Here is a 144,179-nt window from a genome sequence, read left to right on the forward strand (position 1 = left end):
TGAGTCTTCTTAATATATAGGCTGTGTATTTGATATGCGGACTCTCTCAAAAGCCTAGACCAAGTAGATCAGAGGCAACCAGCGGCACAGCTATTTACAAGATACTGGGTACTGTACAGCAAACTCTAACAAAAGGACTTTTCAAAGTTAACCCAATTACCAAATAATGTGATGATAACATTAACTATCGATTGTCTTTTTGAACCCTAAGACAACAGGAACCTCACATCTCCACTATAGAGCTTATATTTCTCCCAGTCCTAGAACCTTAGGATAGAGCCCACTTTCCCACATGCCTCTCCCAATCCATATCAAATAATATTGCATCTGCCGATCGCAACCTAATCAACACAATGATTGCCACCTCAACATGCTTCAGCTCAGACTGTGTCCAGAGACTTCATGTGTGGAATGACAACCCTCAGCTTCATTACTCGGGTGAGACCTTTCCTTTCATAGCATTCTCTAATTCCACCCCAGATGGATCACTTTCTAACAAAATCCCAAAACCTAGATATACACCAGGTTCTGTGAGAGAGAGCTTATGTGCACACGTATCCATAAACTACTGAAAAATATATACCTGAAAGCAGAAGTACACTAGAGTTTGCAGTAAGTACCTCCCTAACACTTCCTCTCCACTATTCCAAGCTTTGGGTCCATGATTGCTCAACAATTTGTTTGGCTTCGTATGTTAACTCTCTTTTCAGACACCAGGTTCCAGATGCCACCAGGATGCTGGCCAGGCTTCCCTGGATTGAAGACCCCACCAATGTGTCCTGGAGCTCAGTTTCCCCAGAGACCCACCCTACTAGAGAAAGAGAGAGGCAGACTGGGAGTATGGACCGACCAGTCAATGCCCATGTTCAGCGGGGAAGCAATTCCAGAAGCCAGACCTTCCACCTTCTGCAACCCTCAGTGACCCTGGGTCCATGCTCCCAGAGGGATAGAGAATGGGAAAGCTGTCAGGGGAAGGGATGGGATATGGAGATTGGGTGGTGGGAATTGTGTGGAGTTATACCCCTTCTACCCTATGGTTTTGTTAATTTATCCTTTCTTAAATAAAAAATAGATTTTAAAAAAATGTTTCTAGTGGCCAGTTGGTGGCACTCCTAGTTGAGCACACACATGACAGTGTGCAAGGACCCAGGCTCAAGCCCCCAGTCCCCACTGGCAGGGGGAGAGCTTCACAAGTGGTGAAGCAGGGCTGCAGGTATCCCTGTCTCTCTCCCTCTTTCTATCTCCCCCTCCCTCTCAACTTTTGGCTGTCTCTATCCAATAAAGAAATCAATATAATAAAAATATGTCTATCAAGCAAGGCTATATAATGCTGTGACTCTCCAATAGTATTAACAGGAGTAAAAGTCACAAAATACCATTGTGAACAGCTTCAACATTCTGCCATTTCAAACTACGTTGTGATTCTTTAAGAAGGCAGGAAATTGACTTGACGCAACTCAGACCTGCATTCTTGGATGAAACACTAACAAAGCTGTCACTGGGAAAAGGATAACAGCAGATGAAAGAATCAGAGATGTTTCCTGCCAGTGGATTCCAGAGTGGGTACACACAGCCCCAGGAGGAAAGCAAGCAGGATCGCAACAAAGTAGGAAAGACATACTAGAGCTTCCAATGTTTATTCAAAAGTCACTGATTAAGCTTTATTAACACTATCATTTAGACTGACAAGACACAGGTGACTGATGAGTAAGTGAAATTACTTTTCAGGATGCATACTTGTACTTCTTACTGCTAGAGATACAAAGCAAAAATTTTGAAAAAGTATATATTTAGGAAGTAGACATATCTTTAAAATAGTCTATTTGTTTTGGGTACAGAGAGAAGCTGAGAAGGAAGAGAGGGAAAGAGAAAGACACACACCTGCTGTACTGCTTTATCACCTATGAAGCTTACCCTCCTGCAGGTGGGGACCAGGGGCTTGAAGCCGGGCCCTTAAGCATTGTAGTGTGTGCACTCTGCCTGGCCTGCCACCACCTGGCCTCCAGAAATAAACATTTGAAACATTGTTATTTTATTGATGACAACTGAGAGAGGGAGTTTTACATGGGAGAGAAGCCAGAAAATCACCAGCCAAATAAGTCGCTGATCAAGTGAGTACAGTCAGTCACTAGTCGGACGGCATAGTTCCAACAGAAGAAAGACTGTCATTCCAAAAGGATTTACCTTTTCTCCTTTTAGAGAACTCAAATGAAAAGTTAAGCTCTTTGATCTAATCAAGGAGAAAGCTAAGTTAAGAATGAATTGCTCCTTTAGTGAGTTTCCTTATACCTCTGGTTTCAAATTTCTGAGGATGAGATCAAGATTTCCTCTGTAGCAGGACACTGGGACCTATGAATTGCAAAACTATGAAATTTCATTTTGTTTTTCAAGACAGCCCTAGGCTTCTCATACCACCACATATCCAGTAGTGTGGGGGAACTGGTAAGCTGAAAAGCAGACTCTCCCGTAATTCCATCATGACTACCCTGGGCAGACAACCGCACCACTGTGTCCTGGAACCTCACCTCTCCAGAGCCCTGCCCCACTAGGGGAAGACAGACACTTGCAGCCCTGCTTCACCACTTGTAAAGATGTCCCCCTGCAAGTAGGGACCTGGGTCCTTACACACTGTAATGTGTGTGCTTAACCAGGTGTGTCACCACCTGGTCCCATGACTGAATACTTTTAAGATTAAAACATTCTAAACATGTCAAGAAAAGTGGGGGGAGCTGGGTGGTGGCACACCTGATTAAGTGCACATGATACAGTGTGCAAGGACCCAGGTTCAAGTCCCCAGTCCCCACCTGCAGGGGGAAATCTTTACAAGACATTCATGCTTGAGCCTCCTATGTCCCAGGTTCAATTCCCAGGACCACTGTAAGTCAGAGCTGAGCAGTGTTCTGGCCTTTTTCTCTGTGTGTCTTTCTCTCTGCATCTCTCTTTCACTAAAAATAAAATTTTAAAAATATTAAAAATAAATTTGTGGTCCAGGCAGTGGCACAGAGGATAGAGCACTGGACTCTCAAGAATCAGGTCCCGAGTTCAATCCCCAACAGCACATATATAGGAGTGATGTCTGGTTCTTGCCCCCCACACACACACACCTATCATTCTTCATGAGTAAATAAATAAAATCTTTAAAAAATAAATAAATAATTTTCAAAAATAACAACATCAATAGAAACAGTGTTCAGATTGTAAGGATTCCATAAGAAGACAGAGAGAGAGAAAGAGATACATAATTCTTATTTGAAGAAATAGTAGGAGGGGATCTCTGCAAACTGAATAAGATAAACAAGCTGGAAGCTCTAAGAGTTCCAAATAAAATGAACCCAAGCCATAGCTCACAAAGGCACGTAAAGTTAGATTCACAAAGATTATGAGAGACTTTTAGAAGCAGCAAGGGAAAAAGCAGAGTCACTTATAAAGGAGCTCTGTGAACGTACTATCTAATTTCTCATTAGAAACGCTAGAGGACAGAAAAGAATTGGTAGGAAGTCTCCAAGGATTTGAATGGGAAAGTACATGGTATCCAGCTAGGTTATCACTAAGATTTGAAGGCGTGATGAAGAGCATCCAGACAAACAAGTTATAAAAATTGGTTTCCCCAAACCAGTCCTATGGGAATATTAAAGGAACTTACATAAAATGAAAATATAGACTGTTCTTATCCATAGGAGATTGTCTTAAGCAAGAAAAATAAGCAAATGAATGTATAGCTTTGAATTAACAGAACTGAGATTCCCAAACAGGATTGGGAGGCAGTGGCGGTGGAGGAAGGGGGTGTGGGAGGGAAATTGAGGAGAGACTAGGTTGTAAGAACAGAGAGGGCCCAATGCTTTTTGATGGAAAGATACTGGTATACTTTGGTAGTCTTTTTGATGTACTAATGTGTCTTGTAGAAGTATGAAATTGTACCTCTAAAACATTTACAGCCTTATAAACCAAGGCTACCTAAAAACAAAATAAATTATAATAACCACATGCTGCTATTTAAATGCACGTGTGATTTCAATAAAACTAGATATTTTCTAGCATAAATACTGTACTTGGAAAACTGTTTAAAATTGGCTTCCAGTTAAAAGACCTGGCTGCAACATTTCTAGATTTTTCCACTGAAATATTTACAAATAACTTGAAGTAAGAAAGAAAAAAAAGCTGAAATTTGCAATGCTACAAAAATTTGGTCTGCAAGAATTTATTTACATATTCACTTACTTGCTTAGAAAACTAGATTTTAAAATGAAGCTAAGTAGCCCTTTGTGTCATAGTTGCCTGAAAAAAAATATCTGTTTTTCTCCAAATTTCAACCAAGTAGCATGGAAGGCAGCATTTGAGACAGCTAAGGTGCACGGTGGCTAAGGTTACTTCAAATGCATTAGAATCTAACATCCTGAGTTCATGATGAATTGCTAGAAATACCAGCAAAACAATTTTTTACAGAATAGAGAGAAGAGAAAAGAAAATTAATAAGCCTTTGGATATTGTCTCCATTCAGAAACAAAAGGCCATCATTATCTTGCTAATCGAAAGTTAAAAATCAAATCCATATCTTCAAGGATTAGAGCAAAGGGCACAGCTATGAGTAGCCTTAGGAATTGAAAACTGGAGGAACAATGTAAGCAATTACCAAGTGGCTTCCTTTTTGGTGGTTAATTTGGATACATTAATCATAATCAAGTCTCTTTAATCAGAAATTGGGATTTCCTGAGGACTTTTCATTAATTTCAAAACCAAAGCAGTAGGTAAATTATTCTTCACTGTAGATCAGAGTACTCCTTTGTGGGTTATGTTCATATCCCATAGAATTAAGTTCAAATAGAATTTTTACTGAATTTTGCTAGCATATTACCACACATCCCCCATTAATTCATTACTGCTGATAGATAACATATGTGTCCCTACAATGGCATCCCATGAAATGACAGAGCTCATGAGGAACAGTGAGTTTCAGCAGGTGCAGCTGGGAGTATGGATGTGACCTGCTGAAGGGCTGAGACTGTCCTCAGCGTGGGAGCAGGGAAGCCAGCTTTCTGCTCTTCTCTGCTTTGCACTGGCTTCTAAATCAGATCAAATTTCGTTTCTTTATAATATTTTGTGTTTAGCTTTTCTCACTTTCCCTTCATATTGAAACTGAAGTAGGCTGTGTGCAATCCTGTGGATATAACTGATGGTGGCAACAGCTTTATTCTTTTTTTTAATTAAGTAACTTATTTATTTTTAAATTTTATTTATAAACAGGAAACACTCACAAAACCATAGAATAAGAGGGGTACAACTTCACACAATTCACACCATCAGAACTTCGTATCCCATTCCCTCCCCTGATAGCTTTCTTACTCTTTATCCCTCTGGGAGCATGGACCCAGGGTCATTGTGGGACACAGAAGGTGGAAGGTCTGGCTTCTGTCATTGCTTCCCCGCTGAACATGGGCGTTGACAGGTGGATCCATAATCCCAATCTGCCTCTCTCTTTCCCTAGTGGGGTGGGTCTCAAGTGAAGCAGAGCTCCAGGCCACATTAGTGGGGTCGTCTGCCCAGGGAAGTCTGACTGGCATAATGCTGGCATCTGGAACCTGGTGGCTGAAAAGAGAGTTAACATACAAAGCCAAACAAATTGTTGACCAATCATGAACCTAAAGGCTAGAATAGTGCAGATGAAGAGTTGGGGTGTGGGGGGGTTCTCCGTTTTGTAGATAGCTAGTAGGCAGATTTTAGATAAATTTCAAAAGGTTTGTGGATATACTAGGTTTTGTTTGTTTGCTTGTTTGTTTTTTCCTGAGCCTGAAATCTGATATGCAGGTGGATCCAAGTTATTGTCTGGGGAGATGATGTCATGGCTGGAAAAAGGACCAGAAAGCTGGATCAGGGAAGAGAGTAGCTCCCAAATATGGGAAAGGGGTATAAATATTGTGACTGTAAACCCATCAAATTGATGTGATCTGGGGCCCATATTCAGCTTAGGAGCCTATGTGACCTCTGCATCCCTGATCTGAGCTCACATTCTGTGGTCATGAGTAGGCACGTTCCAAGCTGCCCCAGTATCAGGACCCATCTTCCTCAGGTGGAGCATAGAGTCTGTTGTCCAGCCTCCCTTCGGAGAAGCTTTATTCTTAAACTAACTGGCAGCCCTTGTTGTTTAACTTTAGTTCAGCAGTCCAACAGTTCTATGTGAAATTGTTCTATTCTTTTGCTGGAACTTGACCAGAAGCTTTGAAATGACAAATGAAATTGCACATCATTAATGAAGTTTCAGAAAGAAAGTTTTAATTTGGTTCTATTATTTGAATGACTATGCTGACCTTGCATGATATGCACTTTGAAGACACTTCCCCACCCTTTTGATATTTATGTTGAATAATGCATGCCCTTTCTGTTTAAAGGCAATTCACCAGTTTTGTAGTTTCCAGAATCACTCTTCATTTTCATCATCAACTTCTTAAAAACTGGCTTTACTCAAAGAAAGGCACTAGGACGTAGTAAGTAATACCTGTCTCAGGATCTGCAGCTGCTAAGTGTACATTTCTGACCATGTCTCTGAACCTCTCCAGACCTCTTGCATTTCAGTCATACGATTAAATTTTTAAAAAGTGACCAGTGGGAGTCGGGCTGTAGCACAACTGGTTAAGCGCACGTGGTACAAAGCACAAGGACCGGCATAAGGGTCCCGGTTGGAGCTCCGGGCTCCCCACCTGCAGGGGAGTCGCTTCACAGGTGGTGAAGCAGGTCTGCAGGTGTCTGTCTTTCTCTCCCCCCCTCCGTCTTCCCCTCCTCTCTCCTTTTCTCTCTGTCCTATCCAACAACGACGACAACAACAATAACTACAATAAAACAACAAGGGCAACAAAAGGGAATAAATAAATATTTAAAAATAAATAAATTAATTAAATTAAAATAACTTTTTAAAAAGTGGTCAGTGTGGTATTAAAAAAGTAATAGTAACTAAAAGGTGCTGAGGATGAATCTTGCACACAGCAAGTAGGCTGTAAAAGGCTATTCTTCCAAAGATTTGCTTATTCATGACAGGGAGGGGAGAGAGAACCAGAACATGACTCTGGCACACGCACTGCCAGGGATCAAACTTGGGGTCTCACCCTTGAGAGTGCCTGCTTTACCCCCTCTACCACCTCCCAAGTCACAGCTGCACCGTCTCCTCTAGTCACCAGAAGAGTTCCAAGCATAGCATCATTTCCTAGTTCTACTGACAAAGTCACTCAAGTACAGAGGAGTTAGAAATTTGCCCAGTTTTCATAGCTAGTACAGGACAGAACCAGAACCTTTAGTGATGTATAAGCAGGAGTACAAGACGTTTAAAAGCCCTTGCAGTTCTTAAACACCATGAAAATATAAATTGCCTGCTGAATTATAGATTTCTATAAAAGTAAAAAATTAATTTATAAGCATTGAATAAAGGCTATACTTAGGAAACACATTACCCATGGTCCTAAAAATAATTTCCTACTCCAATGAATTATTTTATTATTAATATAATTAATAATACAAATATTGTTTTATTATTAATTTATTTTACTATTAATATAATTTACATATCAACTTCTTAAAGTCACTGTTTACAGGACCTATAATTTTTACATGAAATACCACACAGTGAAATATACTCTCTTGTTAATATTTTATAGGAGACAAAGAGAAACAGGCCACAGAGTATCACTCCCATAAATGCAGTGTCAGGGACTGAACTCAGGACCTCGCCCATTAAACCCCTACCCCAAGATTTTGCAATTGAGATCTTTGACTTAAATATAATTTCATTATCTGTAAAAGCAGAAACCATAAAACTGCTCATGTTAATTTAGTAAAGAGTATACTCAGAGGCCAGACAGTGGTACACCTAGTTAAATGCACACATTACAGTGCACAAGGACCCAGGTTCAAGCTCCTGGTCCCTACTTGCAGGGGGAAAACTTCACAAGTGGTAAAGCAGGGCTGCAGGTGTCTCTCTGTCTCTCTCCCACCTCTCTCTCTCTCCACTCCTCCTCTCAATTTCTCTCTCTTTATCCAGTAATAAATAAATAAGTAAATTTTTTTTTTTACAAAAAGAATATACTCTAGAATGTTTGGCCCAAGTAAGAACATTCAGCTTAATTTCTAATTAACACCAGCACAAAAACATCTTAGAACTGGAATCTCTTGTGAATTGAGTCAAGCGTCTAAGCCCCTTAGTAAATCTGGACTGTCTTATACTAAACTGGCAGGAGCAAAAGCTGCTTCTGTAGTTTCTTTGCATCATTCTGGTTAGAGATTATCCTAGGCCTTGCCTTGTCTCTGACTTGCACTGTTTCCTTCTTGATAAACTCGCTTGCTTCTTTTATTCTTTAAGGCTCACTTTGTGTCATTCCCTTCTAGAATATTTTCTGGTTGTACCATCAAGACCCAGAAAAAAAAAAAAAAAAACTGGCCAAGTGTCCTTCTCCAGGGGCCTCCATCACTGCACTCACTGCATCCTAGCACAGCTATTTACCTGTCTTCCTTGCCTAGAAGACAGAATGTCACTTGCTTTAAGCAGAGTTAGGGTGTGGAGAACAACCACAAGGTCCCGAGGCACAGAATAGCCATGCTCCCCACATGTCTGGGTCCCGAGTAGCTGCTCCTCACTCAGGCTATTTCAGTCAATCCACACCACATGGCCACTATGCCCAGTTCACTCTCAAATTGTGTGTCCAGCTGGACCTGGCTATTTATTCAGGTCTACCTGTGTATTTCTTTAAAAACATACACGGGGAGCGGGGAGCAGGCAGTGGCACAACCTGTTGAGAACATATGTTACTTTGCACAAGGGCCCAGGTTCAGGACTCTGGTCCACCCACCTGTGGGGGGCAGGGCTTCACAAGCATTGAAGCAGTGATGCAAGTGTCTCTCTCTCTCTCTCTCTCTCTCTCTCTCTCTCTCTCTTATTCTCTCTTCTTCCCTATCTCCTCCCCCTCTCAGTTTTTCTTTCTTGTTAAATGGGGGGGGGGGGATTCCATCTGGTTACTGGGTAGTGGTAGATGTGTGGTGAAAGCACCAAGCACCAGCAGTAACCCTAGTAGCAATTAAAATATATATATATATATTTATATTTATATATATATATATATATATAGTAATAAAAGAGAAATAAAGAAATCAGAGACTGGGTGGCAGCACACAGGTTATGCACACATAGTACTAAGTATGAGGACCCGCTCAAGGATCTGGGTTCAAGCCCTGGCTCCCCAGCTGCAGGGTGGACACTTCACAAGCAGTGAAGCAGGTCTTCGGGTGTCTATCTTTCTTTCTTTCTCCCTCTCTATCTCTCCCTCCTCTCTCAATTTCTCTCTGTCCTACCCAATAAAATGGGAAAAATGGCTGCCTAGAGCAATGGATTCATAGTGCTGGCACCAAATCCCACCCAGCAATAACCATGGAGGCAAGAAAGGAAGAGAGAGAGAGAGGGAGAGAGAGAGAGAGAAAGAGAGAGAGAGAGAGAAGGAGAGAGAGGGAGAGATCAAGAAGCACACTGGGTGCTAACTCTTTCACCACATCAGTTCACATCCTTTTAACAAGAAGCAACGCCATGGACAAACCCTAGATTCCAGGGCAGGGAATGTTCCCCCGAACGCTGTGACCCCATGACAAAGCTATCGACACATGAACTCAACACAAGGGTGTGTACAGTTGTGTCCAATATGCCACATATGGAATAAAACTATTTTACTCATCTTTCTTTGTGTATCGAATGCCTAGAAGTATATTTATCATGGTGAGGATTCAACAGCTGTTTGGAGAGTGACTATCTCTGAAGATGAGAATGCTGTTCCCCTTGGGGAAGCATAGCCCCAAATCACCATCTGCCTGTGAAGAAGTAACACCTAGGAGACAGAGGCAAACTGCTCACTTCAGTGTACTGAGCCATGAGACTCCAACAATACCCAGAGGAATACGAAGGTAAAGACTTTCATACAGTAAACCACTAGGTAGTGATGGCGGCAAGGGAGTACACAGTAGCAGCAACCCTAGAAACGTGACTCACTCATTTGTATTTGGGGCACAGTTTCCCAAAACATCACTAAAACACTCCTGCTTTTCCCGTGTGGCAATGTGGCTATGTGATAGCTGCCACGCTTATCATTTCTCTGTCCACTCTTCTGCCATACAGAATATCTTCATGAGTTTCCTGACCAAGTGACTGTGATGAAATGAATGACCTGTGCAATCATGGGTCTCTGTGTCACTAAGATCTTACAACGCTGTGATAGCACCAACTGCAGAACTCAATTGGCTGGGGCTGACGGAGTATAGAGCAAACTTACTCAGACCCACAAGGGACTGTGCGTGGATCAAACTAACTTAAGCACAGGCAGTCAGAAGTCCCAGGCCTTGTGGCCCCCAGCTCTCTCTGCTCACACCTATCCTGTCGTGGCTTCCCAGGACCCGCCATGCTGCTCCCAACCTGAGGAGCTGAACACGTGTCACTCAGCTAGCCAGTAAACTCTTCAAACTCTACTCAATGGCCATCACAAGTCACCGTATATACCCCTGCTGATAATAGCTTATCTTGTGGGGCTGAACTTTTGGTAACTAACTCATGGACTTATGAGCCTAGCTTATTCTTACCCCTGCCAATAATTACTTATTTTGCCATAACTAAAAGATACGTCCCATATTATTGTACCACCATAATAAAGTTTTGATTGTTTAAAACCACTCCCAACCATGCCACAGCCAGGTCCTTATTTTTTAATTACAACATTACAATGTTTGCCTTTGTTCCTTTAAAATCTGCCTTTCATATTAACAGATGCATAGGCCAGACAGCTAAATAATTGATCACCACATGAAAAGAGACAGGCACTTGAAAAAGAACCAAAATGTCATGTCAAAATTCAACACCAAAGTCCCAAGTATGTAAGTGCTATTACCTTAGATTTCTCAACCCCAGCTGTTATTATTATTACTATTGTTATTATTATTATTACCTTAGATTTCTCAACCCCAGCTGTTATTATTATTACTATTGTTATTATTATTATTATTATCTTAGATTTCTCAACCCCAGCTGTTTTTTTATTATTATTATTAGTTTTAAAACAGAGACAGGGAGGACAGAGGGGCAGAGAGTGAAATAGGTCACTGGATCAAAACTTCCTTCAGTGCTTTGGGAACTGAAGTCAAACCTCAGTCTCCTTCATGACAACACAGCACATCACCCAAGTGAATGATTTCCCCACTCCCTTCCAGCCTCCACAGAATCATCTCAATGAGCATCAGGTGAAGCAGAGACCCGTCATCTCCACTGAGCTCCACCTGAATTACTGACACACAAAATCATGACTAATAAAATCACTGCATTTGTGTTTTGCTCTGCTTTTGGTTTATTTTGTCTTCTAACCAGAGAACTACTCCTTTTTGACTTATGGTGGTGAGGAATTCAACCTGTGACTTAGAAACTTCAGGCATAACAGTCCTTTGCATAGCCATTATGCTATCTCTCAAGCTAATATATATTATTTTGGTTGTTGTTGTTGTTGTTGTTGTAGCTAATCCAGAAACTTTTTTGTTTTTATTAAGGGGGATTAATGCTTCATGGTACAATCATTGACATAAGCATATAATTTTACTGTGTACCATGCTCTGAAGTTCTCTCCTTTACCTCTTTCCCTCTCACTCCCAGAGTCCTTTGCTGAGGTGCAGTGCCCCATGTCCATCCATGTCTCACCCTGTGCTCTCCTCCCTCCCAGAGTCCTTTGCTGTGGTGCAGTGCCCCATGTCCATCCATGTCTCACCCTGTGCTCTCCCTCCCTCCCAGAGTCCTTTGCTGTGGTGCAGTGCCCCATGTCCATCCGTGTCTCACCCTGTGCTCTCCTCCCTCCCAGAGTCCTTTGCTGTGGTGCAGTGCCCCATGTCCATCCGTGTCTCACCCTGTGCTCTCCTCCCTCCCAGAGTCCTTTGCTGTGGTGCAGTGCCCCATGTCCATCCATGTCTCACCCTGTGCTCTCCTCCCTCCCAGAGTCCTTTGCTGTGGTGCAGTGCCCCATGTCCATCCGTGTCTCACCCTGTGCTCTCCTCCCTCCCAGAGTCCTTTGCTGTGGTGCAGTGCCCCATGTCCATCCGTGTCTCACCCTGTGCTCTCCTCCCTCCCAGAGTCCTTTGCTGTGGTGCAGTGCCCCATGTCCATCCATGTCTCACCCTGTGCTCTCCTCCCTCCCAGAGTCCTTTGCTGTGGTGCAGTGCCCCATGTCCATCCATGTCTCACTCTGTGCTCTCCCTCCCTCCCAGAGTCCTTTGCTATGGTGCAGTGCCCCATGTCCATCCATGTCTCACTCTGTGCTCTCCCTCCCTGCCCCTACTTTATTGAATCTCACTAATAATGAGATCATTTGGTCTTTCTTTTTTTGGCTTATCTCACTCAACATGATGTCCTTGAGTTTCATCCAAGAGGATGCAAATGAGATAAAATCATCAAAAAAAAAAAAGTTCTCTTAAGTCCTAAATTTTAAGATGGTTTGTAAGACTGCAATTGATAACTGAAACAATTTTCAAAACTGTTCTCAAAAGAATAGGGAAAACCCACGCTACACACTTTGAAGTAAACCTACTGATGCCTTATAAATAACTATTACAAATTAGTTTGTTCTCATAAAGCACATTTTGAATTAACATATAAAGAAAGTAAGCAGAGAAATTTTCAGCCAAAAGGACCTCCCACTATTTCTTTTCTAAACTCAGACATATGGATATAAATATTGTTCAGTTTAACTTCATTAGAAAAATAAGCAAGCTGTCAGAATATATTAAACATTAATAAGCCCAACGCAAATGACATACTTGGGTACATCACAACTTTCACTGTCTCCAGTTTTATCCAAATAGATTTTATACCATTACAAAAATCTCCAGTTTCTATAAACACTTTAAATGAAAAACACTTTATAAGAAAATCACTTAAGCTAGTGCAAAAACAGTAAGCAGCAACAAAGTAGACTATCAAGGTTTCATTCATACTAAGATTCAACTGAGTATTTTTGACAAGTAGGACCACTAAAAATATGAACTAATAATAAACTATAGTTTTCTGAAAGATGTGATTTCAGATGAAGCAGAAGAGGTTAAGGGGGTCAGGGTGGGATAAACACACTCATGTGCACACCAAACTTCCTGAAAGCTTTTGTAAGGAGTGTAAAAGTAAGCACATCTCAAATTCAAATTCTATTCCACCTGAATATGTTGCAAAGCAAGTTTGTTGCATCCAGTCCTGAGGGAAACCTAAGACTCCTTTGGAAATGCAAACATTTCTACTTTCCAAGTCTAATCTAATCCATCATCATGGGGAGTGTCAAAAAAATGGGGATGAGGTGGGGTGGGGTGGAGAATGGTTTGGAGAGATTCTAAAGATCATTTGAAGTAACAGGAAAATAAATTCTATTTTTCATTTTGACTATAGAATTAGCAACCGAAGCTCATTTTATGAAGGTGGTACTCATTCCACATGATATTTTCTAATGCTTTATTACTATGAGGATATGTGCTCCTGGCAATCTGCTAAGAGAATCTCTCTAAATTATGCTCCTTCTTCCTGAGGGAAAAACACAACCGTTCACGGTTATGACAGAGGGTATAGCGGGGCAGAGAAGGGAAGAGGTATAGGCTAAAAGTCATTCCGTGTTCAGTACTCATGAAATGAATCTGTGATGATCCACTGCACTGACATGCTGTACTTCTCCTCTGAGCGCTATGACAGTTTATAAGTGGTGATTTATTTGTCTTTTTTATATACAAGAGCACTGATCAACTCTGGTTTATGGTGGCACAGAAAATTAAACCTGGGACTTTAGAACCTGAGCCATGAGAGTCTCTTTGCATAACCATTATGCTATCTACCCCCTGGAGTATAAAAGTTTCTTACAATGGATACTATGTACAAGCTGACCAGCCTGCTGTCCCTTACCTCTCCCTTACTGTCATACTGCCTTTGTTGACCACACTAGATCAGTGCTAATAGTGCTGCCATGCCATCTGATGCTGACTTGGTACTGCGGATTGTCACCAGCGATGACTAGTCTGAGATGTCAACCTCCCAACTCATCTATTCTGCTGAGATCTTTCCTAAGGCATGGGACTGCCCAGTTCATGTCAGATGGCACGTGGTCTATCCAAGTTACAGACAGTAGGTACAGGGGTACAGGCTGTGGCTTGGGGGGCTGGGTGCAAGTGAACATGTGTCCATAAGCAAGGGGCGATTACAGAACTCAAAGTCAGAGCGCTTCATAGACCTCTGTGATTAGACTTCGATCTAATAAGCCTGGGATCATAGTAGAAGCGCCTAAAAAAGGCATTGTAAATTCTCTAATGGACCAGACTTAGACCAAATCAGCTTGGCAATCCAGTAGATAGGCCCAAAGAAGCCATACATCATAATCCTAGTCCTGGTTTGGATACAGGAAATGGCACTCAAAGCTTTAACAACTAAGAGAAAGCCTAAGCTCCTCAGAAAAAGAAAGGACTACAAAAGCTGGATAGGGGGAAGAGACTGACTCACTTAATAACAGCTTTTTTGACCAATACTGTACCGTTCCATCATCTGGGGCCATAGTCAGGGAATCCTTGGATTCTCACACAGATAATGGGCCTAGACCTTTAATAGATCCCTCTCTCCACTATCACAGGTCACTTCCATTAGGAACATCATCATAAGCCCTCTTTTGGCTCTCTCTAGGGCCTTGCCCTCAATGTAGAGCAGGAATGGTGAGGACTGTTCCACTCTCTGCAGGGAGGCTGGTCAGCCTGCTCTGCCGCTCGAGGAAGACGGGTCCTGACATGAGCGCAGCCTAGAATGTTCCCGGCTGTGTCCATGGACTGTAAGCTCAGACCGACAGGGACTCAGAGATCACACAAGCTCCTGTGCTGAATAGGAAGAGATATGGGCCCCAGCTCAGGTTGATGGGGTAAGTAGCAAATTATTCATATATATTCTTCAGGTTTGAGAGCTACTCTCTGCCCTAACCCAACTTTCTAGCCCTATTCTCAACTCTTACACCATCTTCTCAGACACTATTTTTATCCAATTCCATGTTAGCTATCAAACTCATCAAAAACTAAGAAAGCCACAGGTCCATAGGAACATACCTAAAATAGACTTCCTCACTTCTTTCTATTTCTAGATCCCCATTTTCATCTGCTCTATTCTTACTTTTTGGTTCCTGTTCATTAATCATTTTTTCCTGCTTTACGTCTTACTGCCCTTCAGCCACCAAGATGCAGATGCTACTATGATTCCAACCTGACTTCCCTGAACAGACGACCTCACCAATGTGTCCAAGAACCTCACCTCTCCAGAGCCCTGCCCACTAGGGAAAGACAGAAACAGGCTGAAGCTACGGATCGACCATGTCCAACATCCATGTCCAGTGCAGAAGCAACTACAGAAGCCAGAACTCCCACCATCTGCATCCCCCAAAGAAAATTTGGTTCATACTCCCAGAGGGGAAGAAATGATAGGGGAAGCTGACTTAGAAGGCTCTGAACTCCAACTCCATCAAGATCTAGAGAGAGAAGGAAAAAGGGAAGGACAATCAGAAGTAGTAACATGTGTAGATGTGACTTAGAAAGGGAGACGAGGCTGGTCCATGGGGAAAAATGGGCAAATATATACAAATATAGACAGGTAGCTGTAGAAATAATAGTTCATCCATATCTACAACTGGGAGATAGGATATAAATTGAGAGAACTGTTGTAGCTTCTGATAGAGGGAACGGGGATACAGAACTCTGGTGGTAGAAATGGTGCAGAATTATACCCCTGTTATAATATTTGAAATCAATATTAAGTCACTAATAAAATTGTTTTTAAAAGGAAGTAAAGGCAAGGCTGTTGAAAAAATGAAAAATAGATAGATAGATGATAGATAGATAATAGATTATAAACAGAGGTAGATAGGTATAGATAGTTTTAGAAACAGCCCCATTATCGGTGAGTTTGGGAGAAGTGCTACAGTTTCCAATAGAGAGGTATGACACAGAACACTCTGTTGGTGGGAATCGTGTGGAATTATACCCTTCTGTCGCAACCCAACACCCTTCTTAGCTTACAATTTTGTAAATCCATATTAAATCACTAATAAATTGTTTTTTAATAGTCATAAGTCCTCTCATGTATGCCATTTAAAAATAAAAGTAGCAATAGTGGTTGGGAGGATTGTTATTCTAAGCACCTAACATAATAGTTTTTTTAAAAAACAATAGTTTGGAAAAGCAATGTGTTATGTTTATTATGTCAGGTTCTTATGAAAGTATTTGAGTTGTATTTCACTCAAAATCAATACCACACCATGTAGTGCTTAATTTTCTTGTCATACCATCGCAAAAATTGGCATTTCTTTTGCCAGGAATAGAAAAAGGTGCCTTCTAAGATTTATTGTTTAGTATGCCACTACTTCTTTTATCCTTAAAACTCAATCAGTAGATTTTGTTACCCTTTTATTTCTGCTCAGACTGGCTTGCAAATCACTCTTTAAAAAAATTCACAGGCTTTGCTGATTTGTTTTAACCACTGTTAGCTGCTTTAAACCCTTCCCAAAGACATGCCAGAAACCGTGCTGAACAAAAGGCTTTCATACTAATAGTAAAATGTAAACAATTTTAGAGTTCTCTTAAAATAGTCATAGTGCAGATATTGACAGAGAAAATTACTATTTATAGTTTACATTAAAAAAATCCCTTCCCACAGTACTGTGATTGATAAGAAATAGCTATTTTGTTGATCATCTTTATGAGTAAAATATATTTTTTGTACACACTTTGGTCTTCACCCACAATTCCTGATTCATAGCTCCCAGAAATGTAGTCCCCCCCCCAGGGTAATTACTGGGGCTCAGTGCCCCACTACAAATGAATCCACTGCTCCTGTTGGACATTTTCCCTATTTTACTGGATAGGACAGAAAGAAACTCAGAGGGTAGGGAGAGAGAGAGAGAGAGGGAGAGAGAGAATGATAGATACCTGCAAGCCTGCTATGTGGCTGTGAAGTGCCTCCCCCCACCCCCGCATGTGGGGAGCGGGAGCTTGAACCTGGGTCCTTGTGCTTAGTACCCTGTACACTTAACCAGGTGTGGCACTGCCCCCACCAATAGGTTAATATCTTAAGTGCTGAGAGCCTGCGGGCATCTCAACACAAGTCAGTCTCCCTTGGGAGACCAGGCACTCAGCAAGAGCATGGAAAGCATTTCCCCAACACCATACCTTTCTCAGAATTCCAGCCTCCAGACCGTGAGAAATAAAGTTCTGTTGCTGATTTAAAAATTCAATAAATAAATAAAAGTGTAGGGGGGGGCCAGTGGTGCACCTGGTTGAATGCACACATTACAGTGTGCAAGGACCCAGGTTCAAACCCCCAGGTCCCATCTGTGGAAGAAAGCTTCACAAATGAAATGCTAAAGCAGGGCTGCAGGTGTCTCTCTATCTCCCCCTCCCTCTCAATTTCTCTGTCCTACCCAAAAAAATTGAAAGTAAATAAAATATATTTTTGAAATTCCTTCCTGCTGTACTTATCTGCCACAAAAGTATTTGGTTCAGACATGAACATCATTGTTGAAAAGTAAGGGGTACTTTTGAAACCTAGAAACTATTAGAACCTAAATAACTCCAAAAATCAGCATTTTCTGGGTTAAATTCATGCTCTACTTCAGTATCTGCAATTCAAACAACTTCTCTGAGAAATTGGCCTTCATAACCAGTGACGTGCTGCTGAACTGAGCAGATCTCCAAAATATCCTGACAGATTTCTTCCTTTCATTGTAGAATAGCTTCCATCTGGTGTTCAGATATTAAACCTGGAATATGTAAAGGCTGGCCATCCCCTCTCACCCTGTTTGACTTCCAAATGCTGGCAAATAATTTGCATTGTCGATGAATTGAGGCTTAAAAACTTGAACTCAACAGATTAGAAGTTGAAATACACATTTTCAATGATAGATCTTCGTAGGAGTATCGTTTTCTTTAATTTTAGAAAAGCTGAGATTCAGAATGCTCATTCTTTGTATCACGTTCTAATTCAAACCTGTCCTGTAGACACGAATAAGACTTTCTCAGTCTCCCTCGGGCTCAAGATATGAAAACTTGTATGAAGAACATTACAAGCCGTTTTGATGAGGATGCTTTTGTCATCAAAGAGTCAACAGAAACAATTGTGAGTAAGAGAAAGGGGAGCCATTGGCTTGAAAGATGATTCAAGTTAGGAGAGCTAATTGTGAACTTGGAAATTGGGTACAATTAAAGGGACCTAATCATTCGCACACATCTAGACGTTTTCCTGGTAAAATCATGAACATCCGTAAATAGGAGACCTGGGTGGGTGCAGTGGACTCCCGTCCCCCATGCAGCAGGCACCCATCCCGGTAAGAAGAGGGTGGAGAACACGCCAATGGGGCCTGCTTTGCGCTCTGAAGAGAGAAGCAAAAGGTGACCACAGGCGAGGGAGGATGGGCTCCCCTGTGCAGCGCCCACGCCCGGTCTGTGCAGTCAAGGGTTGGGGCCCTTGTTAGTACAATAGCATTTGTACGTTTCTTACTCGTAAGGCAATATTTTATATCGGATCCCAAAAGGTAAGATTGCGTGCTATGTTTAGATAAGTAAGTAGAGATTACACCGCAAACATACAGAAATTCCGGAGACTCTAGGTGTCTTACAATGATTTCTTCCTGAAAGGATCCTCCACAGGAAGAGAAAATGATTTGCTTTAAGACCAGCAACATTTTTAGAACATTTGAATTGAGAAGCACAGTTACTTTTAAAAGGTATAATTGCTTCCAGAAATGTTTGAGCCACTAGGGGAATGTTTACATGGAGTTAGCAATAGCGGTGGGAGTGAATAGACCGATTCCCGGGCAGCAGCACACGCATGGAGGGTCGCAAATCATGTGAGGAACACAACCATGGCATTCAGTCTCGTCCTCCTTGTCCTTATGCCTGTGACTTCTGCCAGTCCCTCTTACCCCAGCAAAGGACGACCAGTACCTTCCAGAGCAAACGGTCACCCAATTCTCTCGTCCAAATCTTCACAGTCCATGTCTGTCCTCCCCTTCATAATCCAGTTCTTTTTTTTTCATCACCCATCATACTTTCTTCACGTTGCCTGTATTTAACTCCTTTCTTTGATCACTTTCTCTTAATTTTAATCAGCCTTGAAATTCTGGTGCTCTGGAATTAAACTACATATTTCACCACTCCATGTCTATCCTGTTGCTTAAAGAAAGAATCTGAGTTTCTACACACAGCACATGACACTACTTGGTATCTCTGTTTAGCAGATTCACATTTAACTTTTTTTTTTTTTTTACCTCCAAGGTTATCGCTGGGGCTTGGTGCCTACACGACGAATCCACTGTTCCTGTGGTCATTTATTTACTGAATAGAACAGAAAGACGTTGAGATGGAGAAGATAGAGAGGGAGAGAGAGACACCTGCAGACCTGCTTCACTGCTTCTGAAGCGACCCCCTGCAGGTGGGGAGCCAGGAAATTGAACCCGGATCCTTGCTCCGGTCCTTGTATTTCGCAGCATGTGTGCTTAACCTGGTATGTCACTGCCCAGCCCTCCATCATTAAAATTTTTGAAGAGACTCACAGGAAAAGAGCTTCAAGAGGAACGCTTAAAAATTTTTTACTGATAAGCATACAGAACCATTACTTCACTGGCTCTAATAAGCATTTGTGGGAATTTTTAATGTTTTATTATTGATTTAATAATGATTAACAAGATCATAAGATCACAAGGGTACAATTCCATACAGTTCCCACCACCAGAGATCCGTTTCCCATCCCCTCCATTGGAAGCTTGCCTATTCTTTATCCCATTTAAAGCATCTATATGCAACGAGGTTCCAGCAAGACCTATCATGTTGACCCCAAAGCCTGCAAACAAAACACTCTCATTAAGATAAGTGAACACTTCCTTACACTTCAAGATAACAAGAGATGTATTTTTGTAGCTGCCTTCTATGAAAAAATCTCATATTGTAAATTTAGAGTTACTATTAGAAATCATCTTCCAGCTCATTCTCAAAATAGTGTCTACACCTCAAACTAAAGTCTAAGAAAAATCCAAGACAGCCACTGCAGCATGCAGCACATAAGTATTATTAAAATAATAATAATAATAATAATGACTGTGTATTTCTGGCTACAAAGCAGCAAATACAAAAAAAATGCTAAACTAAGTGATTGATATAATTGTTTCGTATCTTTTGATCTATTTAGAAAATGGGTGGAAACAGGAAAATGTAATTTCTTGTGATGGAAAGTTGCATTCATTATCTTCTGTCTCCTTTTTTCCTCCCTCTTCCCCACCACCCTGCCCCCTCCCCCCAAGCCCTCCCCATCTGTATCATTGTGACACAGATTCAGAAGAGCCAAGTCTGACACTATGGGTGGTCTCCGTCAAGCTTCAGTCTTTGGCTCGCCTCTCAGTCTAGAGAGTGGCCAAGAATTTTCACTGTTAGATATTTACTCTGAAAAGATATGAATTTCAAGGTACATGTCAATGCATTTGCCCGATTTAATAGCCAAAACTAAATAACAAATGCTTTGTGAGCCAGAGGAACAAGTATTTCTCCCAAACTTAAAACCCATCCTTGTATGAGTAAGTTACAGTTCTTATTTGGTTTCTGTATTCATTTATCTTTATTGTTTGACATCTCTCAGAAGCTGAGCCAAGGAAATCATGGCCGTGCTTCAGAAATTAACTGTACTCCTACACTTACCTTTTAATTTGTTCTGGCTGCTTACTCTCTCATATACTCACAAATTTTCATGGAATAAGTGTTTAGGAAAGTTATTATTTGCTTTTTAAAAAAAAAAAAAACTCCTTCACAAGTCTTTGTTTATTGTGGCATATTAGATTCAGCTTTGTTTCAAAAAAGCTATTGCATTTTTTAATGAAAGGGAGAAATAAAACATCCTTTCCCCTACCCAAAAAAGTAGACTCAACACACAACAGTAAAAAGTATTTCTCCCAGTAATGGCTTAGCAAAAAGGGTTTATGTCCCTTAACTTAAAGTGAAGATTAGAGGTGGGGGGATCATATTCATGGTTAATGTACATTATCATGGAATTTAAAAATGGCTACCTTGCAGTACCTAGCAACACAAACTAAACATGTACACAATGTTTTTTTCATGCCAATAACATTTCAACAGAAATAGACAAAACACTACCAGAAGACAAAGTAACAAATCCATCTCGACTTACTGGTGCATCCAAAGAAAGTCTTGCACCAGAGGAAAATCTGAATGCCTTCCTACAAAGTCAGTCAAAATAAAATTACAACAGATATAAACTTTAAAAGTTACAAATTTTGGGGCCATGCAGTGGTGCACCTGGTTAAATTCACACACTACAATATGCAAGGACCCAGGTTCAAGCCCCTGGCCCCCCCTCTACAGGAGGAAAGCTTCACGAGTGGTGAAGCAGTGCTGCCGGTGTCTCTCTCTCTCTCCCTTTCTATCTCCCCTTCCCTCACAATTTCTATCCTATAAAATAAAAGGGGGGAAACAAAAAAGGAAAAAATGATCAGCAGTGGTGGATTTGCCATGCAGGCACCAAGCCTATAGTAATAACCCTAGTGCCAATTAAAAACAAAAAGGAGGAGGAGGAGGGAGAGGAGAGGAGAAGAAAGAGAAGAAAAGGAAGCAAGAGCATGAATAAAAATGAAACTAAGGTATTTCATAATAAAATTAATACTGATAATAAAGAGAAAGTTGGAAGTATCATAAAATCAATATATAATAAAATGATATAAAGACATTAAAATGACTGAATTTCTGTTGGAAAGCCATGCAACAATGATTAAGGCACAGATGGGAAAAAATCCCTAACCTAAAATTCTACACTAACAGAAAAATAAAACCAAAATAAGGATTTTTCTTTTCAGACACAACAAAAGTCACATGAACTCATCACCACACAGTCACAAAAAATAAATTCAAATAACTCTTCCTATTTTAACACTATAGAGCATGTGTCTTAGTAATCTACCAATCTAAAAAGAAAGGATGGAGGGATAAGATAAATAATAAAATACAATTTGAGAATGAAAAAAAAACCACAAATGTTGATGGTTAAATTCTCCTACTACCACGTTCCCCCAAATTACATCCATCTTATTGCCCCAGTCATCTCAAAATGTATCATCATTTTAAAATGTAGTCATCAAAAAAATAAATAGATAAATAAAATGTCGTCATCAAAGCTATTACTAGTTTAGATGAGTAATAGTGATAAGCTGGGCTCTTAGCTTGCTGCGACTGTTACCCTTACATAAAGAAGAGATACATCCAGGGAAAACACTTCCTGACAAGGGAGGCTCGAATGAAGGTGATACAGTGAGAAGCCAAGGATCACCAAGAATTATTAGAAGTTAGAAAGAAGCAAAGAGGAAATCTACATAGTAGCTCAAGGGAGGAGGCTTCTAAGACAACCTTGATCAGAAACTTCCAACCTCTAGAACACTAGGAAAAAGCATTTGTCACTTTCTGTCAGTTTATGATACTTTAGTTCTAGCAGCCCTAAGAAACAAATATAACACTCAACATATGTGGGATGCTATTGGTATGCTTCTAATTCTGCTTTTAAAAACCCCTTCTGTTTCATTTGGTTTAATCCCCCTGCATTCTATTTACATAACACTGTATCTATTTACATAACCTGTTAACAAGCACCACCCTCCCTCCAGGGCATTGGTGGTTCAGTGGTAGAATTCTTACCTGCTCCGCCCCCTCTCCTTGTCACACCCTGATTTTCACCAGTCACTTTTCTCTCCACCCTCTCTGCTTCGCATCCTGTTCCCACCCTACTGGGCTAGTATATTTATAAGGACAAGATTGTTTTTTAGTTTAGCTTAGCTTGGTATAGATTGCGCTGCGTCCTGCATGAATAAAGAGATACTGCGTACAACCCAGCCATGAGTCCCGGGCCGTCTGTTACCCGCCCGTGAAGCCAGCCCGGCGAAAACAACAGGATGCCTTCAAGATAGTACTTAGGGAGAGATTAAAAGCACTTCAACTAAATTAAATACTAGAACTATGAACTACAAGTCAGTGGCAATAGCTTTCAAAGTAAAAAGAAATAAAGTATCAGAAGATAAATCATTTTTCTAAAAATCAGAAAGTAATGTTTACAAATCAATAAAGCTAGAAAGTAGTTATTTGAAACACTCAGTAAACTTAGTTTCTTCTGGTCAAACTGATCTTGGAGAAAACTGAAAGAGATACCAGTTAGCTCTATTAGGAGCTGTTCTTCCATGATCCAGCTTTCTAGTCTTATTTCCAACTCTCACACCACCTCCCCAGACAATACTTTTGGTCCACCTGCATGTTAGCTGTGGGGCTCAGGCAAAAATTAATAAAGTCATGAACCCCTTGGAATATACCTAAAATAGACCTACTAGCTTTTTCCAAAATGGAGACCCCAAATATTCATCTACTATACTTTTACCTTTAGGTTCCTGATTATTAAACATTTTGTCCTGCTTTATATCTTAATGCTTTCTTTCAGCCACCAAGTTGCAGATGCTACCATGACGCCAGCCTGACTTCCCTGGGCAGACGATCTCACCAATGTGTCCTGGAACCTCACCTCCCCAGAGCCTTGCCCCACTAGTGAAAACTAGAAACAGACCGGGAGTGTGGGTCCACCTGCTAATGCCCATGTCCAGAGGAGAAGCAATGACAGAAGCCAGAGCTCCCACCTTCTGCAGCTTATAAAGATGCTGGGTCCATGCTCTCAGAGGGATAAAGAATAGGGAAGCTTCCAATGGAGGGGGTGGGGTAGACAACTCTAGTGGTGGGAGTTGTGTGGAATTGTACCTTTTATCCTACAATCAACAGGTCATTATTAAATCATATTATTTATTAAAATAAATTTAAATTATTATCTATTAAAATTTCTAATTGCAGTTAACTTTTGCACCAAAAAAAAACTCAGTACCCATATGTCTTTACAGTGAATTTTCCCCAGTAACTAAGGACAAAGCAACACCAATTCCACACATATTCTTAAAAATTAAAATGAAACTGCTAAGCAAAAAAACTAAAGTCTAGTAGAGTTAAGGCAACCATGTCATATAACTGAAGAATCTCTGGTTCTAGGATCGTGTGTTACAGCACTCATCTATTTTGTCCTTCAGAACAATAGTTCAGAAGACACAAACCCAAGAAGAACTTAAAACTATGCTTTCAAGTCCTTGGTGGAAACCACACTGCTTTTTAAAGACACAACTATTCAGCATCGCGATTAGTCCAATTACATTTCACAGTCAACAGCATGAGTGCAAAAGAGAAAAATCTACATTATTGGGACACTTTACACTTTGCAAAGAGCTGGCATTGAAATAACCTGTTATGCAATTAGTCACAAATTCAGCTCTGTGAAGTTTTGGGCCCCCAGAGAAGAGTATAGTCTTTGCAGTAGCTAGACCCTGTAATAGACTGCATTCACAAGCCTGGTGCACCTTGTAGCCTCCCCTAATCTCTGTGCCTCTCTTCTCCTAAGCTTTTGTTCCTGGAAACTCATTAAATCTTTCTACCACTGCTGGAGCTACTGCTGCTGGAGTCGCCATAGTTACCTTGTTTTCTTGGTTTGGCAAAGTATCACAGAGGCCAGAGCTATGAATGCCATAATTTCTACCTTTCCTGGGCCCAAAGTGTGAGGACTGATTGTTCTAGCTGCCAAGAATATTGTAGCTTCTGTCACTTCTAAATTACTTCCATCATGGCCAAACCTATCACAGGCATCTCCACAGCCACCATATCTGCCACCACCTTGATGGCCACCAGAGCCTTCTTCACCCCAAGGAATTCCTCCACAGCTAAAGCTATCATTCCCACTGAAACCTCCTTCACTGCCAACAAAGTTCCCAGAACTGCAATGACCTCTCTGACTAGACTAAGCACTAGCCATCTCCTGTTTAGATAAAGCTATCATCGCTTTACAGTGATGGCTGTTCAAAGTGCGCTATTTCTGGAGATCATCCATAAATTCAGTAAAGTAACAGGCTACAAAATCAATACTCATGCATCTGTGCCATTTATTTATATAAGAAATGGGCCGGGGGAAAGAGAACTCAAGGACGCAATCCTAATTACAATTGAATCAAAAAGAAAAAAAAACTAGTAATAAATCCAACAAAGGAGGGGAGGGACCTCTTCAACAAGAACTATAAGACATTGTTAAAAGGAGTAGAGAATGACACAAAGAAATGGAAAAACAACCCCTGTGCTTGGATTGGAAGAATAAATGTCACTAACATGGCAGTTCTGTCAAAAGCCATCTACAGATTCAATGCAATTCCAACTAAAATCCCAATGGCATATTTCAAGGAAATTGAATGACTTACCCAAAAACTTATGTGGAACCAAAGCAAAAGCTCTCCTGTGTAAAAAGAAGAAAAATGGAGGCATCACAATTCCTGACTTTCATTTATATTACAAAGCAACAGACATTAAAACAGTGTGGCATTGGAACAAAAATGGATATAGGGACCAATAGAACAGGATAGAGAGCCCAGAATTAAATCCACACATGTATAGCTCCATTTTAAATGATAAAGGGGCAAAACTGCCTGGTGGAGAAAAGAAAGTCTCTTTAGCAAATGGTGTTTGGTGAATTGGACAGCCAACCACATGTAGAAAAATGAAACTAGACCACCATCTAAAACCACAAACCAAAATTAACTCAAAATGGATCAAAGATCTGGGTATTAGACCTGAAGCTATAAAATATATAGAAGAACACACTGAGGAAACATTTCAGGACCTTAACATTAAAGATGTGTTTGGAGACTCCACTCCACGGGCAAGGGAAACAAAAATAAAAATGAATAAATGGGACTATATCAAATTTAAAAACTTTTACACCTCAAAAGAAAATTCCATAAGGATAAACAGGAAGCCCAGAAAATGGGTTTCAACAGAAAGGAAAACAACAACCCAAAGCATGGTATTTCTGAAGGACCATCTTGCCTACTACCATGCAGTCATCAAAGGTACCAAAAGCAAAGCCTCTCTTCTTGCCACTGCCTCAGTCACTCAGGACTTCAATCACTTTGATTTTTCCCAAGTCGTTCATTCTTCTGTGTCTTCTTTAAAGCAGCCAACAAAAAATCTTGTTCACTGTCAAGTTGGCCCCATCCCTGGAGAGAACCCTCTTGGGTCCCACAACTCTCTCCCATCCACTGTGGTTTTGCGTTCCTGACTACGTCCCCTTCTGCCATGGTGGCACAGATAACAAACCTAAAATCTCTGAAACCGTTAGTGTCTGGGTCTGTCATCATCTCTCAGCCTGTGACTTGCTCAAAATGACTCTTTAGACTCTCTTAGGGAGTATCAAAGTTCATATTTCTAATAAGGAGCTTCTGCAGCTATCCTGGTTCTTTGGGAGACTAGAACTTAGGCGTGACGGTAGTGCAGGAAAGGTCTTAGTGATGCTTACTCAGTGGCCAGGGCTGGACAGTTGAAGGGGAAGTAGTATTTCCTCAGGAAAAATGGCAGAGCACATCCCAAATGTAGGCCACTTTATGCAGATGTTCTTTCTGTCACTGCTGTTCTGACTGATGAAAAGATTGTCTAATGGCAATAGGCCTAATTTTCATCTTGGGTGGTCTATGACTTGCTGGCATGGTTTGGTTTTTTTCTCAGAGTGGATGTGACTAGGACCCAAGGCCTAACAGTTTCCCCTATTTGCTTCTTACCCAGACATGAAGTGGCTCCAGTTTGTTTGTCTTGTTTTCCTTTGGCTCTTTTCATCATCATCATCATTACTACTATTATCATTATTATTATTTTGCCTCCAGGGTTATTGCTGGGGCTCGGTGCCAGCACTATTAATCCACTGCTCTTGGCAGCCATTTTTTTTTCATTAAGTTAGTGGGACAGAGAGAAATTGAGAGAGGAGGGGGAGATAGAAAAAGATGAGATACCTGCTTCGCTGCTTGTGAAGAACCCCCCTGCAGGTGGGGAGCACGGATACCAACCCAGATCCTTGCACTTGGTACTATGTGCACTTAACTGAGTTTGCCACAGGCCAGCCTCAGTTATATAATCATTTAAACTAAACACTTCCAAAACAAATCTATAACACTAGAATTGCCCTGACATTAAACTCATATATATATATATGAAATGTATGTATATTTACTTGGAGGGTTAATGGTAGTGCAGTTGTTGACACACTGGTGAAAGTCCTCATCTCACCATGAAAGATGTTTGCAAAACACTTTCACCCCCAGCTGAAATCTCTTTCCATCATCACGCACCAGGATCCAAAATACCCCTCCCAGTCCTCTCCCTATCCTCCTTCCCCAGAGTCCTTTGCTTTGGCGCTATAACAAACCCAGTCCAAATTCTACTTTGTGATTCCCTTTCTGTTCTTGTTTCTCGAGTTCTGCCCGTGAGTGAGATCAGCCCCTGTTCATTTTTCTCTTTCTGGCTTATCTCATTTAACACGACGCCTTGAAGCTCCAGCCAAAATGAGGTGAAGAATGTGAATTTGTCATTTTTATAAGATTTTATTTTCTTATTGTCTGTATTTATTAGATAGAGACAACCAGAAATCGAGAGGGAAGGGGGAGATAGAGGAGAGAGACAGAGAGACACCTGCAGCCCTGCTTCACCACTCACAAAGCTTTACCCCTGCAGGCAAGGTGATTTTATCATTTTTTAATAGCTGAGTACTATTCTATTGTCTGTATAGACCACAGTTTTCTTAGCCATGTGTCTGTTGTTGGAAACCTAGATTGCTTCCAAGTTAGGGCTATTACAAATTGTGCTGGGAGTCGGGCGGTGGCGCAGCGGGTTAAGCGCAGGTGGCACTAAGCTCAAGGACTGGCGTCAGGATCCCGGTTCGAGGCCCTGGCTCCCCACCTGCAGGCAGGTCCCTTCACAGGCGGTGAAGCAGGTCTGCAGGTATTTGTCTTTCTTTCCCCCTCTCTGTCTTCCCCTCCTCTCTCCATTTCTCTCTGTCCTATCCAACAACAACATCAATAATAACTAAAACAATAAAACAAGAAGGGCAACAAAAGGGAATAAATAAATAATAAATAAATAAATAAATAAATAAAAACAAATTGTGCTGCCATAAATACAAGTATACATCATTTTAGATTGGTGTATTTTGTAGGATCTGTAGGATCGATCCCCAGGAGAGGAATTGCAGGGTCAGAGGGTAGGTCCACTTGTAGCCTCTGAGAGTTCTCCAGACTGCTCACCACAGGGGTTGGACCCATTAACATTCCCATCAGCAGTGTAGAAATGTTCCATCATACCCCCACAACCTCTCCAGCATTTGTTGTTACTGTCCTTTCTGATGTGTGATGTTCTCACAGAAGTGAAGTGGCATCTCATTGTTATTGCTGTTGCATTTCTCTGATAATCAGAATCAGTGACTTTGAACATTTTTTCATATGTTTGTTGGTTCCTTGGATCTCCTCTTTGTTGAGTGTTCTGTTCATGTAATCTCCCCCACTTAGGGATGAGGTTGCTTTTTGTTCCTGAGTTCGGTGGACAGTAAGGTAGTCAGAAACAGTAAAATTGCACATGAATGAAGTCCCAGCTACACACACATATCCTTCCTTCCTCTCTCTCTCTCTCTCTCTCTCTCTAAATAAACATTAAAAAAAAGGTAAGACATCCAACCTTTGGGTCCATGATTGCTCAACAATTTGTTTGGCTTTGTATGTTAACTCTCTTTTCAGCAACCAGGTTCCAGATGCCATCAGGATGCCGGCCAGGCTTCCCTGGACTGAAGACCCCACCAATGTGTCCTGGAGCTCCACTTCCCCAGAGACCCATCCTACTAGGGAAAGAGAGAGGCAGACTGGGAGTATGGACCGACCAGTCAACGTCCATGTTCAGTGGGGAAGCAATTACAGAAGCCAGACCTTCCACCTTCTGCAACCCACAACGACCCTGGGTCCATGCTCCCAGAGGAATAGAGAATGGGAAAGCTATCAGGGGAGGGGATGGGATATGGAGATTGGGTGGTAGGAATTGTGTGGAATTGTACCCCTCCTACCCTATGGTTTTGTTAATTTATCCTTTCTTAAATAAAAAATAAATTTAAATAAAAAAGGTAAGACAATGGAAAAGTCTCTTTTTTGGATAAGAATGTGAGGTAGTAAATATAAATTAAAGTGAATGTGATAATCATAAAGACAACCTTTTTGTAGTTTATTCATTATAATTTAATATATATCATATATGCAAATAGATATTTAATATATAATTTAATATAATTTAATCATCCCCTTCTCCCTCCCTCTTTCCCCACCCCCCCTTCACCTTCTAGCCCCCCCCCCATCCTTTGTGGTGGTACAGATGGGTGATGCATGGGTAACAGGTTTGATAAGCTACAGTGAACTATAACATCACCACAACATTCTCTAAGAAAGACTTTCTGATACAAAGGACTGATTTTTGCAATAGTCCGGGGGCTACTTGCAAATCCTGTTCTAACTCAGGAAAATAGTTTCAATCTCAGTTTCACACCATTTCCACGTATAACAATGATGCATATTCACAAGAGTAAATAAGAATTTTTTTTCTTGTGTCTCCTAGGAGCTTTTTGTGCCAATAGCAATGGTAACTATAAAGTGTTCTTCAATTTCTATACATTTTATGAGAGGAGACAGAAACAAGAAGACTGGTTTTGTTTACCTTCTATTCTTAGGCTCTGCCATGACTGCCATCCTTTCTATATAAGTAATGTGGAAGGGAAATTATTGAAATGCTACTGACATCTTTCAGCAGTCAAAGATGTCATCTGCACACTTCACCTCCAGTAATCTTGGGTATTTTATTACAATTAGTTAGAGAGCTAGATGACATCTGCTGTGCAACTCAGGCATCAAAGTTCGACATCCTTGAGGAAACACTCACGAAAGACATGTCTCTGATATCTGATTACTGTAAAAATGGCGACTAATCCCTAGCACTGCAAAAACGGTATCATCTGTTTTCCATCTACACCATGCCTCGGCCTCGCGTGAGCTTAATGTGCAGCTCGGCGATACGAGAATCCGGCATGAAGCCCAGCCAGTCTATCTTGGCATTACTCTCGATCGCACCCTGTCATTTCACGAACATCTCATAAAAACTGCAGCAAAGGTGGGCGCGAGGAATCACATCATTGCAAGACTGGCCAGCTCCTCATGGGGCGCGAGCGCTTCCACACTGCGATCATCCTCTCTGGCATTATGCTATTCCACTGCAGAATACTGTGCCCCAGGATGGTTCCGTAGCCCCCATGTCCACTTGGTCGATTCCAAATTATACTCCTCCATGAGGATCATTTCTGGAACCATCCGTTCCACCCCGGTCCCATGGCTGCCAGTTCTTAGCAACATTGCCCCGCCAGATGTTTGTCGGGATGCGGCATCATCTAAGTTCATTTCCCACGTCTACGCTCGACCGGACCTGCCAATATACGCGGATATCTTCGCCCACCCTGTCCAACGCTTGACGTCTCGTCACCCAATATGGTCCCCTACGCCTACACTGAACTTCTCTGTTCCAGACTCTTGGAAACAGAGCTGGCAATCAGCCGAGGTCAAGAACAAACACCTCATCACAGACCCCTGCGAGCGTCAACCCGGCTTTGACCTGGCACGTTATGATCGGGCCCTCCTCAATCGCTATCGAACAGGCCATGGCCGGTGCGCCGCTATGTTCCATCGCTGGGGAGCCAGAGACGACCCGAACTGTCCCTGCGGCTCCAGACAGACTATGACCCACAGAGTCAACGACTGCCACCTCTCCAGATTCAAAGGAGGTCTCGAAACTTGACATCAGGCTCAACCCGACGCTGTTGACTGGCTACGGAAGAAGGGCAAACGCTAGAAGAAGAAGAAGGGAGCTAGAGCTTTATAGAGTCGCTGGCGTTAAAAAAAATAATAAGTAGACTTCCCTTGGTGATTGAATTTTTGAAGTTGTTGCTAGTGTTCTGCTGGGGATTTGGAAGGCAAACCTTTTGTCTCTTCCCACTTCCTCCTTCCCTTTAAGCATCAAAATACTTCTGCACAGCACAGCAATGGAAAGTGTTCCCCTTAGACTTAAGCACATCCTTAGTTTAAAAAGAGACTTAAGCTTTGCCTCACTAGAAAGTTCTACTAGGCATAATAAAAAGTAGAAACAAGAAGTAAAACCACAAAAAATTAAGACCTTATTACTGTAAATTTCTGAATTTGAAAAAAATGTAGTAACTCTTAACACAGTAAGGTAGATTCTAAGAGTTTTTTGAAAAAACTATAAACAAAGGAATTTGTATTTATCTTTTCCTTATTTTATGACTTTTACTAGAAATGTTATTTTCAGTTCCTACTTCTTCTCTCTGCTGTGCAGAGTGCAGGGGTGCACAAAGACGTTTATGATTTATTGATGGTGTACTATTCCGTCCCCAACCCAAATGGCCTACCACCAATCCGGGCGTTAAGTTAGAATCAGACTCCACACCTTAAAGGGAGTCTTCCATACTCCACCAAAACCAAGTGGTCTCCTCAACTTAAAGCAATACTGTCCTGGTGAGTGCACGGCACTGGGAAGTTGGAGTCTGAAGAGTAGAAAGGAGAAGGCTTGCCAGAGGAAGCAGTACCTTCATATGTGATGTGAAAGAAGGCTCCTTCCAGCGGCTTGAGCAGACCTGACCGTGGGAGTTAGTGAAGTCCATGGGACAGAAACAGCAAATGTTGGAGAGGACATGAAAAAAAAAAAAAGAGAGAGAAGAAAGAAAGAAAGGAAGGAAGGAAGAAAGAAAGAAAGAAAGAAAGAAAGAAAGAAAGAAAGAAAGAAAGAAAGGACACTCCTGCAACATTGATGGAAAACAGTCTGAAGATTTCTCAGGACACGGGAAATGGACCTATCCTGTGACCCTGCAGACCCTGCAATTCCTCCCCTGGGGATTTATCCTAAGAAACCAAACACACTCATTCAAAAATATCCGTGTCCACCTGTGTTCATAGCAGCACCATTTCTTTCTTTCTTTTTTTAATTTTTTAAATATTTATTTTTTTTCCCTTTGTTGCCCTTGTCATTATTTATTGTTTTTGTAGTTATTATTGTTGTTGTTATTGATGTCGTCCTTGTTGGATAGGACAGAGAGAAATGGAGAGAGGAGGGGAAGACAGAGAGGGAGAGAGAAAGACAGACACCTGCAGACCTGCTTCACCGCCTGTGAATTGACTTCCCTGCAGGTGGGGACCTGGGGTCTGGAACCAGGATCCTTGAGATGGTCCTTGTGCTTCGTGCCACATGCGCTTAACCCGCTGCACTACCACCCGACTCCCAGCACCATTTCTAATAGCCAAAACCTGGGAGCAATCCAGATGTCCAACAACAGATGAGTGGCTGAGAAAATTTGTGGTAATGTATACAATGGAATACTGTTCCATTGTTAAGAATGATGAAGTCACCTCCTTCTCCTCATCTTGGGTACAACTTGAATACATTGTACTAAGTAAAATAAGTCAAAAAGGGAAGAACAAATAACAAATGATCTCACTTATAGGTAGAGCTTAAGAAATAAGGACAGATAGGGGAAATTACAAAGCAAAACCTCGGCTGGGTGGGGTCATACTGCATCAAAGCAAAGGGCTCTGGGAAGGAGGGGGAGGAAGGGAGGATCCGGAAAGAACCTTGAGATTCTGCCACGTGGGGGAATGGGGAGAAATTGTACCACGTGTCAGAAACTGCACTGTGTCTGTGAACCGGCAGCCCCTCAATAAAAATGAAAAAAAAAATAAAAAATTAACAATGTAGTCTTCCACAAGACTGCACTTAGTTTGGAGGCCAGCTGCAAGTTTTGGAAGATCCTCAATTTACTTGCACCCCATATACCCATCCAGGAGGTCCCAAGAAAGACCTTCTTGAAGGTCAACAGTTCTTCACTTCAGCAAATCTCAGTACTCGACTTCTGGAGACTTTGTTTTTCTTTTTTCTTTCTTTATTTTTTTATTTAAGAAAGGATAAATGAACAACTCCATAGGGTAGGAGGGGTACAGCTCCACACAATTCCCACCACCCAATCTCCATATCCCACCCCCCCCCCCCCGATAGCTTTCCCATTCTCTATCCCTCTGGGAACATGGACCCACTCATCAACAGAAGTTGAGGAAGAAGATCTGAAAGGGAAACTAAAAGCAGGACCTGACCAAATTGTAAGTAGGGCACCAAAGTAAAAGCCCTGTGGTGAGGGGTAGACATGCAGCTTTCTGGAGACATTTTTATGATAAAGTATACTCAGTTAAGAACCAGATACACAGCTTTACGAAGCAAAGTTTTCTAGGAGGGAAGGAGGTCAGCTCTCATGGAGTCAGGACTCGGTGTCCTCCTGGGACACAGTCTGTGTGCTGACTGGCAGCTGAGGGGAAGCAGCACCCTTGCCCCTGCACCCTGCACAGCACCCTTGCCCCTGCACCCTGCACAGCACCCTCTGCCCCTGCACCCTGAACAGCACCCTTGCCCCTGCACCCTGCACAGCACCCTCTGCCCCTGCACCCTGAACAGCACCCTTGCCCCTGCACCCTGCACAGCACCCTTGCCCCTGCAACCTGCACAGCACCCTTGCCCCTGCACCCTGCACAGCACCCTCTGCCCCTGCACCCTGAACAGCACCCTTGCCCCTGCACCCTGCACAGCACCCTTGCCCCTGCACCCTGAACAGCACCCTTGTCCCTGCACCCTGCACAGCACCCTCTGCCCCTGCACCCTGCACAGCACCCTCTGCCCCTGCACCCTGAACAGCACCCTTGCCCCTGCACCCTGCACAGCACTCTCTGCCCCTGCACCCTGAACAGCAGCCTTGTCCCTGCACCCTGCACAGCACCCTTGCCCCTACACCCTGCACAGCACCCTTGCCCCCTGCACCCTGCACAGCACCCTTGCCCCTGCACCCTGCACAGCACCCTCTGCCCCTGCACCCTGCACAGCACCCTTGCCCCTGCACCATGCACAGCACCCTCTGCCCCTGCACCCTGCACAGCACCCTTGCCCCTGCACCCTGCACAGCACCCTTGCCCCTGCACCCTGAACAGCACCCTTGCCCCTGCACCCTGCACAGCACCCTCTGCCCCTGCACCCTGCACAGCACCCTTGCCCCTGCACCCTGCACAGCACCCTCTGCCCCTGCACCCTGCACAGCACCCTTGCCCCTGCACCCTGCACAGCACCCTCTGCCCCTGCACCCTGCACAGCACCCTTGCCCCTGCACCCTGCACAGCACCCTTGCCCCTGCACCCTGCACAGCACCCTTGCCCCTGCACCCTGCAGGAAGCCAGAAGGCAGAGGCAGAGCCCACCCAGCAACCAGCACTGCCTCCATCAATGACCGCCCGCTCATCTCCCTGAAACATGACTGGCTCTCTTGGGTTCTCCCACAGGAGGGGCCCCAATTACCTGCTCCCTCTTCCCCCTACAAGTTCACCAACCAGCAAGATCCAGTGGACTTTGTTATGCAACACTTCTATTTCTTTCTTTTTCTTTAAAAGACACGATTTACTACATACTGGCTCTATGGCTGAATCTATTCTCCAGACCTCCTTTCCTCAAAGTCAGGCTAGCCCAAGGTTACCATTTTTCTAATTACGCGGTCACTCTCTATATTCACATGGTTGTTCTAGTGACCATTCCCATCAGCCACCCCGTTGGCAGAATAAAGATGCTTCTCTAGACAACAGGTAGTTCACATAGTACAACACACACTTTACCAGGCAAAAAGAAGCAAACATGTTTCTAGCTCTTGCCAGCACATGGGAACACCACCCAGAGGAAGCTCCACAAGGGAGGAGAGTGGTGTTAGGGTTTCTCCTCTCTTCTCAACTCCTCCTCTCCCTCTCTCTTTCTCTCTCTCCCTCCTTATCTCTCACCCTCTGTCTGGTAGAAAAAGAAAAGAGAGTTCCCCTGGTGGCAGAGGACCTAGTGGGGGTTGTATTGTTATGTGGAAATCTGGGAAATGAGTGGTCCAGGAGGTGGCACAGTGGATAAAGCACTGACTCTCAAGCATGAGGTCCTGAGTTCAATCCCCGGCAGCACATGTACCAGAGTGACGCCTGGTTCTTTCTCTCTTCCTCTTTTTCTCATGAATAAATAAAATGCCTTTAAAAAAAAAGAAAGAAAACTGGGAGATATTCATGTACAAACTATTGTATTTACTGTCAACTGTAAAGTCTCCTTCTGGAGACTCTGAGGGAGACAGTCTCTCTGCTAGCTTGGGTGCTGTCAAGACTCCTTTACAGTCTTTTGACTAGACTTATTACTCATTTTTTGCTCTGATTTCATTACTCTACCCTCTGTGAAATTACCTCTGTGTCTCTCAGATCTTTCCTTTTTATTTTTTTAAATTTTTTATCTTTATTTACTTATTGGATAGAGACAGTCAGAAATTGAGAGGGAAGTGGGTGATAGAGAGGGAGAGAGACAGAGAGACACCTGAAACCCTGCTTCACCCCTCATGAAACTTTCTCCTTGCAGGTGGGGACCGGGGGCTCGAACCTGGGTCCTTGTGCACTATGATATGTGTACTCAACCAGGTGCAACACCACCCGGCCCCCTAGATCTTTCCCTTTTCTTCAAGTGGAACTAGTTATTGCATTTACAGTCAGCTCCAAATCCAGAATAATCTCATCTTCAAGTTCTTAAGTGAATTATGTCTAAAAAGGCCCTATTTCCAAATAAGATTCTATTCAAAGATAGAAGGGTTTAGGACTTAGACACATCTTTTAGAGGAACACCATACAACACTATCCAGCCAAGTACTCATGTCTATCCTACATGCAAAATACAGTAACGCCATTTTAAGCCTCTCTGAAGACTCACCATTATGGCATCAACTCTAAAAGTAAATCTCTTCTAAATGTAACCAGCTCAAAAATTCCAAAACCGTTGGGTAAGATTTTGTTATGATTCCCCCTCTGGAAAAATCCTGCTCTGTCTAGAAAGTAACATATCTGTTCCCAAAAATACACTGCCGGGACACACATAGGTTAGGCATTTCCACTCCAAAAAGAAAAACATGGAAAATATAAAAGGTTGATTGATCCCAAACTGAAACACAACAGGGAAATTCCATTAGACCTGAGGAAACCATCTGTGGATCAAAACTCCGTCCTCTGCATCCAGAAATGGTCTTCTCTCCGGGCCTATTGACCCTTATTGACGCTCTACTGGCCTTGGCCTCTTTGTTTACCAAGTTCTACAGGCCCCTGGATCTTTGAGTGCAGTGCTGCCCTCAGAATAGCTCTTCCTTCTTCTTAAAGAGATGTTGTTTGTAACAGTATTTCTATCACCCTGTCTTCTGTCTGCAGAATTTTGGGACTCTAACAGCATCCTTTCACTTTGCACCATCTCTGTTCATTTCAGCCCAAAGCTGGTATTGTTTCTTCTGTCATAACTCTTGCTGCCAGTCCCTTATGTGATCCATAGGAATCCACACAGCTAAATAAAAGGGTTCTCAGCAAATTCTCTTCAATTCTTGATTTGCTGAGATGGTTGATGGGATCCACAAGTCACATCCAATCTCTTTATCAAATGACTATGACCTAAACCTTTGGCTCTCTCTCCAGAAAGGCCTTTCTACTAGTGAAATTTCCCAACTTCGACATCCTCTGGGATGCAAACAGATCAAGACTCTTCCAAATCAAGTGGCAACTGATTTATTGCTTAAGAGTTTGCTCCTCTGATAAAATATCCTGGTGAGTTAATGCTGCAACAAATAATGCCAGCCTCGTGTAACACTTTTCTCTTTGTAATGTGATCGTCGCTAGTGTACTATAATGAGAGTAGCATCCACAAGAGTCTCTTAGCTAATGCGTAGGGTCAAAATATCGACATATACTTAGAAAAGGGAACTTTCAAAGCCTCTGTCCATGCCCCCCACTTTCCTAAGAGGCTTTGCATTTCCTCCACACTTGAACATCATTTTCTTCCATGACTTAACACATAGTTTAAATCGCTCCTTCACTATACGATGTGAAGCTTTCAGAAGAGGAAGAATACAGTTAGGCTCTCTTGATGTGTTTATAATAAAATATTACTGATAACAACACAAGATGCAGATGGATTTATTTATAATAAACATAATCAATGCACACACAGAACTCAGCCTTATCAGTCTATCTACAGAAAACCAAAGGCTTGAACCTGGGTCCTTGTGCATTGTAATATATAAAAGCTCAACCAAGTATGCCACCATCTGGCCCCTGAGTAAGATGGTTTCTGAGATGTAAGTCTGACATCTTCTTGGGTTGTGAATGTGGACTCAAGAAAAACTCTTCTGTCCTGTTTACTGCTCGTCTGAGATGCTCTCCTTGTTGGAAACTGCTAAGCCACTAACTCCATAAATCTCAACTCAGCCAAACAGCCAAACCATTTTGCTGTGAAGATGCCATGCTACCAAGCTCACAATACAGGAATGGACATCTAGTATACACACACATGGAAAAAAAAAAAAAAAAAAAACTTCTTCCTGACGACAGTTTAACAATAACACTAAATTAATTTTGTCAGTCTACTTCGTTTGTTGTGTTTGTTTCAACAAACAGAATGCAAGTACACATAAAGACATATCCCCACCCGACAGGGTTATACATAAAATACACTTTTATTCCCAACCTAGATGCTCATCTCACTTCACAGATAGCGTGCATCAACATTCCTACATCCCTTCTTCTCCTCCTCCTCCTCCTTCTCCTTCTCCTCCTCCTTCTCCTTCTTCTCCTCCTCCTTCTCCTTCTCCTTCTCCTTCTTCTCCTCCTCCTTCTCCTCCTTCTCCTTCTCTTTCTCCTTCTTCTCCTTCTCCTTCTCCTCCTTCTCCTTCTTCTCCTTCTCCTCCTCCTTCTCCTTCTTCTCCTCCTCCTTCTCCTCCTCCTTCTCCTCCTTCTCCTTCTCCTCCTTCTCCTCCTCCTTCTCCTTCTCCTCCTTCTCCTCCTTCTCCTCTTTCTCCTCCTCCTCCTCCTCCTCCTTCTCATCCTCCTCCTTCCTCTTCTTCTCCTTCTTCCTTTTGCCACCAGGGTCATCATGGCCAAGGCTCAATGCCAGCACAACAAATTCACTATTCCCAGCAGCTGTCTTTCCATTTCCCCTTTCTTTTATGTGACAGGATAGAAAGAAATTGAGAGGGAGAGGGAGATGATGAGAGTGAGAGGAAGACACACCTGCAGTACTGCTTCCCTTCTCGTGAAGCTTCCACCCAGCCGGTGGGAACTTAAACCTCAGTCCTTCACATGGCGACATGTGTTCCCCAACCTAGCACACCACTGCCCAGCCTGTCTATGTGTCTTTGCAGAAGCTTCCCAGGCCTGTGCATGTTTTACATTTTGTTCAGTACCTGCTTTTCACTCTTTCCTTAGTAAGCAAGATATAATCTTCTCCATGCACAAAAGACTGCCTCACTCATTTTAATAAGTTTAGCTTAGTAGTTTATTTTATGTCTGTGCAATAATTCAGTTAACCAGTTCCCTACCATTGGATTTTTAGGGGGGGGGTTGTCACTACTGAATATTCAAATAAAGATAATTTCAATTTCTTCACATCTGTGAATTTCTATTTTCTTTTGCTTTGGTGCTTCTGCAAGCTTCTTCTTCTTCTAGCGTTTGCCCTTCTTCCGTAGCCAGTCAACAGCGTCAGCTTGAAAGCTGTCAGGAGCTGCTTGTTGCTGGCTTTGAAAGTGACTGGGATCCATGTGGATTCAGTTGGCTAGGAAGGATCATCAGTTTCCCCAATGAATGGGTATTCACGGGATGCACCACGAGAAGGTCGATCCAATGCATCCCTCTGCAAGCTTACTGAGTATTACAGAAATATGGTTTGTGCTGTTGACCACTCCTGACATGAATCATGAGATGACAACAGTTATTTTACCAAATTAAAAATCTCTAGAGAAAAGTTCTGTTTGCATTTCTCTGCAGAATTTGAAATACACTGTGAAAAAGAGTCATGTGACACTTGACAGGATAACTTTCAACGCAGTTGTCTATACAATGCTATACCAATGAAATGACAAAGAATCCAGAAAGCACTACCAAAGTTAGAAGAAAGCAGTAACTTACTATGCTCCTAAAACTTTCATTTTGTTGTGTTTGCAAGCCCATATCAGCCTAAACATTCATATACTGTTTTCTTGGGTTTTTTATAAGTTAATAGAAGCATATGTTAATACCATTCCCACCACCAAAGGTCTATGTCTCTCCCCCAAACCCCTATAGGAGAGCTGAAAATCTACCCTCACCCTCCACCCAGAGATTTTTACTTTGGTGCAATACTCCAAACTCTGTTAATTTCCGCTTCGTGTTTCCCTTTCTATCCTTCTTTCTCAAAGTTGCAAAGTAACATTTATCCAGCTTCACGCATGTTTGTGAAATTTATGTATTCATTTATTGGAAACTAATTTTTCTGTTTCATGATACAGTAAATAAGGACTAAGCACTAAGTTATAAAGACTATTTACATTTCTCTGACAAGGAGAAGCTTATCATCTAATATAAGGAAGAAGCAAAAGAAATTAACATTTATTTTGATTAATTTTTTATTTATCAGATACAGATAGAGAGGAAGAGAGAAAGAGAGTCCTAAAGATCTGCTTCACTTCTCCTGAAAATTATCCCTGCAGATGGGGACCAGAGGCTTGAACCTGGGACCTGATGCATGCTAAAATGCACACTCAACCAAGGGCACCACCACCCAGTTTGAGGGGGAAAAATTAGCAGAGTATTAAGTGACGTTTGTATAGAAGGATTCAGAGGAGAAACGAGAAATTTCTAAGATTAGGGTATGTGTCAGCCAACTCTTTTTGAGTTGAGTCTTCAAGCACCGGCCTGAGTGAATTAATGGGTGTCTGAGTTGGACAAGGCATTTCAGGTAAGTGCTGTTAGAAGGCCAGAGCATATTCTGAGCAAGGGAAGAGTTTGTTTGAAGGGGGTCATGGAGTCCAACAGTATTGGGCATTCTGCTGGCTCCCCCCTGCTCCATGCTGCATTGCATTGGCCTATTTACATAATCGTTGTTTTGTCTGAGACCCGCCCTACCTGCAGGGTATTGTTTAATCCCACTGGTTAGAACCTTCATAACAGCTGCTATGGAAGCTTTTTACCTTCGCCCCCTTTTCTTTTCTCCACCCCCTCTCCTAGCCATTTCCTTTTCCGACCTGCCACTTCCGTTTCAAAATATATAAAGGTGTTGTCTCTGATCGATAAAGGAGAATTGCATTGCATTCCCGCTCTGCCATGAGTTACAGGTTCCTCTCTCCCATGTTGCTGAGTAAGCAGAAGCCCAGGCTGACTCCTGTTGAGTTCTCTCCAACCCAGAGAGCACGTGCCCAGGAAGAAACACCCTCACGCTAGCCCAGGGAACAACAGCATAGACTGTTTTAGGGGAGCAGGAGATGTTCCATGTGGTGAAGCACAAGGACCTACCAGTAAATAGCTTAACAGTCACACCAGTCAAGTAGAAAGAGGCTGATCAGGGGCCAGGCGGTGATGCGCCTGGCTAAGCACACACATTACAATGAGCAGAGACCCAGGTTCAAGTCCCTGGTGTCGGGCTGAGCTTCATTGACGGGAGACAGACGACCAGGGACTCATGGTTGAGCTGTACGCAGTATCTCTTTATTCATGCAGGACGCAGCACAATCTAAGCCGAGCTAAGCTAAACTAACTAAAACGAACAATGTTGTCTTTATATATACTTCCCAAGTAGGGTGTGAACAGGATGCGACACAGAGAGGGTGGAGAGAAAAGTGACTGGTGAAAATCAGGGTGTGACAAGGAGAGGGGGCGGAGCAGGCGAGAATTCTACCACTGAACCACCAATGCCCTGGAGGGAGGGTGGTGCTTTATGTAAACGTAAAAGTGATTTATGTAAATAGACGGCAGTGGTTATGTAAATAGAATACAGTGGTTATGTATTTGGATCGACCTTCCCGTGGTGCATCCCGTGAGTTCCTATTCATTGGGGAAACTGATGATCCTTCCTAGCCGACTGAATCCACATGGATCCCAGTCACTTTCAAAGCCAGCAACAAGCAGCTCCTGACAGCTTTCAACCTGACGCTGTTGACTGGCTACGGAAGAAGGGCAAACACTAGAAGAAGAAGAAGTGGTTATGTAAATAGAATGCAGTGTTAAGCGGGGGGGATTTAAACCAAATGAAACAGAAGGGGTTTTTAGAAGCAGAATTAGAAGCATACCAACACCTGGTCCCCACCTGCAAGGGGAAAACTTCATGAGTAGTGAAACAGGGCTACAGGTGTCTCTCTGTCTCTCTCCTTCCCCCTCCTCTCAGTTTCTGTAGCTATTGAATAAATAAATAAAATGTTTTTTTAAAAGAAAGAAAGACGCTGATCAGTGAGACTGGGGCAAGATTGAGGGGAGGATAAGTCAGGAGGAGCATGAAGTAGAGCACAAAGTGGGATTCTCAAACAGACCAAGCTATGGGAAAAGAGAGGCAACCAGGCATCACTCAGGCTGGAGACCACGAAGAACCTGGACAGAGTCCCTGAGCAGACAGAAGGAACACAGGTGGACTATGGGATCTGTTTTTTCGTTCAGGGTGGGGCTTTTGTCATTTTTGTTGTTGTTGTTATTGGATAGAGACAGAGAGGAAACTGAGAGAGAAGGGGGAGATAGAGGGGAAGAGAGACAGAGAGACACCTGCAGACCTGTTTCACCGCCTGTGAAGTGACTCCCCTGCAGGTTGGGAGCCGGGGACTCGAACCAGGGTCCTAACCAGTCCTTGCGCTTTGCGCCACGCGCACTTAACCTGCTGCGCTACCACCCGAACAGAGACAGAGACAGAGAGGGGAGAGACCACAACACTGAAGTTTCCTTCAATGCAGGAGAAGCTGGGCTTGAACCTGGTGTAAGCCCATTAGAAAGCAAGCACTCTAGCCAGCTGAGCTATCTTGCCAGTCCAGAAGGTTTTTTCATCCCCCTCCCCCAAATGGGACAGTGGGATTCATATATTATTGTCTTAGTGACTCACTAGCCCTTGAGTGCATTTTCATTTGACAGACATCTAGTTTTCATCTAATAGAAGGGATAAACAACAGCACTCAACAAAATCAGCAGCCGGGAGAAATAGCTTAACAAAAGAGTCAGTATTAGTATGCCTGTGACATCAAACTCCCAGGTACGATCCCAGACGCTACCATAAGCCAGAGCTGAACAGTGTTCTGGTCAGTCTCTGTCTCTCTCCCTCTCATTAAAATAAAAATAAATAAAGCCTTATTTAAAAATATACTCTTTATTTATATATTTATTTATTTATTTCCCTTTTGTTGCCCTTGTTGTCTTTTTATTATTGCTGTAGTTGATGTCGTTGTTGTTGGATAGGACAGAGAGAAATGGAGAGAGGAGGGGAAGACAGAGAGGGGGAGAGAAAGATAGACATCTGCAGACCTGCTTCACTGCTTGTGAAGCGACTCCCCTGCAGGTGGGGAGCCGGGGGCTCGAACCAGGGTCCTTACGCCTCGCACCACGTGTGCTTAACCCGCTGTGCTACCGCCCGACTCCCATAAATTTACTTTTTTAATTATATTTTTCTGGAATACACATCATGTTCTAAAATGCCACCTAGGCCTGCTTTGCAGGACTAGAGCACAGTTCATCATTGTTGACACCACTGTATTATTGTCTTTGCAAATCCCTTTCAAGTTGCCTTCATTTATAACAAACAAGCTCATTTAGAAAACAACTATTCAGCTCAACTTCAATAAAAATTAACTCTGGAGAGGCAGGCTGTAGCACAGCAGGTTAAGCACAGGTGGCGCAAAGCACAAAGACCCATGTAAGGATCCAGGTTTGAGCCCCTGGCTCCCCACCTGCAGGAGAGTCGCTTCACAAGTGGTGAAGCAGGTCTGCAGGTGTCTGTCTTTCTCTCCCTCTCTCTGTCTTCCCCCTCCTCTCTCCATTTCTCTCTGTCCCATCCATCAATGACGACAATAATAACTACAAATAAAACAACAAGGGCAACAAAAGGGAATAAATAAATTAAATAAATATTTTTTTTAAAGTTAACTCAGTAGTAGAAGGAACTGGCAAAATGATCTATAAGATTTTGCTACTAACAAAAGAAAGAATTAAGAAAGGAATTTTTGTTTGGGTCAGGACAACCCAAATTCCTTGGATGATAATAACTTTTCAATTTTCAATAACTGTAGTATTCTAGAGTAGATCAGCACCTTATAAATGGATGTTCTACAGAATGCTCATAGTTCTAAGGAAATAAAAGGAGTATATATGTACATTGTGAAACTTCACTAATGCTTCCCCCCTCCAATACTGTTACTCCACAAAGACCAGTATTAAATTTCAATAACAGATAGTTACAAGCAATTATTTCAAAAAAAAATTCCCTAAAATAATATCACTAGAATAAACTATTCCTGGCATTATGAAGAATAATTTTTTTAAAAGTTTAGTAGTGACTTAACAGTGGTTTACAAGATTATAAAATTGAAGGAGGTGAACTCCACACCATACCTACCACCACAGTTCTGTGACCCCGAGACCCACCCCCCTCACACACACACACCCCAAAACCACTACAAAGAAATGGGTGCAACTGAAACGCTCCTACTCATGACCACAGAATGTGAGCTCAGATCTACATGGATGCAGAGGTCACATAGGCTGAATGTGGGCCCCAAATCACATCAAATTGATGGGGTTTACAGTCAACAATATTTATACCCCATTCCCATATTAGGGAGCTACTCTCTTCCCTGATCCAGCTTTCTAGTCCTTTTTCCAGCCATGACATCATCTCCCCAGACAACAATTTGGGTCCACTTGCATATCAGATGTCAGGCTCAGGGAAATAATAGTAAAGTCAAGGGCCCTTTGGAATAGACCTAAAATAGACCTACTAGCTTTTTCCAAAATGGAGACTCCAACTCTTCATCTGCATTATTCCAGCCTTTAGGTCCATGATTGGTCAACAATTTTTTCTGCTTTATATCTTAACTCTTTTCAGCAATCAGGTTCCAGATGCTACCATGATGCCAACCAGACTTGCCTGGACAGACGACCCCACCAGTGTGTCCTGGAGCCCCGCTTCCCCAGAGCCCTGCCCCACTAGGGAAAGAGAGAGACAGGCTGGGAATATGGATCCACCTGTCAACACCCATGTTCATCAGGGAAGCAATGACAGAAGCCAGACCTCCCACCTTCTGCATCCCACAATGACCCTGGGTCCATGCTCCCAGAGGGATAAAGAATAGGAAAGCTGTCAGGGGAGGGGATGGGATACAGAGCTCTGGTGGTGGGAACTGTGTGGAATTGTACCCCTCTTATCCTATGGTTTAGTCAGTGTTTCCATTTTATAAATAAAAATTTTTTTTAAATAGTTTGCAGTTTGACTACCTTTTTTCTGCCAATTCTTAATGTTTCAGTCCTCTATATTCCACATATGAGGAAAACCACCAGCAGTTATTTTTCAATGAGAAATAAATTTTTCATTTAGCAAGCTTAGAGAATGTAAAAGTACTCGCATTACAGAGCACAAGGACCCAGGTTTGAGCCCCCAATCCCGAGGGAGAAGCTTTGCAAGTGGTGAAGCAGGGCTGCAGGAGTCTGTCTCTCTCCCTATCTCCCCCTTCCTCTCAATTACTGGATCTCTCTACTCAATCAATCAATAAAGATAATAATAAATAAATATCTTACAAAATTGTTTTGAAAATTTGTCAGACCCAATGGCTTTCAAAACCTACTTCCTACCTAATTTCCCATTCCAACATTCCCAAGACAGAGTATTAAATGAATTTTAGAGGAGTTGGGGCTGGGGCACTTGGTAGAGTGCATACATTGCAGAGCACAAGGAACGAGGTCCAAGGAGGGCATAGAAACCAACCAACAGAGCAATTGTACACTGGACTGACAGATTTGAAAGTTGAAGCAGGGGTCACATTGTATACAGCAAAGTCACCCATAAAGATTTCTGAACCCACTGCAAAATACAGTGCATACTGTTTTACATAAATAATTTTAACAGCACAGATATAAAATATGCTACGTTTTCATTAATATAAAGCATCCAGATCATGAAAGAGATAATATCCAGAAAACACAGCACATGTTTTATAACTTGAAAGGCTTTATAATAGCTTATGATCATTTTCCACTTACGGAAACAATTTTTATCTGTATGACTTTTTTTAGTGAGTGTTTCTGAATTGCACAATAGTTCTTCTTACACTAGTACTGAGAAGCCCTTCTCATCCACTTCCCCAGGAGCAAAATACAATATTCTCTTCTTTGCCAAAGATTTAAAAAAGAGAGAGAAATCTCTAATATAAGTCTAATATAGGTATGTGCAGCTTATTAAATCTCTAATATAGGTATCTGCAGCTTATTAAATCTCTAATATAAGTCTAATATAGGTATGTGCAGCTTATTTCAGATTCTAGCAGTCACAGCCTGAAAGATACACTTTGATAGTTCCTCTCATTGGTAAGCAGTCAAATTAATGTACCTAAATACCCATCTGACACCATTCCACTACAGTTGCAAGATAACTACTGATGCCAGCCCATAAAGCATGTGGAATACACTACAGATACACAGAAGTGAAAGTCATGGGATACACTACAGGTACATGGAAGTGAAAGTCACAGGATACACTACAGGTACACTGAAGTGAAAGTCACGGGATACACTACATGTACACTGAAGTGAAAGTCACAGAATACATTATAGGTACACTGAAGTGAAAGTCGTGGGATACACTACAGGTACATGGAAGTGAAAGTCACAGAATACACTACAGGTACACTGAAGTGAAAGTCGTGGGATACACTACAGGTACACTGAAGTGAAAGTCACAGAATACACTACTGGTACACTGAAGTGAAAGTCACAGAATACACTACAGGTACACTGAAGTGAAAGTCACAGAATACACTACAGGTACACTGAAGCGAAAGTCACAGAATACACTACAGGTACACTGAAGTGAAAGTCACGGAATATACTACAGGTACACTGAATCGAAAATCACAGAATACACTATAGGTACACTGAAGTGAAAGTCACAGAATACACTACAGGTACACTGAAGTGAAAGTCACAGAATACACTACAGGTACACTGAAGTGAAAGTCATGGAATATACTACAGGTACACGGAAGTGAAAGTCATGGAATACACTATAGGTACACTGAAGTGAAAGTCGCGGGATACACTACAGGTACACTGAAGTGAAAGTCACAGAATACACTATAGGTGCACTGAAGTGAAAGTCACGGGATACACTACAGGTACACTGAAGTAAAAGTCACAGAATACACTACAGGTACACTGAAGTGAAAGTCACGGAATATACTACAGGTACACTGAAGTGAAAGTCACAGAATACACTACAGGTACACTGAAGTGAAAGTCAAGGGATACACTACATGTACACTGAAGTGAAAGTCACAGAATACACTATAGGTACATTGAAGTAAAAGTTACAGAATACACTACAGGTACACTGAAGTGAAAGTCACAGAATACACTACAGGTACACTGAAGTGAAAGTCACGGGATACACTACAGCTACACTGAAATGAATGTCACAGAATACACTACAGGTACACTGAAGTAAAAGTCACAGGATATACTTCAGGTACACTGGAATGAAAGTCACAGAATAACACTATAGGTACACTGAAGTGAAAGTTACAGAATACACTACAGGTACACTAAAGTGAAAGTCACAGAATACACTACAGGTACACTGAAGTGAAAGTCACAGAATACACTACAGGTACACTGAAGTGAAAGTCACGGAATACACTACAGGTACACTGAAGTGAAATTCACGGGATATACTATAGGTACACTGAAGTGAATGTCACGGAATATACTATAGGTACACTGAAGTGAAAGTCACGGGATACACTACAGGTACACTGAAGTGAAAGTCACAGAATACACTACAGGTACACTGAAGTGAAAGTCACGGAATACACTACAGGTACACTGAAGTGAAAGTCACATAATACACTATGTACACTGAAGTGAAAGTCACAGAATACACTATAGGTACACTGAAGTGAAATTCACGGGATATACTATAGGTACACTGAAGTGAAAGTCACGGAATACACTACAGGTACACTGAAGTGAAATTCACGGAATACACTACAGATACACTGAAGTGAAATTCACGGGATATACTATAGGTACACTGAAGTGAATGTCACGGAATATACTATAGGTACACTGAAGTGAAAGTCACAGGATACACTACAGGTACACTGAAGTGAAAGTCACGGAATATACTATGTACACTGGAGTGAAAGTCACAGGATATACTATAGGTACACTGAAGTGAAAGTCACGGAATACACTACAGGTACACTGAAGTGAAAGTCACAGAATACACTATGTACACTGATGTGAAAGTCACAGAATACACTACAGGTACACTGAAGTGAAAGTCATGGGATATACTACAGGTACACTGAAGTGAAAGTCACAGGATATACTATAGGTACACTGAAGTGAAAGTCACGGAATACACTACAGGTACACTGTAGAGAAAGTCACTAAGTTGCTGGCGAACACGGACAAAAAAGCATCGCCAATGACACAATATTTGGATCCCAAAGAACCTAGGGAATTAAGAGTGAAAAATAGTAGCAGACTGAGCATTCTGACAAAGACAAGAACCTGCAAGAGGGACATAAAACAACCCATTAGGTTTGGGAAATTACAAAAAGTCATAATAATTTAAGTAAATAATAATTAGTGAGTAGATAGAATGTTTGGCAGGAAAACAAAAGCCAATAGAATATCAGTAAAACTAGCAACAACTTCTCTCCACTGATGGCAAGTTTCACATGGCTTAAGAAAGCATATGGACTTGATCTTATTCTGAGAAGCTAAGTAACTAGAGGACGTAAGCCGAAGTGACCTGGTTACATTTTGCTTGCTTGGCTTAAAAAGCACAACTCAGATAATTAATGCATAAGGATTTTGACCTTAGAAAAGAAGGAGAAATATGTACATCCCTTAGGAGAATTGTTTTTATGCCAGGTGGAAATAAAGAGAAGGTGACTGAGTCAACACATGACTTTGGCGATCTGGTTGGATACGCTACACTCTAGAGCTGAATAAGGCAACGCTGGAAACCAGACTTCCAAAATTTACACCTGGTTCCACTATGGTGAGGCCATGGGGAACTTGACTCCTATGAGCCTCAGTCAGTTGTCAGCTAAACAAGTGTCACTCACCACTGGAAAAGTTCTCACCATGGTCACGGCACACGGGAAGAAGTCACTCTTCAGTATAACTGTTGGGCATGGTGAAAGAAGAGAGACATTAAGAACAAGTCCCAGGTGTCCTCCCAGAATAAAAGAAAAAGGAAAGAAAAGAAAAATACATGTGAAAGATAATGTTGGAAGTCTTGGGAGAGGTGAAGAAATGTAGTTTCTTCTCTTCTCGTCCTCTTCCCCGCCCCCCTTCAAGACCCCCCACCACCACCACCACCAACCTCCTCCCACAATTATCTTCCCCCTTTCCTCTCTACCTCTCTCTCCCACACAGAGAATTCTGTCTGAACCTTTTGTTAGGATTGTCACTGACCTGATTCAGACTAAGAAGCTGAGTCTGACGAGTCTCTCCCATCAGCCCTTCAGATACATCCTTAAACTCTTCTATGATACGAGAATCGGACTGGGTGGACAGATTTCCCTCTTTCAAGCTCCATGTCGGATTCCGTCAATTAGCAGTGCCTGGAAAAGATTGGAGAGGGGTGACTCACCCTTCTGCTGTGCTTGTCTAGCAATCTGCATCCAGCAAGACCCTGTCTAGCCTACTTTTCTAGCCCAGATTCTGCACTGCCCCTTGTGCTTTTCCCAAATTTACATAAACAGCTCATCATGTAAAAGCTTCTGAGACTGTCTCGTCTGGGCATTATCTCTCTGCTTCTTCCAAAATCCTGACTGGCACACTAAGATTGAGGTAGCCTGGCATCAAGAACTCACATACTTGGATATATCAGAATTTGTGATAGGATAGATCTAAATGCCTTGGAGCTGATGTTTCCCTGGTCAGGTCTGAATAGCCTTCAGCCAGTTAAAGGAACTCAACAGAGAGAGAACTCAACTATCCAGAAGGGTATAGGAACTGCGAGTAGCCCTTGCTGAGGGAGGAGGTGGGGTGAGAGTATGTGAGGCCAGTCAGACCAGATGAGTACGGCTGTGCAGGACAGGACAGCAGAAGCCGTGGAGTTTGCAAATACCTAAGGGACAGGAAGTAGCAAATCCAGTGACGTGCACCACTGTCATATGCAAGGACCAGGCTTCTAGCCCCTGGTCCCCACATGCAGAGGGGAAGTTTCATTAGCCATGGAGCAGTGCTGTAGGTGTCTCCTCCTCCTCCTCCTCCTCTTCCCCCCTCTCTGTCTCTATCAGGGGAAAAAAAAAAAAAGCACTGGGGCTTTTGCTGCTCCACTGATAATCCTGGTGGCAAACAAACATCACATAATTAGAAGCAGTGACGACATGGGGGTAGATAGCATAATGTTATGCAAAAAGGCTCTCGTGCCTGAGGCTCAAAAGTCCCAAATTCAGTGCCCCACACCATCATAAACTAGAGCTGAGCAGTGCAGTAGATAACAAATACAAAAAAAAGCAAAAAGGAGGAGGAGTGAGGGGAGGGGAGAGAAGGAGGAGGAAGGGGAGGAAGGGGAGGAAGGGGAGGCGGAGTGACCACCAAAGAGACCTCAAGAACATCCAGGAAAAGGGGCCTGGCAGTGGTGTACCTGGTTGAACACACGTTACCCTGCACAGGGCCAGGGGTTCAAATCCCTAGTCCCCCGCCCCCCCGCCCAAGGAGGAAAGCTTCAGGGAGCTGTGAAATAGTGCTGTAGCTATCTCCCTTTCTCTCTCTCCTTATCACCCCTTTCCTCTCAATTTCCCTCTGTCTTCTCAAATAAAAGAAAGGGGAAAAATCCAGAGAAAAAATTCACCACCAATCGTAAAAGTCAGTCTATTCCAGAAAAAAAAAAAAAGTCAGTGAAAGTTGGTGAAGACAGCAAAGTGGGCGGGGCATGGGAGAGAGAGAGAGAGAGAGAGAGAGAGGTGGAGAGACTGAGAGAGAGAGACTGAGAGAGACCGAGAGACCGAGAGAAGAGCAAAGGCCCAGCTGCCCTGCCCCCCAAGGCCATCCTCCACACCCCCAAGTGCCTTCTTGGGAAGTCAGCGGAGTTCCCGAGGGCGGGAGGAAATCCTGACTGAGAAATGACCAGGAAAAACAAAGGGCCCGACATGACAAGGCGGCTCCAGGTGCCCCTGCAGAGCCCTTTAGCCGAGCAGGTGGTCAGGCCACAGGTATGGGAGGTTTGTCCTCTCCGGCAGCCTTGGGGTTGGGTGATTGGCCCTGCAGAACGGGTGACCCCGGGGACACCTGGCAACACTGTCTGCCTACAGATGCTCCCGCTGTCCTAAGCCTCAGGCAGCCAAGAAATCCGACATCCAGAAGGCTATTCTGCGACCAGCAGAGTGTAAGAGTGGCTAAAGCCAACAGTCTATCTAACTTAATTTTCTAGAAAGTTAATGATCAGGGGTCAGGTGGTGGTGCACCTGGTTGAGCGCACATATTGCAATGCCCAAGGCCCCGGGTTCAAGCCCGCAGTCCCCACCTGCAGGGGGAAAGCTTCACCTGAAGGGCTGCAGGGGTCTCTCTGTCTCTCTCCCTCTCTGTCTCCCCCCACCCTCTGGATTTCTGGTTGACTCTATCCAATAATAAATAAACATAATAAAACATTTTAAGGAAGTTTAATGGTGCGGTTTTCTTCCTGCTTATCATTGAATTAGATCCACTGTATTTATATATTCACTCAGCTATATAGTAAACTAACATAAGTATTTTAGGAACAGAAATATCTCTCACTGGTTTGGGTTTGGTGGTTTGTTTGTTTTTTTCCTCCCCCCCCCCCTTGGAGCTAGGGCCCTGTACACACAAGATTTTATCATTATCATTCATGGCTGTTTTGTTTTGTTTTTTCATGGGGGGGGGGCCTCCTGTCTTCCCAATATGGTTTTTATCTGCCTAATAACCCCACGTTGTGCTAAACTCCAAACAAAAGTCCAAGAGATCTTATTTTTTCGTAGGGGTTGAGGAGAGAGGAAGACGTGGGACAACACAGCACCACAGCCATCTCCAGCCTCTGTGGACCTGCCATGCAAACCATGACAAGGTACTGCCCCTACTCAGTGAGTTTTCTCTTTGGTCCTCTCTCTGTGCATACACCATAAATCTCTGACTTTCATTTATCTGTTCTCATGAGACAGTTACAGGTAGGATAGTGTCCAGTTGTATTCCAATTAATCACACACTTGTCCATGCTGTATAATATTTGCATGAAATAAGACAAGAAGAAATAAATGGAGGGGAGGAAAATGGAATTCTTTGATATAAAATTGTTTAATTTTTATTTATAAAAAGGAAACACTGACAAAACCATAGGATAAGTGGGCTACAACTCCACACAGTTCCCACCACCAGAGCTCCATATCCCATCCCCTCCCCTGAGAGCTTTCCTATTCTCTAGCCCTCTGGGAGTATGGGCTCAGGGTCATTGTGGGATGCAGAAGGTGGAAGGCCTGGCTTCTGTCATTGCTTCCCCGCAAATTTTAGTATTAATGACTGTACTTGTTTAAAACACTGAGGTTTCTGTCAGCAAATTTCATCAGGAATTACAGAACTTGATGGTTGATGTGGCTAAGTGCCAAAAAGGAAATTGTGCTCAAGTTACATAAATAACTGTGTGTGACAGAAGACTGTACCCAAATATGTCACCAAATGAGACAGCAGTGTTACTCTGCAACAAATGGAAATGGGAGGGGCAGAAACCGCGACAGGAGACCAGAACTTGCAGATGTGGTCCCCAGCATCACGTGTCCAGACAGCTTCTCATCTGTGTCTCTCATTAAAAAAAAGATTTCGGTGGAAATATGAGGTCCCCTACTTTTCCATAATCTTATTTTCTTTGGATTTAAAGCATTGAAATCACATGTCCAGAAAAATTATAGTTTGTATGAGAAGTCTTATGGAATTACAATACATCTATCTCTATACATTCACTGTTTTATCTTAAGTAGTTTATATGCAAATATTATACTAAGTGGATACCTGATTTGAAAGGCTATTTTTTTTTCCTGGGTGATAATTCCACATTGATTTTTGCTGATATATTTGAATGCTTAGCGTCCACCAAGATGGTTTCACCACTTAGAAACAAATATATCAGTAGACTGTCCACTGCTCAGCATGAATCACGCCAGCCTTCAATTGCTGAGATGAGAAAGGGCCTTCAGTTCATGAAAGTACAAATTTTCAGAAATATAAATTCCCTTTAATTAGGGAAAAAACAAAAAACACCTAGTGATAATTCCTAAGATGCAAGTTCAAAGTTTGGTCTCTGGCACCAAGTCAAGTATCAAATGCAGCCTCAACACCCAGCTGTGACATTAAGCTGCTTTTTATTACATGTTTAAGTGATAGTAATCCTTAATATTAACTCAATTAATAATATTAATGGAATTTCATGTATTAAAATATCATTAAATTCACTTCAACCTTTTTAATGTGGCCACTTGAAAAGCTAACAGAATGGTCCTCTTTGTGGCATTGTATTTCTAATGGACAGGTTGACTTTAGAACGTCTGCATGCAACAAAAAGTTCACCTAAAGCTGCCAGTCAATAGAAATTCATCAGTGTCTAAATACTTATGATTTGGCGGCCAAAGGAGTGAAAGCTAACTGGGTGACATGATCTGCTAGGGGGGAAAAAGTACATAATGGAAGCTAATGAGAAACAGAAAAAAGAAAACATCCTTCCAGTTGAATTTTCTTTTTCTTCTGTACATCCCGCATAAATACAGCCATGAAACAGGAGAGGTTGTTGTCGGAGTGTGATTCTATTGTAATTTTGAAATATAAGAATTTTTCCTACTGCTTTGTCTGAAGTCAAAATCTATATCTATATCAAAGTATTAAATGAGTTTCTCTGCAACCCTTGGGCCAGTCTAGATCATAAAGGGCTCAGAGGAAATGTATTCTGAAATGCTTAAAAATAAAAGGTCTAAAGAAGGTCTGGCCATTAAACTTTAGAAACAAAGTTTTAAAATAATGCAGTAACTCTTTCCAGTCATCCTCTTCAAAATCAACCGTTGTAATCTCCACTTTTGGACACGGAGACCTAGACAGCAACATAGAAGCAAACAACATCAAAGTGCCTTCTTGGCTACCTGCCACCTCGTCACTTCTGTACTGCAGCCAATTATAATGACATCACTCTAGTTTCCTGTCCTCTACTGACCTTCCTACATAGACTGCCAAGATGCATTACATTTCTCCTCTACAATTTGTCTTTTTTTTTCCCTTTTTTCTCTGTGCTTTTTTTTTTTTAAATGATGACTTGACACTACTCTTGACCTCAACCTACAATTTTGGCTGATGATATCACTGAGCAATTCACTTATATAAATGGCCTTGAATAGTCATCTGTTGTGTCGCCAAAAAAAAAAAAAAAAAAAAAAAAAAAAGGTGGAAGAAAGGCTGACATGGAGCTGAAGGAAACTCTTTTAAGTATTCTAAAAATCATACCTCCAGTAAGTAGATACACTCTAAGATAGAGTGTTCCATCAAGCGTCTGCTATTAAAGCATATATTTAGTAAACCTCCCTGCATGTGCTTGTTTTAGAATTCATTGGCTGGAATTTATTCTATCCCACTAACTTATGATGAAAGTACCATGGCAAAGTGAGGTCTTCAAATATGATTGAAGTCTTAAGTGTATTTTGAAATACACAAATATGAGGAAAGTTAACTAAAATAATGGATATTGCTAGGGATAAAAGTAATTTCCTTAGGATATTAAGGAAATGCAACATATTAAGCAAACATGTTTTCCTGAGAAAAAATATATGATCCAGTAAATTAAAAAATGACTCTCAATAGAATAATTTTGTAGTAAAATGTAGGCTAGATTATCTTATGATGTTGAGTAATTATCTGTGAATTTATATGTCCCATTTAAGGAAAGTACCACTACTATTGTTGAAGCATGATTTTTTTTTAACTTAAAGCAATATTTATCCAAATATTTAAGCAAATATTTTAAGGACTAACCTCCTTTATTTGTATATCCACAGCGTCTAGCACAGTGCTCAGTAAGTATCTGGTATTAATATATGTGCTCTGCAGAGTTTAATATCATCAACTTTACAGTGTGCTGTCAGAGTGTAGTGGCTAAGACAGTGACTAGCAGATCGCCGGGATTCAAGTTCTTTCTCTGTTTTCAGTGGCTGTGTAATCTTAGATAATCTTTCACTCTTTCATCTGGAAAATGTATTTAATAATATCCCTGAGCTTGTTAGAGTGTCCTGAGCTTTTAAAAAAAAAAGGTGTGTGGTGTAATTAACAGCTCAATTAACAATTAAATTTTATTGAATAGTAGGTCTTCTTTGTGCTTTAGGTTTTTTTTCACATAGAGCATTCAGCATTTCACAGACTCTTGTAACCTGAGTAAGACAAGTCTGCTCTCTAATTTTGGTTTATTGTCAAAGAAATAACAGCGCAAGGTTACATTATGAGCAAGAAGCAAAAGCAAAACTTGATTCAAAAATCTCTGAATTTGAATTCCAAATAGTTTCACTATCAGCAGCTAGGAGGAATTTTTTTTTTTTACTCTTTGTTTAATAGTGTCTGAGATGTGGGTACAGAAATTGAGTAACCATGTTCCAACTGTGGAGATTTGCTACTTTCAGTGGCTACATGACAGCAGAGAAAAGAAATAAAATTAACAATAAATTTCTTTCTCTCATTAGTTGTCTTGTATAATCATGGGTGATTCTTAAGCACCAGATTCACTGACGACTGTAACATGTTGAAAAGTTCTGCCAACCCTGAGTTTATATTCTAAAAGAAGATCTCAATATATATGTGGGCTTGAGAGTCTGAAAGGGAAGAACTAAATCTGAGAGACTGCTTTTCCCCTTTGCTCATCTCAGGGAGAGAGACTAACAAGGTGTGTCTTCTCAGACCTCCATCCAAGGATGGGGGGAATTTTCCCTAAGCACTATCAAGCTTACACATAGTCCCACACATATACATATATACATATATACGTGCCTATATGTCAGTCAAAGTTCAGGGTGCCAGTATGCCGGGCTAGCTTCCCAGTGGGAGACAGATGACCAGGGACACATGCCTGAGCGGAGAAGCAGTATTTCTTTATTCATGAGTGAACGGTTCAAAAAACTAATCTAATCTAATCACAACCCAATTCTGTCCTGTCTCTCTCTCCTCTGGGGGAAGAATCAGGAGCCAAGGAAGTACGTAGGATAGGGGGCGGGGAGAAGGAAGAAGTGCAAACTAGCAAGGACTAAACCAAAATCTCCCAGAGGCTAGGGGAGTGAGACCAAACCAATGTAACAGAATGACCATGTAAATAGACCACAACGTCAAGCAATGTACAGAAGGGATTCCAGATGTAGAACTAGAAGCATACCAACACCTATATAATTGGCAGAGTTGCCATAGGAGAGCGTCAAACAAGAGAATATAGGGCACTGAGAGGAGAAATGTTGAAAAATAGCGTGTGGGGTGTATAATGGGGAACCAGAACTTGAAAGTTCCTTCCTAGGAAAGAGACATATTCTCCTAAGTTAAAACATGTAATATCTCACCTAGGGCCAATGTCTATCCATATTCAGCACAGGATACTGTGTAACCTCTGCATCTCTGTAAGTCTGAGCTCACAGTCCATGGTCACAGCTGGGAACATTCTAGGCTGCACTCATTGCAGGACCCGTCCTTGAGTGGCAAAGTGGGATGACCCAGCCTCCCTTCAGAGAGTGGGGCATTCCCTACCATTATTGACCCACACTGAGGGCAAGGTCATAGAGAGGCCCACAGGAGGATTTATGGTGTTGTTCCTGATGGAGATGGCTAGTGACATGTGGAGAGAGGAATCTGTTAGAGGTCTAGACCCATCATATTTACGCGGGAATTCCAGGACTCCCTGACTAGGGCCCTGATGGGGATTACAGTTAATGGTATTTATAGACTTTTCCCATATTTGGGAGCTACTCTCTGCCCTGATCCAGCTTTCTGTCCTATTCCCAACTCTGACACCAACTTCCCAGACAATACTTTCAGCCCACCTACATATTAGCTAACAGGCTCAGGCAAAAAGGAGTCAAGTTGTGGGCCGCTTGGAATCAACCTAAAATAGACTTCCTACCCTCTTAACAATATGAAAACACCAAATCTCATCTTCTCTATTCTTACCTTTAGGTTCCTGATTGTTAAACAATTTGTTCTTCTTTATATCCAATGCTTTTCAGCCACTAAGTTGCAGATGTTACCATGTAACCAACAATCTGACGTCCCTGGGCAGACAATCTCACCCATGTGTCCTGGAACACACCTCCTCAAAGCCCTGCCCCACTAGGGAAAGATAGAAACAGGCTGGGGTTAGGGATCCACCTGCCTAAACCCATGTCCAGCAGAGAAGCAATGACAGAAACCAGAATTCCTACCTTCTGCACCCCATAAAGATCGGTGGTCCACCCTCCCAGAAGGAGAGAAATGATAGGTGGAAGATAACCAAAGGGGTCTGAACTCCAACTCCATAGGACTCCAGATTCAAAGGAGGTCTCGAATCTTTACATCAGGCTCAACCAGACGCTGTTGACTGGCTACGGAAGAAGGGCAAACGCTAGAAGAAGAAGGACCCAGAGAGAGAGGAGGTAAAAATAATGGAACAAAATAAGGAAACAAGGCTGCAGAAGTAAGAGATTTCCATGATGCAATAAAAAAGTCACTACAGTCTTAAATGGTGAAAACTATTTTATAGGTTGTATATGGTAGGCAACTGTCTAAGGGGATAAGACTGCAGTGGGATGGAGAGAAGGGAAAAGGCCCAATTTGAGCCCCCGGCCCCCCACCTGCAGGGGAGTCACTTCACAGGCGGTGAAGCAGGTCTGCAGGTCAGAGAAAGACAGACGTCTTTCTCTCCCCCTCTCTGTCTTCCCCTCCTCTCTCCATTTCTCTCTGTCCTATTCAGTAACAATGACAACAATAATAACTACAACAATAAAAAAAAAAAAAACAGGGAAAAAGGCACTGCAAAAAATGAGAACAGTCACATGGTATATATGCTGGCACAGTAAGAATACTGCAACCACCAGGTCACACCCACCCACCACTACACTAGAAAGACATTCCAGAGCCATGCTACTCAAATATGATGGTGCAGTGCAGAATCTAGGCTAGCAGGTGGCATATCTGGTAGAATATATATTTTTTTGTGTGCAAGGACAAGCGTTCAAGTCTCCAGTCCAGACATGCAGTGCTACAGGTGTCTCTTATCCCTCTCCTTCCCTATCTTCCCATGACTTCCCAATTTCTCTCTGTCTATACATAGAAGGAAGAGAGAAAGAGAGAGGGGGGAGAGAAGAAGGAAAAGAAGAAAGAATTGAGTAAGGGAGGAACAGAAATAGAAGGAAAAAATAAACTACATGGAGTGGTGGATTTATCATGCAGGCACCAAGCCCCAATAATAATCCTGGTGTCTGTGAAGAAGAAGGAGGAGGAGAAGGAGAAGGAGGAGAAGGAAGAGGAAGAGGAGGAGGAGGAGAAGGAGGAGGAGGAGGAGAAGGAGGAGGAGGAGGAGAAGGAAGAAAGAAAGAAAGAGGAAGGAAGGAAGGAAGGAAGGAAGGAAGGAGGGAAGGAAGGAAGGAAAAAAGAAAGGAAGAAGGAAAGAAAGAAAGAGAAAAGCAGAATTTCGGAGTTCACCCAGAGTACTGAAATATTTCTGACTTTTCAATTTTATCCGCCAGGTGTCATGCATCTGCATGAAAGCAGAAAATCATGTTTAGTCTTGGAAATGATTTCTAATAAAAAAAAAAGTTTGAGTTAACATGTATGTATTTAAATGACATCAAAAGTATCCTATTATTCAAAGTAATTCCAAAGGAAATATTTTCACTATGATAAAAAAATCCTTTAAAATCAATTATCTCTAATTTATCTTAGGTAGCACTGGAAAAATTGTATATATGGAACTCAGCTGCATAAGATGAGACCAATTTAGAAATTGCAAAAGTGGAAACATGAAGAAATAAAGTATTCTCAAGAGATATTCTTAGACAAGAAACACATACATTGCTCTTATTAAAAATGTACTGACAGTGGGCCGGGTGGTGGCGCACCTGGTTGAGCACACAGGTTAAAAATGTACTGACTGTTCATTAGCTCAAAGTTGACTTGCACAAAATTTATTTTATTTCAGTCAGATGTTTGGTGAAATTACTTCTGCATAATTTATAGATAAGACACTCATATTAAGTTAATTCCAAAGGGGGAAAGAATTCTTTTTAGAACATTACAAATTTAGAGTGCTCATTTTCATGTAATTGCTACGTAGGAAAGACATGTATTGTTTGTACACTCAACTAATTACGAATGACTCCTAGCTAGTTATTAAAGTAACTTTAAAAAGGCAACATTGCTTATTTGGTTTTCCTGGCAATACAATAAAAACAATAAAACTATTTCTTGTTGTTTTTAAATGATAATGTTGCTGGTTGTTTTGTTTATTTCTTTGTTTTTCCATTTTCTTGGGGGAGGTTAACGGTTTCCAGTACAGTCGTTGACATGTGGGTGCCAGTCCTCATCTCCCCATGGTAAGTGTCTGCAAAGCAGTCTCTCCCCCAACTGTGGACCTTCTGCATCACCATGCATCAGCACTCCAACGGCCCCCCCAAATCCAGCCCTTCCCCCTCCTTCCCAGAGTCCTTTGCGTTGGTGCAATACACATAACTGAGTGCAAGTCTGACTTTGTGTTTTCCTTTTCTGTTCTTGTTTCTTAAGTTCCACCTGTGAGTGAGATCTTCTATTATTCAGCCTTCACAAAGCGACGAGACGACGTCATCATTTGTAACAGCTGAGCAGTATTTCATTGTGTATAGAGCCCATAACCTCCTTTGTCACTCATCTGCTGTCGGACACTGAGGTTGCTCCCAAGTTTGAGCTGTTACAAATTGTGCTGTTGTGAACACAGATCTCTAAAGTTAGCTGAGCCTGTTTCCTCTGAATACATGCCCAGAGTAAGATGGCAGGTCTGTTTCTAGTGTTCTGAGAAATCTCCAAACTATTTTCCATAAGGGTTGGACCAACTTGGATTCCTACCAGCTGTGTAAAATGGTTCTTTTTTCTCTATATCCTCTCTAAAACTTGCTGCTACTGTCCTTTCTAATGTATGACATTTTCACAGACGTAAAGTGGTATTAAGTTGCTGTTTTAATTTACACTTCTCTGATAATCAGTAACTTCAAACATTTTCTACTATGTCTGTTGGCTTTTTGGATCTTTTCTTTGATGAAGATTCTGTCCATATCCCAGTTTTTGGAAGGGGGTCATTTTAAGAAAACTGTTTTTTGATGAATTTTAAAATTGTTATTAGTGATTTAATAATGATTAACAAGATTATAAGATAACAGAGGTACAATTCCAAACAACACCCACCACTGGAGTTCCATGTCTCATTCCCTCCACTGGTAAAGCTTCCTTATTCTTTATCCCTCTGGGAGTATGGAACAAAATTCTTTATGAGGTGGAATGTCTGGTATCTGTAATTGCTTCTCCACTGGACATGGATGTTGGCAGGTGGATCCACACCCCCAGCCTGTTTCTATCTTTCCCTAGTGGAGCAGGGCTCTGGGGAGGGGAGGTTCTGGGACACAGTGGTGAGGTCATCTGCCCAGGGAAGTCAGGATGGAATCATAGCAGCATCTGCAACTTGTTAGCTGAAAAGCAGTAAGATATAAAGCAAGATAAATTGTTTAACAAACAGGAACCCAAAGGTAGGAATAGAGCAGATGGAATTATTTTTAAAGTCCATGGAGAATCCATAAATTTAGACAAGTTCAAATTCAGCTTTATTGTTCAGTTTTAGCTGATTACTTAATTAGCATCTGAATCTTTTCTTTCAGTAAGATCCTTTCAAAGTGCTTAAGCACAGTGGCAACACTTCTATTTCATGTGCTTCTAAACATCTAAAACAATAAATAAATAAATAGACAGTAGTAAATCCTATCCAATTAAATATTCACCTGCTTGCCTTAACCTGTAGCTTCATTATCTGACTTTGTAAAGCAAACACGGTAATTGTAAGACTCTGTGAGAACGATGGAATTTATGGGCATGGCACCAACCATGGGTAGTGGCAGTATGGAACCGTACCCTATAGCTTTGTAATCTTGGAAAGCATTATTAACCCACAAAAAAAGTAAAGTTTTAAGTAGTTAGTTTATATGATCAAGTAGAACAAAAAACTTCATAGGTTTAAGCAAGCAATCTTACCACTTTTAAGCACATGTTGCCTTGGTGATGTTCTTCACCGATCACCCAATTTCTCAAAGATGTTCCCATCGGTGATGACAAGCTTTGGAGAATCCTCTTTTAGAAAGTTGCAGAAAAGCTAAACTGTGGTAGCCAGCTCCTACAGGGGTTCGATGAGGGGCAGGGAAATGGAAACACTCAAGAGGCAAGGAACCTGGGAACCATTCAGGGCGTGGCTTGGAATGAACACTAGACACATTTATGGGGACATCCAGATACATGACAAATGTTGGCAAACTTCCCCATCAATCCAGATCCTTCACCCAGTTATGTAATTATGTGTCTTACAGATCTGAGACACCCTCTCATTTTCTAATCTAGTTGGGAGAAGGTCAGAGACAAAGGGTGGTGGCCTCTTCAGCACGAGCATTTTCCTCAGAGAGCTAGTTCAGCACGTATCCCACGAGGCCGCGTCTGATAGCTGGCTGACAGCACACGGCATGGACGTTTGCTGCACTCAGGTTTATTTCAGGTTTATTTGTTTTAAGAGGGCTTTCACCATCTCTCTCCTGACTTGGTCCCCTACACTAAATGTTGTACATAAAATAGAAACTCGTTTGAGTAGTATGATGTAGATCTTTTTTGAGAAAAACAACAAAAATACTATGTTTCATGTCAAAATTTCCATAGCTATTCCTACTACCTTACTTAGAAAAGACACTGATTTAGAAAAATACATACGTAAACTAGCAAATATAATTATATCTGACTTTTAGAATACCTCCAAATTTTAAAATTCTCTGACAACAGGATAAAACACACTACTTTAGAAGAGCATATAACAAATAGCTTTTTTTTTTTCTGTAGAAGAGCAAGTGTTTTGGCCTCTATGCAAGGCCTTAAGCAGTAACTTTAATACCTTTAAGTCTTTGAAATTTTGCTTTTGTCTCATCTAATTAAAATATTTAACAGATTTCCAAAGTCACTAATAATAAGTATCTTCTGGACATTTTCTTCTGACTGTTACAAAACCAATAAAGGGTGAGTATCATTTACTTTTTAATATCTTATTTATTCCTTGCTTAATTAGGTACAGATAGAAAAACCAGAGCACTGCTCAGCTCTGGTTTATGGTGGTGCTGGGGACTAAACATGGGACCTTAGAGCCTCAGGCATGAAAGTCTTTCTGTGACAGGCTGGGAGTGTGGATCTACCTGTCAACGCCCATGTTCAGTGGGGAAGCAGTTACAGAAGTCAAAGCTTCCACCTTCTGCATCCCACAATGACCCTGGAGCCATACTCCCAGAGGGATAAAGAATAGGAAAGCTATCAGGGGAGGGGATGGGATACGGAGATCTGGTGGTGGGAATTGTGTGAATTTGTACCCCTCTTATCCTATGGTTTAATCAATGTTTCCTTTTTATAAATAAAAAAATGTTTTTTTTAAAAAAAAAAAAGTAGATCTAGCAAGCTGTAGTCACTGGATATAAAGTAAAAATGGTAAAAAAAAATTTAAATTCCCCAAAGCTAAAAAAAAATAAAAGTACATATGAACTAAAAAAAAAATAGAGAGAAAGTCTTTCTGTATAGCCATTGTGCTGTCTCCTCTCATATCATTTATTTAGCAGTGTTAGGAAAAGTTGGACAAGATGGACAGATGTGTTAAGTTGAATGGAAAGAGAAAATGAGAGAAAGAAAACTGAACGGGGCAGTGGGGATGGGGCAGGAAGGCAAGAGAGGCAGCATGAGCTCACCCCGAAGCAGCAGCGATGTCCCGCGTAGCTGAGGCCTTCTGAGCATCAAAGGGGCTCTCTGTGTCTTGAGCAGCTCAGGGCTGAACATGTGGGGAGAGTTACAGAAAAAAACTAACAGTCTTAGCTTCTGTAAAACTCCCTTCCTCTTTGCTGAGTGGAGGAGGGAAGAAAACTGGGTCAGAACCTAATATGCCAATATTTGCTTTTGTAAGCCCAAAGCTGGCTTCCATCCAGCCATACAGATATATAAGGGATGGCGGGTCAAACTTCATCCCTGGCCGAAAGCTTCCAGAATGATTTCGGCTTTTTGACCCGCACAAAGAAAAGTTCTTTCTCCTTCATCCAGTCCTGGCTCCAGTCTCTTCGATTTCTACTGGGATTCCTAGGTTGGTTTTCCTAACAGTAGTATTACATAACATCACATTTATAAGTTCCTGAAAGGAAATCATAATTTTTAAAAAAATGCACATTACAAAGAGTTTTTAAAAATGCATTGTAAAGTTCTATAAATGTGCTGTTTAGAGTAAGCTGAATGAAAATAGAAAGAAAAGGTTTTCTGGCCTCTGGAGTGCAAAGAGGTGTTGAAGAAAGGGTTAATAGGGAAGTTAAAAGTCAATGGGGGAAGGGGGCAGGATAGGGCTGTGGTGCAGCAGGTTAAAAGCACATAGTATAAAGCACAAGGGCCAGCACAAGGATCCCAGTTCAAGGCCCCAGCTTCCCACCTGAAGGGGGTCACGTCACATGTGGTGAAGCAGGTCTGCAGGTGTCTTTCTCTCTTCCTTTCTATATTCTCTTACTCTCTCAATTTCTCTCTGTCCTATCCAATAAAATGGGGGGGGGGGAGGATCTGTGGATTCATAGTGCAGACTTCAAGTCCCAGTGATAACCCTGGATGCAATAAAATAAAATATAAAGTAAAATAAACTGCACTTGTAAACAGTTGAATCGTTCTGTTCTCTTAGGACACTATTTTATGAAGATCGTAAGGAAAATTAATTTTCTTCTGACTGCTTGTGCTCTGTAAATATTGCCACAGGCAGATGTCCTGTTTTTTGTTTGTTTGTTTGTTTGTTTTACCCATCCCTCCCACCGACTCCCACCCCCCACTGTCCCAGGAAGCTGCATGTCTACCCCTCACCACAGGGTTTTTACTTTGGTGCCCTACTTACAATTTGGTCAGGTCCTGCTTGTAGTTTCCCTTTCAGATCTTCTTCCTCAACTTCTGTTGATGAGTGGGATCATCCCATACTCATCTTTATCTTTCTGACTTAGCTCACTTAACATAATTCCTTCTAGCTCCGTCCAAGATGGGTCAGAGAAGGTGGGTTCATTGTTCTTGATAGCTGCATAGTATTCCACTGTGTATATATACCACAGCTTTCTCAGCCACTCATCTGTTGTTGGGCACCTGGGTTGCTTCCAGGTTTTAGCTATTATGAATTGTGCTGCTATGAACATAGGAGTACACACCTCTTTTTGGTTGGGTGTTATGGAGTCCTTGGGGTATAACCCCAGGAGAGGAATTACTGGATCATATGGAAGGTCTATGTCTAGCCTTCTGAGAGTTTTCCAGACTGCTCTCCACAGATGGCCATCTTCTCCTGGAAGATGGCGGACTGAGAAGCTGCTAATGGCTTGAGCTCTGACCACATCTTCTGGAAACGGTAGGATTTTCTGCCTTTAGTAGGCCAGCCAATAAGGGGTCCTAGCGGTGACACCAAGGAGGTGACTATAACTTAATTTGGGTTAAAAAAAAAGAGTATAAAAAAGGAAAAAAAAAAATTTTTCTTTCTTTTAAAATATTAAGCACACCTCCTCCCCCTCCCCCCCATAACCAGTCCCTGGGGACCAGCTCCTAGCAGGCTCCCCTGCTGAGCCTCTTTCTTTCCTGTCCCACCAGGGAGTATCAGTCATTCTAAGTCTATACCCTTCTGAAACCTCTGGCCTTTTTTCTTTCTAAGTAGCCAACCCCCCCCCACCTCACCCCACATAGCTAATTAAATAATTAAAAATAAATAAATAAATAAAACTCTTTCCGTTCACCACTCTTTTATTACTGTTCTTTTTCTTATCTTTTTCTTTTTTTCTCGCTTTCTTTTTTTTTTCTTTTTCTCATTCTTGTTATCCTTTCTTCCTTAATCCTACAGCTTCCAAAACCACAGGCCCCATACCACCAAACAGTGTGCTTTTTTGAATTCACTGATACACATTTGGGAATTATTTTGGGGAAGAATTCTGACTCAGAGTTGGACTCTCACTACGAGTGTCTCTGCTCAACTTCCCTTCCTCCTTTAGCTACCCCTAGAATATACAGTGGATAGTAGATTTGCATAACTGTCTATTTCAGCTATCCTTGTCTAGTCCTGAGGTTTTTTTTTTTCTCTTTCTTAACAATCAGCTGCCTCTGATCACGAGGTTTGAGGTAATCTTCCCCACCCCTTAGGTTGATCAACCCTTTAGGTTGATCAGAATTAACTCTTAGGGTATCTTTCATTGCTAGGGTAGTGGGCATCTTATCTATTGTGGGAGGAACTTGTCTCATTACTCCTACCTCCTCTACAGACTCTCCCCTCCCTCCTCCTCCTAGCTAATTAAAAAAATTAAATTAAATTAAAAATAAAGTAATCAAAAAAAAGATATCCTGTTTTGATTAAATAAGTCTTCATAAACATAAGGCTATTTTATGTTGATTTCCTTAGCTTTTTTTTCTTTATTAATTCAAAATTCAAACCAGGATTCCCTCTAAGACACTCCATAAAGTAATATTTGTGACTTCGTGTAGTGGGAGTGAGATGTTCCTTATAGAAGTGCCATATAAGATGTGTGGTAAATTTTTAATTAGAAAAATAGTGAAAATCTCAGTTTTGCCATCGACTGCCCTCTACCCCCTGTTCCATAAATTCTAACTTTAGGTTTTTACTAAAGCCAGAAATACTTTGTAGTTCTGAGAGAGAAAAAAAAATCACCTTTTCCTTTCAGGCTGACCCAGAGCAGGTGAGCCGACACATTAAGGAACAGGCTTCGTTTCAGGAGCAGCACCCCATTTCCACACTGATTCCAGCTGCTCTGTTTACAGTGGCCTAGTGTCTGAGATAAAACTAATTATGTTGTTTGTAACTAAGAACTGCAGAATTACAGCAAAGCAAAGACTTTTCAAAAAAAGAATTCTTATTATCCTTATTTCTTTCTTGGATAGAGACAGCCAGAAATTGAGAGGGAACGGGAAGATAGAAATGCAATAAGGGGAGTCAGGCAGTAGTGCAGCAAGTTAAGCTCACAGGGTGCGAGGTGCAAGGACCAGAGTAAGGATCCTGGTTGGAGCCCACGGCTCCGAGTGGTGAAGCAGGTCTGCAGGTGTCTGTCTTTCTCTCCCCCTCTGTCTTCCCCTCCTCTCTCTATTTCTCTCTGTCCTAGCCAACAACAACCACAGCAATAGCAACAATAACAATAACAACAAGGGCAACAAAAATGGGGAAAATGGCCTCCAGGAGCAGTGAATTAGTAGTGCAGGCACTGAACCCCAGTGATAACCCCGGAGGCAAATAAATAAATTAATTAAATAAATAAAATTACCAAGTAAGTCAGTGCTTTATCCACTAGACTCCTACAGGCTCCTTCTTAACTGCTGTCTCATACTTTAGACAGAGAACAAGAAAGTCAAGTAGTGTAACCTATAGTGAAAGAGACAAGACTGGCCACAGTAGGTGTGTCTCTGTTGACCAATTAAAATAAGAAACCGCATCTTCTCTTCTGCATGGGAAGAACGGTCACAACAAAGGACCTTTGAGGAGTGGGGGAGAAATGATATGGGGAAGATGAGCAGAGGGCTCTGAACTCCAATCCCACCAGGACCTGGAGAGAGAAGAAGAAAGGAAGGACATTTGGATATAGTGACAGGTGTGTGTGTGTGTGACTTGGAAAGGAAGAGATGACGGGACCTTAAGCGGGGAGGGGTAGATATAGACACATAGTTGTAGAAATACTAGTGAACCCATATCTGCAGCCTTGGGAAGACTGCTGTAGCTTCCAAGGGAGGAAGTGGGGAGACAGAACTCTGGTGGTGGACACGGTGTGGAATTGCACCCATTGTCTTGTCATTTTGTAAATCAATAGTAAATCATTAATAAAACTGGGGAAAACTGATGAGCATGAACAAGAATGCCATGGAAGAAACATGCTGATATATGTCATGTTCTTCTGAACTACCTGGAAGGAAACTGACAATTTTGTGTTTTGAGATCACAGATAAACAACAAACAAGTCAGCGGTGGTGAGACAGCATAATTGTTATACAAAAGGCTCTCTCTGGGGAAGCTGAGCTCCAGGACATGTTGGTGGGGTCTTCAGTCCAGGGAAGTTTATGGATAAGTGTGAACATATGCTCTCTCTTACAGAAACTGGTGTATATCTAACAGTCCTAAAACCTAGATATACACCAGTTTCTGTGAGAGAGAGCATATGTTCACATGTATCCATAAACTACTGCAAAATATATACCTGAAAGCAGAAGTGCACTAGAGTTTGCAGTGAGTACCCCCCTCACACTTCCTCTCCACTATTCTAAGCTTTGGGTCCATGATTGCTCAACAATTTGTTTGGCTTTGTATGTTAACTCTCTTTTCAGTCACCAGGTTCCAGATGTCATGAGGATGCCGGCCAGGCTTCCCTGGACTGAAGACCCCACTAATGTGTCCTGGAGCTCAGCTTCCCCAGAGACCCACCCTACTAGGGAAAGAGAGAGGCAGCCTGGGAGTATGGACTGACCAGTTAATGCCCATGTTCAGCGGGGAAGCAATTACAGAAGCCAGACCTTCCACCCTCTGCATCCCACAAGGACCCTGAGTCCATGCTCCCAGAGGGATGGAGAATGGGAAAGCTATCAGGGGAGGGGATGGGATATGGAGATTGGGTGGTGGGAATTGTGTGGAGTTGTACCCCTCCTACCCTATGGTTTTGTTAATTTATCCTTTCTTAAATAAAAAAAATAAAAATAAATAAAAATTAAAAAAAAAGAAAGTGAACCACCTGGGATGGAATTAGAGTATACTATGAAAGGAAAGGTCTCACCCGAGTAATGAAGCTGAAGGGTTGTCATTCCACACGTGAAGATTCTGGACACAGTCTGAGCTGAAGAATGTTGAGGTGGCAATCGTTGCGTTGATTAGGCTGCGATCGGCAGATGCAATATTATTTGATATGGATTGGGAGAGGCATGCGGGAGAGCGGCCCTATCCTGAGAAAGAGAGAGGCAGACTGGGGGTATGGACCGACCAGTCAACGCCCATGTTCAGCGGGGAAGCAATGACAGAAGCCAGACCTTCCACCTTCTGCATCCCACAGTGACCCTGGGTCCATACTCCCAGAGGGATAGAGAATGGGAAAGCTATCGGGGGAGGGGATGGGATATGGAGATTGGGTAGTGGGAATTGTGTGGAGTTGTACCCCTCCTACCCTATGGTTTTGTTAATTTATCCTTTCTTAAATAAAAAATAAATTTAAAATTTTTTTTTAAAAAAGGCTCTCCTGCCTGAGGCCCTGAGGCCCCTGATTCAGTCTCCAACACCACCAGAAACTAGAGCTGATCAGTGCTTTGGTCTCTTACTCTTTCTCTGTATCTGTGTATCCTTCTCTCTGTATCTCTCTTTCATTAAAAATGAATAAAACAGGGAGTCGGGCGATAGCACAGCTGGTTAAGCGCAGGTGGTGCCATACACAAGGACTGGCGTCAGGATCCCGGTTCGAGCCCCCGGCTCCCTACCTGCAGGGGAGTCGCTTCACAGGCGGTGAAGCAGGTCTGCAGGTGTCTGTCTTTCTCTCCCCCTCACTGTCTTCCCCTCCTCTCTCCATTTCTCTCTGTCCTATCCAACAATGATGACATCAATAACAACAACAACAATAACTACAACAATAAAACAACAAGGGCAACAAAAGGGAAAATAAATAAATAAATAAAATAAAAATAAATAAAATATAATAACAAACAAAAACTTCAGAGTCAACCATTGGAAACCTGCTTCAGGAAAAGGATAAGACATACAACACGCATGGCCCAGATGAATCTGCCTTGTCCTCTTAGATCTAACACAAGGTCCCATGTTAAAAATCAGCTAGGAGGGCCGGGCATTAGCACACCAGGGTAAGTGCACATAGTAGGAAGTGTAAGGGCCTGTGCAAAGCATTGGGCTTCCAGCACCTGCAGGGGGGGGTCACTTTACAAGCTGTGAAGCAGGTTTGCAGGTGTCTGTCTTTCTCTCCCCCTATCTTCCCCTCCTCTCTCCATTTCTCTCTGTCCTATCTAATGAAAATGGGAAAAAAAAATGGCCACCAGGAGCAGTGGATTCATAGTTCAGGCACCCAGTTCCAGCAATAACCCTGGAGGCAAAAAAAAAAAAAAAAAAATCAACTAGGAAATCAACTTTTTATTTACAGCTAAAAGTTAATATGAAATTCATCTTTAACCTGTGACTTTGATGTTGTCAGAATTCATTCTCTCTTGGTCTCACCCTCAATTTTCCCTTGAAGTTATGGGATTTATCTGGCTATTTAAATGAAGTTTTTATTCTTTATTTACACCTTAGTTATTTTAAGACAAAGAAGAATGTTGGGCAGTACGCCAGCTTCCCCTGCTTAACTCTGCGGTCTATTTACATAACCACGGTTACCTAAGAATCACCCTGCCTGCAGGGCACTGGTTTAATTCCCACTAGTTCACACTCTCTTTTTGCTCTGCCCCCTCTCATAGTCACACCCTGTTTTTCCACCACTCTCTTTTCGCTCTACCCTCTCTACATCACATCCTGTTTCCACCCTACTTGGCGAGTATAAATACAGCTGCTCTTCTGATTAAACACACATGGAATTGCCTTCCAGCTCCTAGAGTCCCAGAGTCTCTCTCCTGCAACTCTAGCCCAGCACGAGTTCCTGATCCCTCTCCCATGCAGCAGCCTAGGTTGGCTCCAGTCGAGTTCTCTCCAACCCAGAGAGCACTTGCTCGGGAAAAGGGTTCAGGCTCTCCCAGCAGAAGAATATTAAGCAAGTACACACGTGAAGCCAGAGAAAAAGTTCAGCAGGGAGGTCTCCTACACAGGCTAGGTTCCTCCCCAGCACCACCTAGTAAGTGTCATAATACTGGCAGAAGCTACATTGCTGTATTTCTGTCTAAATTAAAAGTTGGCATGGATGAACAGATGACTGGCTAAAGCTATGGGATATGTCGTCCATGGATTATTACTCTGCAATCAAAAAGACGACACTGTGTCCTTCGGGACAAAATGGATGGAACTGGAAGTGATTGTGCTCAGTGAAATAAAGAGATGAAAAGACAGAACTACCAGATGGTTTCACTCATATGTGGAATGTAGAGCTCTGATACACATGAACTTTCCAAACAAAAAAGAATTCAAGCAAAACAGCAGCAAGCAAATAGTTCATAATATTTATGAGAACTCTGGTGGTTATTTTTGTGAGTTGGGAGGGTGGGAGCACAGAGCTTTGGTTCTGGGTGTGGTGTGCAACTAGACACTGTCATCTTAAAACTTGAACAAGCTATTAATAGCATATATTTTTTTTTTTAAGTTGGCATGGATAGCATATTGCACAACGCAAAGGACTCTGGGGAAGGAGAGAAGAGGTGGGATGGAAAGCCTCTGGGGTCCTGCTGCATGATGGTGAAAAGAAGTCAGCTTGGCAAGGAGTGTCTGCAGACACCTCTGACGGGGAGATGAGAGGTGGTCTCTGTGTGTCAACAACCGTGCTGGGGGCCATTAACACCCCCCCCCGATAAAGGGGGGAGAAGGTGCAAACTGAAAAAAGAAACTACATGGACATAGAGAGAGAGATGAAATGCCACTTGAACAAAGCCCCAACAAGACCAAAAAATACAGATGTCTTTGGACTACAGGAACTGAAAGATGTATTTTAAAATAGAAAACTTTCTTTAAGCTCTAATGATTAAAATGTTAATAGCATAGCAAGCAGTTTCAAGACTCTGAGGTATACACATGAGGTAAAAAGGTAAAAAAAAAAAAGTGATGTTAAGGTAATGGAGCATAAATCAGGACAAAGAGGATACACAACTTGATTTTCAGTGATGTAGTCTTAAAACCTATATAATGCAATGATACCTCGGCAAAAGAGAGAGGAGGAGGAGGGGCAGGAGAAGGAGGAAGGAGGAGGAGAAGAAGAAGAGGAAGAAAAAGAAGAGGAAAGAGGAGACAAGGAGGAGGTATAAGAGGAGGAGGAGAATGAGAAGAAGAAGAAGGAGGAGGAGCAGGAGCAGGAGGAGGAGCAGGAGGAGGAGGAGCAGGAGAAGAAGAAGAAGAAGAAGAAGAAGAAGAAGAAGAAGAAGAAGAAGAAGAAGAAGAAGAAGAAGAAGAAGAAGAAGAAGAAGAGAAGAAGAAGAAGAAGAGAAGAAGAAGAAGAAGAAGAAGAGAAGAAGAAGAAGAAGAAGAAGAAGAAGAAGAAGAAGAAGAAGAAGAAGAAGAAGAAGAGGAGGAGGAGGAGGAGGAGGAGGAGGAGGAGGAGGAAGAAGAAGAAGAAGAAGAAGGACCAGGAGTAGAAGGAGAAGAAAGAAGAAGAAGAGGAGGAGGAGGAGGAGGAAGGAAGGAAGGAAGGAAGGAAGGGAGGGAGGGAGGGAGGAAGGAGAGAAGGAAGGAGAGAAGGAAGGAAAAGTTGATGTGACCTAGCAATGTGAGATTACCAGAAACTCAAGCTTAGTCATCACACTAAACTACAGAACATTCCCTAAGCCAACACCAATTATCGCCGTACACAGAGCCAGTCAAATGACAAGAAGAGAAGCCTGCTCTGTGGAGGTCTCTTGTTCATCTAATAGGAAGCATGGTCTATTGATAGTCAGCAAGTGTGTGCTTACAGTTCAAGACGTGTGAGTGGGGTGGGGTGTCCAGACATGCATGTCTGAGTGCCTGAGCATATCCCCAGGACAACATAAACCAGAGTGTTGCTCTTGTTCTCTCACTCTCAAATAAATAAATCTTTTTTTAAAATATATTTATTTATTCATTCCCTTGTGTTGCCCTTGTTGTTTTATTGTTGTAGTTGGTATTGTTGTTACTGATGTCATCGTTGTTGGATAGGACAGAGAGAAATGGAGAGAGGAGGGGAAGACGGAGAGGGGGAGAGAAAGACAGACACCTGCAGACCTGCTTCACCGCCTGTGAAGCGACTCCCCTGCAGGTGGGGAGCCGGGGTTCGAACCGGGATCCTTACGCCGCCGGTCCTTGCACTTTGTGCCACCTGCGCTTAACCTGCTGCGCTACCGCCCGACTCCCATAAATAAATCTTTTAACAGATGTCAACAACAAGAACTCATGCTCTCTGTGATTACCCAGTGCAATCTTCCCATCTCCTCCTGTGGGAAGAGGCCTCACCAGTGGTGAAGAAGTGCTGCAGGGTCTCTCCGTCTCTCCCTCCCTGTTTGTCTCTCTGTATCTCTTTCTCTCCCTCTTTATCTCTATAGATCTCTAATCTCTTAACAAAAATAGGAAGGAGGAAGGAAGAAAAAGGAATAAGAAGACCACCAGGGGAAATGTTAATGGGTCCAACCTCTGTGGAGAACAGTCTGGAGAACTCTCAGAAGCCTAGAAATGGACCTACCCTATGATCCTGCAATTCCCCTCCTAGGGATATATCCTAAGGAACCCAACACACCCATCCAAAAAGATCTGTGTACACATATATTTTTGGCAGCACAATTTGTAACAGCCAAAACCCGGAAGCAACCCAGGTGTCCAACAACAGATGAGTGGCTGAGCAAGTTGTGGTCTAGATACACAAAGGAACACTACTCAGCTGTAAAAAATGGTGACTTCACCAGTTTCAGTCCATCTTGGATGGACCTTGAAGAAATCATGTTAAGTGAAATAAGTCAGAAACAGAAGGAGGAATATGGGATGATCTCACTCTCGGGCAGAATCGAAAAACAAGATCAGAAGAGAAAACACTCAGCAGAACTTGGACTGGAGCTGGTGTATCGCATCAAAGTCAAAGACTGTGGGGCGAGTGGCGGGGAGAGTATAGATCAAAAAGGGATGGCAGAGGACCTAGTGGGGGTTGTATTGTTATGTGGAAAACTGAGAAATGTTGTGCACAAACTATTGTATTTACTGACAAATATAAAGCATTTACCCCTCAATAAAGAAATAAGGAAGGAGGAGGAGGAGAAGAAGGAGGAGGAGGAGAAGGAGGAGAAAGAGGAGGAGAAGAAGAAGGAGGAGGAGGAAGAGAAGGAGAAGAAGAGGAAGAGGAAGAAGAAGGAGAAGGGGAAGGAGAAGGAGAAGGAGGAGGAGGAAGAGAAGGAGAAGAAGGAGGAGGAAGAGAAGGAGAAGAAGAAGGAGGAGGAGGAAGAGGAGGAGAAGGAGGAGAAGGGGAAGGGGAAGAGGAAGAGGAGGAGAAGAAGAAGGAGGAGGAGGAAGAGAAGGAGAAGAAGAGGAAGAGGAAGAAGAAGGAGAAGGGGAAGGAGAAGGAGGAGGAGGAAGAGAAGGAGAAGAAGGAGGAGGAAGAGAAGGAGAAGAAGAAGGAGGAGGAGGAAGAGGAGGAGAAGGAGGAGAAGGGGAAGGGGAAGAGGAAGAGGAGGAGGAGAAGAAGAAACCAGCAGGAATGGTGAAGCCGTGCAGCCTGCTAGGGAAATGGCTCAGGGGCAGAGCATTGGGCTTGGTGCCTGAGGACCCAGTTTAGCACCCCAGCAGCACATATGCTATGGTGATGATCTGGAACTCCTCCCTTCTCTGTTAAAAAATTATTTTATGAAAGAAAGAACCAAAGCATTCTTCTGGCATTCATGATGCTGCAAAATGAACGTTCATGAACATAAATCCTGGTCTCCAGCAATGAACCACCTCCTCTGCTGTTCTCTGTCTTTCTCTCTCATGAGATAAATGAAAAAAATAAGTATTTTAAGTGGGGGGATATATCAATTGACAAAATGGATCAAAAGAAGTAGTCCTGTCAGCATAAACATATTCCAGAGTACTTTACAGCTAAAATTGTAATTAAATTATCATTGAATATTTCATTTCTTTTCTAGAAAGGTAATTATACATTTCATTTATTTTCCAACGGAGGCAAACTCAAACTCAGAGAATTGTAAACTAGTAGAATCTGGGGAAGTGGGGGTGGGCGGGCAGGCGATGCTGCACTCAGTGTGCATATTACCATACATGAGGATACAGGTTCAAACCCCCACTCCCCACCTGCAGGGGGGAAGCTTCACAAGCGGAGGAGCAGGTCTGCAGGTGTATCTCTGTCTCTCTCCCTCTCAGTCTCCCCACCCCTTTCAATTCTCTCAGTCTCCTCCACACCTTTCAATTTTTTCTGTTCTGTCAAATTAAAAAAAAAAAAAAAAAGAAGAAGAAGAAGAAGAAGAAGAAAAAATAACCACCAGGAGCAGTGAATTTGTCATATAGGCACCAAACCCCAGTAATAACCCTGGTGCAATAAAAATAAACAAATAAATAAATTTGGAGAAGGAACATCTACATTGTGTATCATTCTTTTCTTTCCTGGTTCTGTGATTTCTATATGGTAAAATCAAGTCCATTCTCCCACCACTGGATACAGGGAAAGTATTTCTGATTTGCAAGTACTAGTGGCTTAATACAGTTTATTTTCTCTTTGAATGTTTGCATGCTTTAAAGAAGAATTAAGGACAAACAGCTTCATGAAAAGTAATAAACCATTAATAGAATTTTTTTTAGAACACAGTGGAAAGAAATTATTTGCTTCTCCTGAGAAACGGGTCTAATTTCCGTGGAGGATGAAAATACTTTACTTTGAGTAACAAGAAAAACTAAATCAAATTTACAGTCCACCATTATTAATGCTTTAGGTCCTGAGCCTATATTTTTCCCCATTCCTGACCTCCTATTATAATCTATATTCTCCTTGGAGCTGTATTTTTATATCCTGCTTTGCTTTCTGGAAAATAAAACTACTTGCATAATACCAGCACTGCTGTGCCGCCCAAGACTTCACCCCTTCCAACCTCACCACCCAATCCCATCTGCCCAGAGTTTAGGAGTTTTCTCTTTCCAGCTTCCTTCCTTCCATTCTTAGGCTTCCAAGTGTATACTACACATCTCCTCCTACACGAAGAAAAGCTGATTTGGAATGACCCTTCTAAAACTAAAAGCCTTCTGTTATTTCCCTCTGTCCTTATTAGAATCCTGGCGTCAGGTTCCCAAAACCTTGAGCCACAGAAATTTCAGTCCTCTTCAAGGGAGAGGGTGGGCTACGGAGCTCTGGTGGTGGGAATTGTGTAGAATTGTACCCCTCTAATCCTATGGGCTTGTCAATATTTCCATTTTATAAATAAATTTTAAACAAATATTCAGTCCTCGATACAATGTATCCCCTTCCCTCCGCCCCCTCCAAACTCCAATTTACCAAATGCCTCCATTCCTGCTTGAGACAATACCTGAAATTGCTCATTTCAATGATAAAGTGGCTTAGTAGCAATGCTGGAAATGGTTTTATGCAGGTATCCCAGGTGTTTTAATATGACCTGATGTTGAACAAAGCCACATTTCTCTTTGAATGCTGACAGGTGCAGTCTAGAACCTTCCATGGAGCTTGTACTGTTTCTCATTTACTCAACTTAAAACATTATAACTAAATGTACTGTCATACTATTTTTCTAAAAAAAAAAAAAAAAACGGAAATGTTATGCATGTACAAACTATTGTGTTTTGTTGTCAACTATAAACCATGAATCCCCCAATAAAGAAATTAACGGGGGTCGGGCGGTGGCGCAGTGGGTTAAGCACAGGTGGCGCAAAACACAAGGACAGGCATAAAGATCCTGGTTCGAGTCCCCGGCTCCCCACCTGCAGGGGAGTCGCTTCACAGGCGGTGAAGCAGGTCTGCAGGTGTCTGTCTTTCTCTCCTCCTCTCCGTCTTCCCCTCCTCTCTCCATTTCTCTCTGTCCTATCCAACAACGAACAACATCAACAATGGAAATAATAATAACCACAAGGAGGCTACAACAAAAAGAGCAACAAAAGGGGGCAAAAATGGCCTCCAGGAGCGGTGGATTCATGGTGCAGGCACCGAGCCCAGCAATAACCCTGGAGGAAAAAAAAAAAAAAAAAAAAGAAGAAAAAAAAGAAATTAACAAACATTATGTAAGTGATTCACATTAAATGTATTATCTGATATTTTTCTGGGGAAACATTCTGCAGAGAGACTTTAGTGTCATCTCATGTCAAACAGGAAGTAGGGTGTTTTTTCCTTTTTTTTAAATATTAAATCTAGAACATTAGTTGGTCTGGATATTCCTGAGAAAGCTTCCACACCTGTAATTAAATGGCAAACAAGCCACACCTTTTAGATGTCGCATGTAGGAACATGCTAAATCTGAACTAAGGCAGGCAAGCTACTGCCTCTTAATGAGACTCTGGCTCCACAGACATGACTTTCTAGCTTGTGAATTAACCCCCCCCGCCAGGTTACATGGCGCTTTGCTTTCTATCAGCAGAAGCTGCGGCTGACCCTACATGCATGCTGAAGAGTTTGATTTTGTCCTCACTATCATATTAACAAGTAATTCACATTTCTAAATACCTTTCCACATGGTACTAGCTTTCTCCCAGTAACGTTTTTTGTGCTGATATTCAAAGTCCATTCCACTGTTTTTAGAAAATACTTTTGAACAACTTGAAGTTAGCATCCATCAGAAAGAGTCCTGTTTGTCGCACACATTTTTATACCATTGAAGAGTAATTTCTCTACATTTCTATGTTGGGAAATGTACTTATCTCTACCTCCAGATAAACTCAATGTGAATCCTTTTCTTATTTATTTAGAGTTCTAGGAAATAGTTTTAATCATCATTGTTTAGCATTTACCAATGATGGAAACACGCATTTCAATAAATCAACCCTAAAGATCTTAGTAGTGAAAGAGTTTTCTTTGTGAATATAAAAACTTTACAGGGTTGAATTATTTCCTGGTTATTCTACTAATAATTATTTTAAAAGTTTATCTTAGCAAAAGTACAGATGTCATTTTACATTTGTCCTACTGATTACCTTAATAAACAGAAGAGACAGTTGTAGAAATTCAAACCATATCAATTTCCCTAATATTCAAATTAAAATGTTTAGACGCTCATTATTACTTGGAAATTGCTGTGCAACTCAGGCATCAAAGTTCGACATCCTCGAGGAAACACTCACGAAAGACATGTCTCTGATATCTGATGACTGTAAAAAATGGCGACTAATCCCTAGCACTGCAAAAACGGTATCATCTGTTTTCCATCTACACCATGCCTCGGCCTCGCGTGAGCTTAATGTGCAGCTGGACGATACGAGAATCCGGCATGAAGCCCAGCCAGTCTATCTTGGCATTACTCTCGATCGCACCCTGTCATTTCACGAACATCTCATAAAAACTGCAGCAAAGGTGGGCGCGAGGAATCACATCATTGCAAGACTGGCCAGCTCCTCATGGGGCGCGAGCACTTCCACACTGCGATCATCCTTTCTGGCATTCTGCTATTCCACTGCAGAATACTGTGCCCCAGGATGGTTCCGTAGCCCCCATGTCCACTTGGTCGATTCCAAATTATATTCCTCCATGAGGATCATTTCTGGAACCATCCATTCCACCTCAGTTCCATGGCTGCCAGTTCTTAGCAACATCGCCCCGCCAGATATTCGTCGGGATGCGGCATCATCTAAGTTCATTTCCCACGTCTACGCTCGACCGGACCTGCCAATATACGCGGAGATCTTCGCCCACCCTGTCCAACGCTTGACGTCTCGTCACCCAATCTGGTCCCCTACGCCTACACTGAACTTCTCTGTTCCAGACTCTTGGAAACAGAGTTGGCAGTCAGCCGAGGTCAAGAACAAACACCTCATCACAGACCCCTGCAAGCGTCAACCCGGCTTTGACCTGGCACGTTATGATCGGGCCCTCCTCCATCGCTATCGAACAGGCCATGGCCGGTGCGCCGCTATGTCCCATCGCTGGGGAGCCAGAGACGACCCGAACTGCCCCTGCGGCTCCAGACAGACTATGACCCACATAGTCAACGACTGCCACCTCTCCAGATTCAAAGGAGGTCTCGAAACTTTACATCAGGCTCAACCTGACGCTGTTGACTGGCTACGGAAGAAGGGCAAACGCTAGAAGAAGAAGAAGAAGAAGAAGAAGAAGAACTTGGAAATTGGGCTGGGAAGACAGTATAATTGCTGTGAAAAAAGACTTTCATTCCTGAGGTACCAAAGATCCCTGGTTCAATACCCAGAGTTACCATAAGCCAAGCTGAGCAGTGCTCTAGTAGTGTGTGAGTGTGTGTGTGTGTGTGTGTGTGTGTGTGTGTGTAAAATTTCTTATTATATGGCTGTCATTTGAAAATTCACCCCAAAACATGAGTCTTATCATAAAGGATGTTGAAAATATGAAACTTGACCTGAGTACAGAAGATAATATTTTATAATAAAATAAACTATGGAATATTTATTATAGATTTTTCAGGGAAGTTTTTTGTTCAGTCCATTAAAAAAAATCTATTTGTAAAATAGCCCATAGCTAAACAGCTCCTCTCAATTGATTCTGAGCTGTTTACATGCGTATAAAAGTACTTTAGGTCACACAGATGAGTCATGCCTACAATTTAGGATTAATAGCTATGGCATTTGAAACTATCTTTAATAACAATTTAAGTCTAAAACCTGACATTTTAAAAATTGTTATTAAAGCAGTTATTGATTACAATGATCAGTCAATATGAACAAAATTATGAAATTGAACCATCCAAGTAAACATTGTGCTAGGCTGACAGCAACACTGGTTTCGAGGTGAGAAAACTATATTTTTTCACTGAAACAGCAGGATTAACAAAAGAAATCAGCAATTTAAACCCCCAGTCCCCACCTGCAGGGGGACAGCTTCATAAGTAGTGGAGCAGTAACTAACACAAGTATCTCTTTCTTCCCTTCTCCCACCCTCCTCTCTCTCTCACATCTCTCTCCATATATATACATATATATATATATATATATATATATATATACAAGTAATGAGCATTTCTAAATACTTTCCACGTGGTACTAGTTTTCTCTCAGTAACTTTTTTGTGCTATAATATTTAATGTCCATTCCACTGTTTTTAGAAAATACTTTTGAACAACTTGAAGTTAGCATCCATCAGAAAGAGTCCTGTGTCTCTGTTAAAAAATAAATAAATAAAAAGAATTCCTTAATAGTTATGGTAGTTTCAGGGGACACAGAACTCTGGTGGTGAGAATGGGATGGTATTATGTCCCTATTGTAAATCATTAATAAAAGTAAATGAACCACGTCAAGAACAACAACAAAAAACCTCCAAAGCATATTCTAAATTGAATTGTATGATCCTAAGAAGTTATTTGCGTGTGTGTGTATATGTGTGCATGTATGTGAGTGTGTGTGTGTGTGTGTGTGCATGTGTGAGTGTATGCGTGTGGGCGTGGGTGAGTGCGAGTGTGTGTGTGTGTGTGTGTGTGTGTGTATGTGTGTGCGAGTGCGAGAGTGTGTGTGTGTGCGAGTGTGCGAGTGAGAGAGTGTGTGTGTGAGTGCGAGTGTGTGTGTGAGTGCGAGTGTGTGTGTGAGAGTGTGTGTGTGCATGTGTGTGCGAGTGCAAGTGTGTGTGCATGTGAGTGTGTGTACATGTGTGTGAGTGCGAGAGTGTGTGTGTGTGTGTGAGTGTGTGTGAGTGCTAGTGTGTGTGTGAGTGTGTGTGTGTGAGTGTGTGTGTGTGTGTGAGTGTGTGTGTGAGAGTGTGTGTGTGCATGTGTGTGCGAGTACAAGTGTGTGTGCATGTGAGTGTGTGTACATGTGTGTGTGAGTGCGAGAGTGTGTGTGAGTGCTAGTGTGTGTGTGAGTGTGTGTGAGTGCTAGTGTGTGTGTGAGTGTGTGTGTGAGTGTGTGTGTGTGTGTATTTATCTCAGACTCAGGTGTATGTATAGAATCTTTCAGGCAAAGCCTATATCTGGTTTTGGTTTGTGAGAACAGTTGGCATATCCTCCTAACAAAACTTTCAGAGTCGACCTTTTACATTAAATTGTAAAGGACTAGGGAAACAGCACAATGGTACTGCAGAAGATTGTCATGTCTGAGGTTGTAAGATTCCAAGTTCAATTCCTAGCACCACCAAAAGCCAGACAGAGCAGCACTCTGGTCTCTCTGTGTGTCTTTCCTTCTGTAGCTTTCTGTCATAAACATAAGATAAATAAAGTATAAGAAATAAATTATCAGATATGTAAAAGTTTAACCAAAAAAAATAAAAACTCTAAAAATGCTAAATTTGGGGATGGCAAACAAGAGATGGCAAAATTTTAATTCAGCACTGCATAATAATTACTTTTTCTTTTTGTTTTCAAAGCCTTGTTTATTTCCTCTGAGAAAGAGAGAGAGAGAGAGAGAGAGAGAGAGAGAGAAAGGGAGAACACTAATCTGTTCTAGCATATGAGATGCTGAAGCTCAAATCTGGGGCCTGGTGTATGCCAGCCCTGTACTCACCCATCTGAGCCATCACCCCTGCCACAAACTGGCTTTTCTTTGTGCTTGCAGGGAGAGAAAGAGAGAAAGAGAGAGAGAGAGAATGCAAAGCATCTGAATCTGCGCCACTTCCTGCCTGAGATACTTTATTAAGAGTTGCTCTTTTGTATGAATTGTTTTTTAAATCTCACTAGATGATGTCAGAAACCAGTGGGGACTTAGATCATCACGAACCGTGACCAAGTCACATTGCTCTTCTATCAAAGAGAAGATAATCACTTGCACTTGTGGTGCTAGTTATAAGTAATCATAGGACGTTAAAGACTTTAATTAGAAGAGAAAATGCCTGGAAAAAAAAAAAAAGAAAAGCATTCTAGCCAGTTAACATTCTAGAATTTCACAGACAAATCAAATCATTTAACAATATCAAAGCCAGCGTCCAAATCTATTTTTAAAAAAGAAAATCGCCAACTCAAAATGCAATTCATTTGCTCGTCACATCTTAATTGTTTAATGATCTCTTGTCCTTTTCTGTGTTGGAGCTGAATTTGCATGCAGTTCATTGTTGTTCCAATTCAAAACCCACCAGTGTGGCAGAGGGCTTGGCAGCCCACAGAAAAGCAGTGAACGCTACTGAATTCAGTGAAGTGCCTTTGGGAACACACAAAAAGAGCATGGGTATATCTGGAGATCTAGCGCACCTTAGTGGAAACACTTAGAACTGCAATGTCTTTGAACACATTTTGATTTAAATTCCCATTGTTTTAATGAAATTCTTTTTCACCTACACACAGGAGCTCTGTTGAGAATTTTCTCTCTTTTTTTTAAATTTTTTTAAAAAGTATTTATTTTATTTATTTATTCCCTTTTGTTGCCCTTGTTGTTTTATTGTTGTAGTTATTATTGTTGTTGTCATTGTTGGATAGGACAGAGAGAAATGGAGAGAGGAGGGGAAGACAGAGAGGAAGAGAGAAAGACAGACACCTGCAGATCTGCTTCACCGCCTGTGAAGCGACTCCCCTGCAGTCTGGGAGCTGGGGGCTCGAACCGGGATCCTTACACGGTCCTTGTGCTTTGCGCCACCTGTGCTTAACCCGCTGCGCTACAGCCCGACTCCCTCTCTCTTTCTTGATGTGCTACTCTTCCCACACTCACACCTCCAAGCCCCCAGAGATAAGGAGACAAATTTGATGATGATGAGTTTATACATTAGACATCAGTAGTTCTTTTCAGAATATTTGTAATTATTTTCACAACCTTCATCAAGATATAAAATTAGACTCAATTCCAGTTTGTTTTCTATTGCAATCCAGTATAAAATGTCAAACTTTTCATGTTCCGCATTTGACCTGCAAAAAGTGGTCAGGTCAGCTCAAAAGATGCTTTACAAACCAAATTTCCAGTAGGCGGTACCTCTACAATCAGTAATAGATGATACTCTTTCACATCAAGAAGAATAGGATGTAGAAGGCATTATGCATATTATTCTACTACCTAGACAATTTCAGGACATATCAATTTTATCTCCTCTCTCATCATTCTCTATCTTAGAGTATAGATAAAGCATTTTAAAAATAACTGTAAAACATTCTTCCAAAATATAAATATAACTGTATTAATCTAGTCTCAAATATATATATATATATATATGTATATATTTCTATATGTTATAATATCTGTGGACCCACAGAAAAAAATAACTTGCTTATTTTCTAGGTAACTCAATTATCTGTCATATGAATGAAAATTTAGAGGGTAAGTAAATACTATTTATTTATAGATAAATACTTACTAGTAGAAACATCCAAAGGCAAAATAAGATGTTCAGCAAATGTTCCCCTCCTCCCAAAAAAAAAAAGTGATGAAACTAAAGAAAATGATAATTTTTAAAAAAGCAAAAGAATCCCCACCTGCAGGGGAGTCACTTCACAGGCGGTGAAGCAGGTCTGCAGGTGTCTGTCTTTCCCTCCCTCTCTCGGTCTTCCCCTTCTCTCTCCATTTCTCTGTCCTATCCAACAACGACGACATCAACAACAACTACAACAATAAAACAACAAGGGCAACAAAAAGGGAATAAATTAAATAAATAAATTTTTTTTAAAAAAAAAAAGCAAAAGAAAATCACAACAATTTCACTGCTCTGGAAGTTGACCAAAGACATATAAAGTAAAAAAAAAAAAAAAAAAATCCATTTATTCAAGAAAGTCCTCTAGAATTAACAGTGCCTCTGTTTATATTTTTGACATGGGATAGCTACCTTGCGCATTTTCCTTCTGCTTTGTTGACATCAGAAGATATCTGAGAGCAGGGTGAACTAGGAAAAGCAGTTGTGCAATTGGATGGACTGACAGCACTGACGGGCCCCATGCCAAGGACATTGTCCAAAGTAGTAGCAAAGCTCTGTGACAAACAAGCAGAGAATGCCAATAACAAAACTATTCTGAGGCTCTGGTCCTGGGAAGGACAGGCAACAAAATGGCAGACTCGCTAAAAATGTAGTAAGATTGGGAAGTGAAACCATCATAGAGGGCTAGTCTTAGCCAAGAGCAGCTTTACATTTCTCACAAGCCTGGGGATTTAGAACCTCAGAGGTACTGTACTCGGCACCATTAATACTGATATGCTAGTGGGATCTCTTTAGCAAGCAACTTAAAAACTGATTTTTAATATGTGAAAAGCATTGAGAGGTGCCAAGAGTTACAAGAATGCCCTGGAACAATCACACATGTGTTAGGAGGAAAAGTGCATTGGTGAGACTTCTCAGAATAAACACACATGCTTATGTGTGTGTCACATACAAGATCACCAAATAGATATTCCTACAGATGTAATTTATGGTAACTGGTAGATAGGATGACCTGTTCTTCACACACAAGTCAGTCTCACTGGGTACTCAGAATGCTTGAGAACAAATGAACCCTGGTTACATGAGTGGAGATTAGAATATATCTGTGCTGAGCAGCATGAATTGCTTTATTATTATTATTATTTATTTAAGAAAGGAAACATTAACAAAATCATAGGATGGGGGGGTACAGCTCCACACAATTCCCACCACCCAATCTCCATAACCCACCCCCTCCCCTGATAGCTTTCCCATTCTCTATCCCTCTGGGAGCATGGACCCAGGGTCATTGTGGGATGCAGAAGGTGGAAGGTCTGGCTTCTGGAATTGCTTCCCCGCTGAACATGGGCATTGACTGGTCGGTCCATACTCCCAGTCTGCCTCTCTCTTTCCCTAGTAGGGTGTGACTCTAGGGAAGCAGAGCTCCAGGACACATTGGTGGGGTCTTCAATCCAGGGAAGCCTGGCCGGCATCCTGATGGCATCTGGAACCTGGTGTCTGAAAAGAGAGTTAACATACGAAGCCAAACAAATTGTTGAAGAATCATGGACCCAAAGGTTGGAATAGTGCAGATGAAGTGTGAGGGGGGTACTCACTGCAAACTCTACTGTACTTCTGCTTTCAGGTATATATTCGCCCTGGTTTATGGATATGTGTGAACATAATGCTCTATCTCCTGGAACCTGGTCTATATCTAGGTTTTGGGACTTTGTTAGAAAGTGAACCACCTGGGATGGAATTAGAGTATACTATGAAAGGAAAGGTCTCACCTGAGTAATGAAGCTGAAGGGTTGTCATTCCACACCTGAAGTCTCTGGACCCAGTCTGAAGTGAAGCATGCTGGGGTGGCACTCTTGCGTTGATTAGGTTGCGATCAGCAGATGCAATATTATTTGATATGAATTGGGAGAAGCATAAGGGAAAGTGGGCCCTACCCTAGGGTCCCAGGACAGGGGGAAATATAGGTTCTATAGTGGAAATGTGAGGTTTCTGCAGTCTTAGGGTTCAAGAAGACAATGGATAGTTATTCTTATCACATTATTTGGTAATTGGGTTAACTTTGAAAAGTCCCTTTGTTAGACATACAATCAATTTTTCCCCTCTCATATTAAATAGTGATTTATATGACTACAATTTAATAGGTGTGTACATAAACACCATTCCCACCACCAAAAAATTGTGTCCCATCCCACCCACCCGCCCCCACCCCCAACCCCACACTGGCCCAGGAAGCCACATATCCACCTTCCCCCTCACCACAGGGTTTTGACTTTGGTGCCCTACTTTCAATTTAGTCAGGTCCTGCTTTTAGTTTCCCTTTCTGATCTTCTTTCTCAACTTCTGTTGATGAGTGGGGACATCCCATACTCATCTCTATCTTTCTGACTTAGCTCACTTAACATAACTCCTTCTAGCTCTGTCCTAGATGGGTCAGAGAAGGTGGGTTCATTGTTCTTGATAGCTGCATAGTATTCCATTGTGTATATATACCACAGCTTTCTCAGCCACTCATCTGCTGTTGGGCACCTGGGTTGCTTCCAGGTTTTAGCTATTATGAATTGTGCTGCTATGAACATAGGAGTACACACATCTTTTTGGTTGGGTGTTATGGAGTCCTTGGGTATATCCCCAGGAGAGGAATTACTGGGTCATATGGAAGGTCCATGTCTAGCCTTGTGACAGTTCTCCAGACAGCTCTCCACAGAGGCTGGACCAATTTACATTCCCACCAGCAGTGCAGAAGGGTTCCTCTGTCCCCACAGCCCCTCCAGCATTTGTTGCTGCTGTCCTTTTTGATGTATGCCATTCTCACAGGAGTGAGGTGGTATCTCAGTGTTGTCTGTATTTGCATTTCTCTGACAATCACCGGCCTGGAGCAGTTTTTCATGTTTGTTAGCCTTTTGGATCTCCTCTGGAGTGAATGTTCCATTCATATCCTCTGCCCATTTTTGGATGGGGTCATTTGCTTTTTTGGTGCTAAGTTTGCTGAGCTCTTTGTATATTTTGGTGATTAGTTTCTTGTCTGATGTTTGGCATGTGAAGATCTTCTCCCATTCTGTGAGGGGTCTCTCTGTTTGTGTGATAGTTTCTTTGGCTGTGCAGAAGCTTTTCAATTTGATGTAGTCCCATTGGTTTGTTTCTGCTTTAGTCTTCCTTGTAATTGGGTTTGTTTCATCAAAGATGTCCTTGAGGTTTAGGTGGGAAAGTGTTTCACCAATGTTTTCCTCTAATTATTTGATAGTTTCTGGTCTAACATCCAGGTCTTTAATCCATTTGGAGTTGATTTTTGTTTCTGGTGAGATAAAGTGGTTAAGTTTCATTCTTCAGCATGTTTCAACCCAGTTTTCCCAGCACCATTTATTGAAGAGAACTTCCTTCTTCCATTTAATCCTTTGGGACCCCTTATCAAAGATTAGATGCGCATAGGTGTGGGGAGCAGCATGAATTTCTATGCCTCCTGGCCCATCTTTGAATAGCTTCCTACACCACCGAGTATCCAACCTGCTAACAGAAATGACCAACACAGAGCTTCCGATACAATTCCCTTCCTTGAAAATACCAGCCATGAAGACCCCAAATCACATCTACTGTATTCTTACCTTTAGGTTCCTGTTTCTTAAACCCTTTGTCCTGCTTTATATCTTACTGCCTTTCAGCCACCAAGTCACAGACACTACTATGATTCCATTCTGACTTCCCTGGAAAGACAACCTCACCAACATGTCCTGGAACCCCACTTCCCCAGAGCCCTGCCCCACTAGGGAAAGGTAGAAACAGGCTGGGGGTGTAGATCCATCTGCCAATGCCCATGTCCAGTGGAGAAGCAATTTCAGAAGCCAGAAATCCCAGCTTCTGTACCCAATAAAGAATGTTGGTCCATCCTCCCAGAGGGATAAAGAATAAGAAAGTTTCCAATGAAGGAGATAGGACAGAGATGTCTGGTGGTGGGAACTGTATGGAATTGTACCCTTCTTATTCCAGAATCTTGTCAATCAATATTAAATCACTAATGAAATAAAAATTTTTAAAAAGATACTAACCAATTACCTGGTGGCAGGCTGGATATAAAGAACCAGTAAAGAGAATGGGAAATTGGTGTTACTGCCAAAGGGAAAGCTTTAACAAATACATTGGCTAAGGTAGCATTAGCCTCAAGAAAATAGTGGGGTTGCTGTTGTCTGGTTCATTTTTGTTTTACTATAAATAAAATAAGTAGAACAGAACTGGCATGAGATCAAGAAGCAAACATAAAAAGCTTCCTGGCCCCACCTCCCAACACTGATTTAGTTATTTCAGTTTAAGAGGCTTTTAGAAGTAACTTTTGTACTACGCAGCTATAAAGAACAATGAGCCCACCTTCTCTGATGCATCTTAGATGGAGCTAGAAGAAATTATGTTAAGTGAGCTAAGTCAGAAAGACACAAACAAGTATGGGATGATCCTAATCATAAGCAGAAGTTGTGGCTACAGACAGACTATGACCCACATAGTCAACGACTGCCACCTCTCCAGATTCAAAGGAGGTCTCGAAACTTTACATCAGGCTCAACCTGACGCTGTTGACTGGCTACGGAAGAAGGGCAAACTCTAGAAGAAGAAGAAGAAGAAGAAGAAGAAGAAGAAGAAGAAGAAGAAGAAGAAGAAGAAGAAGAAGAAGAAGAAGAAGAAGAAGAAGAAGAAGAAGAAGTTGAGAAAGAACAGAAAGGGAAACTCAAAAGGCAGGATATGACTGAATTTGGAGTAGGGCATTAAAGCAAAAATCTCTGGGTTGAGGGCAATGGCGAAAGCTCAACTTCAATGGGGGGGAAAAGGGGGGTGGGATGGGACACAGTCTTTTGGTGGTGGGAATGGTGTTTATGTACACTGCTATTAATTTGTAGTCATATAAATCACTATTTAATTAATATAAGAGGGGAAAGCTGATTGAATGTCTCAAACTTTTTAAAGCACAGACTGAGTCTTTTTAATACATAGGCTGAGTCTTTGATATGTTGACTCTACTAAAAGCTTAGTCCAGGAAGAACAAAAGCAACTGGTGGGACAGCTATATACAAATAATGTCAAAGGACATAAAATATGGTGAGAGTGTGTATGATACAGCAAATCCTAACAAAGGGATTTTTCAAAGTTAACCCAATTGCCAAACAATGGGATTATAGCAATAACTATCTATTGTCTTCTTAAACCCTAGGTCAGCAGGAATCTCCCATTTCCTCTATAGAACCTATGTTCCTCCCAATCCTGGAACCTCTGGGGTGGGGCTCACTTCCCTGATGCTTCTCTCAAGTCAGGCCAAATGATATTGCATCCGCCGATTCCAACCTAATCAATGCAATGAGTACCACCTCAGCATGCTTCACCTCAGACTGTGTACAGAGACGTCAGGCATGGATGGCCAACCTTTCACCTTCATCACGCGGGTGAGACCTTTCCTTTCATAGTATTCTCTAATTCCATCCCAGGAGGTTCACTTTCTAACAAAGTCCCAAAACCTAGACATAGACCAGGTCCTGTAATATAAAGCATATATTCACATGTATCCATAAATTAGGGCAAAATATATACCTGAAAGCAAAAATACACAATAGTCTGCAGTGATTCGGTATCAAGTTCATAGTGAAATAGTGTCCATGTAGACCTAGATAACCTCCTCACCTACTTGCTATTACACTTCCCTCACTCACTCCAAAGCTAGCCTTATCAAAGCAAGGACTGCAAAAGTTGAATAAGGGCAAGAGACTGGCAAACTTTAATGCTGACTTTTTAGTCACGATCAGGCCATTACACCAGCTGAGGCCCTAATCAGGGAGTCCTGAGATTCCCAAATAGACTTGATGGGCCTAGAACTCAAATAAATCCCTCTCTCCATTGTTATGGGTCATCTCTATCAGGAACAACACAATAGACCCCTTTGTGGGTTCCCATAGGACCTTGCACTCAAGTTGTATCAACAATGGTAGAGAATATTCCATCCACTGAAGGAAGACTGGACAGCATACTCTATGCTCCACCTCAGGAAGATGGGTCGATATTGGGGCAGCTTGGAATGTTCCTACTCATGACCACAGAATGTGAGCTCAGATCTACAGGGATGCAGAGGTCACATAGGCTCCTAAGCTAATTATGGGCCTCAGATCACATCAAATCGATGGGGTTTACAGTCAACAATACTTATACCCCTTTCCCATATTAGGGAGCTACTCTCTTCCCTGATCCAGCTTTCTGGTCCTTTTCCCAGCCATGACATTATCTCCCCAGACAATAACTTGGATCCACCTGCATATCAGATTTCAGGCTTAGGCAAAAAAAAAAAAAAAAAAAAAAAAACACTAGTATAGCGACAGGCCCTTTGAAATATAACTAAAATATGCCTACTAGCTATCTACAAAATGGAGGACACCCAACACTTCATCTGCACTATTCAAGCCTTTAGGTCCATGATTGTCCAACAATTTGTTTGGCTTTGTATGTTAACTCTCTTTTTAGCCACAAGGTTCCAGATGCCATCAGGATGCCGACCAGACTTCCCTGGACAGACAACCCCACCAATGTGTCCTAGAACCCCGCCTCCCCAGAGCCCTGCCCCACTAGGGAAAGAGAGAGGCAGGCTGGGAGTGTGGATCCACCTGTCAAAGCCCATGTTCAGCGGGGAAGCAATTACAGAAGCCAGACCTCCCACCTTCTGCACCCCACAATGATCCTGGGTCCATACTCCCATAGGGATAAAGAATAGGAAAGCTGTCAGGGGAGGGGATGGGATACGGAGATCTGGTGGTGGGAACTGTGCGAAGTTGTACCCCTCTTATCCTATGGTTTTGTCAATGTTTCCTTTTTATAAATAAAAAATAATGATAATAATAAAGTCTAAAAAATAGAAGTAATGTTGTTGGAGGTGTTGGAATAGTCTTTTTCTTTTCACATCTTTATTTTGTTATTTTACCCTGAGAAATCTGTATCGTGAGCACACAGAGGGGTACAGCACATCTCTGGCCTCTGCACACCAGGTGCCAGTAGCAACCTGCTTCCTTTCCACCCCATTCCACCCCCACCCAACCCAGCTGACACAAAGTAGTTCAAGTGTTAACAAATATCCCTGACAGCCAAAAATAAAATCACCTCTAACTAGAGTTAGGGTCATCATGTTTGTTTTTGTTTGGAATCATAACCTAATGTTGTTCCTTCTTCTAAGTGTTTACAGTGACCTTAAAATTACATGTTATGGCATAAACCCACATATCAAAGATGACCACTTCATTCTTTTCCATTTCGTTTCCTTGTTCTCCTTAACCAAATAATTTCAGTGTTAACCATTCACTGAAATTCTTCTGCTTCATCCATGCAGATACTGTCTTTTCATTTAATTAATTTTATTTTCCAGTTCTCGATACTATTTTTTAACCAAAGCATTGCTTAGCTCTGATTTGCGATGGTGCTGGGGGCTGCAGGCCTTTGCATGAAGCATGCCATTGCCACTTTCACATATCCGTCTATTTACTCTCGGCGGTTTTGTATTTCTAGGGGCTTTTCCATCTGCTCCAAGCCACCCAATTTACTGAAGGATGGATAATTTTTTCACAGTATTTTTGTAGCCCTTCTTATGACTGTGCAATTGGTAATATTGCCCTCATGAATTCTGATTTTAGTAATTTGAGAATTCTCCCTATTACAATTCATTTCATGGTTTTTTTTTTATTTTATTTATAAAAATGGAAATACTGACAACACCATAGGATAAGAGGGACGCAAGTCCCACCACCAGAACTCCGTATCCCATCCTCTCCCTGATAGCTTTCCTGTTCTTTATCCCTCTGGGAGCATGGACCCAGGGTCACTGTGGGATGCAGAAGGTGGAAGGTCTGGCTTCTGTCATTGCTTCCCCGCTGAACATGGGTATTGACAGGTGGATCCACACTCCCAGCCTGTCTCTCTCTTTCCCTAGTGGGGCAGGGCTCTGGGGAAGCGGAACTCCAGGACATATTGGTGGGGTCGTCTGTCCAGGGATGTCAGGTAGGCATCATGCTGGCATCTGGAACCTGGTGGCTGAAAAAGAGTTGATATAAGGCAGTACAAATTGTTGACTAATCATGAACCTAAAGGCTGGAATATTGCAAATGAAGATTTGGGGTCTCCATTTTGGAAATAGCTAGCAGATCTATTTTCGGTCTATTCCAAGGGGCTCATGACTTTACTAGTTTTTGCCTGCAACCTGACAGCTAACATGCAGGTGGACCCAGGTTATTGTCTGGGGAGATGGTGTCAGAGTTGGAAAAAGGACTAGAAAGCTGGATCAGGGAAGAAAGTAGCTCCCAAATATGGGGAAAGTGTATAAATATTGTTAACTACAAACCCATCTCTCTGATCTGGAGCCCATATTCATTACAGGAGCCTGTGTGACCTCTGCATCCCGGTAGGTTTGAGTAATTTCATGTTTTAAAGAATTTGGGGGCTACTTTGCTTTCTCTATTTTTGTTTTCTATTTTACTTCTGCTGTGATTGTTATTAGATCCTTCCTTCCTTCTGCTAGATTAGCTCTCTTCGCATTGCTGTTATTTTTATATCTGTCTGTTCTACAGGAAAAAAGTATGCTACCATAGACTTCTCCAAGGGGCTGAGTCTCTATAACTTATGTACCTAGCCCAGTGTCCTGTAGAATTAACTAGGAATTTGCTCCATGTCTACAGGCCATTATTATTATAATGAATAACTTTCAATTAAATGGACACTTCTTTTTTCCCAGAGCACTGCTCAGCTCTAGTTTATGGTGGTGGTGCAGGGAATTGAACCTGGGACTCCAGAGCCTCCGACATGAGAGTCTATTTGCATATTGTTATCCTGTGGGTAACGGAAAATTCCGCTCCACTGTTTTCATAGATTTTTGGGGGGGGTCTTTATTTTTTATTGGATAGAGACAGTCAGAAATTGAAAGGAAGGGGGAGATACGGAGGGAGAGAGACAGAGAGACACCTGCAGCACTGCCTCACCATTCATAAAACTATCCCCCTGCAGGTGGGGACTTGGGGTTTGAACCCAGGTCCTTGCATATTGTAACCTGTACTTATCCAGAGGACCACTACCTGGCCCCATTTGATAGATTTTAAATCAATTCTCTAAGTAATTTTTTTAGTTGTCACCACTTTTTAAGATTTTATTTATTAATAAGAAATGTAGGAGGAGAGAGAAAAAGAACAAGACATCACTTAGTATATGTGTTGCTGGGGATTGAACTCAGTAAGCCATGCTTGAGAGTCCAATGCTTTATCCACTAGGCCACCCCCAGAACCACTCTCACCTTTTTTTTTTTCATTTCCACTGATGTAATAGGTTTTCATGTTCCATTGTGGTCCTATCCCTTTCATTAAAGTACTTGCCCATATCAACATCTCCAAAAAGTGGTCAGTAAGCCACATATATGTATTCATAATCTGACAACAGAGATTACAGTAATTCACTTGGTTTCTGTGCTTTTGTAACAAAGTAGCATAAATGCTCACAACAGAAATGTCTTATCTCACAGTGTTAGAGACTTCAAGTTTGACATAAAAGTGTCAGAACATACCTACTTTGCTCATGTGTAACCTATAGAGAATTGAAACACATGGACTTGAAAATAATAATGATAACAGTAGCAAGTGACCACTTTCTAAGAACTTGTGAGAACTATGGCGGTTATCATGGTGGAGGGGGTCACAGAAATCTGATTGTGAGTGTGGTGTGGAGCTACACTACTATAGTCTTTCAGTCTTACAAATCTGTATTACTAGGATGAGATGAGATGCCTCTCTTGATTTCTCTCTGTCCTACCCAACAACAACTACATCAATAACAACAACAATAATAACTACAACAATAAAACAACAAGGGCAACAAAAGGGATTAAAAAATATAGAAGGGAAGGGGGAAGGGAAGGGAAGGGAAGGGAAGGGAAGGGAAGGGAAGGGAAGGGAAGGGAAGGGAAGGGAAGGGAAGGGAAGGGAAGGGAAGGGAAGGGAAGGGAAGGGAAGGGAAGGGAAGGGAAGGAATGTTCCCTACAACTCAAAGACTGGATAAATTTGGATCTCATCATTGTCTATGTGGAAATCTAAATGCCTACTTCAAAATTACTATGAATATTCAAGTTACTGTGAATATTATTCATCTTCTGAACACATCACTGATTAATGAATAAAAACACTATAGTGATGAGGAAACTACAGCATATATGTGCTGTCTATCTGATTGTAGCTAACGTGTTCATTCTTGCCAGAGTCTACAAGATGGGCTGGATATCTGCCTCTTTATTCAAAGCACCCCATATTTAAATAGTGTCATGCAGTTAGAATATTTGAAGTGCTATACAGACTAAGTACACATAAGCTCCAGGTCTGGTCTCCTGGTCCTAGTCTCAAGCCTCTGTCACATCCCTGAGTCACCTCTGCCTCCAGGGTCCTATGATTTCTTCAGAATCCTCTCATTCACCCACACGGCCCCTCACGTGAAATTCAACTTTCATTGATTTTCACAGCACAAAGCAATTTCAGTAAGAACTCCCCCCCCCCCCAAGTATTGCACCAAAGTCAAAGACTCTGTGTGGGAAAAGGGTTCAGGTCCTGGAACATGATGGCAGAGAAGGGCCTAGAGGGGGTTGAATTGTGACGTGGAAAACTGAGAGATGTGACACATGGACCAACTACTGTATTTTACTGTTGACTGTAAACTATTAATTCCCCAATAAAGAAAAAAAATAGATTTTAAAAAAATGGGGAAAAAAGAAAGACTTCCAAAAAGACATAACTATGGCGGCTATTGTAGGGAGGGTGAGTCACGGAACTTCAGAGGTGGGTAAAATGTGGAACTAAACACTATGATCTTACAACCTTGTAAACTACTATTGATCACAAATAAAAAATGACTTAAAAATAATGCTAAAAAGAAAAAGAAAATGATTTTTAAAAGAACTACTGACAAAATAGTAAGTATTATGTGATTTTCCTTAATGAGGAAACAACAGCATCAAATTCACAGAGACAGAAAGTTAAGTAGTAGTTGCTAGGGCTTGGAGGGGGAGATAGCGGGGAGCTTTTTTATTTATTTCCTTTTTGTTGCCCTTGTTGTTTTTATTATTGTTGTTGTTATTGTTGTTGTTATTGATGTCATTATTGTTAGACAAGACAGAGAAATGGAGAGAGGAGGGGAAGACAGAGAGGGGGAGAGAAAGACAGACACCTGCAGACCTGCTTCACCACCTGTGAAGCGACTCCCCTGCAGGTGGGGAGCCAGGGGCTTGAACAGGGATCCTTATGCCGGTGCTTGTGCTTTGTGCCACCTGCGCTTAATCCACTGCGCTGCCGCCAGACTCCCGGAGCTTTTTTTTTATAAATATGAACTTTGTTTCCAGATAATGGAGAAAACTCCAGATAACCTATAGTAATGTACACAGCAGTGTGAGTGTAAGACCAAGGAACTAACTACATTCATAAAGAAGACTAAATATTCATGGGCCCCCGAGAACACACTTAAAATAGACTTTCTAGCTTCTTCCCACATGATGACCCCTAATTTCATCCGTTCTATTCCTACCTTTGAGTTCCTGCTTGTTAAACAATTTGTTCTGCTTTATATCTCACCGTCTGTCAGCCACCAAGTTGCAGACTAAGTTGCTACTAAGATTCCACACCAATGTGTCCTGGAGCCTCCCCTCCCCAGAGCCCTGCCTCACTAGGGAAAGACAGACACAGGCTGGGGGTGTGGATCCACCTGCCAACACCCATGTCCAGTGGAGAAGCAATGACAGAAGCCACCTTCTGCTCCCCATAAATAATTGTGAATGCGAGTCGGGCGGTAGCATAGCTGGTTAAGCGCAAGGACCGGCGGAAGTATCCCAGTTCGAGCCCCCGGCTCCCCACCTGCAGGGGAGTCACTTCACAGGCGGTGAAGCAGGTCTGCAGGTGTCTGTCTTTCTCTCCCCCTCTCTGTCTCCCCCTCCTCTTTCCATTTCTCTCTGTCCTATCCAACAACAACATCAACAACAATAATAACCACAACAAGGGCAACAAAAGGGATAATAAATATTAAAAAAAAAAAAAAAAGAATTGTGGTCTATACTCCCAGAGGGATAAAGAATAAGAAAGTTTCCAATGAAGAGGATGGGACAGAGAAGTCTGGTGATGGGAACTGTATGGAACTGTACCCCTGTTATCTTACAATCTTGTTAATCATTATTAAACTACTATTAAAAATGTTTTAAATCAAGAAAGAAAATAATGCCTCTACAAAGAAAAAAAAAGGGTAATCTTGCTAATGATGTACTACGTGAAAGTACACTTAGTATTTCAGGACCTGAGAGCTATATAAATCTGGCATTTGAATAAAACTGTTTTTTTTTCACCAGAAAAAGAAGACTAAATCAGTCAGTTTGTGTTGTGTTTATGTTACCACGACTTAAAAAATGAACTTTTTTAAAGAGTACATTTAGTGGACGATGTTGAAGATTTGAGGTTACAATGAGTCAAACTATGCAAATGCAGTTTCCTAGCCTCTCAGCTTCTCCCCGCACTTCTGTTCCTCTCACTCCTCACCCCCAGTCACGGGGACATGCCAGCCAGTTTCACCTTCTCTCTTACAAAGATGCTTATTTTTCAAAACAAGGCACTCAGATGCCTACGGAATTCTGGTGGTTGCTGTGTGGATTCTCCTTACTCAACATCCTGGCTGTTTAGTTAAACTGGCTGACCTGTTGACTCTTCAGAACAAAAATTATCCTTGACTTGAGGGCGTGTACTTATGCACATGGAAAGAGTAAAGTGGTTTGCCGTCATCTGCCCGTGTATGCTATTCTACTAAGAGAGCCGAAGTACAATGCAGCATAGTGCCCTAACTCTGAACTATGTTACAGTGGATAAAGAAAAGACCAAGTGTTGGAGAGGTATTAAAATAGAGCTTTGATCTTCTGGAGTCTAAATGAGCAGCATAGTAGAAAGCCGAGCCTGAAAACAGAGCTGTTGCCTCTCTAATTTAATCCCAAACTCCCAGGAGAAGTTTACTGTCAGAGTTTTATCATGTAGTGTGGAGACTAGTATTGGCAGTCTTCCATGAGATCCATGTAAGCTTTTATCTCTGCCCTGATGGCTGGATGCTCACATAAGCTTTTACCACCCTTTTTTTTTTGGTCTGTTCTTTTTTTTTTATTATTATTATTTATTTATTTATTTTCCCTTTTGTTGCCCTTGTTGTCTTTTTTTATTGTTGTTGTAGTTATTGTTGTTGTTATTGATGTGGTTGTTATTGGATAGGACAGAGAGAAATGGAGAGAGGAGGGGAAGACAGAGAGGGGGAGAGAAAGATAGACACCTGCAGACCTGCTTCACCGCCTGTGAAGCGACTCCCCTGCAGGTGGGGAGCCGGGGGCTGGAACCCGGATCCTTACACCAGTCCTTGTGCTTTGCGCCACCTGCGCTTAACCCACTGCGCTACCGCCCGACTCCCTTTTACCACCCTTTCAGCAATACACTGGTGACTGAGTTGAGTCCCATAAACCTAGACCAGAGTTATGACCCACGGGGGTTTGTCTTGTTGGTCTTTGACCATCTACCCCACGTGTGCATCAGCATTTCATCAAAGCTCTACCTACTAGGCTCCTAAAAGCTCTCTCATGTATAGAGTCTTTGAAGCCCTTTCCTTTCTCAAAAACCAGAAACCATTATTATGCCTTAATAATAATTCAAAACCAGAAAATGAATAATTTCTATCAGGCACTGAAAATTCACAATATAATATCCAGGCAAGAATGGTACACCAAAGTTACTAGTGGATGGCCCAGATTTTACATTTTTAATTCTTTGATTTTTTTAGATATTTTTTATTTTAATGAGACAGATCTGAATATACAGAGAGAAAAATGCAGAGAGAAAGACCAGAGCACTACTCAGCTCTGGCTTATGGTGGTGCTGCGGATTGAGTCTGGGGCCTCAGAGCCTGAGGCACACAAGTCTTTTTGCATGATGATTCAACTGTCTCCTCAGCTCCAGTTTTTGTTTTGTTTTGTTTTGTCTTTGGATTTTTGTTGTTGTTAATACTTTTTGTTTTTATGAGGGATAGCCAGAGCACAAGTCAACTTTCTTAGACATGGTAGATGGTCCTGAACTTAAGGCTGAACTTAAGTAAGCTCTGTGCTCTACTCATTTGAGCTATTTCCTCTAGCCCAGTTCTCTCCATTCTTTCTTTTCTTATTTCTTTTTTATTTTCATTTTCCAAGGCTCCAGTCCCACTTTTTCAGATAGAGATACAGGGATAAAAAGACAGAGAAAAAGACACCAGAGCCGTGAAGCTTTTTTTCCAGGCTCAAACTTTGGTCATGTCCATAACAAAGCAAACACAATAGCCATGTGTTGCTGGCCTCCAACATTTTTAATTCTTACCTAATCCTACAGAATGACCAAACAGCAGGCCCAGCGAGCTGGTGGCGTACACGCAGTTTAGCACACATGTCACAATGTGTAAGCACAGATCAAACCCCAGTCACCACCTGCAAGGAGGATGCTTGGTGGTAAAGCAGGGCTGCAGAGCTGCAGGTCTCTCTCTCTCTCTCTCTCTCTCTCCCCTAACTGATAGGACAGAAAGAAATTGAAAGAGGAGCTTTGACTCTAAGGAATGTATATAAATTTTTTCTGAAAAAAAAGTTCTTTTATGGTATGAATCCTAGTAAAGGCTACTAATGGTAATACTCTACCCCCAGCAAACATATTTTCACTAATTTTTTCATCAAATTTAAAGATTACTTCCATTTGATGAACATAATACATGTACTGTTCTCCCACCTATAAGATCATTTCTTAGAAACAACTGTTTTAGGCCTTATTCTGTCATTACTCCCTTTTTACTTCATCCTATGGCCTCAATTATAAATTTGTAGACATAATCTAATTTAGAATAGTAAAGGAATAATGAGCTTGCTTATCACCAGCCCCCTTTCCACCCACTGTTTCAGTTCTATTTTGAATTCCTCATATAGTTACTTGGTGTTTTTAGTGTAAATGAACATCTCTATTCCTTAGTTCAACAGATGTGCAGGGTATATTTTATAGCAATATACCAGAAGCATATACCAAATAGTTTGGCCAAATACCAAAGTGAACCCAAGCATACCACATCCATCATCACTCTGTGCAGGGGCCAGGTGGTGGCGCACCTGGTTGAGCGCACACATTACAGTGCACAACGACCCAGGTTGGAGCCCCCAGTCTCCACCTGCAGGGGGAAAGCTTCACAAGTGGTGAAGCAGGGCTGCAGGTATCTCTCTGTCTCTATCTCTCTATCTCTCTCCCTTCCCTCTTGATTTCTGGCTATTTTTAGCCAATCAACAAATAAAGATTAAAAATATTTTTTAAAAAATTCTGTGCTTTTGTTTTGCAGCTTCTGTCATCTGCACTATTACTTTTGCAGTGTTGAAGTTGGTAGCATTTACATATACCTCAGTCCTTCTGCACTCTATCTTGTTCACTAACAAGTCAAAGTCATAAGCATATTGAAAACATAATTAAGGTTTCCTGCAGATCCAAGTAAATACAGAGATGGCCGTGGTAATGATTGTTTACAGTCCACATCTGTAGTTTTCTAAACACAGTGCTTTTCTGTTGTTTTTGACGGGTTAGGTTGTTTTCTCCGGGCTGGCTTCACGGGCGGGTAACAGACAACCAGGGACTCATAGTTGAGCTGTAGGCAGTATCTCTTTATTCATGCAGGACTCAGCACAATCTAAGCCGAGCTAAGCTAAACTCAAGGTAAAGTACTCTAAAACTCACAATGCTGTCTTTATATATACTTGCCAAGTAGGGTGGAAACAGGGTGTGACATAGAGAGGGTGGAGAGAAAAGTGACTGGTGACAATCAGAGTGTGACAAGGAGAGGATCAGGGTGTGACAAGGAGGGGGGGGTGGAGCAAAAACATATCATGAAACAGTGGGGATTGAACCAATGCCCTGGAGGGAGGTACTTGTTAACAGCGGTTATATAAATAGAATGAAGTGGTTATGTAAATAGAATAGTGTTAAGCAGGGGGGATTTAAACCAAATGAAACAGAAGGGGTCTCATGCATACCAACACTTTTCCCCTTGCTTTTATCCAGTCCCTATAAATGTGAAATAATAGTAGATATTCTAAAGAGTCACAGCTTCCCCCAGCCGTCTTGTCAATTTGGAGTGGCTGAGTGATTGTAATGCTAGATTTCTCTTTACTGTTCTCCTACAATCAAACTTGGCTGCACTAATTCCAGGATACCAATATTTTTTATATGAATTTTTTGGAATATAGTTCAAAATCGAACAATTTCCTTTTTCATGAACAAAGGAAATATTTTATACATTTTGAGATATATTAGAACTCAAAAAAATTATCTCTTGACTATCTTTTAACATTTCCCACTATTGAAAAACATGATATTGACAGGCAGGCAGTGGCACACCTGGTCAAGGGTCCACATTACCATGAGCAAGGACCACGGTTCAAGACTCCAGCCCGCCTGAGGGGTGGGGTGGAACAGGCCTGTAGGGGTCTCTCTTTCTCTTTCCTGCTTTATCTCTCCTCCCCCCTCAATTCCTCTCTATTCTAATAAATACAATAAATAAGTAAAGATTTTTAAAATATGACAGCAGACTTAACATCTTTCTATAGGTCGAGTGTCTTTTGCTCAAGAAAAAGTTTATGATCTCTTTATTTTTAGCCATTTGAATTTTCACAGTGCTACCTAGGCATGTGTCTTCACTCACTGTGCCAACAGCTGAATGCACATTTAAATTGCAAGCTTCAGTCCTGGGAAATCACCTGGTATTTTATTTATTTTGCTAGAACAGAGATAAAAGGAGAGGGGAAATATAAAGAGACGGAGAGACACCTTCAGCACTGCTTCACCATTCATGAACTTCTCCCCAGCAGGTGAGGGCTGGCGGCCTGAACCTGGACCTTTGTCCATTGCAACGTGAGACCTCAACCCCATGCGCCAACACCTGGCTTCTCCACCAGGTATTTTTCACTTGGCAATGAACTTCATTTATTTCTCCTCCTCCTCCTCCTTCTCCTCCTTTTTCATTTCTTCTCTGAGGAACTCTGCATTTCTAACCTTGTGTCTTTTACACTATGCATTTATTTAAAAATATTCAGCTAGCATAGAAGTTGAGGTGATTCCTGGCGCCCTAGTCAGGGAGTCCTGCGATTCCCACACAGACATGATGGGCCTGGACCTCTAACAGGCTCCTCTTGCCACTGTCACTGGTCATCTGCATCAGGAACAACATAATGGACCCCTCTGTGGGCCCCTATAGGACTTTGCCCTCAATATGGGTCAACAATGGTAGGGAATGGTCCATTCTCCGAATGGAGGTTGGGCAACAGACTCTACCTACCATTCGAGGAAGACGGGTCCTGCAATGAGCGCAGCCTGGAATGTTCCCAGCCGTGACCACAGAGTGTGAGCTCAGACCTACAGGGATGCAGAGGTCACACAGGCTCCTGTGCTGAATATGGGCCCCAGATCAAATCGATGGGGTTTACAGTTAACAGTATTTATACACTTTCTCCATAGTTGGGAGCTACTCTCTTCCCTAATCCAGTTTTCTAGTCCTTTTTACAACTATGACACCATCTCCCCAGACTTTGAGTCCACCTGCATATTAGATTTCAGGAGCAAGCAAAATCTAGTAAAGTCACAGTCCCCTTGGGATATACCTAAAATAGACCTACTAGCTATTTACAAAACAGAGACCCCAAATCTTCATCTGCAATATTCTTGCCTTTATGTTCATGACTAGTCAACAATTTTTTCTGCTTTATATCTTAACTTTTTTCAGCCACCAGGTTCCAGATGCTACCATGATGCCAACCTAGTGGGCAGACGACCCCACCAATATGTCCTGGAGCCCTGCTTCCCCAGAGCCCTGCCCCACTAGGGAAAGACAGAGACAGGCTGGGAGTGTGGATCCACCTGTCAACGCCCATGTTCAGCGGGGAAGCAATGACAGAAGCCAGACCTTCCACCTTCTGCATCCCACAATGACCCTGGGCCCATGCTCCCAGAGGGACAGAGAATAGGGAAGCTGTCAGGGGAGGGGATGGATATGGAGTTCTGGTGGTGGGAATTGTGTGGAAATTGTGAGTAATTGCAATTTTAGATTCTAGATTCTCTTATCCTATAGTCTTGTCAATATTTTCATTTTATAAATAAAACTTTCTTTAAAAAAAGAAAAAAAAGTGGAGGTGACGATGCTTAGTGAATTAATTAAAGAGATGAAAGACAGACAACTACCAGATGGTTTCACTCGTATGTGCAATCTGGGGAGCTGATTTATCTAAACTGGCCAAAAAAAAAAAAAAATTCCAAAAAGGTAGAAGCAAGCAATTTTTTTTATATTTATTTTGAATTTTTATTAGAGATTTAAAAGTGGCTTACAAGATTATAAAGTAATAGGGGTATAAGTCCAAGCCACTAGAACTACAAAAGATCTCAGAAATAGGTGTGTGTGTGTGTGTGTGTGTGTGTGTGTGTGTGTGTGTGTGTGTGTGTGTGTGTTGCAAGTTCATATATTTCATTCTCTGTATTCCACAACTGAGTGAAACCATCTAGGATTTAGTTGCCTTTCATTGGCTTACTTCACTGAACAAGTTATAGGACATATGCTCAATGGAGTACTACTTAGCAATTAAAAAAACAACAACGTTGTATCCCTCAGACCAAATGAATGGACCTGGATGTCACTGTGCTTAGTGGGCTCTCATGGTGTTGTCTGAAAATGATCCATTTTGTTTAAATTATTTAAGTTTTTTTATGACCAGACACTTCTGACAGTAGCAGTCCCACGGACAGAGAAATAAACGTAAGACACGTATTTAATTGTCAGGTATAATGTAAATCATTCCTTGAATTCATAAGAATTATTACATTTGAAGTCCACAGAATAGAGTAAAAAACTAAAAGCAAACAAACAAACAAACATAAAAGCCTATGGAGAGCCAGACTATTTAAAAGGATCTAAATTATCTACAAACAGAGTCAGCCTAGAATTGTTGTGATTAAACTTCTAAAGGAAATTAAAAGCTCAAAACACTTTTATTTGTTAAAGTATGACAACTTAGAAGCAATACTTTGGCACACTGCATGGCAAATGTAGTCTTCAATGCAAAACACAGTACTAAAATTGGATATCACTGTAAAGATTACACATACTCTTCTATAGTGCCTGCTTTGACACTAGTAGGACTATGTACTGTAGTTTCTCTAGTAAGAAATCAAGAACAGCTTAAAGCAAAAGTAGGCTGTATTTCATTTAAAGGAGTTATATATTTCCTGATAATTCATCTTTTGCTATAGCATAATTTTGATTTCAATGAAGTAGGTTATTTTGTACAGGTATGAAAGCTGTGCTGTTCTTGCTTCCCCTTGACATCCATCTTGTATCGGATGCCTATTGTGATATATTTTATCTAGTTTGTCTGCCCTATCAATGTATAAAATTAATAAATGTTACATCTTCTACTTACTATAAGTAAGAGTCATCAGTGAGTTCCTGTTCACTTGTCAATGTATATTTTAAGACTCAAAGACATCAAGAATTTTCATCTCTATAGTTCATTAAGCAGATCTGAAAGCAATATATAAAAATTATGAAGTAGGTCAAACAATAAAGAAAAACAACTTGACAAGAACTATCCAGACAGATAAATTAGCATTCCGGTGGAGTCAAGATAGCCGCATGAAGATGACACCTAGGTTGACTCTCATCAAGAAATCATTTCAAATCCTGGCATCTCTGAATGGAAACAAGGTTTCCAGGCCAGTTGGAGGTAAATTATACAGGAAGGGACAAACAGAAAGAAAAGTGGAAAATTATGACCCATTTAGGAACTGGTGAAAGGGTGCTAAAAAGGACAATGGTGAGGAAAGTTCTGTTCCAGTCATCTACTCCTTTCTTGGATTTGAACATAAGAGACCCTACGACTCATCTTCCAAAGGCAATGGTGTCACTGTTAAAATAATAGCTCCACCTACTCCTTAAACTCACCACAAGGTGATGACCCACTTCAAGGGCCAGCAACCAACAGATCAGAGACCACCTCACACTATACCTGAACAGCAACAGCCAGGACACAAATTTCAATGAATTATATAATATTTTCAAAGCTTAAGTTAGTCATATCACTAGTCAAAACATTGGACAATGTTTTAGGACATAGTAAATATGGAGATACAACTTTTGGTTCTGGAATAAAATAAATAGAAATAATACTTAAAATCTGTGCCAGGACTGTGTTCCAGGATCATCTCTAACAGAGTAAAGTTTATAACTGATAGTGTGGATGGGAGGTTCTAAGAAGATAAACAAGTCTTTGTTTTGAAATTACTAGAGAGGAAAACATGCATTCTATTGGACGGCAACTTTATTGTGTGTGTGTGTGTGTGTGTGTGTGTGTGTGTGTGTGTGTGTAGTATGAGGTCCTCAAGCACAGGTGGCTAATTTTTAATTTCACATAGAAATAGAATCAGACATAAAAAGAGAGAGATGGAGAGGGAGAGATAAAGGACACCACAATCGTGCTCCACCACTCGTGAATTTTCCCTGGGTGCTGAAGTTCACACCTGGGCATGTTAAGGTGGGACAAGCAAACAATTTTTAAGACTTTTGGGAACTCTAGTGGTTCTCTTTGGGAAGTGGGAGTGTGAGGAAATGGAACTTGGGTGGTGGGTGGTGTGGGACTATATACTATAACCTTATTATCTTATAATGACAAAGAAAAATATCCACAGAGTTAAGCTTTGTCCTGTCTTCTAATTGTTTGTTTTTATACAGAGACAGCAGGGCAGAGAGAGAGTGAAAGAGACCACCACACTGCACTGAGACGTCCTTCAATGTGCTGGGGGACAGGCTTGAACATGGGTCTCTCACATGACCAAGCAGTGCACTACTCAGGTGAGCTATCTTGTCAGCTCTACTTTCTGTTTAATTTCTCAAATATATCTTCCCAGTTTAAATTATACTATTTTCCAGAAATATTTTAGAATCCTTTTGCCCCAGGTATTTTTGACCTGGCAATACAAGGTTTTTTCCGTGTTAAATGAACACATTTCACACAAGGAAGTTGACTGGACACAGGTGCTCCAAAGTAATCTTACCATCTGGGACCAGGTCAAGTGCATGTGATCATCTACCCACAAGGGCCTAATTCAAGACCCCTGGTTCCCACCTGCCAGAGAAAGCTTCACAAGCAGTGAGCCAGGGCTGCAAGTCTCTCTCACTCTGTGTGTGTGTGTGTGTGTGTGTGTGTGTGTGTGTGTGTGTGTGTGTGTGTGTGTGCGTGTCCATCTCCCCTCCCCCTCTCAATTTCTCTCTGGTCTATCACATAAAATAAAGTTTAAAAACAATAATAATAATCTCACCATTTCAATGACTTCCTTCAATAACACCTGCAAATTTTCTTTCTGGCATGCCTGGTACATATAGATGGTCGCTGAGCATATTTGGGGACTGCTAGTCTGCCTACCACAATGAGCATGTAGCTGGAGCTTTCATCATTACTTCACAGGAACGTACACTCCCCACATCTACGTACTGCGTTCACAAGAGCAAGTTATTTGAAACTTCTTTGTTTTTTAAAGGTTTTTCTCAATTTTTCTTTCCAAGAGAAATGTGTGCTATATCCTTAAGATGTAGCAAATAAGTTGTTTATAAAAGAATTTTATTTAGGAGAGTTCCAGTCATGGAATATGATGGCAGAGGAGGACATATAGTAGGAGTTGTATTGTTATGTGGAAATGTTGTGTGTGTACAAACTATTGTATTTTACTGTGGACTGTAAACCATTAATCCCCCAATAAAGAAGTTTTTAAAAAGTAAAATAATAATAATTTTATTTACATGAAAGTCTCTGAAGCATTTTCCCAAGTTCTATCTGCCTTCATTTCTTTCCTCGTGCAGCCATGCCCATCACTGACTTAATTTGATTTGGGGGGGGTGGAACATTGCTTTTTCCCCTCTTGAATGTTTATGCATTCACAGCTGAGACTTCCTGAGGGATCAGAATTACTTTTGCTTTTTCTATATAAGGAGATTAACATTTGCAGCCATGCCGTCTTTAAACAATAGCTAGCTAACTCTCAATAATATCTGCCTCCCACCCGGTTCTAATAAAACATTTAAAATGTCACTTCATTAACAATAAACTGATTCTTCCAGTGACTAATTACCCAACAAATGCATGAGACAAATCTCCAGTTATCTTTTTGCCTGTCAAGAACAAGCAACTTAGCTCTGTTATTAAAAAGGTACGAAGAAGTAAGAAACACAATTGAAAATCAGAAGGTATTGTCACAGCTGTTTTTTAAGAGCCGGGTAAAAGAAGAAGATTAACTCATAAGGCATGAGCTCAGTGAAAGCTTTCTCTTTATTTCTAACTTTCAAATCCCTGAAAAGCTCTATGAAGTCTAATTTTCTTTTTTTTTTAAGATTTTATTTACTTATGAGAAAAATAGGAGGAGAGAGAAAGAACCAGACATCACTCTGGCACATGTGCTGCCGGGGATCGAACTCAGGACCTCATGCTTGAGAGTCCAAAGCCTTTATCACTGGGCCACCTCCTGGATCACTAATTTTCTTTTTTATTAGTGATTTAATAATGATCTACAAGACTGTGGATAAGAGAGGTAGAGTTCCGCAGTTGCTACCACTGGAGTTCCCTGTCCCATCCCCTCCCCTGACAGCTTCCCTATTCTTTATCCCTCTGGGAGTATGGACCAAAGATCTTTATGGGATGCAGAAAGTGGGAGGTCTGGCTTCTGTCATTGCTTCTCCGCTGAACATGGGCGTTGACAGGTGGATCCATACTCCCAGCCTGTCTCTCTCTTTCCCTATTGGCATAGGGCTGTGGGGAAGCGGGGTTCCAGGACACAGGGTGGGATCGTCTGCCCCGGGAAGTCTGGTTGGCATCATGGTGGCATCTGGAACACGTACATGAGTTATTCTTGTCTTCATTGCCTCCTTCTCTCATTCCTAACGAAGTGGTACTTAAGCGCTCCTTACTGGAAAATGCAAAATGTCAAAACACTAGTCACCGATCTCACTGTTACAATGTTTGTACCTAAATAGCTGAAGAAGGAAAAGTCAGAAAGAAAACCAAGACACAAACCTGCCGGCAGAACATTTCAGTCGTTAATGAAGGTGATACAGGGGTCTGTGTGGTACAGTGAGTGAACCAGCCCGTGTCGCAGTGTTGAATTTTACACACAACTGATGTACGCCGAAAGAGAACGAAGAGCAAGGCTTTGATGGATTGGAAAATGCCTCTTGTGGAAATAGTGACACTTCACCCTCTTGAGAGAATGTTGTCTGGACAGCTAGGCGAAAGACAAGAAGTATGGAATTTGAAGATGGGAAACCAGTCACAGTGGCCAACTGGTGTTTGTTTTCAGGGCATAAATCTGATCAGACATGGACTCTAGGTCTCTGCTCTCCCAGACTAGAGAGAGAGAGGGTGACATGGCTCAGGTTGAGGGCAGGCCTACTGGGGACTTAGGCCACTTGTTTATTCCATTAATTTTGCTATTTTGGGAGCTGAGATAAACCATCTCAGGGCGACGCGTAAGGCTCCTGAGACATCCAAATGTCAGGCTGAGACACAGCTATCCCCAGTCTTTGCTAGGGAGCACAGGTCCCAGGAAAGCAGAGGGTGACCAAGAGGAATTCAATCGCTGTTTCTCAAGTAAAAATGATTATCCGTCACAGGAAGCATTGTGTTTCCCGCTCACAGGCCCTGCCATTCAAACAGATCTGTCAGTAATATCTGGGTCCGCTGAGTCTTAAAAGATACACAGCTGGGGGCCGGGTGGTAGCGCAGTGGGTTAAGTGCACATGGCGCAAAGCCCAAGCACAGGGCTCAAGGATCCCGGTTTGAGCCCCCTGCGGAGGGGTCACTTCACAAGCAGTGAAGCAGGTCTGCAGGTGTCTGTCTTTCTCTCCCCTTCTCTGTCTCCCTGTCCTCTCTCCATTTCTCCCTGTCCTATCCAACAACAACGTCAGCAATAACAACAAGGGAGGCAACAAAATAGCCTCCAAGAGCAGTGGATTCATAGTGCAGGCACCAAGTCCCAGCAATCACCCTGGAGGCAAAAAACAAAAAGGTACACAGCTGACCAACTGGCCAAGGTGGATAGCCTGGCAAGCTAGCAGGCAGCCTATTAGTGGAAGGAAGGAAGGAAGGAAGGAAGGAAGGAAGGAAGGAAGGAAGGAAGGAAGGGATGGAGAAAAGAAAAGAGGAAGGGAAGGAGAAAGAGAAAGCAGAGTCTTTAACACAGAGACACCAGCTCTCCTCTCCCCTTGGTCGGTGTCAAGGAGACACAGCAAGACCCCAGTGCTCCTCCGTCCTCCCCTCTCGCTCCTTCTTCACAGCTCTTTGTGCACCAGCCCCCGTCTGCGTCTCACCTTATTGTTTCCCTTACTGTTCTCTGTTCTTAAGCTCCATTTATAAATAAGACATTCAGTACTGGCCTTTCTCTTTCTGGTTTGTCTCAGTCAATTCAATACCTTCAAGTTGTGACTAAGATATTGCAAAGGAAATCACCTGTTAGCAAACGCCCAGCAGTAAATATATATATGCCGAGAGAGAGAGAGAGAGAGAGAGAGAGAGGGAGAGAGAGAGAAAGAGATTAAGTTAGGTGTCAAGTACTAAGCATACTCAAGTGAATTTGTTTTATTCTTTTCTACAAATTAGTTTGTTGTGTTGACTGATGAAAAGTCTCACTTTTAATTACACACTCATGAATCGGTGAGATCTGTGTATAAACTCTGTAAGTTTGTATTTGGACATACTTAATCCACAGGAGGATGTACGAGAAGAGAAAAATAACATTCACTTTTAGATGAGTTTCATTAGATAGACAGATAGATAGATAGATAGATAGATAGATAGATGATAAATAGATGATAGATAGATAGATTGATAGATGATAGATAGATAGATAGATGATAAATAGATGATAGATAGATAGATTGATAGATGATAGATAGATAGATAGATAGATAGATAGATAGATAGATAGATGATAAAGAGATGATAGATAGATAGATTGATAGATGATAGATAGATAGATAGATAGATAGATAGTAAATAATAAAGAAGCCAAGGATACAGCATAATGGTTCCACAAAAGACTCTCATGCCTAAGGCTCAGATATCCCAGCTTCAGTCCATTACCACAATACACCAGAACCACAATGCTCTTCCCTCTCTCTCTATCTCTATCTTTGTCTCTCTCTCTCTCCCTCTCTCTCCCTTTCTCTCTCTCCCCTCCCCCCTCTCCCTCTCTCCCCCTCCCTCCCTCTCTCTCCCCCCTCTCTCTATATATACATATATATATATATATCTGCATCTTTCTCCCTGTATTCCACTTATTAAAAATAAAATGCTAAAAAATAAAAATAAATAAATAAAGTTCATATTAAGACTAAACTGTCATAGTAAGGAAAACAGAGCTTCACAAACACTGAAAAACAAACAGGACCAAGCATTTTTGCAAATATTCATCTTCTGTCCAGAGAAAATTTCCATTTCACAGATGGATGACAGATATATATATATATATATATATCAGTCTCTAAAACTGAAGCCTAGCATCAATCTCTGAAAAAGAGAGTTAAGTAGGAAAAATATTTGATGTAAACAAGTGAAGCCTTGCAACAGCTATTCTGGGGGGTTATTGTAGCTTATTTATTATTGAAGCTTATTAATCTTTAATCACCTGTCCTATCGAAAAAGTCAGAGATTAATAAGTCACTTGTATAAAGACGACTCAGATTCATAAAGCACTTTCTCTCTTTCTAGTATCTACCGCAGCGTCTGACTCTTTAGAATCTCAGTAACTGTTTCTTTGAATTCTTCTTCTAGCGTTTGCCCTTCTTCCGTAGCCAGTCCACAGCGTCAGGTTGAACCTGATGTCAAGTTTCGAGACCTCCTTTGAATCTGGAGAGGTGGCAGTCGTTGACTATGTGGGTCATAGTCTGTCTGTAGCCGCAGGGGCAGTTCGGGTCGTCTCTGGCTCCCCAGCGATGGAACATAGCGGCGCACCGGCCATGGCCTGTTCCATAGCGATTGAGCAGGGCCCGATCATAACGTGCCAGGTCAAAGCCGGGTTGACACTTGCAGGGGTCTGTGATGAGGGGTTTGTTCTTTACCTCAGCTGACTGCCAGCTCTTTTTCCAAGAGACTGGAACAGAGAAGTTCAGTGTAGGCGTAGGGAACCAGATTGGGTGATGAGACGTCAAGCGTTGGACAGGGTGGGCGAAGATCTCCGCGTATATTGGCAGGTCCGGTCGAGCGTAGACGTGGGAAATGAACTTAGATGACGCCGCATCCCGACGAATATCTGGCGGGGCGATGTTGCTAAGAACTGGCAGCCATGGGACCGGGGTGGAACGGATGGTTCCAGAAATGATCCTCATGGAGGAGTATAATTTGGAATCGACCAAGTGGACATGGGGGCTACGGAACCATCCTGGGGCACAGTATTCTGCAGTGGAATAGCATAATGCCAGAGAGGATGATCGCAGTGTGGAAGCGCTCGCGCCCCATGAGGAGCTGGCCAGTCTTGCGATGATGTGATTCCTCGCGCCCACCTTTGCTGCAGTTTTTATGAGATGTTCGTGAAATGACAGGGTGCGATCGAGAGTAACGCCAAGATAGACTGGCTGGGCTTCGTGCCGGATTCTCGTATCGCCCAGCTGCACATGAAGCTCACGCGAGGCCGAGGCATGGTGAATGACTGACGGGATCACCACTAAATGTAGCAGGAGAGAAGTGGTGTGAACTGGGGACTCACATCGAGGTCACTAATGCAGTTCTGCGGCTTATGGTCACTGAGCTGACTGCATCGTGGCCTGTTCAGAGATGGCCACCTCCCAACCAGAGGTGACACCATGGGGCCAGAGAGCTGGCTCAGCAGCTAAGGCACACACCTTGTCGTGTGGACGGCCCGGGCTTGAGCCCTCACACCATGTGTGAGCCAAAGCGGTGCAGGTCGGGAAGAACAGAGTGTTCAGCATGGGAGTGCCTCCCACTCATTTCTCTCTCTTCCTCTCTCTCAGTCTCTCTTTCTCCCTACCTTTTTTTATTATTATTTGTGTATTTTCCTTTTTTAATATTTATTTATTTATCCCCTTTTGTTGCCCTTGTTGTTTTATTGTTGTAGTTATTATTGTTGTCGTCATTGTTGGATAGGACAGAGAGAAATGGAGAGAGGAGGGGAAGACAGAAGGTGAGAGAAAGACAGACACCTGCAGACCTGCTTCACCGCCTGTGAAGTGACTCCCCTGCAGGTGGGGAGCCGGGGGCTCGAACCGGGATTCTTATGCCGGTCCTTGTGCTTTGTGCCACGTGCACTTAACCCGCTGCGCCACCACCCAGTTCCCTCTCCATAGCCGTTTATCTTGATGAAAATGTAGTCGGGAGTGATGAAATTACATAAGCACAAGGTCCTGGCTCAATATACAGAGAGAAGCAGAAATAATGATGATGACAGAGTGAAGACTGGGGGAACACAGCCTTGCTGAACTTGAATTCTGAGACCTCTGACTTCCAGAATTGCCACAGAATAAATTTACATGGCTTTGCTTTGTTTCTGTTTATTTTTTATTTATTATTGGATAGAGACAGAAAATGAGAGGAGAGGCAGAAGATAGAGAGGGAGATAGGGAGCAGGGTAGATAGCAAAATGGTTCTGCAAAGAGACTCCCAGGTTCAATCCTCTGCGCCACCATAAGCCAGAGCTGATCAGTGCTCTGGAGGAAAAAAAAAAAAAAAAAAAACCTGACGGGAAAGGGCAATAGTCAGAGAGACACCTGCAGCTCTGCTTCACCACTCGTAAACCCCCACCCCCACCCCATAGCAGGAGACCAGGGGCTTGAACCCACGTTCCTTGTGCACTAAACCAGGTGCACCACTGCCTGGCCCTGGTTATTGTTTTAAGACATTAAAAGTATAAAAGTTTGCACAGCTGAAGGCTAGTCCAAAAACAGTGAGCTTTAATTTCTTTCTGAGAAGAACTGAAGTAACCATTCATTCTGTGAGGATTAAGAGTAGCTTTAAGCACTCAGAACATAGTAAGTATTCAGAACTGGACGCGACTGTGAGACTGTCAGAGATGCAGCTTAGTAGACTGGGAGTAAGCCTGGACTTTGAGAACAAATCAATGGGTGTTTCTTTGCAGGCTTCTCTTTTTTTATTTATTTTATTTATTTATTCCCTTTTGTTGCCCTTGTTGTTTTATTGTTGTAGTTATTATTGTTGTTATCGTCGTTGTTGGATAGGACAGAGAGAAACGGAGAGAGGAGGGGAAGACAGAGAGGGGGAGAGAAAGATAGACACCTGCAGACCTGCTTCACCGCCTGTGAAGCGACTTCCCTGCAGGTGGGGAGCCGGGATTCGAACCGGGATCCTTATGCCGGTCCTTATGCTTTGCTCCACCTGCGCTTAACCTGCTGCGCTACAGCCCGACTCCCTTTGCAGGCTTCTCTACCCCTGAACAATTCTGTAAAAAGGGAGCAAAAGTGGATTTATGTCTTAACTTATTACCATAAGGGTCAGCTGACATATTTCATGTAAGATACTGGCGCCCATGCCTGACACAAGGTTAGTGTCTAATAAGTGTTGACTGCATTCCTACTCTTTCTGTTCCTTTGGCTTTCTCCTACCTAAGCACTCACAAACTGTCTTTGTAATTTAAAGAGATGTGCTGTAATTTCCTGCAGGAGATGACTTGTGTCTGGCTTTGTTCACTCCCTCCGCACTTCAAAGACTGAAGTTCCCTCAGGGCTTGAAGAAGTTATCTTGAACTCACAGATTTTACCACTAAACCACTGATTCTCCTTGTTTGACTCCAAAGGGGGGAGAAGGGTTTTAGTCTTATTATTGTTGTTATTATTAAAACTAGGCTTCTGCAAACATTAAGCAATACCAAAACCAATAATGTTTTCAGCTTTGTAAGCCAAGTCCTTAAGATACGATTACGTTTTTCTATCTTACCCTAAGGATGCTTAGGCTTATTTTCCGCTGGTATTTCTAGAAACTGTTTCCTCTCACCTTAATATAGATTTTTAAATATATTCCAGTGTTCACACTTTTCTACGTCATAAAGCGTGACTTAAATAATCCCTGTCTCAGTAAACCTCTTATACCTACTTGTAGCTATTGAGCTGGACGGTGGCACAGTTACGCACATATAGTATTAAATGCAAGGACCAGGTAAGGATCCCAGTTCGAGCCCCTGGCTCCCCACCTGCAGGAGGGTCACTTCACAAATGGTGAAGCAGGGCTGCTGGTGTCTGTCTTTCTCTCCCCCTCTTTATCTCCTCCTCCTCTCTCAATTTCTTTCTGCCCTGTCCAATAAAATTGAAAAATGGCCAGCAGGAGTAGTGGATTCATACTGAGTGCAGGCACTGAACCTCAGTGATAAGACTGGAGGTAAAGAAAAAAATATATATCAAAAAAGAGGTATAAACTTGAACTGTCCTTGATAACTTGGACATGTGGCCAATATGACCATCATTATTTGAAGGAATGTGGGTTGGGGCAGTTACATTATTATAATATATATATATATATATGGTATTAGCATATATAATATACTAGTTACATATCATATAGTCTATCATAGCACTAGTATTCTATATGTTAATATAATAAACATTTATATATCTAATAATCTTAAACTTTTCACTGCTTTTAAATTTACTATTCATCTGTGTTGCTATGCTTCACATTGGTTTGGTCTCGACCCCCCCCCCGGGATATTGTGGTTTGCCCCTGCTAGTTTCACTCGCCCCTTCTCCCCGCCTCCTACCCCTACCGACTTCCAGAGTTCTTGCCGCTGGAGGTGAAGGATGCAGGACAGATCTGTGTGGTGATTGGTTTGGGTTAGTTTTTGAATCGTTATTCGTGAATAAAGAAATACAGCTTCTCTACCCAGCCATGTGTCCTCGAATCTCTGTCTACCGCCACGAAGCTATCCCGGCCTACTAGAGCCCCGAACTTTAACAACACATCTGTCAACTCTTCAGCCTCATTACTCAGGTGAGACCTTTCCTTTCATAGGATGCTCTAATTCCATTCCAGGTGGTTCACTTCCTAGCAAAATCCCAAAATCTAGATATAGACCAGGTCCCCTGAGATACAGCATATGTTCACATGTATCCACAAATTAGGGCAAAGTATATACCTGAAAGCAAAAGTACACTATAGTCTGCAGTGAATCAGTATAAAGTTCATAGTGAAATAGTGTCTACTTAGACTTAGAGACCCTCCTCACCTACTTCCTATTACAGTTCTCTCACTCACTCCAAAGCTAACCTCATCAAAGCAAGGACTGCAAAAGCTGAGTAAGGGCAAGAGACTGGCAGACTCTAATGATGACTCTTTAGTCACTATCAGGCCACCCCATCAGCTGGGGCCCTAGTCAGGGAGTCCCGAGATTCCCAAACAGACTTGATGGGCCTAGACCTCGAATAAATGTCTCTCTCCATTGTTACCGGTCATCTCTATCAGGAACAACAAAATAGACCCCTTTGTGGGCCCCCATAGGACCTTGCCCTCAACTTGGATCAACAGTGGTAGAGAATGTTCCATCCTCTGAAGGGAGGCTGGACAACATACTCTATGCTACACCTGAGGAAGATGGGTCCTGATACTGGGGCAGCTTGGAATGTTCCTACTCATGACCACAGAATGTGAGCTCAGATCTACAGGGATGCAGAGGTCACATAGGCTCCTAAACTGAATATGGGCCCCAGATCATATCTATAGGGCTTATAATCAACAATATTTATACACCTTTCCCATGTTTGGGAGCTACTCTCTTCCCTGATCCAGCTTTCTGATCCTTTTTCCAGCCATGACATCATCTCCCCCAGACAATAATTTGGATCCACCTGCATATCATATTTCAGGCTCAGGGGGAAAAAAAAAAAGGAGGAAAAAAAAAAAACCTAGCATAGCCACAGGCCCTTTGAAATATAACTAAAATATGCCTACTAGCTATCTACAAAACGGAGACCCTCCCCAACTCTTCATCTGCACTACTCCAGCCTTTAGGTCCATGATTGTTCAAGAATTTGTTTGGCTTTGTATGTTAACTCTCTTTTCAGCCACCAGTTTCCAGATACTAGCAGGATGCCGACCAGACTTCCCTGGACAGACAACCCCACCAATGTGTCCTGGAGCTCTGATTCCCCAGAGCCCTGCCCCACTAGGGAAAGAGAGAGACAGGCTGGGAGTGTGGATCCACCTGCCAACACCCATGTTCATCAGGGAAGCAATTCCAGAAGCCAGACCTTCCACCTTCTGCATCCCACAATGACCCTGGGTCCATGCTCCCAGAGGGTTAAAGAACAGGAAAGCTATCAGGGGAGGGGATGGGATACGGAGTTCTGGTGGTGGGAATTGTGTGGAGTTATACCCCTCTTATTCTATGGTTTTGTCAGTGTTTCCTCTTATAAAATAAAATATTAAAAATATACTATTTCTCTATATACAGGGACACATGTAGAGTTTAAATAAATCATAGTTTTCTGGTATGGGCTATTGAATTGTGTGGGTTTTTTTTTTTTTCATATACTCTATTACAAAATTGCATCATTCCATCATTCTAAAAGCAAGTATTTCTTGAAAGTGTTGACAATACTGGAGATAAGAAATGTTAACAAGTTTAAATGGCAGCTTTTATTAAATTTCAGTGAGCCAGATTTATTTTATTTTACTGTTCAATAGGACAGAGAGAAATTGAGAAGGAAGGGGAGAGAGAAAGAGAAAGACAGATACTTGCAGTCCTGCCTCACCACTTGTAAAGTGTCCTTGCTTCCTTGCTGCACCCGGGGAGCTGGAGCTTGAACCCAGGTCCTTGTGCGGGTCCTTGCACATAGTGCCAGCTGTGCCACCCCCAGGGCCCTCCCCCATCACCCAAATGTTAACAAAAGTAAACTTATTTCTTCCTTACTTATCAATACTAAGCTGCGTGAATAAATAATCATAGCCAAACTAACATTTTAAAGAATGTGACATATCTGATCAATCCTTGATGTTGGAAATAACAGGTAAAAGATCAGGACACCTGGAATTTACCAGAAAAAAAAAAAAACAACATTGTTTTGGGGGGCTGGGCAGTGGTGTAGCCCATTAAGTGCACACATTATCATACGTAAGGATCTGGGTTTGAGCTCCCCATTCCATACCTGCAGGGGACACTGCTTCATGAGCAGTGAAGCAAGACTGTAGGTCTCTCTCTCTCTCTCTCTCCATCCTCCACTCTCAATTTCTATCTATCCTATCTAATAAAAAAATTATTAACTTAAAAAATTAAAAGGAGTGGTGGATTCGTCCTGCAGACATCAAGGCCCAGTGATTACCCTGGCAAACAAAAACAAAAAGAAAAAGAAAAACTAAAGTTATTTTATAGTTTCCATGCTCTAATTTCATTTTAAAACAGATTTTGATGACATTTCATTCTACCAACGTCTTAGAAGACATCATTGAAGGAACAGGTGTTCAAAAAAAAAAAATAGATAGCTAAATAAGTCTTACTTCAATAAGCTATCCAGTGAATCGGTACTTTATTGGATGGTAGAAGAGGAACTTGGAAGACGCTAAGGTTCTCAGAATCACTGCTAAAGAGCTTTCCTAGTCTCTTTTTTGAAAAGTAGGGTGGGTAACAGAGGAACTGAGCTGTCCCTTTGGCGAGGACACGTGAAGCAATTTCCCCATACTCCCTGAGGAAGATGCCGTAAGCACATTTAGCAATCTTCTGGCAATTATCCTAACAGAAAGCTTTAGTGATGAGTCATAAAAGGAGATAACGGGACTCTGAGTGATAGTTTTCTGGAGCTGACAACTAAAGATCACAATGGAGCACAAGAGTTTTGATATTGACGAATACAAGGCACCTTTGTCCCACTTACCTCTCAATATCTAATGATGTATTTGACAAGCAAAACAGGGTTCTATTTCCCCTAGCCATCATTCTCCCCGAGTGAAGAAAGGAACAGGAGAGAAGAACAGCTGAAGGAAGAAAGAAAGAGTAATAATTAGAAGAACTTAAACAAGGCGACAGTCGGGCGGTAGCACAGCGGGTTAAGCTCAGGTGGCGCAAAGCGCAAGGACCAGCGTAAGGATGCCAGTTCGAGCCCCCGGCTCCCCACCTGCAGGGGAGTCGCTTCCCAGGCGGTGAAGCGGTCTGCAGGTGTCTGTCTTTCTCTCCCCCTCTCTGTCTTCCCCTCCTCTCTCCATTTCTCTCTGTCCTATCCAACAACAATGACATCAATAACTACAACAATAACTACAACAATATACCAGGGCAATGAAAGGAAGTAAATAAATATTTAAAAATAGAAGTTATTAAACGGTGCTTACCATGTGCTATGCTCCCCCACACTAGCCTCGTACTTTTCAAATAATTGTTGCGGGGGCTGGGTGGTGGAGTACTGGTTGAGTACACATGTTACCATGCACAAGGACCTGAGTTCAAGCCTCCTGTCCCCATCTGCAGAATAGAAACATTAGGAGTGATGAACCAGTGTTGCAAGTGTTCAACTATTCCTTCCTTCTATTTCTCTCTATCCTAATGAAAGAAGGGGGGGAGAGAGAGAGAGAGAGGAAGAAAGAAAGAAAGAGAGAAAGGAAGGAAGGAAGAAAGAAAGAAAGAAAGAAAGAAAGAAAGAAAGAAAGAAAGAAAGAAGAAAATTTAAAGGGGGAATGGCCATATGGAAGCAGTGGATTTACCATTCAGGCACTGAGCTCCAACAATAACTTCAGTGAAAATTTAAAAATAATGAATTCATAATTAAACAAAAATAAAACTATTGTTGCAGTCCCGGGAGGAGGCACTATGGATAAAGCACTAGACTCGCAAGCATAAGGTCCTGCGTTCAGTCCCCATCACCACATCATATACGAGAATGATGCTCTGGTTCTCTCTAGCTCTCTGTCTCACTAATAAATCTTTAAAAAATAAAATTAACTGTGGGTCCAGGGTGGCGCAGTGGCTAAGGCACTAGACTCTTAAGCATGAGGTCCAGAGTTCAATCCCTGACAGCACATGTACCAGAGTGATGTCTGGTTCTTTCTCTCTCTCCACCTTTATCATTAATTAATAAATAAAATCTTTAAAAAGAATAATAGTAAAATAAAATTAATTGTGGCAATACTAGTTTATAACACTGTCTAAATTTCAGGCATACAACATTATAATTCAGCATCTGCATATCAAGGCCACAACATAAGCCAAGAGCTGAGACATGCCCTGGTTATGTTACAGAGTGTGATCAGCTCAGGAACAATGGCTACTTTACAAAAGAATTGAAGATTGACACACAGACCTTTGAAGCAAAAGGAGGAGACCACACGCTGGCACACCTGGTTGAGCACACACATTACAGTGTACAAGGACCCAGGTTCAAGCCCCTGGCCCGTCCCCACCTGCAGGAGGAAAGCTTCATGAGTGGTGAAGCAGGACTGCGGGTGTCTCTCTGTCTCTCTCCCTCTCTATTTCCCCTTCCCCCCTCAATTTCTCTCTGTCTATATCCAATCATAAATAAAATTAAAAGATTTTTTTTTTAAATTGAAAAGAAGTTTTAAGCAGGGAGTCAGACTGTAGTGCAGCGGGTTAACAGCAGGTGGCACAAAGTGCAAGGACTGACATAAGGATCCTGGTTCGAGCCCCCGGTTCCCCACCTGCAGGGGAGTCGCTTCACAGGCGGTGAAGCAGGTCTGCAGGTGTCTGTCTTTCTCTCCTCCTCTCTGTCTTCCCCTCCTCTCTCCATTTCTCTCTGTCCTATCCAACAATGATGACAACAATAATAACTACAACAACAAAACAACAAGGGCAACAAAAGGGAATCAATAAAATAAATATTTTTTTTAAAAAAGAAGAAGTTGGGAACAAAGGGTTTCACTGCAGGCTTAGTGAGTAAAGTTACTCTCATGGAAGGAGAAGGCTCACTCCCCAGAAAGGTGATGGGCCCTGAGGTACAGGGCTGTGTCTTACAGTAGAAGTCTGGGAGGAGCTCTGAGATGACACCACCGCTGGGCAGGTCGGCACTCATATAACCGGTGGGGCCCTGTGCGTGTGCTTGGTCATCACACACACAGAAAAAGACACGGTCAGGGCAACCACAATGCTGACACACTGCAGCCGCGTCACCATGAAGCAGGAGCTCACCTTCAGTCTGTCTCTCTGCTCTCCTGTCGGCTCCACGTACGGGACTGACCCTGGGCTTCCTTCCCCTCTCATTATGTTAGGGGACATCTGTCTACAGGTCAGCTCTCTCCTGAGAGGGAGAGACCTCACAGCACTCAAAATGCCCCAGGTGCCACTGCGCCTATGTGGTGAGTTGTCTTCTGGGCCCCTCAGTAACTTGTCAGATGCCACTGGAAACTGCCATGGGCTCGAAGCCCGAGGCAGCAGGAAGCACAGCCTGTGCTGGATGGCAAGTCCCGGAGTTTCCCCTGAGATGCTGCTGAGCAGGTCCCGCAGCCCCGAGGGCAGGCAGGCGGCACAGGCAGTGTGGGCAGTGTGGCGACACTGCTGAGGTCTCAGTGCCAAACACGAGGCGGGGCTCCTGCCCCCAGAATGTGAAGAATTTCAAGACGATCAAAATAGCACGGAAACAAACAAGCGGAAGCCCAGAAGGGCAGCGGAGCCCCATGAGGCTGCACAGGTCCTAGGCTAGAGTCTCGGGTGAAATGATTCGAAAAGTCTCACCAGCCTCAATCTATACCAACCACATTTCTGATCCAACCCAAGGCTTCGCAATAAACTGTCCTTGAAGAAACAAAAGAGAGGTGGAGATTAAATTCCTCCTGGTGACAGGCAGCCTGTCACCTCTGGCTTGTTTGACCTGGCTTGGTTTGATTACTTAGTTGCAAATTCTTTTCTTTTCTTTTTTTTTTTTTACTATATTTATTGGATAGAGACAGCAAAATTGAGAGGGAAGGGAGGTGATAGAGAGGGAGAGAGACAGAGAGACACCTGCAGCCCTGCCAAGTGGTGGTGCACCTGGTTGAACACACACGTTACAAAGTTCTAGGACCAGGGTTCAAGGCCCTGGTCCCCACCTGCAGTGGGGAAAGTTTTGTGAGTGGTGAAGTAAGGTTGCAGGTATCTCTCTGTCACGCTCCCTATCACTCCCTTCCTTCTAGATTTCTGGCTATCACTATCCAATAAATATAGATAATAAAATAAGTGAAAAATAAATTTTAAAAAGAACTAACATTTTTTAAAAAAAAGTCATATGCATTATACCTAGGAGATAATACAGTAGCTAGGTAAAAAAAAAAAAAAAAAAAACTTCTATGCCTGAGGCTCTGAGGCCCCAGGTTCTATCACAAAGATCATCAAGATGTCAGAGTTGAGCAATACTCCAAAAAAAAAAAAAAAAAAAATCCTCTGCATTCTTTAAGCAACAATAACAGATTCCAGGCCCAGGGGCCTCTACTGACCTTTAGCTCCACAGACCAAGCACTTGCTGGCAGACACCTACTCTGGGCACACACAGAAAAGCCTCTTTGGCTGCGGGTATGGATCCACCTGCCAACACCCATGTCCAGCAGAGAAGCAGTTGCAGAAGCCAGAATTCCCACCTTCCGCACACCAGAAAGAATTTTGGCCCAGCGGGGGTAGACAGCATAATGGTTATGCAAAGGGACTCTCATGCCTGAGACTCCAAAGTCCCAGGTTCAATCCCCCCACACCACCATAAACCAGAGCTAGGCAGTGTTCTGGTAAAGAAAAGAAAAGAAAAGAAAAGAAAAGAAAAGAAAAGAAAAGAAAAGAAAAGAAAAGAAAAGAAAAGAAAAGAAAAGAAAAGAAGTTCTGTCTATACTCCCAGAGGGGGAGAAATGATAGGGGGAAGATGACCAGAGGGCTCTGAACTCCAGCTCCATCAGGACCCAGAGAGAGAGAGGAGGAAAAAAGGGAGGGACATTTGGATGTAGTAATAAGTGTAGATGTGACTTGGAAAGGAAGAGAAGACGGGCCCTTTAAAAAAAAAAAAAGGCCAAATATATACAAATCTAGACAGATAGTTACAAAAGTCAAGGTCGACCCATATCTGCAGCCTTCTGAAGAACTACTGCAGCTTCCAGTGATGGTGAAAATGTTTTACAGAAAATTGAGAAATTTTATACATGTATTTACTGTAAACCATTAATCCCCCCAATAAGAAAAAGAAATATAAATCTTAATTCTAGATGTACTAATTAGACATGACTACATAATACCAAACTACTCAGGTTTAACATTTCTTCTATATGATCATTAAGTAAAACTAATAATTTTAAGGCTTCTCATTCTCATCATTTCAGTAAAACAGTTGCAAAATTTTATTTCCAGACTGAAGAAATAGCTCACTTAGGTAATGTGCATGAACCAAGTTTCTTTACCACAGGTCAAGTCTGGCCTCCAACTCATTAAAGGAAGTTTTTGATGCTATGTTATCTCTCCCTCTCCCTCTCCCTCTCTCTCTCCCTCTCCCTCTCTCTCTCCCCCTTCCCTCCATCTTTACCTCCCTTGCTCTCTGTCTCTATCAAAGAAAAATATTTTTCTATTGTTATAGCTTTCTGTATTTCTCCACTGACGTCTCTATAAATGAATAAACCTCTGGAACCAGAACAAAAAAAATGAAAGAAGAAAAAAGAGAGAAAAGTATCTCACTATAATTCTAGTTTTTTGCGACAGACAAGCATTTGTAAAGCAAACGACACTAGTATTGTAAATGGCGTTCTGGGGAGTCCCGCAGTCCTACTGTGCTCGTATGAGCCTACCGACTATATGTATCTGAAAAAGAGTGCACTGTCTTTAACTCACACTGGGGATAAATCAAGATTATTTCGCACTCTTAAAATAAGGCTTTCTATTACCTGCATTGTAAATTAATCTGTTCTCCATTCACATGACGTAAAGTATTAATCCTCCTTAGGGGCTGTCGGTGGTGATAATTCTGAACACAAGGTTAAGTAAACATTTGGAGAAGTCTTTCTAATAAAAAAATGACTCGTTATTCTGAGAGTTGATAACATCACCTCTGAGTGCTCTGAGAAGGAATAGATATCCCCATTATAAGTACAGACTGTACAATATTTAGTGAACTCATAATCCTTGTTAGAGCAATTCACTGTTAGTCCAAGCAACAATGTACCAAAAACTCTTCATCTTGTGAGACCTGGATAAATCCAGGGAACAAAGCAGCTTCATCAAGTGGTTCCAATCACTGTTTTTATATACTGGAGACTCTCCCTAGAGACTTTGTTTCCTTGTACCCGGGTCACTCCCTGACTTTAAATATTTCTTTGCTCCAAGGACAAGAAAGAAAGATATCACAGTCCATCAAACGACTCCCACGGTAATTCACTAAGTAAGGAATACACTGGACTCAGAAGTTGAGCGTGTGGTCCTGGTGTAGCCTCATTTGAGTTGATTTCACATATTTCACTTTTTTTCCTTTTTCTTTAATGTGTGCACATGAAAAGGCTTTGTTTTCAGACATATAATAATGCAGACCAGCCCTGCTAAATGTAGCCAAAAAGCTAACTAGTGCTCTAAATGTGGCCCAAAGTCATGACTTTAGTAGATAAACTTGTAAAAATCCAAATTTATAACTATGCATTTAATAATACTTAATAAATAATAAGCAGTGCATTTTTTAAAAGAAAACAAGGTTATGTGTCTTTTCAATTTTTTTCAGGTAAGAAAGATGAAACTGTTACCAATTTTTTCTGCCTTTGAAGAATATCAATAGCTACCACTAGGGGGCATGTGCTCTCTTCTTATTTTCACTAGAAAAACCACTGCAGTGACGCCTCATTTTCCTGTATTCATCAACAGATAACTTCTATTCTACTTTGTGGCGGTTTGTTTATCCTCAAATTTTATATATCTATATCTTCTATCAACCAGTACTCCATCCACTTGAGTGGATGGAGTACCACTTCAGTCACTCTCACATGCCCACATTCCTTGATGAACATCAATTCTTCTTACGGTTTATTTCATTTTCATGATCCCACTGATATAAGCAAAAAATGTATGCAGTGCCAAAAGTAATAGACTTTTGAATTCAAAAAGTACATAATTTTTTAATATGTATTTATTCCCTTTTGTTGCCCTTGTTTTATTGTTGTAGTTATTATTGTTGTTGTTATTGATGTTGTCGTTGTTGGCTAGGACAGAGAGAAATGGAGAGAGGAGGGGAAGACAGAGAGGGGGAGAGGGGGAGAGAAAGACAGACACCTGCAGACCTGCTTCACCACTTGTGGAGCGACTCTCCTGCAGGTGGGGAGCTGGAGGCTCGAACCAGGATCCTTATGCCGGTCCCTGTGCTTTGTGCCAACTGCGCTTAACCCGCTGTGCTACTGCCCAACTCCCAGTACATATAAATTATTGTATATTCCTAAAGACAATTTTCAGAAAAACAAAATTTTCCAACTATCTTATCTTTATGATGAGTTTCCCAGACTTTGCCAATGCACAAAATACTTAGTATGTCAATTTCCATAATGTCTCAGGGTAAAGATAGTTAAAGAAGTAGATTCTTATTTCTGTGTATTAAGTAGCTAAGTATACACAGTTTGTGAAGTGTTTAGATCCTAACGGTATCTGCTTGAAAAGAAAAATTAGACATATACATAGAAAGGAAAAATGCTGTCATTTCATTACTACACACTTAGTAATGTGTCTATTTTTGTCTAGTCGGGTAGAGCTCTGGGGAAGTGAGGTTCCAGGACATATTGGTGAGGTCGTCTGCCCAGGGAAGTCGGGTTGGTGTCATGGTAGCAGCTGCAACTTGGTGGCTGAGAAGCAGCAAGACATAAAGCGGAACAAATTGTTTAATAATCAGAAACTAAAGTTAAGAGTACAGCAGATGAGATCAGGGATCTTCGGGTGGTAATAGTTTAGTTATATTCCAAGGACCCATGACTTTACCAATCTGTGCCCGAGCCCGACAGCTAACATGCTGGTGAGCTAAGAGTATTTTCTGGGAAGATGGTGTCAGAGTTGAGATCAAGAGACCTGAAGACTGTTCCGAGATTGTATGTGGTCCTGGGGGTTGTAAGTAGAGCCTCCTGAATTGAAGACACACACTCCATTACTGAACCTTCACTCCAGTTACAGACTCTACCTCTTACCAGAAAGGTGAGCTAGTAACTTTAAAATTTCCTTCATTATCTTTATTGGATAGAGACAGTCAGAAAGTCAGAGCAGGGAGGAGATAGAGAGGAAGAGAGACAGAGCGACGCCTGCAGTACTGCTTCACCACTCACAAAGCTTTCCTCTGTAGGTGGGGGCCAGGGGCTCGAGCCCAGGCCCTTGCACACTGAAACATGTGTGCTCAACCAGGTGTACCACCCTCACCCCCACCCCCACCCCAAGTAACATTAGACACATATTGAAACCATTATACTCACAAGAGAGGTGTGTGCAGATTTTGGACACTACTAAAGTATGTATGTCCTTAACAGGAATGAGGCCTGGCCTGAGAGAGACGGCCCGTTGTTCCTGGGTGTCTGTCTGTCAGGTGTTCTCTGAAGAGACTGACCTTTGAATCAGTAGACCAGGTAAAGAAGACAGCCCCCCTCAGTGTCAATGGATGGCATCTAGTCGACAGAGGGCCTGACTAGAACAAGACAGTGGAGGGGAAGGATGAATTGACTGCCTGAGCTCAAGTGTCTGTCTTTTCTGTCTCCAGGCATCGGCTTTCCTGGTTGCTGGGTCTCTGAACTCGATGGGATTTACACCACTGTCTTCCCAGGCTCTCAAGTCTTCCAGATTGATCCAGAACTCTATCACTGGTGCTGTTAGGCTTTATGGCAGATCTTAAGACTCCTCAACTTCAGGGAACAGGAAGCGGCACACCTGGTTAAGCACCCACTTCACAGTGCGCAAGGACCTGGGTTCAATACCCTGGTTCCCACCTGCAGGGGGAAATCTTCATGAGTGGTGAAGCCAGGGCTGCAGGTGTCTATCTCCCTCCCTAGCCTCCTCTCTCAATTTGTCTCTGTCCCTATCCAATAATAATAAAAAAAAGTATATGCAAAAAAGACTCAACTTCCACAATCATATGAGTCAATTCCTCATAATGAATATCGTTCTATATATCCATAAGCAAACAGAGATCCTCTATTAGTTCTGATTCTCTATAAAATACAACCACAGGCACTATCCATCCAACTTTGTGATCAGATTAGAAAACACCACCCTCACTCCCTGTTCTATAATGATCTTTATATGCTGTCTGCTTTTAATCACAGCACCCACAGAACACCCAGCTTAGACAGAAAGAGAGCTGTCTTCTTTTATTATTTATTTTTGTTTGTTTACTTTGCTGTTTTTGTTGGTACTGGTAGAGGGTTTGTTGTCCTCGCCAGGATGTCACAGCTCTATGCCAACATTTTCAGGTAGAAAGAACAGGGAGATAGAGGGAGAGAGAAAAGTTGCCACAGCCCCAAAACTTCCTCTAGTGCAGTGGGAACTGAGCCCAAAATCATATACATGATAAAGCAGACATCCTGTCCAGTTGAGCTGTCTTGTTATGCCCTCCTTTTCAATTATTTTATTGGCAGGGTTACTGGTTTGCAGTACAACTGTTGGCACATGGGTACAATTTATTATCTTTTCATGACAGGTGCCGGCAAAACACTCTCACCCCCGAGATCCTTCTCCCCTGTCAAGCACCAGCATAGTTCCTACCCTTAAAAAAAATAGCCATGGACTGCAAGTTCAGGCCCACAGGGATGGAGAGGTTACACAGGCTCCTGTGCCAAGTATGAACAAACATGTGGCACAGGTCAGATCGATGAGGCTTATAATTAACCTCATAGAAGTATTTATATACTTCTCCATATCTGGGAGCTGCTCACTGCCCTGATCCAGCTTTCTAGCCCTATTCTCAACTCTGACACCATCTTCCCAGACAACACTTTTTTTTTTCTGCCTCCAGGGTTATCACCGGGGCTCGGTGGCTGCGCTATGAATCCACTGCTCCTGGAGGCCATTTTTCCCCTTTGTTGCCCTTGTTGTTCATCACTGCTGTTATTATTACTGTTGTTATTGCTGTCGTTGTGTTGCATAGAACAGGGAGAAATCGAGAGAGGAGGAGAGAAAGACAGACACCTGAAGACCTGCTTCACTATCTGTGAAGCGACTCCCCTGCAGGTAGGAAGCCGGGGGCTCGAACTGGGATCCTTAGACGGTCCTTGCGCTTTGCGTCACCTGCGCTTAACCCGCTGCACCACCACCCATCACCCCCCTGACAATACTTTCTGCCCAGCTATGTGCTAGCAGTCGGGATCAGCAAAAATTAGTAAAGTTGTGAGACTCTTAGAATAGACCTAAAACAGACTCCTAGCTCCTTCCAGCATGAAGACCCCAAATCTTATCTGCTCTGTTCTTACCTTTAGGCTCCTGGTTATTAAAGAATTTGTTTTGCTTTGTATCTTAATACTTTTCAGGCCACCAAGTTGCAGATTCCTACCATGATGCCAACCTCACCTCCCTGGGCAGACGACCTCACCAATGTGTCCTGGAACCTCACCTCCCCAGAGCTCTACCCAACCAGACAAAAATAGACACAGGCTGGGGGTCCATGTCCATGCGGAGAAGCAATGACAGAAGCCTGAACTCCCACCGTCTGCACCCCATAAAGAATTTTGGTCCATCCTCCCAGAGGGATAAAGAACAGGAGAGGATGGGGATGGGATATGGAACTCTGGAGGAGGGAATTGTATGGAATTAAACCCTCTTATCTTATGGAATACCACCATCTTGTTAATCATTATTAAATCACTAATAAATTTTTTTAAAAATCACTTATGTAACGGATGTAGAGATCAGAGCAGCATTGTAGCAAACGTGGTATAAGAAGGCAAATTCAGGACCTCATGCTTACAAATCCAGTGCTCTACCCCTGCACATCTCCTGGCCTGCAAAAGGCTATCTTCTGTAGAAACAGACAGTATACCCTGTGGCTGACATTTCTTGCTGCCCTGAGTTAGAGGTCCAGGTGACGGCTGACAGGTCTTGCTGGTGTTCCCTCAGCATGCCTAAGTATGTACAACTCACCCCACAGACTCATGGAAATCCCTTAACAGCCTGGTCATATAATTTGGGTATCATAGATTTAATGCCTTCTTTTTTCTCAAAGATGAATGTGAAGATTGCACATGTGTTTAAATAAAAACAACAACAAAAGAGAACTTTCTAGGCAGACCAATGACTTTTCTATTCTATGTATTCTGGAAGAAATAAAAAAGAAAAGGAAAGAAAAATGAGGAAATGCTTTGTATTTGTGGCTTTGAAATAGAATAAAAATTTTATCTTGTGAGGAATTCTGTGGGCTGCAAAAACATTCTAAGGGAAGGATCTCTCTCTCCCCACTTCACCCAGATTTCAGCTGAGAATAAAGAAAGGGAAGGATCTCTCTCTCCCCGCTTCACCCAGATGTCAGCTGAGAATAAAGTAAGGGAAGGGTCTCTCTCTCCCCGCTTCACCCAGATGTCAGCTGAGAATAAAGTAAGGGAAGGGTCTCTCTCTCCCCGCTTCACCCAGATGTCAGCTGAGAATAAAGTAAGGGAAGGGTCTCTCTCTCCCCGCTTCACCCAGATGTCAGCTGAGAATAAAGTAAGGGAAGGGTCTCTCTCTCCCCGCTTCACCCAGATGTCAGCTGAGAATAAAGTAAGGGAAGGGTCTCTCTCTCCCCGCTTCACCAGATGTCAGCTGAGAATAAAGTAAGGGAAGGATCTCTCTCCGCTTCACCCAGATGTCAGCTGAGAATAAAGTAAGGGAAGGATCTCTCTCTCCCCGCTTCACCCAGATGTCAGCTGAGAATAAAGTAAGGGAAGGATCTCTCTCTCCCCGCTTCACCCAGATGTCAGCTGAGAATAAAGTAAGGGAAGGATCTCTCTCTCCCCACTTCACCCAGATGTCAGCTGAGAATAAAGTAAGGGAAGGATCTCTCTCTCCCCACTTCACCCAGATGTCAGCTGAGAATAAAGTAAGGGAAGGATCTCTCTCTCCCCGCTTCACCCAGATGTCAGCTGAGAATAAAGTAAGGGAAGGGTCTCTCTCTCCCCGCTTCACCAGATGTCAGCTGAGAATAAAGTAAGGGAAGGATCTCTCTCCGCTTCACCCAGATGTCAGCTGAGAATAAAGTAAGGGAAGGATCTCTCTCTCCCCGCTTCACCCAGATGTCAGCTGAGAATAAAGTAAGGGAAGGATCTCTCTCTCCCCGCTTCACCCAGATGTCAGCTGAGAATAAAGTAAGGGAAGGATCTCTCTCTCCCCGCTTCACCCAGATGTCAGCTGAGAATAAAGAAAAAGTGATCCAAGGAAACAAAGATAAAGCTTTCTAAAAGTTCAATTGGAAAAATAAATCAACATTCTTTCCTTTAAGAAAGAACTCTTCTTTTTAACGTTACTTCCTAACATAAGAGTTTAGTGTTTGGTCTGGAACCTGTGCCAGATGATTACACAGGATATCTCCCTCCTCACTCAGAGGAAGTCAATTTTCATTAAAAAAAAAAAAAAAAAAAAAAATCTCGGTAATGAAAGATCTTCCTCAGCAGAAAAACAAAAATGAAAAAAAAAAAAAAAACACAACATATTTCTCTGTGCTTCTTCCGAAAACCACATTAAAATAACAACAGAAAAAGGTGTGCAGTCCCACTAGAGCAGAAAGAATGGGGGGCCCGTGGTAGCACACCAGGTTAACCTCAGATAGTACGAAGCACAAGGATCTGGGTTTGAGCCCCGGCTCCCCACCTGCAGGGAGGACACTTCACAAGCCAAGAAGCAGATCTGCAGGTGTCTATCTTTCCCCCTCCTTCTTTATTTCCCCTTCCTCTCTGAATTTCTTTGTCCTATCCAAGAAAATTAAAAAACTAAAAAAAAAAAAGTGGCTGCCAGGAGAAGCAGTGGACTCGTAGGGTAGGCACTGAGCCCTCAATAACCCTGAAGATGAAGGAAGGAAGAGAGGGAGGGAAGAAGGAAGGAAGGAAAGAAAGGCAGGCAGGCAGGCAGGAAGGAAGGAAGGAAGGAAGGAAGGAAGGAAGGAAGGGAGGGAGGGAGGGAGGGAGGGGAAAGAAAGACAGGGGGAAAGAAAGACAGGCGCAAGGATATCAGGCAATTCTTGTCCACATAACACCGGAAGATGGAAAGCTGCTTCCGTGTGTTCTGCTCTACACACTTGAAACTCCCTAGAAGTAAGTCAAGTCGTGCTACAGAGACTCGGAGCATGGCCATCAGCTGATGAAGCGGAGGTTTCTGTAGGCAGTACATTTCCAAGTGGGGCTGAGATCAGAATGTGTTCAAGGTAGCATGAGGAGGCTTCCTGATCCCCTCACCCCGTGCTGGCACTTAGCACAGAAGATGGCAGGCCCCGGGATACCAGACTTGCCAGCGAGACTGTGCTCATAAGAGAGCTCTCAGCAAACCCTTGCTCCTGGGTCCTGAGAAACAGGCAGACAGGAGGCTGACACTCCATCATGGACACCAGCAAAGAAGTCCTCAGGGGACACTGTCTTGCCCTGCCAATGCCAACATCCAGGAGACGACAGTTCCCACCTCCTCACACTGCCCAGTGAGGCCTGGCCCTTGCTTCCCTGTAGTTTAGAACAAAAGGCTTCCTAACAGCGTTTTAGTGAGCCATTCTTTATTCTGAAACAATTCGCCTGGGCTGGTGAGAGAAAGTCACTGCCACCATCATGTGCCAAAGCCAGGCAGAGTGCTGCTTCCTGTGTGTGTGCCTTCATCACTCTGCCTCTCTCCCTCCCTCTTTTGTTATTTTTTATTTTTATTTATTATTGGACAGAGACACAGAAATTAAGAGGGGAAGAGAACATAAAGGTGGAGAGATACAGAGAGACACCTGCAGTCTCGCTTCCCCTCTTGAGAAGTTCCTCCCCCGGCCCCCCTGCAGGTGGGGACCAGGGACTTGAACCCAGGTCCTTGCACACTGTAATGTGTGTGCTTAACCAGGTGTGCCACTGCCTCACGTCTCTGTAAAGAAAAAGAGGGCGGAGGAAGAGAAAGGAGGAGGAGGAGGAGGAGAAGAAATAACTTGTTCTTAAAAATTCCAAATAATCAGGTCCTGGAGCATGATGGCAGAGGACCTAGTGGGGGTTGTATTGTTATGTAAAAAACTGGGAAATGTTATTTCCCAGGTACGAACTACTGTATTTATTGTCAACTGTAAGACATTAATCCCCCAATAAAGAAAAGAAAAAAGAAAAAACTGTCAAATAAGAAGACCCCCCCCCATCCTTTTTATTCAAATTTCCCAAATGCTGACATTTTACTAAAAATACTTTGGTGATCAACCCTTCCTAACTGACGTGTGTAGGAGGTAATATATCCATTGTCATTCGTTGTGTGCCAAACCTTTTAAAAGAAAGCTTCAGATATAAATATTACATCAGGAATCGGGTGGTAGTGCAGCGGGTGGTGCAAAGCGCAAGGACCGGAATAAGATCCCAGTTTGAGGCCCCGGCTCCCCACCTGCAGGGGAGTCGCTTCACAGGAGGTGAAGCAGGTCTGCAGGTGTCGGTCTTTCTCTCCCCCTCTCTGTCTTCCCCTCCTCTCTCCATTTCTCTGTCTTATCCAACAACAACGACATCAATAACAACAATAACTACAACAACAATAATAAACAATAAGGGCAACAAAAGGGAAAATAAATAATTTTTTAATTGTAAATATTATATCATCCTAGAATAGTCTTTCTCAGCCTTTGGTGGCCTTCGTTTTTTAAAGAGTGTAGGATTCGTCTGTTAGTTTTGTTCTGTTTCATCTTGTTTCATTTCCTTTCCTTCTACCAGAGCACTGCTCAGCTCTGGTGTGTGGTAGCGCTCAGACCTGCAGACATGACACTAACTGGTGGAAATTTTATACTGTTTGCCCAGTCCTACTGATCCGCATTCTGTATGATGACCCACACGGTGTGACTCAGGACCGGGTCACATACCCTTGATAAGAAAATGGTGGCAACCACTGTGTGCTTTTCGTAGTGTATCTCTTCAGAGGTGTTAAGCTTAGCAAAGGAAAAATAAAAGCAAACAGGAAGCCTGAGAAATTTCTAAAAAAAAAAAAAAAAAAAAATACAAGGCAGGCAAGGAAGCCAAAGTTTACTATTGAAAAGAATTGGGACAACCCCGACTTGTGAGCCAGCAAGGAAGCCTGGCCCAGTTCTGGGGATGTCAGCAAAAGACATTAGACTTCTGGATGAGAGGTAAAGGGTTTGATCAGTCGCAGAACAACAAGTGGGCAGAGTTTCGTGAGCACACTGCTGCCCTTGTGGCCTAGCTCACTGCTGTGCTTGGAATGGCTTTGTATCAAAGCGGAGAGCCCTGGCCTTGGCCTCTTATAATGAGCTGGCAGCAATGCTGCAACCTTTGTTCCAGGGGGAAACATTAGCTTCATCATGCAGGACAATCAATACGGCTGACTGTCCTCTGCCCTGGAAGGAAATACTGACACTGTCATCCAAGGCTGCCTGCCAGTCAAACAATCTGAAATTGTCTGGGATGCAAGTCATCAGTCCCTCTGCTGAGGTGCATGTGAGAGACTCAGCCACTCTGACAGAGAAAATAATGGCAGTCAAGATAAAATCTGGGTGTAGACATGATTTAAAGTTATGGTGGCCAGGGTGGAGTGTATTACTAATATGTGTGAGGCCTTGAGGCCCTTCCCCAGCACCAAATAAGCTAGTGATGTGCTGTAGCTGCCTGTCTACCTGGAATTATAATATATATGTTAGAGTTGGGGCAGAGGGTGAGTGGAACTTGTTTATCACTAGAACACTGCTCACCTCTGGTTTCTGGAGGTGCCGGGGATAGAACGTGAGTCTTCTGAAAGTCTGTGGTGTAAACCTCTGTGGTATCCCCTTCAACCCTAAATACTGACTGTGATTTAAATATGTTGGTGAGGTTCAAGACATAGCAGAGTGGATAAAGTGTTAGACTCTCAAGCATGAGGATCCGAGTTCAAACCCTGACAGTGCATGTTCCAGAGCCATGTCTGGTTCGGTTTTATTTCTTCCCTTCTCTCTCTTTCATTAATAAATAAAGTATTTGAAAAAGGAAGCATTTTTTAAAAGTAAATAAATACATAGATTAGCAATGGAGAGAAAGGCAAAGGGTGGGTTGAGGGAGGTGGTAAGACACAGAAGATAGTAATCACTTGATGCTACCATGATGCCAACCAGACTTCCCTGGACAGACGATGTGGGACTAGCTTCGCGAGCTGAGACAGAGGACCCGGGACTCATGGCTGGGTTGTACGCAGTATCTCTTTATTCATGCAGGACGCAGCACAATCTAAACTGAGCTAAACTAAACTAACACTAAACTAAAACGAACAATGCTGTCCTTATATATACTTTCCAAGTAGGGTGTGAACAGGATGTGACGTAGAGAGGGTGGAGAGAAAAGTGACTGGTGAAAATCAGGGTGTGACAAGGAGAGGGGGCGGAGCAAAAAGACATCATGAACCAGTGGGGATTAAACCAGTGCCCTGCAGTGGTTATGTAAATAGAATACAGTGGTTATGTAAATAGAATAGTGTTAATCAGGGGAGATTAAACCAAATGAAACAGAAGGGGTTTTTAGAAGTAGAATTAGAAGCATACCAACAAGACGACCCCACCATGTGTCCTGGAGCCCCACTTCCCCAGAGCCCTGCCCCACTAGGGAAAGAGAGAGATAGGCTGGGAGTATGGATCCACCTGTCAACACCCATGTTCAGCGAGGAAGCAATGACAGAAGCCAGACCTTCCACCTTCTGCATCCCACAATGACCCTGGGTCCATGCTCCCAGAGGGATAAAGTGACCAAACTCTCTCTATATAAGACTATGTGAAAACTATGTGGGTTGGGGCACAGAATTGTGGTGACGTGTTCAGTGTGGAACTGCAGCCCCTATAACGTTACCCTCTGAAAACCATTATGAAATCACTAACGCAAGAACCAGGAAAGAGATGGGAGTCTGTCAAGTAGAAAGCTCACTAAGAGGATAGAATGACTCCTAGTGGGGACGTGACTGGCAAGAAAAGAAGAACAACGTATCAAAGAACTGGTAGGGGCGCTGCACAAACAGGTTAGCATGCACGAGGACCCAGGTTCAAGGCCCTGGGTCACATCTGCAGGGAGACAAGCTTCATGATGGGGAAGCAGTACTGCAAGCAAGGACCTCTTTTCCTCACTTTCCTTTCTCTCTCTGTCTCTCTCCCTCCCTCCAGCGGTATTGCTGGGACTCGGTGCCTGGTCTACAAATCTACGGCTCCTGATGGCCATTATTTCTCTCTCTCTTTTTTTTTTTTCATTTTATTGTATAGGACAGAGAGAAATTGAGAGACGAAGGGGAGACAGAGAGGGAGAGAGGAAGAGAAACACCTGTAGACCTGCTTCACAGCAGGTTAACTGTCCTACCTGCAGCTGGGGAGCCAGGAGCTTGAGCCCAGGTACTCATGCTTCATATAATGTGTGTTTAACTGAGTGTGCCACCGCCTGTCTCTATCATAATTTTTTTGCCTCCAGGGTTATTGCTGGGGCTCAGTGCCTGCGCCACGAATCCACTGCTCCTGGAGGCCATTTTTTTCCCATCTTGTTGCCCTTGTTGTTGTCATTATTTTTATTGTTGCCATTGATGTTTTTGTTGGATAGGACAGAGAGAAATGGAGAGAGGAGGGGAAGACAGAGGGGGAAAGAGAAAGACGGACACCTGCAGACCTGCTTCACCACCTGTGAAGCGACTCCCCCACCCACAGATGGGAAGCCAGGGGCTCAAACCGGGATCCTTAAAGCGGTCCTTGTGCTTTGCACCATGTGCACTTAACCTGTTGCACTACCGCCCGACCCTCAATAGTAATTTTTAAATAAAAGATTATGAAAGAAAGAACTGACAGAATGTCACCAGATGATGGAAATAAAGAGTCCCAGAATGACAGAATAAAGAACCAGCTTCAAGTCCAAAGGCACTCTCAATAACTGGCAAGGATTTCCCGTTGAATAACTTTCTAAACCAGGACAGACTGTCGGTGAGAGTGGACCTTATGTATTACACCAGGCAAAAAAAAAAAAAATTCATCAAGTGAAGATGATGGGCACAGTGGTTCAATCCAAAGAATGCTTGAGAAAGAGACACCCCAATGGACTACACACCAAACTGTGACTGATCCTTAGAGTCACGTGAGCAGTGGAAGGTGAATGTGGAAAAGTCACACAGAGCCCTCGGGAAGATGTGGGGACCTGGCAGGGGGCTGTGTAGGGGAGGAAAGAGAACTCAACTCTCACCTCCACCAGTGAAAATATGAGAGATGATGCAGAAAACTCGAAACTCAGGAAGTAGTCACACAACATTATTCCAAGACACACACACACACACACACACACACACACACACACGGAAATGCAAATTTCAACAAAGGTCACAGAAGTGAGTCAGTGGACAGAGTCAAGGACTTGCATGTGTCGGGTTCTGGGCCCGTATCTGGGCACCACCCACGTATGTCAGGACAGCACTATGGTCTTCCATGTGTTTCCCCTTCACAGAATAATTCAGTAAAGTCTTCAAAGACTGTCAAGACAAATTCAGCAGTTAAAAGGCACAGAAGTAGCTTACTCTGAAAGAAGATAGAGAAAAAGCAGATTACTGTTATACATAATCACACAGGTATATGGGAGGCAAATAAAAAGGTTTTTAAAAAGGAGAAAGGGAAAAGAGAAAGGAGGAGAGGGGAGGGAAGAGGAGAGGAGAGGAGGGGAGGGGAGGGGAGGGGAGGGGAGGGGAAGGGAGGGGAAGGGAGGGGAAGGGAGGGGAGAGGAGATTATCAAAGACCATATGCGTATACTTTTCAGCTGGAATAATTACAAACAGGAATGTCAAGTCCAAACTGCATTTGCGAAGATTTTTCTAGGTAACTATGTCTTGTCTTGGAAGCTGGTAGGCAAAAGGGTGAGCAAAGGCTATTCCGGAAGTAAGCTTGCGGCTTACAGGAATCGGGAGAGAAGGCAAACCGAGATGGGCCGGACCATGCCTGGGGAGTCCATGTGCAGAAGCCAGCTGTCAGCAGTGTTTGTTGGAAGCAATGACAGAAGCCAGACCTTCCACCTTCTGCATCCCACAATGACCAAGTTATTTCTTCTTCTCCTCCTCCTCCTCCTCCTCCTTTTTCTGCCTCGCCCAGTTAGCAGCAGATGTTACTAAGCAATGCAGAAAAGGAAACTGAAAAATAAGGAGGGAGAAGCATCTACCCACACCTTCTCCTCCTCAGTAGTGTTCTTGCAACTGCTACCATTTCCTGCTGGGACTGGCTTTTGTGAAGACACCCACTGCCTGACTGTCATTTGAATCTTCAGATTCTTTCTTTTTCTTTCTTTCTTTCTTCCTTTTCCACCAAGATTATCACTGGGGTTGAATGCCCGCATGATGATTCTATCACCCTAGTGGTGTCTTTCTTTCTTCCTCTCTTTCTTTCTTTCTTTCTTTCTTCCTTCCTTCCTTCCTTCCTCCCTCCCTTTCTTGCTTTTTCTCTTCTTTCTTGCCTCCTTCATTCCTTTCTTTTTCTTACAGAGACAGAAAGAAATAGAGCAGGGGAGAGGGAAAGAAAAAGGCACTGATGCACTGCTCCTGAAGCTCCCCCTGGCAGGGAGGGACCTGGGGGATTGAAGCCAGGTCCTCGTGCACAGTGCTGTGTGCATTCTGCCCAGTATATGCCACCCCCACCCCTGACTCTCAGAAATTGTAACCAACGAGTTCTTTGTTTATTTACTGGATAGAGAGAGATCAGAGTAGGAGGAGGTAAAGAGAGACACCTGCAGCACTCTTCACCACTTATAAAGCTTCCCCCTGCAGGTGGGGACTGGCACTAGAACCCAGGTCCTTGCTCACTGTGACATGTGCGCTCAAACAGGTGCACGACCCCCTGGCCCTTTCGCCACCAGCAAGGTGTTGTAACTCAGACTGGAAGATAGTGCTGGCGGTAACCCCCTCGCATCTTTTACTTACCTCTTTGTTACTTTAGGAAAGGCCAAGGTTTGCTTGTTTCCTTTCCTGGTTTGTTTGCTTTTTCAGAACCGACAAGGTCATTTTGGGGACTCTGTGCCTGCTAGAGGAACCCAGCTTTCCCTATGGTTTTTCTTTTCTTCTTTTTTTCTTTAATAGAGGCAGACAGAAATTGAGGAGATGGAGATATATATATAGAGAGAGAGAGAAAGAGAGAGACCCGCAGCTCTGCTTCACCACTACTGAAGCTCTACCCCTGCAGGTGGGGACCAGGGGCTTGAGCTCAGGCCCTTCTTTCTGGTAATATGTGCACACTACCAAATCCAGTACCGCCTGGCCCTCAGGCCAGCTATGATTGGATTTTAACTTCCAGCAATGATAAGCTTCTGCAAGACTTTGTCTGAAAGCCATTATCAGAAGCTGCTTCCTGGTCTCTCAATTCTATTCCACTGGTCGGTGTGCCTCTTTCAGGCTCCAAGATCCTTGGTCCAAAGCACATATCCTCTCACCTCCTGTCGTGCATTTACTTAGGAAGCCATTAAACATGGACAGGCACAAAACTGTTTTTCATTTGTCACCAAATTCTAATCAAAATATCCACGGTACCGTTTTCATAGGATTCTACTATAAAACATTTGTTCATTAAACACAAATCCTTCAACTCAAAAATAAAGACACCATATATGGGTCTCTTAGAAAGGAAGTGAAGACCAGTCAACGCCCATGTTCAGCGGGGAAGCAATTACAGAAGCCAGACCTTCTACCTTCTGCATCCCACAACGACCCTGGGTCCATGCTCCCAGAGGGCTAGAGAATGGGAAAGCTACCATGGGAGGGGATGGGTTATGGGGATTGGGTGGTGGGAATTGTGTGGAGTTGTACCCCTCCTACCTTATGTTTTTGTTCACTAATCCTTTCTTAAATAAAAAATTTTAAAAAAAAAGAAAGGAAGTGAAGGCCAGACCATTAAAAATAAGGGGGAAATATAAATATAGACATAGATATAGATAGATAGTTATAGAATAAGCCCCTATCCATTCCTCTCTGCAAACACTAAGTTAGAAGAAGATGAAATCCAGAAATCAATTCCTTTTACTCTAGCAACAAATATATATATATATATGAATAAATCTAGCAAAAGAAGTGAAAGGCCTGTATACTGAAATTTATGAGTCACTACTCGGGGAAATAGAAAAAGACACAAAGAAGTGAAAAAATATTCCATCTTCATGGGTTGGAAGAATTAACATCATTAAAATGAATATACTCCCCAGAGCCATATACAAATTTAATGCTATCCCCATCAAGATCCCAACCATATTTTTTAAAAGATTTTATTTATTTATGAGAAAGATAGGAGGAAAAAGAAAGAACCAGACATCACTCTGGCACATGTGCTGCCAGGGATTGAACTCGGGACCTCATGCTTGAGAGTCCAAAGCTTTATCACTGTGCTACCTCCCAGAACACTCAGTCACTTTTTTTTTTTTTTTTTTTGGAGGATAGAACAAATGCTACAAATGTTTACTGGAACCAAAAAAGACCTAGAATGGTCAAAACAATCTTGAGAAGAAAGAACAGAACTGGAGGCATCACACTCCCAGATCTCAAATTGTATTATAGGGCCATTGTCATAAAAAAAAAAATAGTTGGTACTGGAAAATGAATAGACACACTGACCAGTGGAATAGAATTGAGAGCCCAGAAGTCAGCCCCCACACCTATGGACATCTAATCTTTGACAAAGATGCCCAGACTATTAAATGGGGAAAGCAGAGTCTCTTCAACAAATGGTGTTGGGAAAAGTGGGTTGAAATGTACAGAAGAATGAAACTGAACCACTATATTTCACCAAATATAAAAGTAAATTCCAAGTGGATCAAGGACTTGGATGTTAGACCAGAAACTATCAGATACTTAGAGGAAAATATTGACAGAAGTCTTTTCTGCATAAATTTTAAAGACATCTTCAATGAAATGAATCCAATTACAAAGAAGACTAAGGTAAGAATAAATCAGTGGGACTACATCAAATTAAGAAGCTTCTGCACAGCAAAAGAAACCACTATCCAAAGAGACCCCTCACAGAATGGGAGAAGATCTTTACATGCTATACATCAGACACAGAGCTCTGGTGGTGGGAACACTGTGGAAACAATACCCCTAGTATCTTCCAATCTTGTAAATCAATACTAAATCCCTAATAAAAATAAAAGGTTTTAAAAAATTATTGACTATCAGTCAATAATTACTGTAAGCAGTGGGATTCTCAGGAAGTCTCTACATTTCTCCTAAGACCATGGAAGTAGCAGAGTAGGACAAATAAAAGAGAGAGTGCTAGCACTGAATGCTTACTGCACGAGCCCTGGCTATTTCACTCTGAGATATTTAACCACTCTGAACCCCAGTCTCTTTATCTATAAAATAAAGAAGGTAAGGCCTTCTTTACACGTGTACTGCATGCTTTGGTCTCTAACATAAGAAAATTCTCAACAGGGGCCGGGCGGTGGCGCACCTGGTTGAGCACATGTTACAATGCACAAGGACCCAGGTTCGAGCCCCCGGTCCCCACCTGCAGGGGGAAAGTTTCACAAGTGGTGAAGCAGGACTGCAGGTGTCTCTCTCCCTCTCTATCTCCTCCTTCCTTCTCTGTTTCTGGCTGTCTCTATCCAATAAGTAAATAAAGATAATTTAAAAAGAAAAAAGAAAAAAAGGATTATTCTTAAAAGAAGAAGAAGAAGAAGGAGGAAGAGGAGGAGGAGGAGGAGGAGGAGGAGGAGGAGAAGGAGAAGGAGAAGGAGAAGGAGAAGGAGAAGGAGAAGAAGGAGAAGAAGAAAAGAAAATTCTCAACAAAAAGTTCTTTTTTCTTCTTCCTTCTTGGGGCCTGGGACAAAAAAAATGCAGGTAAATGTCTATTTTTTCCCTTTTATATACCCAGATTTCATACTCTTTTCTCTCCTTTAGATTGCAAGAAGAAAGTGAAGGGCCAGAACATCGTTCTATCAGTAAGGCAGTGATAGAAGCTAGAACTCCTCCTTCTGCACACCTACAAGGATTTTGGTCAATATCCCCAGAAGGGAAAAGAGATAGGAGAAGATGACCAGAGAGCTCTGGACTCCAGTTCCATGGGGACCCAAAACATGTATCACCAGGAATCTTGGTTTTTTTACACCATCACTGAAAAGGAAGCAAATTTGAAAAACACCAGAGGAAGTCAGGCACTGTTTCGCTTATCTGAGAGAGTAGAGGGTAAAAGAAGGACACTCAAAAGTCATTAATAATAGGTGTAGGGGTAACATAGAAAGGCAGTGAAGGCAGAACCATAGAAAAAAAGTGAAGAAACATAGAAAGACAGCTAAATATAGATATAAAATCAACCCCTTTCTGTGACATTGGGAGAACCATTGCAGTTTCCATTGGCGGGGTGTGGGGACGCAGAGCTCTGGTGTGTGGAATTCTACCAGAGACATGTAAGGGCCAGATGAAAAATTTCATAAATCAGCAGAAGATTATCATCAGAATCATTCATATTTTCTCCTAGAATATTGTCTACATTGTGATTTTGCATTTTTTAAAATCTTAGGAACTGGAAAAAAGTATTACAGCTCTTTGGGAAAAAATAACCACAATTTACAGAGAAACTGTTTACAGAAATCAAGCGTCTTGTTCAACTTAGTCCAGTTGAGGAGTGAATCCCAACTCGACCTGGGCGGGGCGTGCTGCTCCTCTTCCTGACTGCTGTTCTCTTGGGAATTAGCTAATTGTCATTTCCTTTATTTAAAGAGCTCTCAGCAAAAAGTCATGCTTTCTATTTTGGTGAGAGATGAAGGGGTGAGTGTAAAAGGAGCAAGTGTTTTAGAGAATAGGAACAGAAAACAGAAACCGTCTGACACCTTGTTGCCAACTCTAGACTGTAGCTTCCCTCATTCATACGGTCCTTTGGTGCTTCTCTGGATGCAGAGAAACGGCAGAAGGGGTTTTGCTAATATCCAGCGTTACTGTACAACCTACATATGAGAGGATTTCTCCCTACCTTGATGCCTAAGGATCAACCATTCTGCTCAAGAAACAAAGCATGCCGTGAGTCGGGCGGTAACACAGCCGGTTAAGCGCAGGTGGCACAAAGCACAAGGACCGGCATAAGGATCCTGGTTTGATCCCCCGGCTCCCCACCTGCAGGGAAATCGCTTCGCAGGTGGTGAAGCAGGTCTGCAGGTGTCTGTCTTTCTCTCCCCCTCTGTCTTCCCCTCCTCTCTCCATTTCTCTCTGTCCTATCCAACAACGACGACATCAATAACAACAATAATAACTACAACAATAAAAAACAACAAGGTCAACAACAGGGAAAATAAATAAATAATTATATATAGAGAAACAAACATGCCATGTTAGAAAGAAGACATCTACTGGGGGTGGAAGGGGGCTGTGGTGCATGTGGGGAGTGCTGGAATTGAAACCAGGATATCGTTCGTGTAAAGTATGTGCCCATCACTGAGCCACACCCCAGCCTTCATGGGGGATGTCTTCATCAACTGTGAGCCTAATTTTCAAGCTTATCCCTAGACACTGCTTCAAGACATCTTACAAATAGTCCTGATTCACTGTAAAATGTACTTATTTATGACCGTTGAGGCACTAAAGTTATCCAGGATCCATCGCTTGACCCTATGAGACTGCCTCAAGATTGTGTTAGCCCAGGAAATGAACCAGACATAGGAGAGGCCTTGGAGGTGAAGATTTTATTCACATCAGTTGTTTCCACACATTGCTTTAACTGGCAATGTAAACCCCTCCTTGAAGAGAGAGTGTTAGACCCTTTGGGGAAAGAGTGAGGAAGGGAATGAGCCCTGTCAGCTGCTTGACAGGAACCTGTCAGTTACAGCAGGAACAGGATGGGACATGAGAAGTCTGTTTACACAGTGAAGATCAACCTACCATATGACCCAGCGGTTCCTCTCCGAGCATCTATTCAAACCAGACAGAAATATCTGTTTGAAAAGATCTCTGAGAGGACATGGGGAAATAAAGGCACCCAGAAGTAGGACTAGGTGTAGGTATGACTTAGGAAGGACGTGAAGACAGGACCATAGGAAAAATGGGGGGGACATATAGATAGATACAGATATGAATATGGGTAGCGGCAGGTATAGGGAGGTGCAGATCTAAAGTCAGCCTGTCTCTGTGGCCTTGGGTGAACCACTGCCGTTTCCAGCAGAGGGAATGAGCACACACAACTCTGGTGGTGGGAACAGTGTGGAATTGTACCCCTGTGATCTGATAATTTTGTAGATCACTAATAAAGAAGATATAAAAAGAATAAAAGGGGTGTCAGGAGGTAGCACAGCAGGTTAAGTTCACTGGTGCGAAGCACAAGGACCTGTCTAAGGATCCTGGTTCGAGCCCCCGGCTCCCCACCTGTAGGGGGTCGCCTCACAAGTGGTGAAGCAGGTCTGCAGGTGTCTGTCTTTCTCTCCCCCATCTCCCCTCCTCTCTCCATTTCTCTCTGTCCTATCCAACAACAATGGCATCAATAACAGCAATAAAAATAACCACAACAACGGCAACAAAGGAAAAAAATTAATAGATAAATAAAAGAAATAAATCTTTGGAGCTGAACAGTGGCGCACCTGGTTGAGCACATGTGTTACAGTGCTCCAGGACCCAGGTCCAAGCCCCCAGCCCCCACCTGCAGGGGGAAAGCTTCACAAGATGTGAAGCAGTGTTGCAGGTGTCTCTCTCTGTCTCTCTCCCTCTCTATCTGCCCCTCCTCTCTCAATTTCTGGCTGTCTCTGATTAATAAACATAACACAAAATTTAAAAGAAGCAGATCATTTGGGGGCGGGGTGCTGGCACACCTGGCTGAGCACACATGTTACAGTGCTCAAGGACCCAGGTCAAGTCGCCGGCCTCCACCTGCAGGGGGGAAGACCTTGCAAATGGTGAATCGGGGCTGCAGGCGTCTCCTTCCCTCTCTACCACCCCCTTCCCTCTTGAATTATGGCTGTCTCCAATAAATAAAGATAATAAAAAAATTTTAACAATAAAGATGGAGAAATCTTTTGTAAAAAAGCTTTCTCTTAACCTCTTAAGTTCAAGTTCTCTCAGGCACATCTACCAAAAAAAGTTGTGATTATAAAAGAAATCACATCAGTTTTCCTACTATAACTCAGGCTTATCAGAGGCAGTGTGAAGAGGGGGGAATATCCTCCATTTTATAGAGAAATACACTGTCAGCTATTGGGTGCAGGCAGAAAAAAACAACTAAATAAGGCAGCTAGGGAAATACACTTTCCGAGGCCTTGAACTCATGAGGGTTTTGTTGTTATCTACTTATTTCTCAATCAGAGGAGAATGAACTTCACTAAAGCAGCGTTTGCAGAAGTCATCTGATCTGCACCCTCTACTCTCCAAGTTACTGACTGACTTGCCAGGAACAACCACATGGCTACAAAGCATTTTTAGATGGTGCCAAGGCAATTCTTTTTAATCAAGGCAACTAAGAAAAAAAGAAAGAATGAAAGTAGATAATAATACAGAACTCAAGAGATGTAAGAAGAACATGTAATTGACTGATGTCTATTGAGCGCTTCTGTTAAAAAGCAAGCATGAGTGGACTAGAGTTCACATGTCTCTACCCAACGCTAGGCCCTGAGTTCAAGCCCCCAGCTCCCACTCATGGGGGGGAAGGGTGGCAAAAAGGGGAGAGAGTAGTTTCGTAAGTGGGGGAGCACTGCTGAAAGTGTGTCCTCTCTCCCTCTCTCTCTCTCTGTCCCTATGTTTCTCTGTCTCTCACCTGCTATGAAAAAGCGAGAGGGGCCAGGTGGTGTCACACCTGGTTGAGAATACATATTACAATGCCAGGGACGTAGATTCAAGCCCTTGGTATCCACCTGTGGGGGCAAGGGTAGGCTGGGGGGGCACGTTAAGAACATGAAGCAGTGCGGTGTCTCTCTCTCTATTTCCCCCCTTCCCTCTCTTTTTTTTTTCTGTTTTTATCCAATAAATAAATAAATTTTTAAAATACAAAAAGGAAAATAGAGGAAGGGAGGGAGAGAGAAAGAGAGAAAGAAAGAATGGCCACAGGAATAATGCAGCCATGCAGGCATGATGACCCTGGTGACATAGTGTGGAGAAGCATTTGGCTTTGTCTTACAACACCAACAACTCAGATGACAGGAGAAATTCCACTGAGTGGGGATGTGTAATATTGGTGCCCTGGTCTAGAGTCTGGACGATTCAGAAAAATGTGTAGTTTAGTTCAAAGCATTTTGACTAGAGCGTCCCAGACTATGACAGAGTGTAAACAATCTACTAGCCCAGTCCTGTGTGGTTAAACGGTAATGATAGATGGTGAATCAAACTGTCTCCCAGCTCTGGCCGTGTCTCCAGGGGTTCCCAGCCCCTCTACTTCAAGCCAAAGGAGAAACCGCTAGGTATGTCCACCAGTTAGAGATTCTCGAAAATATGTCCTCTGCTGTTCCTGTTATGACTGTGGTGATTAAGAGCCACATTTAAAAGTAGATTAGAAAATGTTTACTCGTTAGACCTAGACACCTTCCTCTCCTATCCTCTATTTTCGTCAATCACTTTAAGTCTACACTCATCAGATAAAGTAAGGACTACATATGCTGGACAAGGGCAAGAGACTGGCTCACTGTAATGATGTCCATTTTTGGACTACCAGCCCACCCCATCATCTGGGGCCCTAGTCAGGGGATCCTGGGACTCCCACACAGATATGAGGGGCCTAGGCCTCTCACAGACCCCTCTCTCCATCCTCACTGTCACCTCCCTCAGGAATGTCAGCACAAGCCCTCCTGTGGCCTCCCCAGGACCTGCCCTCACTGCAGAGCAGCCATGGTGGGGACTCCCCACTCTCTGAAGGGAGGCTGGTCAGCCTGCTCTGCCCCTCAGGGAAGACGGGTCCTGACGTGAGAGCAGCCTGGAAGGTTCCAGCTGTGACCATGGACTGTGCGCTCAGACTGACAGGGAGTCCGAGGTCACGCAGGCTCCTGAATATGAATAGATCTGGACCCAAGGTCAGATCGATGGGTTTAATAGCTAATGGTATTTCCTCATATTTACAAGCTATTCTCTGCCTTATCAAGATTTCTAGTCCTATTCTCAACTCTGACACCATCTTTCCAGACAATATTATTAGTTCACCTGGTGTCTCACTGTTGTCTTTATTTGCATTTCTCTGACAAACAATGACTTGCAGCATTTTTTTCATGTGTTTTTTGGTCCTTTATATGTCTTCTGTGAAGAATGTTCTGTTCATATCATCTCCCCATTTTTGGATAGCATCATTTATTTTCTTGTTGCTGAGTTTAGTGAACTCTATTTTGGTTATCAGCATCTTTTCTAATGTCTGGCATGTAAAGATCTCCCCTTCTGGGAGAGGTCTCTTCATTTGGATGGTAGTTTCTTTTGCTGTGCAGAAGGTCTTTAATTTGATGTAGTTTCATTGGTTTATTTTTAATTTAGTCTTCTTTGTCATTGGATTTGTTTCATTGAAGATGCCTTTAAATTTTATACAGAAAAGAGTTCTTCCAACATTTTCCTCTAAGTGTTTGATAGTTTCTTGATCCACTTGGAATTTACTTGTGTGTCTGTTGAAATGTAGTGGTTCAGCTTCATTCTTCTTCCTCATGTTTCAACCCATTTTTTCCAACACCATTTGTTGAAGACACTTCCCCTTTCCTTATTGAATAGTCTGGGCACCTTTGTCAAAGATTAGATGTCCATAGGTATGAGGGCTCACTTCTGGGCTCTCCATTCTATTCCACTGCTCAGTGTGTCTATTCATGTTCCAGTGCCAAGCAGTTTTGATGACAATGGCCCTATAATATGATTTGAGATCTGGGAGTGCGATACCTCCAGTTCTATTCTTTCTTAAGATTGTTTGACAATTCTAGGTCTCTTCTGGTTCCAGATAAACATTTATAGCTTTTCTTCTACTCTCTTAAAAAATTTGGTTGGTGTCTTGATGGGGATTGCATTAAATTTGTATATGGCTTTGGGCAGTATATTTATTTTAATGATATTAATTCTTCCAGCCCATGAATATGGAATATCTTTCCACTTCATTGTGTTTTTTTCTATTTCCTTGAATAGTAACTCATAATTTTAGTATACAAGTCTTTGACTTTCTCTGTTAAATTTATTCCTAGATATTTTATTGGTTTGTTGCTATAATAAAAGGAATTGATTTCTGGATTTCTTCTTCTGCTACCTTGTTGTTTGCATAGAGGAATGCCACTGACTTTTGTACAGTAATTATGTCTGCTAAACAAGTTCTTAAGTTTCTTTCTGGAGACAATGAGGCACCACCATTTAAAGCACATTTATCTGTGGTATAAGGAAATGGCAACACTTCTTTTTCCAAGCACATTAAGTGAAAGATCAAGTCACTGAATTTGTAACCAAGTGAAACAAATCTAGATTCTCATCTTACTGGGGAGGAGATGAGTTCATGCTCAGGTGTCTCATTAAATATAAAGTGTTATTTTTTTCATAACCACAACTATGCATAAAGATTAGAGATCCTACTTCATACTCTGGAAGGTGTTGGAAAGCAGTCTTCCCCTGATCATGACTCTCACCTCTACCCCTGGCAGTCGCAACACAAGCAAATGACGGAGACTCCAGCACTATGATGCCCTTAGTCAGGACTAACTTCTGGGTATAACACAAAAGATAAAGGACAGTTAGAAGCCATTAGCAAGCAGAGTACTAGGACAGAATCTACAGAAAGTCTTATATATTTTAGGTACATAAAATGTTTCTGTAATGCTTCTTCCTGACCTTCTGACTTTTTTTTTTTTTTTTTAACCAGTGCTCTGCTCAGCTCTGACTTATGATGGTATGGGGAATTGAACCTGGGGCTTCAGAGCCGCAGGCATGAAAGCCTCTTTACATAACCATTATATGATCTAGCCAGCCCCCAACTCCTCCCCACTCCTGAATCTTCTTGGTCTTTCCTCTAACTTCCTTTCCTACAATGTCTCATGGAATCTTGGAACTTTTAACACTTTATTTTTTTGTTTGTTTATTTATTTATTTCGTTTAGATAGACAGAGAGAAATTAAGAGGGAAGGGGGGAGAGAGAGAGAGAGAGAGAGAGACTTGCACACTGCTTCACTACTCCTGTGAAGCCTGCCTCCTGCAGATGGGAACGGGGACTTGAACCTGGGTCTTTGTATGTTATAACATGTGCGTTCTAGCAGGTGTGCCACCACCTGGCCCCCAGCATTTTTTTTTCCTTTCTTTGTTTTAACACTCTTCTAACAAGATCTATTTTCCTTAAAGATTATTACAAAAGCAATTTTGCAAGAAAAAAATGACCTGACGACACTCACCAAGCAGGCAAATTTCTGCTGGAATTCTAATCTGTGTGAGGTCAGGAAGCTAAGCAGAAGCTTGAGGTAAAAGTTCAGCCACAGAGAATTAAGGCAGAAAAGAAAGGTTAGTGGACAGACAAGTGGAGCTTCCCCCAGGCAACTGGCCACTAACACTTAACAATTCAGCTAATTCTCTGACCATCAGCCAGTGAGGATGTACACACTACTCCAGTCAAATCGCTCCAGGAAACAGCTGTCAGGGAATCTGCTAGATCTGAGCCAACATGTGCCCGTCATTGCCAGAAAGGAATTGCAGAAAGCAAGGACTGAGAGATTGTGAATACAG

This window comes from Erinaceus europaeus, chromosome 14 (assembly GCF_950295315.1).
Source record: "Erinaceus europaeus chromosome 14, mEriEur2.1, whole genome shotgun sequence".
Taxonomy (NCBI): Eukaryota; Metazoa; Chordata; class Mammalia; order Eulipotyphla; family Erinaceidae; genus Erinaceus; species Erinaceus europaeus.